We start from the raw sequence: 119,118 nt of genomic DNA on the forward strand, positions 1-119,118 counted from the left end.
CTGTACTGGTGGTGCCCCGATCCCGCAGCTGAATCAACTTTAGGAGACGGTTCTGGCGCTTGCTGGACTTTCTTGGGCACCCTGAAGCCTTCTTCACAACAATTGAACCGCTCTCCTTGAAGTTCTTGATGATCCGATAAATTATTGATTTAGGTGCAATCTTACTGGCAGCAATATCCTTGCCTGTGAAGCCCTGTTTGTGCAAAGCAATGATGACAGCACGTGTTTCCTTGCAGGTAACCATGGTTGACAGAGGAAGAACAATGATTCCAAGCACCACCCTCCTTTTTGAAGCTTCCAGTCTGTTATTCGAACTCAATCAGCATGACAGAGTGATCTCCAGCCTTGTCCTCATCAACACTCACACCTGTGTTAACGAGATAATCACTGACATGATGTCAGCTGGTCCTTTTGTGGCAGGGCTGAAATGCAGTGGAAATGTTTTTGGGGATTCAGTTCCTTTGCATGGCAAAGAGGGACTTTGCAATTAATTGCAAGTCATCTGATCACTCTTCATAACATTCAGTATATGCAAATTGCCATCATACAAACTGAGGCAGCAGACTTTGTGAAAATTAATATTTGTCATTCTCAAAACTTTTGGCCACGACTCTACAACCTGATTTCAAACGATCACTTAAATAGCAGCCAACCGTTGACGCTGTTGATATCCTATGGTGTGTCATGATACGTTTGATATTTTCTTTATTCCATTTCCATGATGGCAGCCTCCTGAAATCAACATCCGCCATTCCAAAATATAGATAGAAGCCTTCTACTTATTCTCATCTAACCAACTATGTATAGCAGGGTTCCCCAACTGGTGACCCCGCGGGCCAAATTCTGCAAAAGAAATTTGGCCCCCCCAACAGTGTTGCTTTTTTCTTTTGACGACCCCCGTATCAAAATCCAACACTGAAATGTAGTTGACTGTCTTCTGCAAGTTGTCCTCTAACCAGGTGAGGTAAAAAATATCTCCCTTTTCACATATGTTTTTTTAGTTATGTTAAATTCGAAAGCATGTACAACCAGATTCAATTTTACGTTTTGGGAATATAAATAACTTTCAACATTTATTTCCAATGTTATTGTACTTAATCAGGTAAAAAAAAATGCTGAATGAGTCCAGAAACGTGCTGCGATTGATTGATTTTGATGATATACCAGAAATCCCAAAATCGGGTTTGCGCTGCCTGTACAAACATCCTGCAAAACAGGACAAGCAGACCTCTTGGTAGAGAGCATATTCACTTACTGATTGGCAGCATGCACAATGATACTCACCTTCAACTACACAAAAAATACCTCTAGTCATCCTTGAATTTGCTGCTGACATATGGTACATAAATCCAAGATCAGTGCACCAATGCCACCCCTCCAACTGAACCCCACACCTCCAACGTTGGAACCCTGCATTTGGGCGGAAGATTGAATAAGTCAATTTACAATCTTAACCAGAATCTGGGTTTACAGGAGACCTGCAAAAATGATTTCCAGACAAGGCTTTTTTTCCATACAAGGCAGTGATGCAACCAGTCAGGATGCTCTCGATGGTGCAGCTGTAGAACCTTTTGAGGATCTAAGGACCCATGCCAAATCTTTTCAGTCTCCTGAGGGGGAATAGGTTTTGTCGTGCCCTCTTCACGACCGTCTTGGTGTGCTTGGACCATGTTAGTTTGTTGGTGATGTGGACACCAAGGAACTTGAATCTCTCAACCTGCTCCACTACAGCCCCGTCAATGAGAATGAGTGCGTGCTCGGCCCTCCTTTTCCTGTAGTCCACAATCATCTCCTTTGTCTTGATCACGTTGAGGGAGAGGTTGTTGTCCTGGCACCACACAGCCAGGTCTCTGACATCCTCCTTATAGGCGGTCTCGTCGTTGTTCAGACCTACCACTGTTGTGTCATCAGCAAATTTAATGGTGTTGGAGTCGTGCCTGGCCGTGCAGTCATGAGTGAACAGGGAGTACAGGAGGGGACTGAGCACGCACCCCTGAGGGGCCCCAGTGTTGAGGATCAGCGTGGCGGATGTGTCGCTGCCTACCCTTACCACCTGGGGGCGGCCCGTCAGGAAGGCCAGGATCCAGTTGCAGAGGGAAGTGTTTAGTCCCAGGGTCCTTAGCTTAGTGATGAGCTTTGAGGGCAGTATGGTGTTGAACGCTGAGCTGTAGTCAATGAATAGCATTCTCACATAGGTGTTCCTTTTGTCCAGGTGGGAAAGGGAAGTGTGGAGTGCAATAGAGATTGCCTCATCTGTGGATCTGTTGGGACGGTATTTAAAATTGGAGTAGGTCTAGGGTTTCTGGGATAATGGTGTCGATGTGAGCCATGACCAGCCTTTCAAAGCATTTCATGGCTACAGACTTGAGTGCTACGGGTCGGTAATCATTTAGGCAGGTTACCTTAGTGTTCTTGGGCACAGGGACTATGGTGGTCTGCTTGAAACATGTTGGTATTACATACTCAGTCAGGGAGAGGTTGAAAATGTCAGTGACGACACTTGCCAGTTGGTCAGCACATGCTCGGAGTACACGTCCTGGTAATCCGTCTGGCCCAGCGGCCTTGGAAATGTTGACCTGTTTAAATTTCTTACTCACATTGGCTGCGGAGAGCGTGATCACACAGTCGTCTGGAACAGCTGATGCTCTCATGCATGTTTCAGTGTTACTTGCTTCGAAGCGAGCATAGAAGTGATTTAGCTCGTCTGTTAGGCTCGTGTCACTGGGAAGCTCTCTGCTGTGCTTCCCATTGTGGTCTGTAATAGTTTGCAAGCCCTGCCACATCCAACGAGTTTTGGAGCCGGTGTAGTACGATTCGATCTTAGTCCTGTATTGATGCTTTGCCTGTTTGATGGTTCGTCGGAGGGCATAGCGGGATTTCTTATAAGCTTCTGGGTTAGAGTCCCGCTCCTTTAGCTCAATGTGAATGTTGCCTGTAATCCATGGCTTCTGGTTGGGGTATGTACAGTTGAAGTCGGAAGTTTACATAAACTTAGGTTGGAGTCATTAAAACTCGTTTTTCAACCACTCCACACATTTCTTGTTGACAAACTATAGTTTTGGCAAGTCAGTTAGGTCATCTACTTTGTGCATGACACAATTTTTCCAACAATTGTTGACAGACAGATTATTTCACTGTATCACAATTCCAGTGGGTCAGAAGTTTACATACACTAAGTTGACTGGGCCTTTAAACAGCTTAGAAAATAATGTCATGGCTTTAGAAGCTTCTGATAGGGTAACTGACATCATTTGAGTCAATTGGAGGTTTACCTGTGGATGCATTTCAAGTCCTACCTTCAAAGTCAGTGCCTCTTTGCTTGACATCATGGGAAAATCAAAAGAAATCAGCCAAGACCTCAGAAAAAAATTGTAGACCTCCACAAGTTTGGTTCATCCTTGGGAGCAATTTTCAAACGCCAGAAGGTACCATGTTCATCTGTACAAACAATAGCACGCAAGTATAAACACCATGGGACCACGCAGCTGTCATACTGCTCAGGAAGGAGATGCGTTCTGTCTCCTAGAGATGAACGTACTTTGGTGCGAAAAGTGCAAATCAATCACAGAACAACAGCAAAGGACCTTGTGAAGATGCTGGAGGAAACAGGTACAAAAGTATCTATATCCACAGTAAAATGAGTCCTATATCGACATAACCTGAAAGGCCACTCAGCAAGGAAGAAGCCACTGCTCCAAAACGGCCATAAAAAGCCAGACTATGGTTTGCAACTGCACATGGGGACGAATATTGTGCTTTTTGGAGAAATGTCCTCTGGTCTGATGAAACAAAAATATAACTGTTTGGCATAATGACCATTGTTATGTTTGGAGGAAAAAGGTTGGAGGCTTGCAAGCCGAAGAACACCATCCCAACCATGAAGCACGGGGGTGACAGCATCATGTTGTTGGGTTGCTTTGCTGCAGGAGGGACTGGTACACCTCACAAAATAGATGGCTTCATGAGGTTGGAAATATATCCACATAATTTGAAGCAACATCTCAAGACATCAGTCAGGAAATTAAGGCTTGGTCGCAAATGGGTCATCCAAATGGACAATGACCCCAAGCATACTTCCAAAGTTGTGGCAAAATGGCTTAAGAACAACAAAGTCAAGGTATTGGAGTGGCCATCACAAAGCCCTGACCTCAAACCCATAGAAAATTTGTGGGAGGATCTGAAAAAGCATGTGCGAGCAAGGAGGCCTACAAACCTGACTCAGTTACATCAGCTCTGTCAGGAGGAATGGGCCAAAATTCACCCAACTTATTGTGGGAAGCTTGTGGAAGGCTACCCGAAACGTTTGACCTAAGTTAAACAATTTAAAGGCAACGCTACAAAATACTAATTGAGTGTATGTAAACTTTTGACCCACTGGGAATGTGATGAAAGAAATAAAAGCTGAAATAAGTCACTCTACTTTTATTCTGACATTTCACATTCTTAAAATAAAGTGGTGATCCTAACTGACCTAAGACGGAATTTTTACTAGGATTAAATGTCAGGAATTGGGAAAAACTGAGTTTAAATGTATTTGGCTAAGGTGTATGTAAACTTCCGACTTCAAATGTATGTACAGTCACTGTGGGGACAACGTACTCGATGCACTTATTGATAAAGCCATTTCTGATGTGGTGTACTCCTCAATGCCATCGGAAGAATCCCGGAACATGTTCCAGTCTGTGATAGCAAAACAGTCCTGTAGTTTAGCATCTGCTTCATCTGATCACTTTTTTTATAGACTGAGTCACGGTGCTTCCTGCTTTAATTTTTGCTTGTAAGCAGGAATCAGGAGGATAGAGTTATGGTCAGATTTGCCAAATGGAGGACGAGGGAGAGCTTTGCACACGTCTCTGGGTGTGGAGCAAAGGTGGTCTAGAATTATTTTCCCTCTGGTTGCACATTTAACATGCTGATAGAAATGAGGTAAAGCTGATTTAAGTTTCCCTGTAGAGCTCTGAGACAGGATTTTGTTGAAGCATAGATCTTGGGAAGGGTACCAAAAAATGTCTGCAGCATTGAAGGTCCCCAAGAACACAGTGGCCTCCATCCTAAAATGGAAGAGGTTTGGAACCACCGAGGCTCTTCCTAGAGCTGGCCGCCCGGCCAAACTGCGCAATCGGGGGAGAAGGGCCTTGGTAAGGGAGGTGACCATAAACCCGATGGTCCCTCTGACAGAGCTCTAGAGTTGCTCTGTGGAGATGAGAGAAACTTCCAGAAGGACAACCATCTCTGCACCACTCCAGCAATCAGGCCTTTATGGCAGAGTGGCCAGACGGAAGCCACTCCTCAATAAAAGTCACGACAGCCCGCTTGGAGTTTGCCAAAAGGCACCTAAAGACTCTCAGGTCTGATGAAACCAAGATTGAACTCTTTGGCCTGAATGCCAAGCGTCACGTCTGGAGGAAACCAGGCACCATGCCTACGGTGAAGCATGGTGGTGGCAGCATCGTGCTGTCAGGATGTTTTTCAGCGGCAGGGACTGGGAGACTAGTCAGGATGGAGGCGAACGGAGCAAAGATGAACGGAGCAAAGTACAGAGAGATCCTTGATGAAAACCTGCTCCAGAGAGCTCAGGACCTCAGACCTGGGTAAAGGTTCAACTTCCAATAGGACAACGACCCTCAGTAAAGGGGTCTGAATACTTTCCGAAGTGGCCAATATAAAATCAAATCAAACTTTATTTGTCACCTGCGCCGAATACAAGTGTTGACCTTACCATGAAATACTTACTTACAAGCCCTTAACTCTTCTTGAACTGCACTGTTGGTTAAGAAAATATTTACCAAATAAACTAAAGTAAAAAATAATAAAAAGTAACAATAAAATAACAATGAGGCTATATACAGGGGGTTCCGGTACCGAGTCGATGTGCGGGTGTACAGGTTAGTCGAGGTAATTTGTACATGTAGGTAGCGGTGAAGTGACTATGCATAGACCACAAAGGGCGTTTCTTATGCTCGATGCAACGCTGTGGTATATTGGCCATATACCAAACCTCCGAGGTGCTTTATTGCTACTATAAACTGGTTACCAATGTAATTAGAGCAGTAAAAATAAATGTTTTGTCATACTCGTGGTAAAAGGTCTGATATATCACAGCTGTCAGCCAATCAGCATTCAGAGCTTCAACCACTCTGTTTATAATACAATATCGGTACTTGATGCATTTACAACTTGTCTAAGTGCTATCGTCAACTGATTTTAAGGGCGTTTTTCACATATAGTCCTCTTTAAAGTGAACTCTGGGGTAAAAAACCCCGAAAAAGAACCCAGTAATCTTTATATTCACACTGCCCTTGCCTTTGAATGAGGACTCAACTCTTTTGCCAGTTCACTTCACCTATTTTGTGGTCCGAGTCTTCTTTGCATTCACATTTCTATGTTTAGAAAGAAACTAAATCATTTTCCAACATTCACTCAATGCACTCTGGGTTTGTACCATGTGGAGGACAAGGCATTCTATCAGAATGTGTTATCAGACAGCTAGATATACACTAGATGAACAAAATTGTGGACACCCCTTTAAATGAGTGGATTCGGCTATTTCAGCCACACCCGTTGCTGACAGGTGTATAAAATTGAGCACACGGCCATGAAATCTCCATAGACAAACACTGGCAGTAGAATGGCCTGTACTGAAGAGCTCAGTGACGTTCAAAGTGGCACTGTCATAGGATACCACATTTCCAACAAGTCAGTTCATCAAATTTAATTTCTGCCCTTCTAGAGCTGCCCCGGGTCAACTGTAAGTACTGTTATTGTGGAAGTGGAAACGCCTAGGACCAACAATGGCTCAGCCACGAAGTGGTAGGCCACACAAGCTTACAGAACGGTACCGCAGAGTGCTGAAGCCTCTGGAAGCAATGTCAGCACAAGAACTGTTCATTTTGAGCTTCATGAAATGGGTTTCCATGGCCGAGCAGCTGCACGCAAGATCACTATTGCACATTGCCAAGTGTCGGCTGGAGTGGTGTAAAGCTTGCCGCCTATTGGACTCTGGAGATATGGAAATGCGTTCTCTGGAGTGATGAATCACGCTTCAACATCTGGCAGTCTGACAGACATATCTGGGTTTGGTGAATGCCAGGAGAATGCTACCAGCCCAAATGCATAGTGCCAACTGTAAAGTTTGGTGGAGGAGGAATAATGGTCTGGGGCTGTTTTTCATGGTTCAGGCCTATGCCCCTTAATTCCATTGAAAGGAAATCTTAATGCATGACAATGCCCCTGTGCACAAAGCGAGGTCCATTCAGAAATGGTTTGTCGAGATCGGTGTGGAAGAACTTGACTGGCCTGCACCGAGCCCAGACCTCAACCCCACCGAACATCTTTGGGATGAATTGGAACACCAACCTCACTAATGCTCCTGTGGCTGAATGGAAGCATGTCCCCACAGCCATGTTCCAACATCTAGTTGGGTGGAGGTTGTCGTAGCAGCAAAGGGGGTAACATATTAATACACATGATTTTGGAATGAGATGTTCGACGAGCAGGAGTCCACATACTTAGATTTTGGAAGCTAATAGATTACATTTAGTTAAATGATGAGACAATAATTGTAATAAGAAGATACCATTTACATGTAAATATTGGTAACGAAAAAAAAATCTAAATAATTGCAGATTCAATAATGTTATTGAAACACTATGAAGCTATTTTAGCCTACAGATCACATATTGCAAACAAATAATCTGGCCCACACACATTTTGGATTTCTGTGCATCCTTCACAATAGCAAATCAATATCCCATAACAGTACTCGTTTTTCCCCCCGAACCTGCACATTGTCTCTCTTTTGTGGCACCAATGTGAGTACTTATGTTACTGGCAGGGGAAACAGTGTTGCGGTACTCGTGTGTAGTGGGTGAATAATAACAAGCAAACCCAACTCCGACCACCTCTCCAGATGGTTTCAGTTCGCTTCAGGGCCTCTTTCGAAAGGTCTGAGTTCCTTTGGAGCGAACAACACGGAGTTAAAAAATTGTCTGAAAGGGAAAACACCCGAAACCAGTGTATTGGCTGTGGATTGACTGCATTGTTTGAATGGAATGATGGCATATTGGCAGTTAATTTGAACTATTTATGGAATCATTCCCCTGAAACTGTCTGGCAAGCTAACAAACATACAGTGCAGATAAATTCAAATTCATTGTTTTACAGAACATCTTATCACAGCACTTGCAAACCATGGTTGACCAACTCCCTGACCTTTATCCCATCACAAGAAGGTTCACGTCCATTCTATTATTCTAATTCCTAACAGTATGGTCGTCACTAGCTGGCCAAGTTAGGAAGTCATAAACCCAACCTATTTCTATAATTTATGTTCTTTATATGTCTGATGACTTAATAATTAAGCAATAAGGCCCGAGGGGGTGTGGTATATGGCCAATATACCACCGCTAAGAGCTGTTCTTTATGCACAATGCAATCCGGAGTGCTAGGACACAGCCCGTAGCATATTGGTCATATACACTGCTCAAAAAAATAAAGGGAACACTTAAACAACACAATGTAACTCCAAGTCAATCACACTTCTGTGAAATCAAACTGTCCAATTAGGAAGCAACACTGATTGACAATAAATTTCACATGCTGTTGTGCAAATGGAATAGACAAAAGGTGGAAATTATAGGCAATTAGCAAGACACCCCCAAAAAAGGAGTGATTCTGCAGGTGGTGACCACAGACCACTTCTCAGTTCCTATGCTTCCTGGCTGATGTTTTGGTCACTTTTGAATGCTGGCGGTGCTCTCACTCTAGTGGTAGCATGAGACCGAGTCTACAACCCACACAAGTGGCTCAGGTAGTGCAGTTCATCCAGGATGGCACATCAATGCGAGCTGTGGCAAAAAGGTTTGCTGTGTCTGTCAGCGTAGTGTCCAGAGCATGCAGGCGCTACCAGGAGACAGGCCAGTACATCAGGAGACGTGGAGGAGGCCGTAGGAGGGCAACAACCCAGCAGCAGGACCGTTACCTCCGCCTTTGTGCCAGGAGGTGCACTGCCAGAGCCCTGCAAAATGACCTCCAGCAGGCCACAAATGTGCATGTGTCTGCTCAAACGGTCAGAAACAGACTCCATGAGGGTGGTATGAGGGCCCGACGTCCACAGGTGGGGGTTGTGCTTACAGCCCAGCACCGTGCAGGACGTTTGGCATTTGCCAGAGAACACCAAGATTGGCAAATTCGCCACTGGCGCCCTGTGCTCTTCACAGATGAAAGCAGGTTCACACTGAGCACATGAGCACATGTGACAGACGTGACAGAGTCTGGAGACGCCGTGGAGAACGTTCTGCTGCCTGCAACATCCTCCAGCATGACCGGTTTGGCGGTGGGTCAGTCATGGTGTGGGGTGGCATTTCTTTGTGGGGCCGCACAGCCCTCCATGTGCTCGCCAGAGGTAGCCTGACTGCCATTAGGTACCGAGATGAGATCCTCAGACCCCTTGTGAGACCATATGCTGACACATGCACATTTGTAGCCTGCTGGAGGTCATTTTGCAGGGCTCTGGCAGTGCACCTCCTTGCACAAAGGCGGAGGTAGCGGTCCTGCTGCTGGGTTGTTGCCCTCCTACGGCCTCCTCCACGTCTCCTGATGTACTGGCCTGTCTCCTGGTAGCGCCTCCATGCTCTGGACACTACGCTGACAGACACAGCAAACCTTTTTGCCACAGCTCGCATTGATGTGCCATCCTGGATGAACTGCACTACCTGAGCCACTTGTGTGGGTTGTAGACTCCGTCTCATGCTACCACTAGAGTGAGAGCACCGCCAGCATTCAAAAGTGACCAAAACATTAGCCAGGAAGCATAGGAACTGAGAAGTGGTCTGTGGTCACCACCTGCAGAATCACTCCTTTTTTGGGGGTGTCTTGCTAATTGCCTATAATTTCCACCTTTTGTCTATTCCATTTGCACAACAGCATGTGAAAATTATTGTCAATCAGTGTTGCTTCCTAAGTGGACAGTTTGATTTCATAGAAGTGTGATTGACTTGGAGTTACATTGTGTTGTTTAAGTGTTCCCTTTATTTTTTTGAGCAGTGTATTACAAAACCCAGAGGTGCCTTATTGCTATTATAAACTGGTTACCAACGTAATCAGAACAGTAAAAAGAAATGTTGTCATACCCATGGCATACGGTCTGATATACCACGGCTGTCAGCCAATCAGCATTCAGGGCTCGAACCACCAAGTGTATAATTATTAATAACACCTAATAGGTGTGTTTAACAAGGGAAATTGTTTGCGAATGTTGGCTAACATTCCATTTGCTTTGTGTTAGCCGCAACTGTTTGCTAAATGTTAGCAAACAGTCTGAAGGTAGTGTGCAGCGAGCACAAGTGTCTGTTTCATGTCTAAACCGCCGCTGTTGACTAAGTAAGTATTTAGCCAAATTTTTCATTCTCACTGAGTCTCTCCTCTCATAGCTCTATAATCATTGGAAATTGAATAATCAAACTGACATTGTATAGGGTCATTACTCAAAAAAATGCAAAGGACTGGAGAATATCAGAATTAGCCTGTAAATGGGAGGATACTTCCAGATCTGTCTTTAGTTGCAATGGAGTACAGACAGGTATACATTTATAGCCATATAGAATAGCCATAGACCCTCTTCCCATCCAGCACTTTGTAATTATTCAAAACATAAAATGCTTGGAGATGTTTTAAAACACTTGGGGCATTCTCAGCCGCTTCTTTAGGCTACCTGCAGCACACACCTTCACAGATCTCAAATATTACGAGGCCTGAGGACTGAAAAGGAACAAAATGGTTGTATTGATGCTAGCCCAGGCGGCGATTCAACTATATTTCTTATATCTACCTATTCCTTCTAAATCCATGAAGAGGGCGTGAGCGTGCACATCAGGGAGAAGGGTGGAATGACACTGTAGTAGACCTTCGCAGAGAGATAATCATGTTATTTTCAATACACAGTAGCCTACACACATAATAAAAGCAAATAATCTAAGTATGTTTTCAACCCTTTATTACAATGTTTTTTTTTCTCATTTAGGTATACAAGCTCAAAAAGACAGACATTGAAAAAATGTATATTTCTGTTATTAAAAATGGCACATTTATTGCTACATTACTGTTATATACACGACAGTTCTCAATATCTACTTTATATATAAAAAATAGGAAACTGGAGGCACTTTGAGGACAAATGGATTCTGTCCCCAATGTAAGAGAGACAGTGAGTTTTGTAGCAGTGTGTCCATCTGTTGAACAGGGCAGAGATTGGCAGACCATGAGAGGCCCCCTGGCAAAATACTAGTTGTGCATTTTGACAAGGGAAGTTCTAAGGATACTGTACTCAAAATTCAGTTAATATTAACAAAAAGGAACACATGTCAGCGATGTTGAGTTTTCAAATCTCATTCGAGTAATAAATCAAAGACAATACGTGTCCTCTGTGAAACAGACAATGGCAGTTGAGGTGGAAATAATACATTATTGATACTAATGCTTAGGGTTTCACCTGGGGGATGGTTATTATGAAAGACAAACTGACAAAGTCAAGAAAATACTGTTACAATTCAGTATCACTCTGCACGGGCAAATACTGTTTAGTTGATAATTAAAACAAAACTGACCAAGTCCTGTATAGGTTCACATACAGGACATGTCAATTTCAGATGTTTGATATGATAACAAAAATGAATCTCTGCCCTATTCAGTAGAAAATAAAGTTCAGACTGTTGCAAATAAAAAAATATGGACATCATACTCTACTCCACATGAGTATTGTTTCCAAATCGCCAATGGTTTGTACAGAAGATAAAAGGTCTGGGGACACTCCTATTATATAAACTTATAATAGGGCTCAGTAAATCAAAGCGGACTCAGTTGTTTGCCAAAATCTGAGATGCCATCACGAACTGACAGAAAAGGTGTAAAAAAAATTACTTTATAATTTATTTTCCTTTGGGAGCTAATAAGAATAATATTCATAGAGATTTACTGAAGCATTGCCCCACTCTTCCCTCCCATGTCAACCTTGTTTATCTGTAAAAGGTTCTCTTGGAAAGCCATACATGCAGAGACAATCACAATTCATCAGTGTTCAGGCACTGGTGAGTAACCACTAACAATGATCCCAAAGTCAAGAGAATGACTGAGGATGCCCTGTTCATTAATTCCTCATACATCTTTTTCTGTTTGTTTTGAAATGTTTAACTAGGACCAACAGACATTAACAATACAGCAACTGTAGACCTAGCAAGCCGAAAGGTATTGATATAAAATCTAACTTGTATGAAACACTACAATTTTGTTCCTTTTGCAATAGTTTTTACTAAATGTTTGCGTGACAAAGCTTGTCAATAGAGCCCCACGGTAGGAGTCATAATACGCATAAAACCTAGCAATCAAACAGGGAAATGGTTCCAATTGTTTTTCCACCATTCATTTTTCACACAGGGAATTTTGGAAACACTTAACAAAGGGCTGCTGTGTTTCATGTAGGCTTACCCTGGCCTGACGTTTCGACAACCATGTAAATCTCTCAGACAAGGGGACTTTTATCAATATATTCGGCTCCATTTACTCGGATTCAAAAATGCAAATGACCATCAAATTAGACCATGCAAAACTACAAATCCCTGCAAGCTCCTGCACACCATCTCAAGCTAACACCTTTGCTAACAGGTATTGTGTCAATTTACAACTTGCACAAGACAGTTCCCAGAATTGTAAATTTAAAGAAATTTAGCCAATTTATAAATTACAACAATTAGCTAACAGATTGTTAATCCAGAGATTACTGCCTTGATTCGGCAGTCTGGTCCAGATCATCATGGCATTTGTAGTTGTTTATGACCCCCCCCCATTTTTTATTTTTAAAATACAAGCGAATATATTGTTAAATCACCTTGTCCTAAAAAGATTTACTCGGTTATCAAAACGTCACGCCAGGGTAAACCTACATGAAAACACAGCCCTTATTTTAAGTGCGTCTAAGATCCCTGACGGGAAAAATGAATGGTGGAAAAACAATTGGAACCATATCTCTCCTTGGTTTTATGGGTATTATGACTCATACTATGGTACTCTATACTTGGACATTTCCATTTTCCTTTGATAGTGAGTAAGTAGTAATAACTGGTATCAATTACATATACAGACTTTTTGCAGTTTTTTTCTGAAACAGACATGCTCCAAATTACAGGTACTTCCAAAACAGGTTGGGGATGTTCTAGCCAGATTAGGAGTTGGCATGAACTACTTTTACACCAAAGCAACTGGCACGTCATGCTTTTCCCAATGGTAAAAAAAGAAGAAGAAAAGAGAGATCACTACGTTTGGGAGGGAAGAGAGACACTTAAAGTTTGTTCCTGGTATCTTTAAAATGAGTCGCCCTTACATTTAAACAATGTAAATGAAAAGAAAGTAAGCAATCCAAAAGAAAACTCATACAGCTATCTTACAAAGTAAAAAACAAACAAAAAACAAATCACTTCTACAAAAAGGAGGATCCTTACAAACAGGCTTTGTAAATTGTTCAAAACACCCAATGCTTCCTGTAATTTAAGGAACACAAAATTGTCCATCGATGGCAGTTGAATGCATTCAAGGGAAGATATCCATGACATTTCAGAATGCACACCACAAAATAAACCCTCTTGAAGTCCAACAGCCATTCCTTCTGTACGGGAGAGGCTATACGGATACGCATGGTGCCAAAATGAATGATGCAGCTGAGGTCCGAGTGGAGACGAATGGCTTCGGTTCAGTCTGTCATCCAGATGAGCCCTCCACAGCTAGCTAGTTTATGCTGGCTAAAACAGCAGCATGGTGCTAGTTTAAAAAAATGACAACTTGTAAAAGAAAGTCATGTTTATTTCTATGGGCGAGTAACGACAAACCGGTGCGAATGACGTGGTGCTTGTCGGCGTGAGTTGCTTCCCACTGCGCAGCAGTATAACATATCCCCGGAGGTAGTTAAAAGGGGCCAATTTGTTCCATCCCACTTGATTTTATTTTGAGTAGGATAGCAGCCTACATGAGAAATAACTTGTACTACTGGTAGTAACCATCTGGATGAGCAATTACTTAGCAATTACAAGTTTTAAATTCTTGCCGAATTTTCTAGCCACGAGCATAAACTAGCTAGCTGGGAAGGTCTCTTCAGACTGACTGAGCTGAATCCGTTCAGCTCCACTTGACTCAGCTGCGCGACATACGCCATCAATTTGGGCACCAAGTGTGTCCATATAGCCTCTCCTCTTCAAACTAACTGTAGTCTACTGAAAACTGACATAGTCCGTCTTACATAGTCTTTTAAGGACGCATGACCTGGACATCTAGGTTTGCCTTGCCAACTGACGACACTTGCTCCACAAACGTGAAGAGGAGAAGGCAATGAAGGCAGGTGGTTGACTGAGTTTGGGGCAGAGTATACTGACCACGCATCCACATGGCCTGGCTGAAATGGAAACAGAACCAGAGGGGCAAAGACGGGTACGGTAGAGGGAGTGGAGGGGGAGAGGCTTGCTCTGGTTCAGAGCACACACACTTCCTGCATGTTTCAGTCCAATCTCCCCAAGACAGAGTGAGGAAGTCTTGAGATGACCATGCCAGAGTGATCCTGTGGAATAGTAGGTGAACGGGGAGTGGTTTTCAGCTAGTAGCGAGTCATCATGACCTGTCCTGGGTCTCGGTATGTATTGATGAGCTCACCTTCCTCACTGGCAGTCCTTCAACTCCACTCATGGCAGTGACGACAAACAGATGAAGACAAAATGGAAGGCTTGTAGGATCCCTGGATCAAAATAATACACACCATAATAAATCTTCAGACGGGCCTGTGTCTGGGCAGCCCTTACGAGAAGGCATAAACAAAGAAATATGGCCAAAGTTGGCTAGGGTTTCTTTTTTATCATTGTGCTATATAACAGCACTCTGCCTGCCAATTCAATAAGTGTCCATTCGTCACTATGACAGTCCAGTCTTTTCAAATCTGGTGGCTGGATACCTCAAACTCTACTTCTGTGTTTGACATTGAGGGGAAAAAAAGTAAAAATGATGGTGGGGATGACGACGACGATTGTAACTTGCCCAAGCCTTGGCGTTATGCATGTACATCAGGCACATAGTTACTCATACAGGTTAGATTCTGATGTCACCGTTTCTTGTGATGAAAGTAAGACCTACTTTTCAGGTGGGAATGGCAAATGACTATCAAAAGGACACAAAATCCTAGGTTGCTCACATGAGCAATTGATCCAAAAATACTATTTGATCCAAACAAATGTTGCTCCCAACATGTAAAGCAACTTCTTCAAAATGTCTTACAAAAACAAACAATACGCAAAAAAAATCATTGCGTTTCAATTTCCTCTGCCTGTGATCCAGTCTCTCCTTGGAGTTCAGGGTGTTTACTGTAAGTATTCTTCAAAACTCTGTGTGTATTGGTGTGTATGTATTGTGTGTTCATGGTCAGGAATGTGGCCACTGGCGTTTGTCAGTTTTGTGTGTGTGTGTCTGTGTGAGAATGCGCTTCTCCACTATATGTGCTAGCATATATAGAGAGCACCTTTGTGGATTGACACACACTGAGATGCATGATAAGAGAATAAGGCCACGTCTTCTAAGAGCTGTACAAATCAAGAGGATCAGGAGCTGGAAGAGAGAAACAGGGATTGTTATATTATGGTAACACACATCATGCCACAATACATGCGATATGGACAGTTACAGTATGACAGCAGAGAATGACAACTTACCCAGGTGTTACATATGGCTGACAGAGTTGTGTCCATCGCCCCCTAACCCGGGGTGCCCCCCTCCCATCTGCATCTGGGGGTCCACCCCCGAAACCTTCTCTTCCTCCCTCCGCTTCAGACACGCTGCCTTGGGGTTCAGGTTACGCTCTTTAGGAAGAGGCCACACAGGTTAGAATCAGAGGGGTGGAGTGGATCTACAGGTTTTGGCTGAAACTTCAGGTTAACTGATGGTGAGCACAATCAAGAAGATTGTCAAAGAGATGGAGGCAAGAGGCAAAACCATCAGGTTTCACAGTATATTCTAGTAAACGGAGAAGGTTAGGCGTATAGAAGAACGAGAGATGTTAAAAACAAAAAGGGTTAGGGTTAGACGGGCAAGGAAGGTATGATTAAGGTGTAAATGCTGCGAGATTCTAGTCATTAAAGAAATATTTTAAAAGTATATCATCGGAAAGCATGGAGGACAGTAGACCAAAATGGTGAACGGAAGACACAGCTGGACAGGAAAGAGGAACGACCAGACGGCAGCAGTGGTGAGATCATTAAGTATTTGACAGAGGTGCAGCCCCCATTTTCCCCGCCTCCATCGGCATCTCTTTTTGCTCGCCCCTTTTCCATTATCCAAGAGGATAGAAGGACAGTCAGAGGCAGGTGAGTGCATATAGAGGTGAGACTGCTGGTTGGGTGGTTGAGTGGAGGTAGAGGGCCTATAGGTGAATCATTCTGGATTTGGAATTTTTGGTAAGGAAGCCTTCCACAGCTAAAAGGAAGCCCTATGTCGCACCTGCATCTCCAGGCACAGTATGATCTCTTTAGCCGTCATACTAGTCAAGTCCCAGTTGACTGGTTGGAGGCGGACATTACTGGGTTGGTTGGTACAGGAATCCCTACTTTGTACCTGCTTCTCCATGCCCAGTATTAAGAGCTAATTGGCTGAGTGAAGGTGGTTGGCGGTACTGGATCTATTCGTAAAGAGAGGCCTACCTCGGACCTGCTTCTCCAGACCCATTATGACCTGCGCGGCCTGCTGCAGGATGATGAGTTTGGTTTGGGCCTTGTCGCTGCACACGTGCACCTGCACCATCTTGCCCAGCTCCCTGAACGCCTCGTTAATGTCACGCACGCGCACCCTCTCCCGGACGTTGTTGGCCGAGCGGCGCTCCCGCTCGCGCTTCTCCTTCTCCTCGGCCGTCAGGTTCTCATCGTTCAGCGAGGCCGTGCTGCAGCTGCTGCTGCTGAGGAGGGAGGAGGGTCGTTATGGTACACCCCAACACCTGCCGCTTTTACCCTCCAAGTTGCCCCTAACTACAGCCCTAAGGACAATTTCTGCGGAAAGTTTCCTTGGATAGCAAATTGCTGTTCCAGGGTCAGTTAGCTCATCGTTAGATCTGATCCTAGACGAGCATTTAGGGGCAGCCTCTCCCTGGAGTGTGACCTCAGAGGGGCTACAGCATTCCCTGCACACTACTCAATTCACATCCTAGAGCAGACGGCCTGGTTGGCTGAAGGTGACAGCAGTCATTATTTAAGTGCCATATTTGGCCAGGAGGCCAGCAGCAGAAAGCTGTGGAGGTCCGGATGGACAATGTATTCCAGTGAGGAGGATGGGGTCACGGATGGATGATCCCAGTGGAGTGGCGCCAAGGTGCAGGAGAGCGAGAGATCGAGCGGAGGGATGGACCGCCAAGGACATGGTACTAGAATCCTTTTCTTTAATGTTTTTTTTTTTTACATGGAGGAATCCTAAGGCCAGAGCACTACTGTTACTGTCAACGAAGGCACCGCGTAGGACCTTGCAAATGACATTCACTTCCGACGAAAGAAAATTGGCATGTAACAACAAAACCGTATTCGCAAAGCAACTTTATTACTTCTCGGCAGACTTTCACTTGGCCAAAATAGATCATTTTAGGGTTCTTTTGTCAAATTGAGCGTTTTGAATGTTGAGCCGTTATGGCTTGACAACTATCAGACCAAATGTTCCAAATGGAATCTGACAAAGCCAAGACTGTGTCTTCTGCTGATCAGGGTCCAGGGTGGGAGTCAGAGGATAATATGAGGCCTTTTGGGGGGGCGGGGGGGGGCTGTCAGTTAGGAGGTAAGAAGACCAAGGAAGAGAGGGAGAAAGAAGGAGAAAGAGAGCGACACACCCTCTGGCAGGTCTAGATCATACACAAGGCCAGAGAGGAAGCCAGGGGGGAGAGCTTGGGAAACAGGACAACAGAGAGCTGAATGCCACTGGTGCCTCATGTTAAATACATCAGCGGCCATAGATGTATTTATCTGAATGAAAGGAAGCTGAAGTCACTGCTGCCATCTGCAAAAGTAAACGATGAAAAGAGGAAGAGGGAGGGGGTTGAAGAGAGGGAGAGGCGTGGAGATGACCAACGAAATCAGTACATTAAAAAGGTTAACATTTGACAAATAAGGGCATGCAACAAAGACATTGCAATAAGGAAGTGAAGGGTTAAGTTAATACATTGAGGAGGAATGGGATAGGAGCAGAACAGTGAGCCCCTCCATCCAATCACAACCTGTGTCTGCATTTGTATAGCCAATCAGCAAGCAGAATACATAGAGGGGGGGGGGGGGGGTCAATGCATAGAGCCAGACACAGATAACAGTAACACACTTGTAGAAACAGAAGTGGTGAGGTCTTGTTTTTAAAACAACTTGAGGGGTAAATGTCAAATGACAGCTGCCTGATTTTTTTTTTTTTTTTGTGGATAACAGAGGAGACAAGCCCATATAAGTTAAACCAAGAGAAATAAAACAAGACTAAAATGTAACTTGGGACTGGTGATATATTGCTTATGAGTGTTTTACATTTGGGAAAAATGTAAACCCCCCCCCCAGACAAAAAAAACACATCTTCACACTTCAAAATTGGGCCATTAGCCAAAGCTGATGAAACGAATACAGAAGCCATCATCTGGTCCTGAAATCATTTCAACGTGAAGTGTAAGATAACAATGTTGTTAAGAAGAAAATGTGTGTTGCTAAGGCCTCAGACAAGAAGCACAGTGATTGGACACAGACAGCGATAGAAGCAAATAAAGGAAATCAGAGATGTAATGTTAATATAGTGGAAGGTGAGGCAGAGTCACATGAAGCATATTTTACAGTGGAGACAGCCCAGACAGACAGCCCCATGCCATTTAGAGCAGGCAACACATACTTCACCAGACCAGACATGAGTTCAGTGCTGGCCTGTATGTGTCCACAGCAGCAAGGCCTTATAGGACTGGAGAAGGGCTAGTCCCAAAACAGTCTAAATAGCCTGCTTCCTCATCCCCTTTCCTCCCATCATCACTGATCAACAAACACAACTTGATGGTTGGAAACTAGTCTAAAGGCAGAATCTCAATACTTGAAAGTGGCCTCCCCTCCTAGTCCCCTCTCCTTCATCTGCAATGATCTAAAAACACAGAACAGGTGAAAGCAATATGGACTGACACCTTTCCAATTACATCACATCAATGAAGGAAGAGAGCCACAGAGACCAAACCATTCAAGACTATCGAGACACATCCCAGGGCCTTCAACCTGAAGAATAGGAGACTAGAAACTCCGAAATTGGGACGCGGCCCTACCCTGGTCCTTTCTCCCGTCTAAACCTGGATCCCCCAGTGACAGCACACTGACCTCGGACTTGCTGCTCCAGGTTGAGTATAACATTAACGGCCTGGTGCAGAATGAGCAGTTTGGTCTGGGGTTTCTCATTAGTCAGGTGGAGCTGACACATGCGGCCCAGCTCCTTAAAGCCCTCGTTGATGTCCCGCACGCGCAGACGCTCGCGGGCATTATTCGCCACCCGCCGCTCTTTCTCCCGCTCCACCTTCACCTCCGGCGGCAGATCCTCGTCGTCCTCGTCCTCATCATCACGACTGATGAAAAGTCATTGTGGGCCACGGGGGGAAGGTTTGGTTGGAAGGGGGGGATAGAAGACATTACATGGGTATGACTGACATATTTACTAACATGGACAAGACTGTCCAAACAAGTATTGTTTCGTTCACGGTAGATAATTACTAAATTTTATCATTCGGGGAGAGTGCTGTACTACTTTGTGGACTTTGATTACAAAAAGTACTTTCTTTAATTAAGTACTTTGGGGCAAACTTGTTGCTAAAAACTTTACAACAAAACAGGACTTTATATAAATCATCAGTTACATATTTCTGATAGAACATAAACAGCTTTCCTTTATAAATGTAGAACATTTTCTTATGGTAAAAGCCAGGTTTACATTCATGAAATAGCTCTGACATGATACCGTCTTATTTAACTGAAATGCAAGGCAACAAATTGAACATTCACATTCATAATACTTACGCCATCAGATATTAAACTCAGGTTATCTGCTTCAGAGATTGTATGCTATACGAATGTGTTATAATTTCAAGATTTTGTACAAACCATTCTCAAGGTACGAACAGCACGGCTCAAAAAAAATAAAATAAAATAATAATAAAATAAAAAAAGTTTGCTATGCCTGAGAATAAAACATTTTTACGCTGAAATTCTGCCCACAGTCTAAAATAGTTCTGATATAATCCGTTTTTTAAAATTATTCTCAAAATAATTAAATAGCCATCTATATTTATGGCCACACCCCTTTAAGTGTGAGGCTCACGTGATTGGATGCAGACTTACTCTGCTCCCGTGTCTGATAGGGAGGAGGAGAAGGTCTGGAAGGAGAACATCTCTCTGAAAACAACGGTAGACACGAGGGCAAAAATGACAACAGTGCTACGGAGAATCACCTCTTTTTGGGTGCTGGGGCCGTGTTAAGTTGAAATAACGATGGCAAACCTGCACTCGCTGAATACATTTAATCACTTTCAAGCAGCAGATGATTTAAATCATTAAATAAATCATGATAATGTTTAGTGAGTGAGAGTTTACCCCCTTTATGACAGTGGCACAGACCCCACATACGCGCGTCTCAAGTTAGGATTTGGCCGAGAGAGACGGACTTCAAATCATATGGATGTGTGTGTTTCTGATATGTTTTATCGCTATCAGAAGGGTTAGTCACCTTGTTCGAGTGCGGGCCTTCGAGTCTTTCTTCTCATCCTCTGACTTGTCAGCCACAGAGGAATTCTCGTCATCCTCCTTGTCCTCCCTTTTGATGTCAGAGCCACTGGATGAGTGTGTGGAGCGAGGGAGGCCTGAGGGAAGATGGGGGGGGGATAAGTCAATGAAAAGCACAGCAGATAGTTTGAGAAAGAGAGATAGTCACAAACATTGTGTGTCTAATGAAATTATGAGGAAAAGAGGGGGGGGGGGAAACTCACTGGTGAAGCCTTCGGGCTGGCTGCCAGAGGGAGGGCCGTGATGAATGCACACCCCCACCAGTCGAGTCCTCGTGGTGGTTGGACATCTATAGAGCAGATGAGAAACATGGTATTAGGCAAGTAGACTGTACTACGGACAAGTAGGTGTTACATTGGTATCACATGAAGGAGGATGTACATAATAGTGTGACACTAATCAATGGACATAACACCCTAAACCATTACACCACCCATGTGGCTAGATAGGGCCACTAAGTATTTATCCTTCCTGTTCTTACCAGGTTGGGCAGTCTGTTGGCCAATCCCAGGCCAGCGTTGTTGAAGGCCTGGGCGAGCCCTCCTATCCCAGCGCTGAGGAGGCTGTGCATGTCAGCCAGCCCCCCTGGACCCCCTTGTCCCCCGGCGTGACGCTGGAGCACATGGATGGCCTCCTCCAAACGATCCTCCATCTTGTTTTGCTGTAGGGGGGAGGGGGAAAGGGCGGGGTTAAGTAAAACTAATGAGTCAACACTGTTCATTTATCGATTTTAATTCATCCAACTTGCTTAGGATCAAGGTGGTCTTTTTGATTCTCTAGTGCTGTTACTAATACCAGCGCCACTGCACACATGCATGGAGTTGAACATGATAAGTTACTCACCAGAGCCTGCAGTCCACCCTCGAAGTTTGGAGAGGGTGTGGCCTGTCCCGAGCCCCGAGGCCACTGAGAGGCAGAACCTACAGAGGTAGAGACATTGAGCATCTGGACAACAACCTTACGGGTCTGTGAAAATATAGTCGGCGCTAACGGCAAGAGTGGGTCTGTCCAGCTACCAGGCAAACGGTCCATACGGCTAAAAAGCAGTCAACCCTAAACCCCATTTCAGACATCACACTCAAAGCACTGTTGTCAAGCAAGAACCTAATCCTATTACTCAGTTCCACTCTAAACCAATAGATGGAGCCATATTATCATTGTAATCAGTGTCATTTAAGCTTCCTCTGCCTCTGAAAAATATATTTTCTTGTTGTTTTCCATGTGGCTGTAACCTTACACCCCAGGATAGTGCCCCCTAAGGCCTAAAACAGGTGTGATCTCATAGGTCAGTGATTCACTAATGTTTTTGCCCTTTCGCCCACCCAAAGACTTAGCAAAATAACGCCTTATTCCATCGTGAATTAAGACTGGGCTAGGAACTAGCAGTAGGCTCCAACCCACCATTTGGGAAACACAAGGCTAAGTTAGACTAAGGACTAACTAACCCAGGTGCAATCCTCCTAGCTACAGGTGTATTCTCCCTGCCCACTCACCTGCTATGGCCTGGGGAGAGCCCACTGGAGTAGACGGAGATGATGGGAAGGTGTTGCTGTTGTGATCTGAGGGATAAATCTACACAGAAACAAAAAACATGAAATGGTGGGTGTTTCTCAATATGCATACTACCGTGCTCCACACGCATGTTCCAGGTGCCTTCTTAAGGGACGTTCTTGTAGAGGATGAGAGTGTGGAGAACGCATAAAACAGTACATTTGAGAAGCGCTCGCACTCCCCCTACTGTATTACCTCACGCTGCACCTCCCCAATGAACCTTTTTCCAGCCAGGACAATGGCAACAATAGAGACGAAACAAGATGTACACAAAGCAAACATTTTATTTGATAGTTATCAGCTAGATGTGTAAATTGTTGTTATCTGGCCAGCTAGCTAAACATGCAAAAATGACCTAAAATGAATGTTATGCAAGGTAGATGTAAATTCTTCGTGGATATCTGGCTAACTAACAGTAGTAGCTAGCCAGTTATCACTACAGACGTACTATGGGCTTGCAACCTACAGTGGGTATTGTAGGCAGGTAACCATGCCAAAATTTATACAGCATGTATTTATTAACGTATCAAGTTAAAATATTGTAGTCAGGCAACATATGAGATGTGAATAGGCAACACTTCATTCCAAAGTCGGAGTGTATTTTCTCTCACGTCAGCTCAAATAATTGATTTCAAGAAAATGTACATAATTTTTTATGTGGTTGCTTCATATTTCTTTGCATACTAACCATTGAAGCAGTCACGAAGTACGCATTCAAGAAGTGCCCTCCGTGCTCCGTTTCGAATACTTTGATTTGGACTCATGCTCCAATTTGCATGCTAAGAGCATGGTAGTATGCAATTTGAGAAACACCATTCAATAGTAAGATCTGTGACACAGAGAACTACATAAGACTCTGCATTATCTTTTATTTGCAGATCGTTTTTTCTAGGGCTGTCCCAAACGAGAAAATATAATCATCGTCGACCGAAAGTCGGCTGCTCTTTTGACCAAATCGATTGGTCGACATTTTTAAAACGTGTATTTTTCCCATATATAGACACACCCAATGTGTTTTAATAAAATCAACTATATACATTGATCTTGTCTGATGCTTTAAGCTTACGGTTTGATGAAGACAAGTGCCTCAAGAGGGCGCCAGAGATCTAGATAACCAGAAAAAAAAAAAACTTAATCTGACCCAACTATTGTCCTCCCGCTCCAGCTGGTTTTCGCAGATTCTGCCATTACTCTCCTGAAGGTGCCAGTAAAAGGCTACACGAGGAGTCGGCAACCTTTTTTCATGTGGATTGACAATTTATCAAACTATTTCTACCGATCTGCGTGCCCGTTATGATTTTCATTAGCACATTTTCTTGAAACAGTTGAATTTAAATGTATAATAACATCTTCATATCTCAAAATCATTGTCATGGGGTGAATCAAAATTCTATCCAACTCCAAATGAAAAGGATACAAACCTAAAAAGTAACTTCTATTGCCATCTATGTAAAAATAGTCTATATAAAGCCAAATAAAAACAGTAGTAAATATCCTGATAAAAATAAATATCCGATGAATCACAATGTTGCAGACAGACCATGTGTAGCCAAACTTGAAACATTGTATCAACTACTAACTTGAGTTCTGCCCGAAGCATGTGCTAGGGAACGTGCAACGTTGTATAAAATATTCTGGGCCCTCGAGAGTTTCCTGCGCCAGTGAGCTCAGGACAGACAGTTGTAGGCCATTTATGGGGAATTTATGTACACTACCAATCAAAATGCAAACAATTCACACAATGAAGTTATGAAACAATGAATGTGCACAAATTGGCGGGGGAGACATATTCTGGAGAGAGAAGTGCATTGTGCATATGGTCAATCTGACATCTGCATTGGCCATGCAGCATTTAAGGTGATACGGCCTCAGAAGAAGGTAGGACATTCATACTTCTAGCGCTTCGTGGAGCAGAGCAGAGCTGTTTTCAAGGAAGTAAGTTTGTGTTTATACAGGATGTACTGCCCCCACCTACAGTCAACCAGTCATGTCAATGAGGAGCTATACAGAGCCCTCTGCATTGTTACAAAATTTGGGAGGCGATGCGGTACAGAGCTGGATTTGGCCTCTGCATGCATCTGGAGGCTCTGCAATTGTGTCACACTGTCCATATGGAGCCCCCGACCACATTTTCGTATCAATCATATATTGGCTTTTAGTCTAGGCCTCAGCAATGGATTAGTTCACTGAGACGGGCACATATATATCACACACACACACGTTACTGCTCGACTAAAACAAATTTAGGTCGACCAACAGCCTAACAAAAAAAGAAAATACAAAATAAATAAATCGACCAGTCGACTAATTGGGTTCAGCCCTAGTTTTTTTTCTTGGTCTCGGTGGATCAATCAACATGGCATAATGACTGAAGACTATGGTTGATGTGGCCTGTGCGATTCTACTCACCGATGCCAGGGCTTTGCCGATCTCATCTCCTGAGCTTCCTGTCCCCCGGTTGGCTGTGATGAAACAATAAAGTAGACAGCAAACTATTATAATTGACATTTCCATTTTGAAGAACATATAGAAGTAAAGGGAGAAACAAACAAAGGAAGGGCCAGAAAGTGAGAGAAAGAGAAAAATAGACCGAAACAGGAAGCTATATAGAAAAAGACAGTCTACATAGTGTCAGTGGTAGACAGTCATACCCATGATGGTGTCTGTTCCGTTGATGGGGGAGGTGTGGTTGGAGACTCCATAGCCAGTGGATCCTGAGTGTAAGCTCCCGTTCACCTCGCTGCCGTGCAGGGGGTAGTTCTGGGGCGAGAGAGGCAGCGGCTGGCGTTTCTGCACAAAAACAGGCTTAGAGTCATTCTCTGTGTTTTGGGAGAGAGCGAGATGACAGTGGTGTATACTACCATCTTATGTAACCTTTATTTAAAAACAGAGAACCTGTTGGTGTATGTGTTTGTGACAGAAGTCTCACCAGTCTGTCCTGGGGGTTGATGGCTGTGAAGGGTGTAGGCTGGCCCAGGTGGGGGGAGTTACCCAGCATGGCTGTAGAGTAGCCCGGCTGCCCCATCGACCCGCCAGAACTCCATGGGTCAGGGGAGGGGTGCAGGCCTTCTGTCAGGGGGAAACCAGGGGAGGGTAGGGATGGGTGTTTGTGTGTGGACAAAAGAGAGGGTGAGCCCCAGAGGGACGAGCAGCATCCAGAGATAAGACAATAAGGGGCCACAACATATGAAGCATGTCACATCCGCCTGATGACTTCATCCTAGTGTACAGATAGACACACAGGGCAGGCGGAGGATCACGTTAGCTCGGGGCTTTGGCTCACTATCACACTGCCAGCAGGTGTTTCCACAGGCAGAAATAGAGAAAATAAAAGACAGGAATGGGTCATCGCCATATACATCACTGGTCAGCTAATGCATTATTCAATTGATTAACCTCACCTAAAACGGTGTTTTGTTCCACTTTCTCCATATAGCAGAGTTATCACTAGGGGCTAACCCACTCTGATAAGTATACTGTGTAGTTTTGGCCCCCAGACACGATCTGGTATAAAGTACTGACCTTGCATGTAGAAGGAGCCGGGGTAGGCTACATTTCCAGGCTTGGAGGCAGGATACCCTGCACCGTCTCTGTTATATTCCTCTCCTGAGGCCGATGCATACACCTACAGAACACACACACAGTAGGGAGATGAGTACGTCAAACGGACTATTTTCTAATAATATTTCCCAATTGATTGGAAATAGTAGAGAAGGTGTGGTCAAAAAAAACGTGTATCGATATCTTGATTAGGATACCCATCCCTCCCTTCATACCCTTGTACAATATAGCATTTATCAATTGTTGTTTTTTTCAATTGAGGAGTATGTATTTTTATTTATCAATTCAAAATCAACAGCCTCTGACATTTGAGGACACTGGGTCATTGACATATCTCTAGAACTAAGCAGTGTGGCAGGTTTTTTAACAGACTGAAAATAACAAGTCCACAGACACACACACTCCCAGTCTTAATACGGCAACCTTTTGGCCACATTAAAAGACTACTACAAGAAAACTCTGGCTGCATCTGAAATACATTTTCTCCTTTCGTTTTACGTAATTATTTGGCCTATACACAGTACAGCCCAAACTCTGTACACCTGTATAATCTGCTGGAAATTATTCACACCCCTTGACTTTACCCACATTTTGTTAGGTTAAAGCCTTTTACAAAAAATGTATTCAATGTATTCCACAATCCACACATAATACCCCATAATGACAGCGAAAAAACAGGTTTGAAATGTTAGTAAATTTATAAAACATTTAAAAAAACACTGAAATATCACATTCACATAAGTATTCAGACACTTTACTCTGTTGAAGCACATTTGGAAGCGATTACAGCCAAGTTCTTGGGTTTGACACTACAAGCTTGGCACACCTGTATTTGGGGAGTGTCTCCCATTCTTCTCTGCAGATCCTCTCAAGCTCTGTCAGGTTAGATGGGGAGCGTCGCTGCACAGCTATTTTCAGGTCTCTCCAGAGATGTTCGATCGGGTTCAAGTCCGGGCTCTGTCTGGGCCACTCAAGGACATTCAGAGACGTGTCCCGAAGCCACTCCTGCGTTGTCTTGGCTGTGTGCCTAGGGTCGTTGTCCTATTGGAAGGTGAACCGTCGCCCCAGTCGGAGGTCCTGAGCAAGGATCTCTCTATACTTTGCTCCGTTCATCTTTCCCTCGATCCCGACTGACTAGTCGCCCAGTCCCTGCCGCTGAAAAACATACCCCCAGCATGATGCTGCCACCACCACCATGTTTCACGGTAGGGATAGTGCCAGGTTTCCTCCAGACGTGACACTTGGCATTCAGGCCAACAAGTTCAATCTTGAATCTACTTTCTCATGGTCTGAGAATCTTTAGGTGCCTTTTGGCAACTCCAAGTGGCCTGTCACGTACCTTTTACTGAGGAGTGGCTTCCGTCTGGCCACTCTACCATAAAGGCCTAATTGGTGGAGTGCTGCAGAGATGGTTGTCCTTCTGAAAGGTTCTCCCAACTCCACAGAGGAACTCTGGAGCTCTGTCAGTGACCATCGGGTTCTTGGTCTCCTCCCTGACCAAGGCCCTTCTCCCCCGATTGCTCAGTTTGGACGGGCGGCCAACTCCAGGAAGAGTTTTGGCGGTTCCAAACTTCTTCCATTTAAGAATGATGGAGGCCAGTGTGTTCTTTGGGAACTTCAATGCTGCAAAAGTTTTTGGTACCCTTCACCAGATCTGTGCCTCGACACAATCCTGTCTCGGAGCTCTACGGACAATTCCTTCGACCTCATGGCTTGGTGTTTGCTCTGACATGCACTGTGGGACCTTATATGGCCTTTCCAAATCATGTCCAATCAATTGAATTTAACACAGGTTGACCAATTAAGTTGTAGAAACATCTCAAGGATGATCAATGGAAACAGGATGCGTTGAGCTCAATTCAGAGTCTCATAGCAAAGGGCCTGAATATTTATTGAAATAAGGTATCCGTTTTTATTTGTAGTAAATGTGCAAAAACTTCAAAAAACCTGTTTCACTTTGTCATTATGGGGTATTGTGTGTAGATTGTTGAGGATTTTTATTTTTATTTCATCCATTTTAGTTTAAGGCTGTAACGTAACAAAATATGGAAAAGGTCAAGGGGTCTGAATACTCTCCGAAGGCACCGTAGGTTCAATACACTGCCTTGAACTAATGACATGGAGGTTTCCATTAACCCAGCACAAACTCCTTATGATCCAAATACCTGACATCCTCTTAATGCTCTGTTACCAAGACAACAAATGGTTTCTTTAATGGTTGAAAAAAGCCCTCAACTTACTGCTTCTTCTCGGTGATCTCAGGGCCTTACGGCTAGGTTTGCGATATGTGGTGTGTGTGTTACACACATGATCAAGTTAGGTCTGGTTAACACACATGATCCAGTCTCCTCTGTGGCTTGCAGAGCATCAACCATAGGATTGCTAGTAGTCTCTGGCATGTCACTAAAGAGGTGAAGGTCCTGAGGTTGTGAACTAGCAGAGCCCTCAGAATCAGCTCTATTCTGGCAGGGGTTAGAGAATCAAACTATGCGCCCGACAACTCAGATCTTACACAGTGAAGTTTTTTCTGTTATTTGATTGAACAGAGAGAGGAAGAGAGGAGGAGAGGAAGAGAGGAGGAGAGGTACAAAAGGGAATGGAGAGATGCACTACTAATTACTGTGCCATCTGCCCATTCCTGGACTGCAGCCAACTCTACGGGCAGCTGGGATAGAGGGATGGGGGAGGGAGAGAACGAGGGGGATGGAGGGGGGGGGGCGGCGAGAGAGAAACAGAAAGGAGGGTAGGAGAGGAAGTAGAGCACACAAGAGAGAGGGAGAGAAAAAAAGATAGGGAGTTGAAGGGAGAGCGACAGAGGGAGAATAGGAAGGAGAACATGGGAAGAGCAGAAACGGTATAGTGAAGTCAGGTAATGGCCAGGTCTGCATGTCATCCCTTAAGTAATCTGTGGACGAGGGTGCTGGGCTGGAAGGAATGCAAGCACATCTCTAAAATAAATGGCCCTATAAATATGACCCTCTATAAAAACATGTCTAAATAAATGAATGGGTGAATGAGTAGGGCTCGGTTTATTTTTTCACCTCGTCGGCAGTGTAAAGGCACACAGCTGTGCGTCTGGAGGCTCTCTCTCTGCCAGTTAGGCTGCTGCTCTAAACACCAGGGAGAAGCCTGCCATGCCACTGGGACTCTGTGTGTGTGGGGGGGGGGGGGGCTTAGTCTGGGTATTGGGGTGCACACTCAGTGACGATGAGGGCTGGGAGGCATTTTAAGTATGGGGGATGCAAAAACAATGGGAGCATTCCTGATAATGGGTGGGGAAAAGGTGTGGATATGGTTGGGTAGGTGGGCACATTTTGGGTTTGGCGAGGGCAAAAGGTCTGAGATGGGTGTGTGTTCTTAAGGGGCAAATAGGCAGACTAGGGTATGGCAGTCTGGTAAGAGGGGGGTAATGGTGGGGCTGGAGAGGGGGACAGTTTTACAGGCTTTGGTGTTCCATTTATATTTCAAGGTTGGACATTAGCACAATGGGGGCACCAATTGTTGTCACCTGGTTAGTCAGTATGTTACACCTGTGCTGGCTTGTCATCTTGTTAGTCAGAAGATGTTTCAACTGTGCACAGATGATATTTAAGAGTGGCTGGCCCAGTGCTCCAGTTGTCTTGATAGACGCGAAAGGTTAACACCTTTAGTTGGCTCTCTATTTGATTTCCAGAAAAACATTCCTTTGTCTGATTTCCCTGATTTGTTTTCCCCCCACCTTTTTTGGTTTGCTTCCTGTCTTTAAGTTTGATGTGTTTGTCTTCTTCTTTTGTTTGCCTCTTAGTGGTTAAATTTAGTGGGCGCTCATGGTGAGTGTCTTTTAGGTCCCAGTTGTTGTTGCTATGCAACTTTCAGTGGACACCCCTGTGACTGTCATTTAGAGCCCCTCCTAAAACCCCACCTGTTTTGTTTTAATGGTTGTTGTCAGTAACTCTGTTAGTTCCCTCTTCTGTTTGAGCGACTTTTGGTTTTCATGCTGGGGAACGTAACAGTACTTACCGAAGAGGGCAGGCCAGGGGGAACTTTCCTGATCTTTTTTGGCTGGGCATCTGAGAGACACACACACACACACACACCCACACACACACACACACACACACACACACACACACACACACACACACACAATGAAACAGAGTTATGAAAGCAGTTAAGGGCATTCCAAATAATTTTCCATTTGGTAAGCGCTGTGCTGGTAGCTATATCTGTCTTTATGGCACATAACTTCATCAAATGTAATGTAATCTTATACAACCAATATGTTTATGCAGCGGCCTCACACCACCTCTCCTTCCATTGAATCCCCTACAGGTTTAGCAGAAGTGAGATTTCTCAGGTTCTTATTTTAAAGCTAAGTAGGAGAAGTGAAGGTAATCACAGTCGGAAATATGAACCAGAATAAAGAGCAACTCCTCTCCTTTGACAGTAAAAGTGGAGCGGATACGGTCATGAATTCCATGTGATTTTGTACAAAGAGGTAGCAATTAGTCGACAGTATACATGTAGAACTAGGGCTGGGCGATTTGGCCTAAAACGCATCTCTAACTTTTCCACGATATACATCTAGATTTAAAAAAAATGTTCTCTAAATAAGCTTATTTAGGTAAAATGCTCTGCATTTAAAACAGCAATAATCGAATGAATTCAGAACTTAGTCAATTATACCAAGGCTAAATAAATGCCTTCCACAACCATAAGACCAACTCATAATTTAATTATTTTATCAAAATAGTACCTGCTTTTTCTGTTGTTGCAATAATCACTGATCTGGCTTTCAGGTCGGTCTATAAAAATGACCTTTTTGTAACACATTTAACCAGAACCATGCATAATGCACCCCCACTAATAATGTAGAAAATACCACCGGTCTCAATCTCTCAAGCCAAGCCCACGTGCTAGCGATAAGCCAGCTAATATTCATAATTTAAACGTTTAGTCAACTTGGATCTAGGTATAATTTCACAAGCTCTGAATTCAGTTACAGTGGTTATGAACAAAGCCTGATGCCCGTATCCAACTGTTTAAAACGCCATTCTAGCCTTTCCACTTTGTTCAGATGTTGAAATCAAATGACCTACCTTATTTCTCAGAATGAGAACGAGTTGCCAATTCCTTATACAATTGTCTTATGATTATTGCACATTTATAATACACAGACTAAACGGCTAGTATAACAATCTTTATTTGACTAAAATGCTGCTAGCGATACGTGGTACCGTAATGCGCACAAAAACTAAGCATTCTTTTTCCAGAATGTGTTCATTGGTACATCCGTTTTAGTAGTGTCTGCTCTGCTCGAAATTTGAGGAGTTGAAACAAACAGGGAATGGTTGGAAAGGTTAATGTCTCCTCTATTACAGTAAAATATTGTCTCCGTGTGTTGTGGGGTCCATATGACCGATTCTGTTGGACCAAACCTTAAATGAAACCGTTTGTCAGAGAGGAAGAAGTGATCTCTCACCATTGTTGTTGTGAGTGGTAGGGGGAAGGGCTTGGCAGAACGAGACGAAGCGAGAGGTTTCACTCTGGCCAAAATCTGCCCAGAATAAGCCTAATGGGTTTCTATGCGCTTATTTTGAACTTAAGCTTGTCGCCTGCGTTCACCGCCTTTGGGACAACAACGACTCCCATTGTTAAGGCGGAGACATGAACATCTCGTAATTATATACAGATCTCTGGTGTAAATAGGAAGGTGCACAGCACAGATGGAGCGAACAAGACCAAAAAGACAACATGAGAACAAGAGGGCATAAACGCTCACAAAAACGAAAAATAATATATTTTTTAAACCTTGATTCTGCAATACTGGCATTTGGAATATCACGCGAAAACATAAAATCAGAATTAAATTTGATATCACCTAGCCCTATGTAGAACGTCCGAGATTTACAACAAATGCATTGCAGTAAGCATTTAAATAGAAGCTTCAATTCAACAACGTTTTTTTTTAAAGACCCTCCAATGTGGCCACCAGGAAAATTGGCACTGCGGCACTGGTTTACATTAGTATGTCTATTCTACCCGTTCTAATTCTGTGCACCATCTTCCTTGCATGTATCCATGCTAGGAAATAGGGATAGCATGAGTGTTTTATGGGGTAATATTCAGTGGTTTCTGTCCTTACCCATGCTCTCCTGGGTGGGTCTCCTGCGAGGGTTGAATTGGGAGGGGTAGAACTGGGAGCCAGACTTCAGGCCCGAGGGTGACAGGGCATCAGGACTGGGCATGGGCATCTCACTGGGCATAAAGCCCGGCTACGCAGGAGAGGAATGAGAGAGAAGGAGAGAAGACAAGGTCAGACACACAAATACTGCATGGGAGATTATCCCAATGTGGAGAGGGGAAAGAGGATGAGAAGGTCGACGGGAGGAGGGGGGAATGGGAGAGAGGAGAAAACAACTCAGGGATGAAGGAGAAGATGGGACAAGGTGGGCAGATTCACAAGAACATCAGTCAGAGGAAGAGACGGTAGCTTCAGAGGGGACACAGAGAAAAAACATTTGACACATTGGAAGAGAAGCGAGGTCAAGAGAGGAGTGTGATTTTACCTGCGCTCCAAAAGAAGAGTAGGGTCCTCGCTCAGCTTTCCCTATAAAAACAAGAGGGACAATCAGGGCAGGCCATCGTAAAAACCTTTAAAGCCACCTTTTACGCATCTCCAGCACATTAACACCCAATCCGGGGTGTTCCCCTTTCTCCAGTTGGGTGACCCCCTACCCCCCATCTGCTGCCTGCCTGCTGTGTGGTGCTGTATATGAAGTGTTGTATTTATGGCTTTGGACAGGCGCAAAACAACAAATTGGACCATACCATCCTACCCAACCCAACCCCCTCATCTCTCCTCTGACAGCTCAGCTGAGACACACGCTATAGGCCACACTAATCCTCTGGCAGAGGTTTGTTTGTGCTTGGGTGCACCCAAACCCCTAACCCCCCTTCCAACACACAGCCTAAACACCCTGTCCCCGTGTATGCTCCTAGTCACCTCCACACACGTGGAATGCCCCTGAAGGAGGTCTCTCATATACAGCGACAGTAGGTGAGGTTCTCGCACACACAGTCTCTGTATCCTCTGAGACACACATACAACTGCATCTCCATTCACTCGTGTGCGTTTCAATTTACTCCCCTAAAGACGTATCATTATGCAGTCACTTCTCCTGGTCATTTATTGTAAATACAGGGTGGCTTACTGCAGCTCCGAAAGCCACACAAGACCACAGGGACCTGTTAGTGGGTTTACTTTGTCTTGGTGGGGCCGTCAAATCAGCTGAGCTTAATTAAAGGGATGGGGAGAGAACCTGCTCATGTTCCAAGGTCTAAACCACAGACCAGGTTGGAGGAAATGTATTCAGATTTCCTTACCAACGATCCCCGAGCCGAACAAGGGGGTGGAAGCGATGCCTTCGTGCTCGTTGTAATGAGCTCCTTCGCCATAACCCTGGAGGGAGAGAGATGAGAGAGATAATATGAAGACTTAAAATCAATTGCTGCTTCTTAAAAAAACAGATTCAGTATGCCAATCTTCAACCAAACACACTGCGCATGTGGGCTCCTTGGGCTAATCTATGCTTAGGGTTGGGCGATGTCATCCTTTGTACGATCGTGATTATGTACCCGTAAAACATTGTGACATACGATGCTAATCACCCCTATTGGCCAGCCCCATATATATTTTTCTTAATGACAACAATTCAACATCAGTTGGGCTATAGTGCAAAATGCAATGCAACTGAACGAATCATAATGAAAGATAATATTTTTGAAAGCCTGGACAGAAGCTAAGTGGAGGCAATGGCAAATCTTTTCTGATATTCCTTTCTGGTGGAGGAGCAGAACAGGTTTGTGTGTGTCGGTCTGGCGTGTACATGATGGAACAGTCTGATGAGGAACGGGCTGTCTTACCGTAGTGAGCTAGGTTATAGGCCTGCATCATGGGACGGATAAAAGCACTGCCGTCCTTATAATAATGGCTTTATTTGCCGCAAAATAAATAATGTTGTCCGTTCTATACCTCATAAAGCTGTGACTGAGAAGAGCCTATGCTATAGAGTTTCATTTGTTGTTATTTTTGAAATCCACAACAACTTTGGGACAACGCCTTCGTATGATAGAATATTTGGGAAATAAGCTACTGTTCATAACTAACTTGTCGTAAAGCTTTTAGGATAGGCCTAGTAGGAAGATAGGTTATTTGGTTTTCAACCTCGCATTAAGGGATTTTCATGGTCCGCATGGATAATTTATTTCTTAAGAGGACTAATAAATGAGAGAACAAAACCTCAATAGCCTATAGAAAAATTGAACGACAAGTTTAAGCTTGTGTTTTTAGGCTATTCAAATAACTTGAAGATGGAACTCGGTTACATTCATTGTTTGATCAGGAGAAAGTCGCGCATAAAACAAAAAGAGTAGCCTTCAGTCATATTTATAGCCCATGAAAATGGAGAGAGCGAAGGGAATATAGAAAACAATAATTAAGTGTCGGTAAAAAAAATCAATAAATGTAAATACAAAAATGGTTTAGGCTATAGCCTAACGCCCATGCATCCGACAGAGAAACAAGATTGTCTGACTGGAGACTGTGCTGCTTTGGTGACATTCTCCACTCTGGCCTACATTCCTCTCGTGTTCGTTCTGTAGGCGAGAACATTCATTGAAATAGGCTATAGCAAATAGGAATAGACAAATTACTCAGAATGTCACTTGTGTGCTGCGCTGCGAGACTGTTTTTTTCCCTGAGCGGCGACAGTCAAGTTCAAATAGGTTAAACCACTGTCTGTCACGTCACGATGTAGTCATCATTGATGATTGCTGTTAATGTGTTGGTGTTGGAGCTGGGAGATATCGTGATAAATTTGACTGACTTTAGTCTATTTTTCTGGATTAGAAATAGGTAAAATAAAAAAAATGCTATTTGTTTACATTAGCGGCAGGGACCTAGGCAATTTTTACCCACTGCCATGTAAGACAACTGAAACGGCAGCCTATGATTCAAAAAGTAAGCTATTTCAGATGACATATCCAGATAACGCATGATTCATATTTGGATGTGTCAAAATAGGATCCAGAATGATCAGATTTATTTCTGGCTCTTCAGAGAATTTGCCGACATCTTTGTGCATATTGGCCTATAAAGCCACCTGATGGTACTCAAAACATGATTGTTGCTATATAGCCACGTGGGCTAATTTAGTCATCTTAAAACGTCCAACAAAAAATTTTCAGCTCTAGGCATTGGCTACTTGATGCAGGCCTATTCACTGCAAATGGGGCGCTCTGCTACGCGGCGCATCAAAACCATAGAAATAGATACTTCACAGAAAGTTGTGATTTTCCCCTCTATAAGAGGAACTGTAGTCTCGCTGAAAACTGTATTTTTCCCGCAATTACATTTTGTGCAATGGTCATATGCTTGTGCTTCTCAGAACGCATCTCCCTCTTCTATGCACACATTGGGGAGAGGGAGTGAGAGTGGCTCGCTCACACAGCAGCCGACAGTGAAACAGGCAGATACTTTCATAGGAGGAATCAACATACTGCATTGGCTATTACTCTTGACTAAATAATGGTTTTAGAACAATCTACAGGTACGTAGAGTGTTCAAAGCTGTCATCAAGGAAAAGGGTGGCTACTTTGAGGAATCTCAAATATATTTTGATTTGTTTAACACTTTTTTGGTTACTACATGATTCCATTTGTTTTATTTCATAGTTTTGATGTCTTAACTATTATTCCACAATGTAGGAAATAGTCAAAATAAAGAAAAACCCTTGAATAAGTAGGTACATCCAAACGTTTGACTGGTACTGTATGTACAGTGCCTTGCGAAAGTATTCACCCCCCTTGACATTTTTCCTATTTTGTTGCCTTACAACCTGGAATTTAATTAAATTTTTGTGGGGTTTGTATCATTTTATTTACACAACATGCCTTCCACTTTGAAGATGCAAAATATTTTTGTGAAACAAACAAGAAATAAGACACACAAAAAAATGAAAATTTGTGCATAACTATTCCCCCCCCCCAGGTTTCACTCAAGAATTTCCCTGTATTTAGCGCCATCCATCATTCCTTCAATTCTGACCAGTTTCCCAGTCCCTGCCGATGAAAAACATCCCCACAGCATGATGCTGCCACCACCATGCTTCACTGTGGGGATTGTGTTCTTGGGGTGATGAGAGGTGTTGGGGTTTGCGCTAGACATAGCATTTTCCTTGATGGCCAAAAAAGCTACACTTTAGTCTCATCTGACCAGAGTACAATCTTCCATATGTTTGGGAAGTCTCCCACGTGTATTAAAAAATATCTTTGAGCAATGGCTTTTTTGTGGCCACTCTTTTGTAAAGCCCAGCTCTGTGGAGTGTACGGCTTAATGTGGTCCTATGGACAGATACTCCAATCTCCGCTGTGGAGCTTTGCAGCTCCTTCAGGATTATCTTTTGGCTCTTTGTTGCCTCTGATTAATGCCGTCCTTGCCTGGTCGGTGAGTTTTGGTGTACTTCTCCACAACCTTGTCCCTGACCTGTTTGGAGAGCTCCTTGGTCTTCATGGTGCCACTTGCCTAGTGGTGTTGCAAACTCTGGGGCCTTTCAGAACAGGTGTATATATACTGAGATCATGTGACAGCTCATTTGACACTTACAGTGGATCTGTGTGGAATCTATTTAATTATGTGACTTCTGAAGGTAATTGGTTGCACCAGATCTTATTTAGGGGTTTCATAGCAAAGGGGGTGAATTCATATGCACGCACCACTTCTGTTTTTTATTTTGTAGATTTTTTAAAAATAAGTTATTTTTTCCCATTTCACGAATTTTGACTATTTTGTTTATGTCCATGACAACAAAATAGGAAAAATGTCAAGGAGGTAAATACTTTTGCAAGGCACTGTATGCAAGCATAAAGAAGCACAGAAAAAAATATATATATATTCCAATGTGATTATGGGTCCCTTGGGAAACACTGACCAACACTTTGGTTAATACCCTGTCATAACTCATACCAGTCTTATTCATTTGTTTTCATGACCACCACCCGTTGAATAATCATTATATCTTTGATTCCAATGGTTCACCCAAGTGTTTTGATCTATAGCGCAAGTAAAATCACAATACTTCTTGCCCCTATCATGCAGTCATCCTAACAACGTGGTAACTTTACTAATATACACAAACATTTGGTGCCACAGAAAGAAAGGAAAAGTGATATATTCTTAGGAGATATGCTTCAAAAGTAAGTAGGATTCATATAGATCCAATGTAAGCTACATACTATTGAAGTCAGAAGTTTACATACACTTAGGTTGGGGTCATTAAAACCCGTTTTTCAACCACTCCACATATTTCTTGTTGACAAACTATAGTTTTGGCAAGTCGGTTAGGACATCTACTTTGTGCATGACAAGTAATTTTCCAACAATTGTTGACAAACAAATTCTTTCACTGTATCACAATTGCAGTGTGTCAGAAGTTTACATACACTAAGTTGCCTGGGCCTTCAAAACAGCTTGGAAAAATCCAGAAAATGATGTCATGGCTTTAGAAGCTTCTAATAGGCCAATTGACATAAGAGTGAATTGGAGGTGTACCTGTGGATGTATTTCAAGGCCTACCTTCAAACTCAGTGACTCTTTGCTTGACATCATGGCAAAATATAAAGAAATCAGCCAAGACCCCAGAAAATAATTGTAGACCTCCACAAGTCTGGTTCATCCTTGGGAGCAATTTCCAAACGCCTGAAGGTACCACGTTCATCTGTACAAACAATAGTACCCAAGTATAAACACCATGGGACCACGCAGCCGTCATACCGCTCAGGAAGGAGACGCGTTCTGTCTCCTAGAGATGAACGTACTTTGGTGCGAAAAGTGCAAATCAATCCCAAAACAGCAGCAAAGGACCTTGTGAAGATGGAGGAAACAGGTACAAAAGTATCTATATCCACAGTAAAACGAGTCCTATATCGACATAACCTGAAAGGCCACTCAGCAAGGAAGAAGCCACTGCTCCAAAACCACCATAAAAAAGCCAAACTACGATTTGCAACTGCACATGGGGACAAAGATTGTAATTTTCTGAGAAATGTCCTCTTGTCTGATGAAACAAAAGTAGAACTGTTTGGCCATAATGGCCATCGTTACGTTTGGAGGAAAAGGGGGGAGTCTTGCAAGCCGAAGAACACCATCCCAATCGTGAACCACGGGGGTGGCAGCATCATGTTGTGGGGGTGCTTTGCTGCAGGAGGGACTGGTGCACTATACAAAATAGATGGCATCATGAGGAAAATTATGTGGATATACTGAAGCAACATCTCAAGACATCAGTCAGGAAGTTACGGCTTCGTCTCAAATGGGTCTTCCAAATGGACAATGACTCCAAGCATACTTCCAAAGTTGTGGCAAAATGGCTTAAGGACAACAAAGTCAAGGTATTGGAGTGGCCATCAAAGCCCTGACCTCAAACCTATAGAAAATTTGTGGGCAGAACTGAAAAAGCGTGTGCGAGCAAGGAGGCCTACAAACCTGACTCAGTTACACCAGCTCTGTCAGGAGGAACGGGCCAAAATTCACCCAACTTATTGTGGAAGCTTGTGGAAGGCTGCCCAAAACGTTTGACCCAAGTTAAACAATTTAAAGGCAATGCTACCAAATACGAATTGAGTGTATGTAAACTTCTGACCCACTGGGAATGTGATGAAAGAAATAAAAGCTGAAATAAATAATTATCTACTATTATTCTGCCATTTCACATTCTTAAAATAAAGTGGTGATCCTAACTGACCCAAGAATGGGAATTTTTACAAGGATTAAATGTCAGGATTTGTGAAAAACTGAGTTTAAATGTATTTGGCTAAGGTGCATGTAAACTTCCGACTTCAACTGTATAACGACAAAAGTATTTGGACACCCCTTCAAATTAGTGGATTCGGCTATTTAAGCTACACCCGTTAAATGACAGGTGTAGAAAATCGAGCACACAGCAATGCAATGTCCATAGACAAACATTGGCAGTAGAATGGCCTTACTGAAGAGCTTAGTGAATTTAAAATGTTGGCAAAGTCATAGAATGCCACCTTTCCAACAAGTCAGTTCGTCAAATTTCTTCCCTGCTAGAGCTGCCCCGGTCAACTTAAAGTGCTGTTATTGTGAAGTTGAAACATCTAGGAGCAACAACGGCTCAGTCGGGAAGTGGAAGGGCACAGAAGCTCATGGAACAGGACCGCAGATTGCTAAAATGAATAAAAACCGTCTGTCCTCGATTGCAACACTCAATACGGAGTTCCAAACTGCCTCTGGAAGAAACATCAGCACAAGAACTGCATGATGGAAGCTTCATGAAATAGATTTTCATGGCCGAGCAGCCGCACACAAACCTAAGATCACCATGCGCAATGACAAGCCTCGGCTGGAGTCGTGTAAAGCTCGCCGTCATTGGACTCTGGAGCAGTGGAAACGTGTTCTCTGGAGTGATGAATCACGCTTCACCATCTGGCAGTCCGAAGAACGAATCAGGGTTTGGAGGATGCCAGGGGAATGCAACCTGCACCAATGGATAGTGCCAAATGTAAAGTTTGGTGGAGGAGGAACAATGTTTTGGGCTAGGCCCCTTAGTTCCAGTGAAGGGACATCTTAACACAGCATACAATGATATTCTAGACGATTCTGTGCTTCCGACTTTGAGGCAACAGTTTGGGGAAGGCCCTTTCCTGCTTCAGCATGACAATGCCCCCATCCACAAAGCGAGGTCCATACAGAAATGATTTGTCGAGATTGGTTTGGATGGGCTTGACTGTTCTGCACAGAGCCCAGACCTCAACACCACCGAACACCTTTGGGATGAATTGGAACGCTGACTGCGAGCCAGGCCTAATCACCCAACATCAGTGCCCGACCTCACTAATGCTCCTGTGGCTGAATGGAAGCAAGTTCCCGCCGCAATGTTCCAACAATCTAGTGAAAGCCTTCCCAGAAGAGCGGAGGCTGTTATAGCAGCAAAGGGGGGACCAACTCCATATTAATGCTCATGATTTTGATATGAGATGTTCGACAAGCTGGTGTCCACATACTTTTTGTCATGTACATTATTTTCTGTGCTCTTCAAATTTTCTGTGGTGCTCCTAACTTTTTTATGTTAAAAGAGCCAGTGCTACTAATTATTTATTTTTAAATTTAGAGCCCTGCTAGTCATATACTATTAGTAATATCCACCGTGTATGAAAACCTTGTCCATGCTGATCAGTGTGTAGCCACTGTAGTGTGTAGTGTACAGTATGAAGTGTGCAGTGTTCCTTTACCCGTCCCTGGTTGAAGGAAGGGCTGTTCTGTTCTCCTGATACCCAGGGGCCAGGACCGCTCCGCTCATCTATACCTAGAAGATGGAACGCACAGGGTTAGACCTGCTCACTCAGAACCATGTAGGACTGGAAAGGGAAAGGAGATAAGGAGAGAGGGAAAGGGACCAAAACTAGTAGTAGACTGGTAGTCTTTCACCCAACTCCAAATAAACCCGTAGTTCCTAGTACCCACCCAGAGCATTTGTAGGTTTGAGAAGTTGGAGATGTGACCAAAATGGGAAAAATTCCACCTAGCCAATCAGAGGGCAAGGGGGAACCGTTAAGATAATGCCAATACCCATCTAATCCTTTACGATCTACACCAGTACCTAGGGAGATAGGCGATATAGGCTAGAAGCCAATATGCAATGGAGGGTGACCCAGTTAGGAAGCACTGCTGCTTCCTCACTGGCTAGAAGTGTTCTAAATAACCTTTGGCTGAGCGCGCTGCTACTTCAGCTCCCCGTGACAGCTCTGCCACCACACTGTCACTTAGTGTAGCTATGAGCTGTAGGAAGTTTGAATAATTAACACCCAGTATGAGCCTCCTACAATCATCCTCAACATTTGTCATTCTCCCACTCTCTCCACTTCTGTCCATGGCAACGCAGTAGTTGTTCGTATCCCCATCCCTTCACACCTCTCTTTGCATGACAACGGATGAAGGAGTACACAAATAACAGAAGGGACACACGTCATGCATGTTGTCCCCGGTCAAGGGATTTGCATTGAAGAAGTGGAAGTAGGGAGAGTGATTTTAAAGATTGCCGAAGCAGAAATTCCTGCCCCCCTCCCCTTCTCTCCTCCCCCTCCGTTTCCTCTCTTACCGCTACCCAGCATCTCTGGGGGGAAGCTGAGGCTTAATTGTGTGCTGATTTGCATAACTGTGCATATTAATGAGACTGCGCTCTATGAATATTCATATTTTTGTTTTGTTGTCTAATAACAAAAATGGAAAGGGGCGGAGGGGAGCAGGCTGGAAGCACGACTGGATCAGCCATCAAGGAGAATGATGGGTCCAGAGAGGAAAGAGCTGCTATATCACCGTGACAACTGATCTATAGGAGAGATGGCAGCAGAATCGCAGATGAAGGAGACGAGGGGTTTGTTGCCTCAACCTGACTGTCACGCTCCATGTCCAGCAGTAGAACAGACTCAGAGAGGACATACACACAGAGACATATGGACCAGTCCTTTCCCCTGCTGAAATGACACCAGTGTTTCCCCTAGATATTTCTTAGGTGGATCGCAAAGGCAACAATTAATGAGACAGCGCCCACAAATTATGAAATGTGCCGGATATTGTGGACCGATAAATGAGGTTGGAATGATACTGTGAAAATGAGAATGCCCTTTTAGTGTAAGAGCTGCTTTTGGTGGGATGGAGTTTTGGCCTTACCATGCAGTGAATTGGTTAATAGACCAATAAAATAAAAAATAAAAAAAGAGTTCCAAACCTCTCTGCCAATAACAGCTAATTCTCAGTTTTCCCCTCCCCACTCAGGACTGTCTGGGAGTGGTCTATCAACATTCTTGCTTGAGAAATTGCCCTTTGCTAAGAAGCCCAGTTTGTTTTCAATGAAAATGGTCAAAAAGTAACAATCACAGTGAGGTACTTAATTATTAACCAGAAATGATTTGATAGCGATAAAAACGGCTGCAATGGACCATTAAATATCTCCATAACTCTGTCGAGGGCTGCCAACAAACATTATCAGGACATCTTAATCTGGTATCCTGCTACTGAATCAGGCCGGACCTTTATAAGCCACTCGCTCCCCCTCACGTCAACACCGTGAATAGGCGGCTAAAATATGGTCATCTGAAGAATGTGGAAGACTTAGCATAGCCACTGGGGTAGGAAATGAACACGGCGGGTATCCCTTACTGCTCTTTGGGAAGACTGACAGATGGAAGACAGGGGGATATAGACCTGACACCATGGAGATCCACAAAGGCACGGGGATAATAGGGAGCTCTGCAGGTAGCTAGGACCTCACACCTCGGGCTATTCATGTGTTCTCCTGAGGAGAGGAAGGGTCTACAGGAAGTATGGAGCGAATGGAGAAGAGGGTGTCTGGAATGCATGGAAGGAAGCGCGCTCCTAGACCTTCTGGGGTAAGTAGTAAGTAGCGTCACAACTCTTATTGCAAGGTATTTTAAAATGGCTGGTGCAGGGATTTGGACTGCATTGAAATGTATGGACGGGGAGCTGTGTTTCAACCGGGGAGAAAAAAGAGAAAAAGACGAAGAAAGTTTCACACCACACAAATGACTCACATTGAGTGAGGGAGAGGGCAAGTGAGCAACTCTGAAGTAAAACATCATTAAAATTGCTTTCATGCATATTCATTAGGACCACATTTTCCTACTAATTAACAGATCTGCTGATTAGTATAAAGGAGAGAATAAGTGAGACTCGTCTAAGTAGACTCATTTGTTTTCCTCAAAACTTCAAATGGCTTCCTCCTGCAAGTCGTTACCATGACAGCCTGATATAAGACAAATAGAACATCAGAGAAAACCAGAGCTCTTGTCCACAGAACCCTGGTAGAAGAGAGGACACAGTACTAAACTCCACATTCTAATTATACCGATTCATTTAACCAAGAATCTTGAAAATAGTTGGTCTACTATGTTACCAAGCCATTGCTGATGACAACAACTCAAAAAAACATGAGGCAGGAACTCCACACCTTAACCTCTGTTATAGGGTTTGCCCCCCAGGGATACTTCTGTGACTGAGTGAGTTAAGAGTGAGTGAGAGAACGTCTCAGCACGATAGCTCAGAGAGCGAGAGGGTTGAGTCAGGCCAGACACATTCACTAGCGAGTCCCCTTTAAACCCGGGTCTCACCACCCCTTCAAGCGAGGCTGGCCTATAATTACCACAGGAAGAGATACTGGAAACGACCAGTCAGCCTGAGTCACACAAGCTACGAGGCTACAGGACCAACACACAGGGAACATGCAGGCACAAACACACTTCACTTTTATAGGATAATGCCCCGGGCACTGATTGGTGTACTGTCTGGTGTCTACCCTTTCTTCCTTCCTTCCTTTCATCCCAGCCCTGTATGACAGAAATGTGAGTCAACCAGACATAATGCATGATGCCTAATAAGTATTAAGGAGTGTGATTATGATTTAGGGAATGTCTACAATGGATACGCAACAGTATAGGATGTGTCTGAAATGATTACTAAGAGCCAGTGTCACGATGCTGGGAGGACAATATTCAACACAAACTTGAAATTACAAATTTGAACATGATTAGGCATGCTACTTCCCATATTATTTTTGAATCATTCAAGTTAGAAGCTAAACATATTCTGGACAATGTATCTTATGTGTTAAAGCTCTGTGGTTTGATCAAGTCTGACAGAGTCTGCTTCTATACTGCACAAGGAATCCAATTCATGAGCAAATCTGATCAAGTTACTGAATTACCAAATCCAAATTTCCATTCACACGAAGGAAAGTTCCTAAAGAACGGAAAGTTCATGCAAAATGCATACGTTCCTCTTTTGCATTTCAACCCAAGCCAGAGTTTAAAAATACCAGTTCAGAATCTCAGTTTCTGCTTGCCAGTAAATGAAACTTCGTTGGAAGTTAGTTTACACCTCAAGGGTTTTGCACATAGACACCCAAAGTCAGAGAGAACTAGGGATGCATGACAACGACCGTTCCTACGGGTAAAGATCTCCCAAAGACACAGATCTGTGATCAGCTTACCCTTCCCCCAAAAATTGACCATAGATCAATATCTTGGGTCAGGCTAAACTCACCCTAATCCATGACAGCACACGTCAAACCTTTCCCACTCTACAGGGACGAGCACCAAAAAAAATACTAATAAACCACAGCTCAACTAAATCAAATCTAGAAAATAAGGCAAGGCAGAGCAGATACTCACCAATGCTACCAAGGAGATGGTAGTGCAGAGAGACTAGGAACCTTCCCTTATAGAGCCTCTTCCTCCCCATTGTGAGAGGATGGGTGGGGGCTTCCTGGGTGAAATCATACACTGGGCCACATATGCTGCCTGCCTATCCACTTCTCTCTCTGCGGCCTAGGCCCTTTGTTTTGGCCTCTGATGAGCATTGTGGAGACCTGTGCTGAGGGCTGCCACACAATACCAGGAGCAGCCGTTGGATTGAGAAAAGTAACGGCCTTTTTCTGTAAGTGTGCACCTTTCGTCGCTACAAAAGAAAATGTAAGTGGCCCTCAAGCGTAGAGAAACACCGTAGTTCGGTTTCCACGCTTCACCTACTCCGTCCCTTTCATCTGATTTATGCTACTTCAATATCCTGTTTCTTTTCAGTTACAACCTGAAAATACCTACATCAACGGTCCAGGGATTCGTGGAGGGTGAAAGAAGGTGATTGGAGGAGAAGGGGGGGGTGAAGGGAAATGATTGGCGGAGAGGAGAGGGTTGAAGAAAAGTGGCTCGAGGCCGAGAGAGAGAGGATGCAAGTTGGATGTGGAGCATGGGTCTTGTGTTGATCTCGGATGGTTATCAACAAGAGGAGATGGGATCTATTGAGGGTAGTTGGTTGGTTGTTTGGGGGTGAGGAGGAGCGAAGAACACCGTAAATAGTTCCCCCCTCCCCACAGGGTGAGAGATGGGGAATTTGGGGGTGAATAGGGTCATTTCCCATCCCCCCTCCTGTTTTAACACCCTCCGTAGAGTGTGATGGAGAGGCAGCAGCTGAGAAGGTGAGGGCGGGGACACCTGGAGGGGGAGGGGGAAGACTGAGGCTGCTTCCTTTTCTTGATGAACTTTATTAACAAACAGCTGGAAGGAGAAGACCAGTGGAATCATATCCAATCCTTTGACCCATCAGTGGTAATGAAGGACAGTAGGCCATTTTAGCCTATTTGGAGTATTGATAGAGCTACTGTGATTTGACCTCACTGACAACACTCCCTACGGGGCAGTGAGAGGATGGACAGTGGGGAGGGGTGGGGGGTCAGAGGTGGGACAGTGGGGAGGGTTCTCAGAAGACAAATAAGAAAGTGTTGTTGAAAGGGTTGTAACAGCCCATCGATGTCATGCTGTTCCTTAAAGACATATATAGGGGACCATTACAAAGCAATAACACCCTTAATGAAACAGCTTCAGATGAGATGTAGGGAAAAGGTGGATGTTGACCATTGTAAATCATATGGTCACATATGAAGACCATGTTGGTCAAAATGTTGTTGTACCATCACCAAGGTGACCTGAAGAAGACCATGTTAACTGAAATACTTAAATGATTGTACCATAATTAGGCTTTATTCAAAATATAATTGGGAGCTGTAAGCATTCAGTGGGCATTTATTTTTGTATAAAAACCAAGGGCAGGTCTTACCGGAGCCTCCAAACTGGCTGCTGGCTAGAGTGGTGGGCCTGTTCTTCCCATTTGACACCGGTGGTGCAAACATCTGAAACAGAGACAAACACTGCGTCAAAAACATTAAACCAGAAATGGGACGTACATTTTTTTTTTTAAGTCCAGGGGCCATATCCACAAAGCATCTCAGAGTAGGAGCGCTAATCTCGGATCAGTTCATAAAATCTTATTCATTATGAAGTAAAAGTCCAACCTGAAGCAAGAGCAGCACTGTGGATATGGGCCCTAAAGTTCTAAAAAGTTCTAAAAGTCTCCTTTAGACATCTATGTTTTGAGAAAAATGGCGAGCCTGTGGCAACCACTTCACTAAACTAGTCAGTAGTCATCTTCATTAGACTACAGGAACCCAAAGCTGCCCTTAATAGAAACCAAAGTACAATAACAACGGTTACATTACACCTAGTTTGGTGCTAGGCGCTAATTTAATCTATCCGATAGAAGGATTTAGTCGTTCTCAGTTACAACAGACTCCCGCAGCTGTCAACAGTGTGAAGCAATCTAAAAAAACATGCCAATGAGTTAGTCATTGACGCGAGTGACTCACAAAAACTGCCCAATGACAACACTGGCTGATTGATACCGTGCTATTCACTTTATGTAACAACCTTTTATACCAAACAATACAACAACAAAAACACTTACTTTTATTATAGCTAAGAGACATTTTAGCAAATGGTCTTTGGCATGTCTATCTTGATGGGTGTGGATTTATACACCCTTGTCTTGACAACAAAAGGTGTGTGTTGAAGTGTTTCTGTGTACATAAACTATTTATCTAAAATAATACATTTTATCAGTCTACGGTTTCCCCCTGCCCATCCCATTATAAGAGACTATGTGTATTTGACTACAAACAACTTATTATATACCCGAAGGAGCTGTTCTGGACAAATATATTCTAGTATTGGGAACAAAAATATTGCAGGGCTGTTGACAGCAAAGATGTCTTACCGCGCTGAAATCCAGCAGGTCGCTGAGCTCCTTGTCTGTTCCCACTGTAGCCATTCTCTGCTGCTGTTCCTTTGGCCCTCGCAGTCTCAGCAACTGAGGGGGCGAGAGAGAGAACTGATCTTTAGTGGGATAACAGACCAACTGGCAAAGTCTAGAGCTGGGTTGTCAAACTCATTCCATGGACGGCCGAGTGTCTGCTGGTTTTTCCCCTTCAATTTGTATCCAATTAAGATCTACACATATGGGTGAGGGGAGTTCCTAACTAATCAATGACCTTAATTCATCAAGCAATCGCAAGGGGGGAGCGAAAACCAAGCATTTCCCTACACTCGCATTAACATCTGCTAACCATGTGTATGTGACAAATAAAATTTGATTTGAAAACCCACAGACACTCCGCCTTAGTGGAATGAGTGACACGTGGTCTAGAGCAGGGGTCTCCAGCAGGTCGATCGCCAGCCACCAGCAGCCCACCTATGAGTAGCTCGCCAAACAATTCTGAAAGTACATGCGATTTTCACGTGTTGCAGCGTAAAAAAAACGTCATAAACAAAATCTACCAAGTATCAGACACTGCAAGCTTCCAGCTAATATCTAATCAACACGACATCGTCATTATTCCACCCCTGGGGGGGAAAAAGACAATCCTAACAGAATATCTGCCCGTCTGTGTGGTGTGTGCGTTTGTCTGTGTGTAGACCATTGATGCGATAACCGTCTTGTGGGTTGACAGAAATACCTTCCCCAAAACCTTCTCAATTAAACGTTAACTGCAAAGTAGGCTTACCTGGCAGAAGTATATCATGAGTAAGTACATAAATCGGAATATATTATTTGTTAATTTGCATACTTTGCCATGAAATGAGTAGCAGCAGTAAAGAACCACTGCTAGACCGGCACACTAGACGGCACATTCCTCACTCACTAGATGCAATTAAAGGGGAAGTACACTCAAATCTTCCCAAACTAAAAATAAATGGGCTTCTGATGTGATTTAAGCATTGGCATGGACACAGGACATCCATTTTCATTGTTTCTCTATGAACAATAGACATTTTGAGTGAAAAACAAAAAAAATCTAATATCAGGAAAAATTAAATGGAGAATTTTGAGGGGGGAGGAGATATAAAACTGAATTTGTGTGGGCCGGGGCTCTCAAAGTAGCTCTCATGCTAGAAAAGGTTGGAGACTCCTGGTCTAGAGGTACAAATAGTTGAAAGACAGAAGAATCAGTGACAAAAGTGTGAAGTCAAATCTTACTCAATTGATTCCTGTGTCAAGGGTACATTTTCAGCATCATGATTCAAATCCACCAACAAATTGCTTATTCAGACACCAAGATTTCTCTACACAAACCATTAACTTGGTTGCAACCACTTTTTACTGTGTGGTTAGACATCTCTTTGTAATGGATAGGCCACATTACAATTCCCCTTGTAGAACATAAGTTTACATTTGTCAGAGCGTGTAGGTGGTCTACGTGATAAGCGACCTTGTCTGAGACCTGAAGACTGAAGTTTGCTCCCTGAGCAAACAAGGGGCTCCCACGCATAGGCATCTTCAGTGGGCCAACAGTCTTGGGGATACAAAAGTAAATCAGATTTGATACCCGGTCGGCCATCATGGTGAAAATGTCACGAGCATCGAGTCAGCATGATATCACTTTCCTTCTGTATAGAATGACCAACATTAGGGTTGGCAAAACACACAAAGCACCCTTTACACACACACACACACTTCAAAAGGCCAATAAGGGGGAGGGATGGCACAAATATAGCCTCCTAGTTATTTCCCTGCTACAAGTATCCTGCTCTGTTATTGAGTTAGATGACGCAACTCTTTCCCATTCATTTGGAATTGTGGCCTGCAGATTTGTGCTACATAGCTCAATCTACAAAACAGGTGGTGTGGAATCCCTTAAGGTATGGAAACTACTGGCAAACTTACACTCTGGGATGAACTACTGGCAAACTTACACTCTGGGATGAACTACTGGCAAACTTACACTCTGGGATGAACTACTGGCAAACTTACACTCTGGGATGAACTACTGGCAAACTTACACTCTGGGATGAACTACTGGCAAACTTACACTCTGGGATGAACTACTGGCAAACTTACACTCTGGGATGAACTACTGGCAAACTTACACTCTGGGATGAACTACTGGCAAACTTACACTCTGGGATGAACTACTGGCAAACCTACACTCTGGGATGAACTACTGGTAATGCTTTAATCCTTGGGTATTAAGAGGTTTTGAGTGCCTTTATCAGAGATCTAGTGTCACATAAACTCTGGGCTTTCCCCATTCTAGCCCACATCAGTCAGCTATCTGGAGTATGGCCTCTGGTCTACCACAAAGCCAATACTCACCTCTCTCCTCAGCCCTGGCTGCCTCTGCAACCTAAGAAACCAACCTGCTTCAAGAGTCGTTCTCACCAACAACAATACCAGCCTACACATCAAAGGCCATTACATATGGTATGAAATATCTGAGCTTTACCAGCACAGTAACTCCACGGGTTTATCAAATAAAGGACCTAGTTGTTCTGTTTCACAACATTTCCCCGTTTGTACCAGATGAACATAACTCAGGTCTCAAGTGTTTTCCTCAAACTTCAGCCAGAGTAAGGTTTAGGCTACGCTATCTGTGTTCCAAAATCAAACAACACGATCATCTAAGTAGGCTAATGAACAGCTCAGGGCATCGACAAGCACTGGGTTCTGGTTGTGTGAAAGGATTTCAGACACGTCAAGAACAAGAGTAGCCTATGTGTGTTGAGCATCAGTGTTGTTGGTGACGGTGAGTGTGTCTTCCCTCGAGGGCAGCATCTGAAACACTACCAGGCAGGCAGCACCCCATGGCCAAGAGCCAACACACAAGAAAGTGCAAAGATAAGAGGGGGCCTCATGCAAAACTCAGTTCGGTAAACTTGTCACTGTGGGGAATGTAATCATGAATAGGCTATATGATAGTTATATAAGCCTTGTAAAAAAAAAAGTATACTATAACCTACTTAGAATCACATAATCAGGATGTTTTTGAGGGACATGACTAGTTTAAGGAGTACACTAACACATGCATTACTAGTGAAGAGTAGTATGATCTTGTTGGTACAGAAAATCATGCTGCAGCAGACGTTCAACAGTTGCCTGACAGTTCTCTGCATGTCCCATTCGCTGCGGAAATCTGCTTCCTCCCTAAAATCGAAGTTCCATAATGGGCCCCACTGACGACCCCCCCCCCCCCCCCCAATACGTAGGCCTTCCCGGACGGCTAATCTAAATTATTTTTGCGGATTTCGACGGAATCCCCCGAGTGCAGGTTTTACCATAACAACAAAAGCTTTATGTCAACCCATAAATTATTGTTCAGTTCGTGCGTTTGGGATGGGTGAGAAACCGGTTGTGAATTAGCTGTCGAATACACACGACTTCTCCACTTGTCTGTTAGTATAGAACACAAAGAGAGTCAGGCCCTGATAAAGTTAGCGATAACGGCTAGAACAATGGTGTAAGAGTTGCTCTCCTTGCGTATTAAATTAAATGTGCATGATGGAAAAACGATAATAAAATGTGTTGATCCGTGCGTAAAGAATGTACATTGCTTATGTTCATGTTCAGGGGTTCCACGCGAGAGAAGAGGGTGGGGGGAAAGGAATTTACTGCCAAATGCGAAATAAACAGAGTGGAAAATGTTGAGGAGCACATAACTGGGAATTGAGATACATTAGATCGTACGTCTATTATAAAATACATGTAAAATATAAAAACAGCCTATTTGACCCAGAAAATAGAGGCATGCATGCGTGCCTTTCTGGGCGCAACTTTCATCTACACCACAAAGTTTTCCTCTAAATATTTAACCACATTTCGAACCGTCTAAAACATTTAGTTTGTTATTCCAGAAAATATTGACACAGAAATGCCAGTAGTATCACTACAATGATTTAGCCGTTCGAACTGGCATGTTAGGTTACTTTTAAACTTGACAATGTTGTCCAAAGTGAACAAAGAAGTATTTTCCTACAAGGCTGCAAGTAGCTAGCGTTACTGCCCAACTGCTGCATGCTCGCTCCCATGGCCCAGGCCGGACAAAAATTCAAGACCCCGTTTTCTCCGGCAGTGCTACTCACACAACTCATAATTATTATTATTCGCTAAAGTTGCACAATGCCCCCGCAAAACATATGCCGGTCAATATCATAATATCGTTCACAAATATACAGTGTGTGATGTGGTGTATTTACCTTTCAGTAACCTCTTTAATTATGTAGCATCCAACAGGGGGGGAAAAGAACGCTTGTAGAGAGAAAAACAAAGTTGGGGATAGATTCCCTCTCTGTGCTCCGGACTGTAAATGAAGAGCGAACGACGATATCGTGTTCTCCCAAACCCTTATTGGTTCGTTATACAGTCCACGTCACGAAAATGAAACAATGTTTCCAAATAGCTTCATAACTCTTGTGATATCTCAATCGATTATTTTAGTTGCTACAATTGTAACCATTTTATCTTCCGAGTAGACATGTTAACAGCCTCCACATTGTCGGTTCCAAAAGAGTATCCCTCCGCGGCTTACGAGGATCGTAAAACACCAGTGGTGTCCGATTTCAAACGCCCTACAACTAAAAACTGCCGTTTTCAATAAACATCCAGTAACACATCGATATGGAGATAAACTAAAATACTGTACAGCATCAGTGTTATTGTCGTTGCATTAAAATGACATCTTTTTTTAAATCGCAAACCATGAGAACTACGTCAATTTGCGGAGGGAGACTGCGGAAAACCGAATAGTGGCAGACCAGAAACAGTGTGAGATGGAACGATAATACAGCAGACGCACAACCAATGGTATGCCACGAGAATCTGATTGACAGTAAGAAAGTCCAAATATATATCGACATTGTTCGTTGGGCCTGCCTCCAATGTTACCCCATCATGGACCCGCTATGGTCCGTGTTATGGACAGCATTTCATTTTAATAATGTGTTTAACTGCAATAACAGTGCATGATGCAGTTATTGGTAAAGGCTGAACTTGAAAACCATTGCAAAATATGTATCCTCATATTAGGTACATCAACAAGCCATACATATATCCTATTTGCACAGGGCCTATACAATTCAGTCACACATTCTGTAAAAACAACAACAAAACATGAATATAGGCTACTAAGATAATGCGTGAAGGTTAGTAGTATCCTAATCCATTTAGCCTATTACAGACCTAATGTGATCTACCAGCCCACCCTATCTTTCAATAAAAGAGTATTGCAGATTTAAGCACATAGCCAGTATCTGTTAATAATAATCTAGCCTACCAGTATTAACATTTATTTTACACAAAATAATTAGAGGAGGCAGATCAGGGGTCAGGATTTCTGCTTGTGTGTGTGTGTGTGTGTGTGTGTGTGTGTGTGTGTGTGTGTGTGTGTGTGTGTGTGTGTGTGTGTGTGTGTGTGTGTGTGTGTGTGTGTGTGTGTGTGTGTGTGTGTGTGTGTGTGTGTGTGTCTCTCCAAAGGCAGCATTGGACAAATGGCTCCACCTCAGTGGTGTGAAAGTGTGGTTAAAGAGGGGGTTTAAAAGTACAGGATGCAGCAGCATTTGCCTTTTATATTGATCCTTTGTGAGAACAGCTTGTGAGCTAAGAAGTTTTCATCTAAGTATGTAACATATTTTTCTGTCTTATATAAGGTTCACCAGGAGAGAATAGTGCACAGTGTTTTTTTCTGTAACCGAATCTGGACCTGAAACAGAGGACTAACCATCCCTGGTGGCCCTAGCGTATGACTCAATATACATTGGGAGGTGAAGAATTAGTGGACAAGACCACAACAAGAATGCATAGCGTGGGGGTAGGGAAACTGTATGGGCAGCAACATATGCCATGTGTTATAGAGAGAGCGCAAGGAGTGCATATAACAGGAAAATGTGTTATTACTGTTCTATTACACTGTGATTAGTTAGTATAGACAGACACCTTTTCTCCATTTGGGATGAGGATGATACATTTGTTTGACTGACAACATTCAGATTATTTTATTTGAAGTGCGTCTCATTTCCTATTTCTTAGGTTTTTGGACCCCGTTTGTATCGTAGAGACTTGTGGCACTATAAGCCCACTATGGTAAGCCCACTAATGGTGTTAGCCGTTGGCTTAAATCCAAAATCCCTGTCAACATTATTTGTGTCCATCAGTAGTATAATGAAATGGAAGTTTGGATGATTGTAGCGTTCCCTCCACAGGGGCAAATAGTCTGTTATGAATTGTCTGAATGAACCAAGGCTTCATCAGTTGAGGGGGGTCGGGCACTGAGTAACAGCTGGGTCTGACATGAAGTGTGTATTGTATAAAGGAGTGTGTGTGTGTGTGTGTGTGTGTGTGTGTGTGTGTGTGTGTGTGTGTGTGTGTGTGTGTGTGTGTGTGTGTGTGTGTGTGTGTGTGTGTGTGTGTGTGTGTGTGTGTGTGTGTGTGTGTGTGTGTGTGTGTGTGTGTGTGTGTGTGTGTAAAGGGCAAAAGAGCGCCTGGTTTTCCCCAATGGTTTTGTAGAGGGAATGGCAAGTAATACAGACTCTGGCCCTGGTTCTCATGAGACAGGTATTTCAGTGGTAAAATAAACAAGCACAACATGTGTCTGTGGCTCATGTTAGTTTTTGTGTGTTTGTGTATGTGTGTGTGTGTGTTTATGTGTTTTAAAAGAAAAAAAAAATATTCAGTGGTATTGAGTTGAGCTACATCTGCCCCAGCCTTCACAAGAATACAGAGCCCACCACATGTGTGGCTTCACAAACCAAGGGTGAGATGTTCACTTCGTTTCCTGACCTGCTCTTTCCTCCCTCACCTCGTTTCTACTGTTCTGCTGTTGTAAGGATTTTTTATGCCGATTCGAAGTTGATCTTATTGCTGTCATACATTTGTATCTACGTTGTTTTTTTCCCTCCCCTCTCAGCTATGAGCAGTTTATGACAAAAGGTTACCATGTCCTAGATTTACTAGGCTTTTGCACCTGTGGAAAGGTCTTACCACCACTTCTTCTGTAAAAGCGTGAAATTCTGTTTTATGTAAGTATTGCCATCTTTGCACTGTAGCATTGTACGGTGGTGTGGTTTACCTATAGGCCTACGCAAAGTATGAAAAGCTATTTTAAGCGTGGAACCCCATCCTCCTAACCCTAAAGCACCCTCTCCTCCACCCACGCTTTCCTGGGCTCCCTCTCTCTACAGTTGTACAGCTCCCCTTTCTCAGCAGGTAGGCCCCGTGCAGCCACCCACGCATCAGGTACAGTGTGCACAACCTGGGGCTTCCTGTTATGACTATGGTTTCCTGTTTCCTGTAACAAATGCAACAAACTCCCAATAGTGCAGATCTGGGACCAGCTTGCCATAATTACTGCCAAAATAAATTATTACAAGAAAAAACACAAAACTGATCTTAGATCGGTGCAGAAGGGCAACTTAATTCTAAAGCAACAAAATTACTTCTGTGGCGATGTTTGGAAAGAGGTGTTGTTGCCATAACATGCAAGCGAACGATAGAGAGATAGAAAGAGATGAAGATGGGTGGGGGTTGAAGGCTATGTAAGGAGAGAGAGTGAGGGGGGGGATGAGGGGTGCCAAGGGAGCACTGAAGCAACAATAACAGCAATGTGTCTGCCCGTGGGTGAAGTTACTGCTTGCCAAAAATATAAAATAACATCCTTCGTGCTCAATGACACATATGCTGCCATTGCAACCCCCCCGTCAGGCTACCTCTTGCTCTTTTTCTCTCCCTCTCTAGCTCAACGGGGGTCAAAAGAATCACCGTTAACCAGCATGCATCTCTCTTGCTCCCCGTAGCGGGTCTGGCTTGCACCATGCTGTGTGTTTGGTGATGATGTACGTTAATCACTGTTTAACAACAACCACACCCTTCACCCTCTGACAGAGACAACATTCTGTCATGACAATGGACAAAAGCATTCCTCTATTTTTCATGTATCCATCTAAGCATTCATGCATAGGCCTATTCACCCTCTAATGATGGACCCCCATTACCCTTTCCTGTTTTCACAGAACGTGATTAGAGGTGCAATATACCTCTCTCTACTCTTCTCTGTCTCTCTTTTCCGCTTGCTTTTTCCTCATCTTCCCCTCCCCCTTTCTTGCAGATTGGAATTCATTAGCAATCAAAGAGCTACTGACGAACGCAGGAACTTAATTACCCTCTAATTTGCATATTTGCATATTAATGACTGCAGACTTTGCTGTTTTACTGCCGCAGTGGCTTAGAGCAACCCACCACCCCATCTCCCTCATAGCCCCCCTCCTCTCTACGTTCTAGAATTACCCCACCACACAAACGTGTGCACACACACACAGACTTACATACAAAAACCTGCACACACTCTGCTAGAATCTGAGCTCTTTAAGCTTTAGACTTATCCCCAACACACGCATACACACACGCTCAAGCGTGAGTGTACACACAAAACCTACACAATCAACATCCTTAGCACATAGCTAAGGTGGGCTGTGGGGAATTTGTTGACTCTACTGAAGTGGCCTTTGAAGGGATATGACACAATTGTTTTTAGACACTAATCTAAGGTCAGGTTTGCTGTTTTCCCTCTTGGTAAACTGGTCCTAGATCTGTGCTTGAGGACAACTTCTACCCTGAGCGCCTCTGAATTGCTATACTTCCCCCTAGTGGTATCATGAGTGTTTTACCACAATGTAGCAAACAGTTGCAAAAATATTGCTACCGAAACAAGAGTTTATTTTACAAATTCAGGTAGGTCCCTCCCCGTTTCATTCCTAGTGAATACACCCCAGGGTACCGGTAGTTCATATCATGCCATGAAAGAAAATCCCTTTAGAATTTGCTTTCAATAGTTTTATAGAAAATAAGGAGACTGTGTTCTGTTGTGACAATACATAACATTTATTGACAATTATGACATGAAAACAAAGTTTTTGATGTTTTTGACATGGTACAAAACATCCATAGTTTTAAACCATTGTTGAGAAGAAATACACAAAGAGAAGCAAAGAAAGCAGCGAAAGGCCCTCGACCCCCCCCAGGACACAGAAACGCACTTATTTTATGGCAGATCCATGCCCTGCTGTATACATGCTTTTATATACACTAAGTGTACAAAACATGAAGAACTCATACTCTTTCCATGACAGACTGACCAGGTGAATCCAGGTGAAAGCTATGATCCCTTACTGATGTCACTTGTTAAATCCACTTTAATCAGTGTAGATGACGTTTCAAGTACCTTGGTGTTCACATCACCAATAAACTATCATGGTCCAAACTCACCAAGAAAGTAATGAAGAGAGCACGACAACGCCTTTTCCCCTTCAGGAGACTGAAAAGATTTGGCATATGTCCCCCGATCCTAAAAAAGTTCTACAGCTGCACCATCGAGAGCCTCCTGACCACTTGCAACACCGCCTGGTATGGCGACTTCTCGGCAACCGACTGTAAGGCACTATAGAGGGTAGTGCATACAGCCCAGTACATCACTGGGGCCAAGCTTCCTGCCTCCAGGACCTATATACTAATCGATGTCAGAGGAAGGCCCAAAAAATTGTCAAAGACTCCAGTCATCCAAGTCATAGACTGTGCTCTCTGCTACCACACGGCAAGCGGTACCGGAGCACCAAGTCTAGGTCCAAAAGTCTCCTTAACAGCTTCAACTCCCAAGCCATAAGACTGCTGAACAATTAATCAAATGGTCACCCGGACTATTTGCATTGACACCCCCCACCTTTGTTTTACACTGCTGCTACTCACTGTTTATTATCTATGCATAGTCACTTTACCCAACCTACATATACAAATGACCTCGACTAAGCTGTACCCCCACACATTGACTCGGTACCGGTACCCCCTGTATATAGCCTCATGATTGTTATTTTGTGTTACTTTTACATTTTTTAAAACTTTATTTAGTAAATATTTTCTTAAATCTATTTTCTTAAAACTGAATTGTTGGTTAAGGGCTTGTAAGTAAGCATTTCACGGTAAGGTTGTATTGTTGTATTCAGCGCATGTGACAAATACAATTTGATTGATTTGAAGGGGAGGTGACAGGTTAAAGAAGGATTTTTAAACCTTGAGACATGGATAGTGTATGTGTGGCATTCAGAGTGTGAATGGCAATGACAAAAGATTTGAGAGCCTTTGAACAGGGTATGGTAATAAGTGTCAGATGCACCGGTTTGTGTTAAGAACTGCAACGCTGCTGGGTTTTCACACTCAACAGTTTTCTATGTGTATCAAGAATGGTCCACCACCCAAAGGACATCTAGCCAACTTGACACAACAGTGGGAAGCACTGGAGTCAACATGGGCCAGCATCCTTGTAGAGACCATGCCGCAACGAATTGATGCTGTTCTGAGTGCAAAAGGTGGGGCAGCTCAATATTAGGAAGGTGTTCTTAATGTTTCGTACACTCAAGTGTATATTACGACAGTGTTTCCCAACTCCAGTCATCGAGTACCCACAACCCTCAATGAGTTGAATCAGGTGAGTTTGTCCGGCGTTACAACAAACATGTGTGCTGTTGGGGGTACTTGAGGACAGGTGTTGGGAAACACTGTATTAGCAGATATAGATATAAATTACTCTGGTTAAGGTGTGTTCATCTCCCAACACAGGTCAGGCATGCATCTCTCCTACAGCCAAAGGGATGGAGGGAGACTGGCCAGGACACAGACACTAGGGCTGCATCTCAATAGTCTAAATGGCATCCTCTTCTAGTATAATTTCCTTTAACGTCACTGATGTGAAAGAACTGGACAGGATGCGACACACCCACAGTTGCATCATCAGTGCAGTATTTCAGTGTCATCCCACATCTCATTGACACAAACACTACGCTCTCATATAATCATCTGCCGAAAGAGAAAAATAAAAACTGATGTACAGTATGCAAATAAGCTTAACATAGCTGAATATCAGAGGAGGCTGGTTGGAGGAGCTATAGGAGGACGGGCTCATTCTATTGGGTGGAATGAAATAAATGGAACAGAGTCAAACAGAACGAAGTCAAACATGTGGTTTCCATATGTTTATTACCGTTCCAATTATTCTATTCCAGACATTACAATGAGCCTGTCCTCCTATAGCTCCCCCCACCAGCCTCCTCTGCTGAAAATGCATACACAGAGAGATATGTATTGACGTACATTGTATGTCTACACGAGTAACTCCTAATCATGATTGTAACAATACCTATGGCCTGGCAAAAAGACCAATGTCATACACTGCAGCTGTGGCCCATGATGTTTGGGTTATTGCTTGGAGAGTGATTGATACATGTAATTGAAAAGCAAAAGATGATCTTGGGAAAATAGAAGTGCAGATGTTTACATGCTCAGGAAGCTGAAATAGGTCTCGCTTAGTTTGTGACGTCAAGTATCCCGAAGGCGTATATTTCTGCATAACCTCTGTTCAAAAGGGTTCTGGTGTTACAGCAACGCAAAACATAGTGCCTTCAGAAAGTACCCACCCCTTGCCTTTTTCCACATTCTGTGTTACAAAGTGGGATTAAAATGGATCTATCATTCTTTGTCAATGATCTACACAGAACACTGATGTCAAAGTGGAAGAAATTCTATTTTTTTTATTTTTTTGAGTAGTCAACCCCGAGTCAATACAATTTAGTCACCTTTGGCAGCATTTACAGCTGTGAGTCTTTCTGGGCAAGTCTTAAGAGCTTTGCACAATATTTTCCCATTATAAAAAAAGAAATCGGTTGATCATGAGACCGCTATAAATCTTGCCATAGATTTAAGCTGATTCAAGTCACAACTAGGACACCCAGGAACATGCAATGTCATCTTGGTAAGCAACTCGTGTAGATTTGGCCGTGTGTTTTAGGTTACTGTCCTGCTGAAAGGTGAATGTCTCCCAGTGTCTGTTTGAAAGCAGACTGAACCAGGTTTTCCTTTAGGATTTGTACGTGCTTAGCTATATTCCGTTTCTTTTTAGCCTTAATAATAATCTAGTCCTTGCTGACAAGCATACCCATATACAGCCACCACCATGCTTGAAAATATGGAGAAGTACTCAGTGATGTGGTTTCCCTCAAATAACACTTTGTACTCAACACAAAAAGTACATTTCTTCACCACTTCTGCAATATTACTTCAGTGCCTCACTGCAAATAGGATGCATGTTAGGAATTATTTTAAATTCTGTAAAGGCTTTTCTTTTCACTCATTTATATTAAGCCATCCTCAGTTATCTTCAATCACCGTTTTAAAAAGCACCATTGGCCTCATGGTGAAATTCCTCTCCAGCAACTGATTTAGGAAGGGCGCCTGTATCTTTGAAGTGACTGGATGTATTGATATACCATCCAAAGTGTAAAAATTCATAACTGCACCATGCTCACCGAGTTATTTAATGTCAGCTTTAATTTTTACCCATCTACCAATAGGTGCCCTTCTTTGCAAACCGTAGGAAAACCTCACTGGTCTCTGGTTGAAATTCACTGCTCAACTGAGGGACCTTACAGATAATTGTAAAAATCATGGTCCACAGTATAGCACTGAGTCCATGCACCTTATTAAGCACATTCACACCTGAACTTTAGGCATGCCATAAAAATAAGAAAATGGATTGAAAACTTCAGCTTTTAATTTAATACATTTTTTTAATACAGAAACAATTCCACTGACATTGGGCTATTTTGTGTAGATCAGTGACAAATCTAAACTTAATCCATTTTAAATTGAGGCTGTAACAAAATGTGGACAAAGTCCAGGGATGTGAATGTTTTCTGAAGGCACTGTAGATACATGTCAAAACCAAAACTCTGTGCCAACTGTGAAGATTGTGAGTTAAGAGTTCACCGCATGAGTCTGTATACATCTAAAGCCTCTACCTCGGACCAGGTCTATTTTACACCTTAGGTCTGCTCGTCCAGGGTAATGAAGCGCCCTGATGCCACACTGTTGATACTGCAGACTACAACAGCCAGACCGCTTTTACGGTCTGATAGGGGAATCTGACAGAGTGAGGGGTTGCCCTAACCACACCATTGAAGCAATGTTAAGGTTGTAACTTTGGGCTTGTTTCTGACAGAGGAGAGCGACTGACAAGGGCCAGTTCATACCGGGATCACCTGAGAGGAAAGGTGGCTGACAAGGAAAGTGTTTGTATACATGTGGTTGTAGAGGCTGTTTGTGTATCCACAGGCCACTGCATGTGTGTGTCTAGTCTGCAGTGCTTGGTTGGTTCAGCCCAATGGTTTTACAGAGCCAGCCAGCAAAGTCCACCTCCTCTACCTCAGCGCGCTTGATAAACGTGTGGCTCTGAAACAAAGGGATACATGGCTCAGTACAAAACTACATCTGTGGCATCAGCATGCATAGTAAAATATCTAACCAGTCCAATTCTGGTTATTTTAAGTCAGGCAGTTGATAAGAAAGCACAAAACTCACCATCAGCATATCCAGGTCAGCCCGGTCTGTTGGGTTCTTGATGAGACTGAAGAAGCACAAGAAAGTCACAGTAGTCATAGATCGAACAAAGCAGTGAGATCTAATGACTTTAATGCTGAGGACCACTTTGGAAACAAGTGTTTGACTTTACACTCGTACCCATATACACCGGTTGAAAATTGCAGACTTGGGCCCTGATGTGCGCCTAAAGTTGGTACAGTGCCTGTACAGGAACATGCTATAAATGACAGAACTCAGGCTCTGCACTTCAGTGCTGTAGAAGTTTGGCTGACAGCCTTTAACAAGGAGTCACCCCCATCCCCCCAACTAATTGGGCAACTTTTGAACAATGTTCTGTTGTCCGAGTGAGGGAAATGCTGTAAATTTAGACTATTTTGAAAGACGAGACGTTGAGGATTACTATCTTTGATGTCACGCAAGCAGGCCAAACACCCAAGTCCAAATGTGTATTTCCCATTTATTCCTGTATCAAACTCATGTCATACAGTATCAACGTTTACAGTCACCATCTTTGATATACAGTGGTAAGATGACATGTCATACCCTGGGTGGTTCTGAACAGAATGAGCCTGTTCGTCTATTGTAAAGAATACTCGCTGTGGAACACGCACGCATGACTCTTAGGCGCACCAAAATTACCATTGGTTTCTCTGAATTGCCTTGCGGAACCACAAAACTGTATTTTATAACTTAGCTGTGAACACTTGAGGTTTGTGGCCACTTGGAGACACAAGTTAGTCCTTTCAAACCCTTGCAATTTAAAAAAAAATAAAAAATATTCATACATGTTGCATCTACCCCACATATTCTTGTCATATTACTGAATTTATCCAGAGTATTTGACTTTGTTATCAGCAAATCTGCCAAAAAGTACAATAAAATGTAAGCTGCACAAAATCAAGTGTAGTGTTTGGATTCAGTCTTGTCAGGTGAACCGTTCTCCTCAACTTACCTAACGGGCCGATACTCTCCACTGTTCCCTTTCAATTGCTACCATGCTTATGTATTTCAATTACACCCCATCCCGATAGGCCAATTCCCTCGAGTGTAAAGGGTTAAGCGCCATCCTCTGGGAATTTATTGTATATCTTGTTGTATACGTTTTTACCCAAATAAATGCAATTCAATAAATCAAGACATTGTATTCTTTAAATCATGCAGACCGAGGGAGACTTACCATCTAGTCACAAAGTCACGGAAATCAGAAGTGAATACTCCATGGGGCAGTTCAGGGGGAGGCTGGAACAAGAAATCAGAATATAAACAGCCCATCTATACACTATGCCTTGGATATAGAGTTGGTCATATCTTAGTACCAAACAGCCCATTACAATAATTTGTATTATTCTATGGCAATGAGGGGGTGGTATCCTCAGCAGTGCTCACCTCGTTGACAATGTAGTCCAGCAGCTCAAAGATGGCCATCACAGGACCATGGCCTGCAAGACAGTGAAACATTACTGAGATCAATTGTACAAATAAGTTCATTCTAACCATCTGGAGGAGATACTCTGTTCTCACTGCTGGCAGGTCTGCCCCCGGGGGGTTTGGGTGAGGTGCTGCTGTGCATGACACCCTCGGCCCCATCCATGATGGGCCGGCCGAAGATGGTCTCCAGCTCCTTGGCGTCAGGAGGGGGGATGGGGTACCGGCCGATAGACAGCTCCACCAGAGACAGGCCCATACTCCACAGGTCAGCCTGAACAGAGTAGTGGGTGCCCTGCAATCGCTCCGGCTGTTGGTTAGAGACAAATAAATGGATTACACAGAGACAGACAGACAGAGACACGGAGACAGACAGGTGTACACACCGACATGTAGGAGCGTGTTCCCACAAAGGAGTTGGCCATGGAGTCTATGAGCTGTCCACTCACACCAAAGTCACACAACTTGATCTCCCCACGAGAGTTCACCAGGATGTTAGAGGGCTTCACATCTGGGGGAGGGATGGGATGTCAGTGAGTGTGGGCAACTACATACAAGACAGACAAAGGCAGATCTGTAAATCAAACTGCATAACATAAATCAACATGTACCTCTGTGCATGATCTGGTGTTTTTCTCGTATATAGGCTAACCCTCTGAGAACCTGTGAAGAGGATAAAACGTTTTGGGGTAAGTCTCTTAAAATAAAATAAAAATGGCACTGGAAAGCTAGCCATCTGACTGGCACCATCTTTAGGCTATGTAGCTGGTTCTGGTACTCACCGCAATGCTGACTTTCCCTAGGATCTCCTCAGGGATCCTCTTGGCCTCCTTCAGCACCTGGTCCAGGGAGCCCCCATCCTGTAGGGAGAGAGGAGAGCCACTCACAACTACCGCACTGTCATACGTCAACAGTAGGGCAAGGTCTGAGTCTACCTGCATTACATTTGCAACTTACCCATCTCCCCCAAAATATTTCCCTTGCTCTTGAAAGGCACTCAACCCCGACTCCACCCCCCCCCCCCCATTCTCACCATGTGTTCCATGCAGATGCTGATTTCTCCGTCGCTGTAGAAGGCCCCGTAGAAACTAACGATGTAGGGCGAGTTTAACTCATGTAGCAACTGAGGGAGACAGAGCCGGGGGGGGGGGGGGTTACCAACAGGGGAATAGCCTTAGCTCAAATTTGACATAATTATTGACATCCCTAACAGTGAATAAAACATTTCACATTGTGGAGTACTACATTTTTGTATATTTGAATTTAAATCACAACAGAAGCAGCACCTGTAGCTCTCTGACGATCTTGTTTCTGATGGCTGGCTTGATCTCCAGATGGATCAGCTAAGGACAGGGAGGAGGGATGAATACAACACACAAAATCTAAACAGCTTTGTCGCATCACTAGTAGGCTACGCTGGTTTTGAATCAAAATGGCTGTCTAATTGTTTTATTGTAACAGTGTTGCTTCAGTCCCTCTCCTTGGCCCAACCTGGGCTTGAACCAGTCACCCAAGAAGCATCATTACCCATCCCTCCACATAAGCCACAGCCCTTGCAGAGGAAGGGAAACTACTACTTAAGTCCCAGAGCGAGCATGAAACACTAACTAGCCAGCCATTTCACACTGATTACACTAGCATGACAGATGTCAAGTCTGAGAAATAATTAAAATATCCAACCCCTATACTCTAAATACACAAGGATCAGACAGGTGTAAGCAATATGATAAGCTACAGGCAATTCCATGGAGACTCATTCACTTTAAAACATATTTCAAACAAAAGCAATTGATTTCAGTTGAACAAAACCATGGAACATTATGCACAAGGACTACTATAACATACACATGTACTGGAAAAGCTGTACACATGCAAAGTTTGGTAACAGAATTACTGTAAAAGACACTGTCAAAGGTTTAACTGAGTTAGCTTTTACAGTAATTCCGTTAACTGTACAGATACAAAGTTTGTTTTCAGAATTTTTGTTACAGTAGTCCTTGTACATAGAGTAAATGTTTGTATGTACTGCATACATTTTTCAAAGTAGTCATTGTGCATGGAGTTGTATGGTTTGTTAACTTTGAAATAAGTTGTTTGGCATACATTTTAAAGTGAAAAATCAGTCTCAGGTGCAACTCCACGGTAACGGCGTTATGCCATCTAAACCACTGGTTGTCCAAGTGGACTTCCCCTCAATCTGATAACATTCTTAGATCTGGAAGGATTGGGAGGGCGTCACACTTGGTCCCATTCAGACAATTGTGAACTCAGTGGGTTGCTTATTTTTTGTGTGCATTGAGTACACGCCAAAGGAACTCAGACCACTCAAGAGCCCCCGAAGCGAACCAAAACTGACATCGAGAGGTGGTATGAGTTCATTTCCCTTTTTTAGGGCAATGTGTTCAAAGCTCCCCAGGTTCACTTGTCATTATTCCCACAGCAACACCGTTTCCCCTGCCATAACTACTCACATTGGAACCAAAACAGATGTGAAAGTTCGCCAAAAAAGTTATAAAAAGTGCTGTTTTTGGATATTGATTAGCGAGTCAACACAAAGAAATTCCAAAATGTCTGGAGGGTTTTGATTATTTGTTTGCAATATGTGACCTATAGGCTAAGAGAGCTTCAAACTGTTTACTTGAATAGTGTGATTAGACATTTGGTGAGAATCAGTGATTTAGCCATTTTTTTTAACCCACGGTTCAATTTAAAGAGAACAGATCAGTTAGTATTCTTAAAAATATGTGAAACCACCCTAAGGGGGGGGGGGGGTCGACTTCATACTGGCAGCGGCATTCACACCACTCACTTTTCTGGCCATGACCAGGCCTGAGGGTTTGTGGCACACCTTGTTGACCACGCCTCCGTTGCCAGTGCCCAGCTCACAGATGCGGTGGAAGTCATCGTCTTTCAGCTCGCCCACTTCGCCTTTCTGGGTAAGGAAAGCCTCCAAGTGCTTCTTCTGCTGCTCATCTAGATCCAACTCTTCCAGCTTCTTCTGTAGAGCCTCCAGATTAGCCCTGAGAGGGAAGGATGAGGATGAATTAGCTCACGGTTAAGACTTTGAAAGTAGAGGGGGACTTGAAGTGCATCTGTTGAACAGGAGCCAGCTGGCTAAGCAATTACACTTACTGAGGCAGCAGTGATGGTTGTAGTGGAGGACAATCCCTCACCACCAGTGGGAGTGATGTTTAGGGGCACTGGTCTTCTTTTGGGGGGCATGTTTTGGAGAATAATTTGATCGCTAAATAAAGCTTCTCCTAAACAGCGTAAAGCTTATTGATCCCAAATTGCCGTCTGCAGATCAAACAATCCAGAAAGCCAACTGACTGCCTAGCTATCAAACTAGCCTGTGCATCTATCAAATCAAAACAGGTGACAAGGTGGTTAGCTAGCTAAGCTGTCTGTTATCTGGTCTAATTCACCAAGCTAATTTGTTAACATAAGAAGGCTGGATAAATTAGCTAATTGGCATACAGGCACTAGCTAGCAATCAACTGGCTAGCAAGCTAACATTATGGGAACAAAACAATAACTAGTAAGAAAAGTTGTAAATAATTTTCCAAATCGGGGGTAAAAAAAAAAAGACCAACGTCAGCTAGCAACATCAAATGTATTTGGACCACAGGCACATTTTTATACCAAATGCCTTTAGCTAACGTTAGCTAACTAGCCAACAACCCCACTGTGGTCCTCGCCAAAACAGTCTAGGCCTAGCAGAACATCCAGAAGGTGAGGACTGTAGGAACCAATAAATTACTGTTCCTGCCAGGTGTTCTGTACACCGAATGGCAAAATTTGGCCAGGGTTGCCAGGTCCAAATAAACTACAACACAATTGTCACTTAACCTGCTCAAAAAGGTCTAAAAAGTAGCAGTTGCTACATTTATACAATAAACACTTTCTACTTAACGTTATCGCGCTAATTAAGGATTATGTAATGACGTTAGAAGCAAAATTCGGCTCAATACTCCTTGCAAACGATTGAATATGTTGCAAGAGAAAATAATTTGCCCTTAATTAAAACCTCTTGGCACACGGATCCCTTTAACGGGATCATTTTCGTAAACCGCTGAATTGCAGAGCGCCAAATCCCCAAAAAATTACAAAAAAATTATTTTCATGAAATCACAAGTGAAAAATACCAAAACACAGCTTAGCTTGTTGTTAATCCACCCATCGTGTCAGATTTGGAAAATATGCTTTACAGCGAAAGCAATCCAAGCGTTTGTGTGAGTTTATCGATCACTAGACAAAACATTACGAACAGCTAGCAGCAATGTAGATTGGTCACGAAAGTCAGAAAAGTCAGAAAGCAATAAAATGAATCGCTTACCTTTGATGATCTTCGGATGTTTGCACTCACGAGACTCCCAGTTAAACAATAAATGTTCCTTTTGTTCAATAAATATAATTTTTATATCCAAAAACCGCCATTTGGTTGGTGCGTTATGTTCAGAAAACAGGCTCGAGCGGTCATGAAGGGCAGACAAATTCCAAATAGTATCTGTAAAGTTAGTAGAAACATGTCAAATGTTTTTTTATAATCAATCCTCAGGTTGTTTTTAAACATAAATATTCGATAATATTTCAACCGGACGGTCAACTATTCAATAAAAGAGATAAAGAAAATGTCGAGCTACAACTTTCGCACGCATGAACTAATCGAAGGACATCTGGCTCTCCACTGACGCGTTTTGATAAATCTCGCTCATTTTTCAGAATAAAAGCTTGAAACTATGTCTAAAGACTGTTCACACCCTGAGGAAGCCATAGGAAAAGGAACCAGGTTGATATCCCTTTAAATGAAGGAAAGGCAGGCAATGGAAAAGGGATTTTTCAAAATAAGAGGCACTTCCGGGTTGGATTTCTTCAGGTTTGCCTGCAAAATCAGTTCCGTTACACACAGACAATATTTTGACAGTTTTGGAAACTTTAGTGTTTTCTATCCTAATCTGTCAATTATATGCATATTCTAGCATCTGGGCCTGAGAAATAGGCAGCTTACAATAGGAACGTTATTTTTTCCAAACATAAAAATTCTGCCCCCTAGCTTCAAGAGGCACAATGGGTTATGGTACATGGCCAATATACTGTACCAGGGCTAAGGGCTGCTCTTAAGTACGATGTAACAGTGCCTGGATACAGCCGTTAGCCATGGTTTATCAGCCATATACCACAAACAATGGGGTGGGTGCCTTATTGCTGTTCAGTGGTGACCCGTCATTCAGGGCACATGAGGCAGTGTCACATCAAACAAGGTAAAAAAAAGAGATATCAATGACTTAATAAAGCCTCCATACAAACATGGGTCTCTTTGCTTTCTTGAGGAAGGCAATGCCAAAATGTAGGTGTTCCAGCCTAGCTCAATTCTTTGTTGTGGGGCAGCCAGAGGAAAACAGTAGGGGTTGGTAATGTTCTGTAGTTGTGCCGTGATTGGCTCAGTTCTCACTCATGGGGACACTACATCACTGCCAAATCTAAGAGTAGACCTCAAATTCAAGCCCCTTGGGTGCTGCCATAGAGTTACATTAAAAAGGTGCCCATCCAAGGCTCAAGGTCATTGGCCACAGATAACATTACATCAAATATCTACAGTAGCTTTGATTGATCATGTCAGTCTTAACTAGCAGTCATGAATCAAGTTGACAATCTACTAGCAAATCTTTTAAGAAATTATAGATAACATGTCGGTGCTCAGCCATAAAAATTACACCATTTGGAAATCGCATGTTCAACAATGAGTGGTTTAAAAAGGAATCAGTGGTTAACTCAAATCAAATTTTATTAGTCACATACACATGGTTAGCAGATGTTAATGCGAGTGTAGCGAAATGCTTGTGCTTCTAGTTCCGACAATGCAGTAATAACCAACAAGTAATCTAACCTAACAATTCCACAACTACTACCTTACACACACACACAAGTGTAAAGGGATAAAGAATATGTACATAAAGATATATGAATGAGTGGTGGTACAGAACGGCATGGCAGATGCAGTAGATGGTATAGAGTACGGTATATACATATGAGATGAGTACTGTAGGGTATGTAAACATAAAGTGGCATAGTTTAAAGTGGCTAGTGGTACATGTATTACATAAAGATGGCAAGATGCAGTAGATGATATAGAGTACAGTATATACATATGAGATGGGTAATGTAGGGTATGTAAACATTATATTAAGTGGCATTGTTTAAAGTGGCTAGTGGTACATTTTTACATAATTTCCATCAATTCCCATTTTTAAAGTGGCTGGAGTTGAGTCAGTATGTTGGCAGCGGCCGCTAAATGTTAGTGGTGGCTGTTTAACAGTCTGATGGCCTTGAGATAGAAGCTGTTTTTCAGTCTCTCGGTCCCTGCTTTGATGCACCTGTACTGACCTCGCCTTCTGGATGATAGCGGGGTGAACAGGCAGTGGCTTGGGTGGTTGTTGTCCTTGATGATCTTTATGGCCTTCCTGTGACATCGGGTGGTGTAGGTGTCCTGGAGGGCAGGTAGTTTGCCCCCGGTGATGCGTTCTGCAGACCTCACTACCCTCTGGAGAGCCTTACGGTTGTGGGCGGAGCAGTTGCCGTACCAGGCGGTGATACAGCCCGACAGGATGCTCTCGATTGTGCATCTGTAGAAGTTTGTGAGTGCTTTTGGTGACAAGCCGAATTTCTTCAGCCTCCTGAGGTTGAAGAGGCGCTGCTGCGCCTTCTTCACAACGCTGTCTGTGTGGGTGGACCAATTCAGTTTGTCCGTGATGTGTACACCGAGGAACTTAAAACTTTCCACCTTCTCCACTACTGACCCGTCGATGTGGATAGGGGGGTGCTCCCTCTGCTGTTTCCTGAAGTCCACAATCATCTCCTTTGTTTTGTTGACGTTGAGTGTGAGGTTATTTTCCTGACACCACACTCCGAGGGCCCTCACCTCCTCCCTGTAGGCCGTCTCGTCGTTGTTGGTAATCAAGCCTACCACTGTAGTGTCATCCGCAAACTTGATGATTGAGTTGGAGGCGTGCATGGCCACGCAGTCGTGGGTGAACAGGGAGTACAGGAGAGGGCTCAGAACGCACCCTTGTGGGGCCCCAGTGTTGAGGATCAGCGGGGTGGAGATGTTACCTACCCTCACCACCTGGGGGCGGCCCGTCAGGAAGTCCAGGACCCAGTTGCACAGGGCGGGGTCGAGACCCAGGGTCTCGAGCTTGATGACGAGTTTGGAGGGTACTATGGTGTTGAATGCTGAGCTGTAATCGATGAACAGCATTCTCACATGGGTATTCCTCTTGTCCAGATGGGTTAGGGCAGTGTGCAGTGTGGTTGCTTGCAAAGCAATCACTAGCTTGCTATTCAGTGGAGTGTGTGGTCCCAATTCTCAGTTTAAAGGTTATTTTCCTAGATTAAAATTATAAACATTGGCCATGCTGTCAATCCAGCATGATTTCTACCGTGGTCAAAACTGTTAACTCAGAGCTGGGAAATCTGACTTCAGTGAGTTCAAGACAACTGGGAAACACAAAAAAATAAAAACAAGCTCCGACTGGGTAAATATGTTTTGAACGGTCATTGAACTCAGAATTGTAAGTATTGAGCACGGGCCTCGTTCTAGAGCTACAACCTGAAGAGCCATCTCAGACTGGCCAATAATATATTTTAAAAAACGATTAAGATGGGCAAGACAGACACTGGACAGAGGAAGGTTTAAAAAAATAAAAAAAAAGTGTTAGACAAACAATCTAAGTTGAGGTGTTCGGAGCAAAGAACATTCGTGAGACGCAGAAATAAACAAGTGCTTGACGCCATCTGTCATGCAGGGCGGAGGCAATGTGATGATCTGGGGGTGCTTTGGTGGTAGTGGGAGATTTGTACAGGGTAAAAGGGATCTTGGAGGAAGGCTAACTCCATACCCTATAGACGTCACTTAATTGGAGCCAATTTCCCCCTACAACAGGACAATGATCCAAAGCACAGCGCCAAACTATGCAAGAACTATTTAGGGAAGAAGCAGTCAGCTGGTATTCGGTCTATAATGGAGTGGCCAGCAGTCACCGGATCTCAACCCTATTGAGCTGCTGTGGGACCAGCTTGACTGTATGGTACGCATGAAGTGCCCATCAAGCCAAGCCAACTTGTGGGAGGTGCTTCAGGAAGCATGGGGTGATCTCTTCCTATTACCTCAACAAATTGACAACTAGAATGCCAAAGGTCTGCAAGGCTGTAATTGCTACAAATGGAGGATTTTTTTGACGAAAGCAAAGTTAAGGAGACTATTATTCAATTAAAAATATTTATAACCATGCCAATGTCTTGACTATTTCCTATTCATTTTGCAACTCATTTCATGCATGTTTATGGAAAACAAGGACATTAAGTGACCAAACTTTTGAACGGTAGTGTGAGAATGCCGTTTAGACAAACTCCCTCTTCAACTGGATCCTGGACTTCCTGACAGGCTGCCCCGCAGGTGGTTAGAGTTGGCAAAAGCACATCTACCATGCAGAACCCCTCAGGGGTGCGTGCTTAGTCCCCTCCTGTACTACCACTATTGCGTGGCCAAGCACAACACCCCCATTAAGTTTGCTGATGACAGTGGTAGGCCCGATAACCAACAACAATGAGACAGCCTATAGGGAGGTCAGACCTGGCAGTGTGGTGCCAGGACAACAACCTCTCCCTCAACACGAGCAAGACAAAGGATGATTGTGGACTACAGGAAAAGGAGGGCCAAACAGGCCCCCATTAACAGGGCAGTAGTGGAGCGGGTTGAGAAAGTCAAGTTCCTTGGTGTCCACATCACTAACAAACTGTCAGTCCAAACACACCAAAAGTTGTGAAGCGGGCACGACAACACACCCCCCCCCCCAGGAGACTGAAAAGATTTGCCATGGGTCCTCAAAGTTCTACAGCTGCACCATCGCAGCATCCTGACCGGTTGCGTCACCACCTGGTATAGCAACTGCTCGGCATCCGACCATAAAGCACTACAGAGGGTAGTGCGTACGGCCCAGAACATCACTGTGGCCAAGCTTCCTGCCATCCAGGACACACACGTCAGTATCAAAGGCCACCCAAAAAATTGTCATAGACTCCAGTCACCCAACTCAGACTTCTGCTACCACACGGCAAGCGGTACTGGAGTGCCAAGTCTAGGTCCAGAAGGCGCCTTCACAGCTTCAACTCCCAAGCCATAAGCCTGCTGAACAATGAAGCAAATGGCCACCTGGATGACTTACAAATACAATTTGATTTGACATCCGCACTGAGCTAAAGGCTAAAGCTGCCACTTTCAAGGAGCGGGACACTAATCCGGACGCTTAAAATAAATCCCGCTACGACCACTGAAGAACCATCAAACAGGCAAAGCGTCAATACAGGACTAACATAGAATCCTACTGCGCCAGCTCTGACACTCAATGGGTCTGTAGTGAATATCAATAAGGAATTAATATGGTCCACACACACACTGTTGTGCCCTCTAAACAATTGCCCCCCCCTCCCCTCAGGATGCTGACATTTGGCCTGGGCTTTTAGAGCGTCAACATTTCTACAGATGCACCATTGATACCATCTTGACTGGCTGCGTCGCTGCCTGGTACAGCAACTGCAAGGCACCCGGCAGCAAGACGCTACAGAGGGTGGTGAGTACGGCCCTGTACATCACTGGAACTGAGCTCACTGCCATCCAGGACCTCTATACCAGGCGGTGTCAGAGGAAAGCCCCAAAAATTGTTAAGAACTCCAACTACCCAAGCCATAGACTGTTCTGCTACCGCATGGCAAGCGGTATCAGTGCAGCAAGTCTGGAACCAACAGGACCCTGAACTGCTTCTACCGCAAGGCATAAGACTGCTAAATAGCTACTTGCATTGACCCATTTTAGCACTCACTCTCCACACACACACTACTACCTATCATGTATCCTGTTGCCTAGTCACTTTACCCATACCTATATGTACATAGCTACCTCTGACTTAATCCATCCACTCAGTACTCACGGTATATTGCCATGTTATTTTTAGTCGTAATTCATTCCTCGTGTCGCCATTTGATTTTTTTATCTTTATATTTAACTTTGTTAGAAGAGGACCTGTAAGTAAGCATTTCACTGTTAGTCTACACCTGTTTATAGTCTACACCTGTTTACAGTGCACCAAATGGTGGGTTGGACCTCACTTTATATGCACAGAAAGCTACATTTTGTGTTTATCTACAAAGCCCTTTGTTAAACTCCCTCTTTACCTCTGGGTATGGTAACTGCTGGTGGTGGAGACCAGACCAGACTGTCTATTTAGTCACACGCACAGGCTTACAAATGTAGTTGCAGTGTACAGTGCCCTCCATAATTATTGGAACATTGGAACATTATTTGCTATATAATCCAAACTATGACTGAGGTTTAAGTGCAGACTCAGCTTTAATTCACCATGTCAGGTAAACCGTTTAGAAATTACAACACTTCGTACATTTTAGGGGAGCAAAAGTCTTGGTACAAATTCACATGTATTAAAGTATAAAAAAGTAAAATATTTGGTCCCAAATGCATAGCAGGCAATGACTACTACAAGCTTGCGACTCATGTTGGATGCATTTGCTGTTTGTATTGGTTGTATTTCAGATTTGATGCCCAATATTAATGAAATGGTAAGTGTCATGAGTCAATGTAAATAAGAATGTTTCTAAAGACGCCTACAGTAATGTGCATGCTACCATGATTACGGATAATCTTGAATGATTTTATTTATTTTTTTACCGTTATTTTACCAGGTAAGTTGACTGAGAACACGTTCTCATTTGCAGCAACGACCTGGGGAATAGTTACAGGGGAGAGGAGGGGGATGAATGAGCCAATTATAAACTGGGGATTATTAGGTGACCGTGATGGTTGAGGGCCAGATTGAGGAATTTAGCCAGGACACCGGGGTTAACACCCCTACTCTTACGATAAGTGCCATGGGATCTTTAATGACCTCAGAGAGTCAGGACACCCGTTTAACGTCCCATCCGAAAGACGGCACCCTACACAGAGCAGTGTCCCCAATCACTGCCCTGGGGCATTGGGATCTTTGTTTAGACCAGAGGAAAGAGTGCCTCCTACTGGCCCTCCAACACCACTTCCAGCAGCACCTGGTCTCCCATCCAGGGACTGACCAGGACCAACCCTGCTTAGCTTCAGAAGCAAGCCAGCAGTGGTATGCAGGGTGGTATGCTGCTGAATCGTGAATGGAGAAAGTCAGATATATAACCAGTGGCAATTCCAGCATGTAAATCTTGGTGGGGCAAACTACATTTTTAGACGCATGCCAGCAACACGTTAAATTGCAATATAACAGCGACAAGCGGTGCCGACAAGCTGTTAGGGCCTCTTTCCAGTACAATGGAGTGAATCCCTACAAGCGGCTACCAGCGGAGCCTTGTCTGGTAGCGGAACAGTTCAGTCGTTTACTGCCTTTAAAAAAAAAAAATAGCTGATATGGCTGACTTTTTGACAAATGAGATGAACAAACTACGGCATAAGGGAGCGGTGAGCAGATGAGGCATTAATGAGCGAGCGACGTCAGACGTAGTCAATATAACTGTTCAGCACTTTTGAAATGTACAGCGACAGAATGCAGAACATGGCCTGCTCTTAAAGTACTTTCCCTGTACACCAGGTCAGAACCGTAGGATAAATAAGTGAAAGCTTTTACAATATTAGATGACATTTCTCAAAAACAGGTTATAGGCAGCGCCACCAAGTCAGAACAGTGACGTTAAGCAAAATAAACCAAATTATTAGGGTGAGGCACATGTAAGCTAACAGCTTACACTTATGTATACTTTAGCTAAGTATTACTATTTTTGTAGTAGCATTCAATACATTTTTTTGGTCTCACCTTGGCTTGTGATGTGCTCACTTAACATTGAAGGTGGCGCGGCAGTCCTTTGTCAGCAAATTTTGTCAAAGTCTAAAACCAGAGAATCCCATGGTGGGAACTCAAAATATAAACACAGCCACGCCATTGAATAGCAGGCTACTGGTTGCTTTGCAATGCTTTCAGTTAGCCACTGATTCCTTACAAACTACTCATTTTGTCAAAGTCTAAAACCAGAGAATCCCATGGTGGGAACTCAAAATATAAACACAGCCACGCCATTGAATAGCAGGCTACTGGTTGCTTTGCAATGCTTTCAGTTAGCCACTGATTCCTTACAAACTACTCATTGTTGAATTTGCGATTTCTAATTTGCTGTAATCTCTGTCCAATGAGCACCGATACATTTTATCTGTAATTTCTCTTCATATGACAATTAAAAGGATTTGCCAGTAGATTGTCAATATGATTCATGACTGCTAGCTAAGACTTTGAAAGTAAGATTGACATGATCAGTTCAAGCAAAGCTACTGTAGATAAAATCATGTTGCGGCCAATGACCGAACCTTTTTGGAAGCACTTGTAATATAACTATATAGCAGGACCTAAAGGGCTGACATTTTGGTTGTCTATCCTTACTAAGGCTTAAATTTAGCGATGACGTAGTGTCCATGAGTGACAAAATACTGAGCCAATCACGGCGCAATGCTCCTATTTCGCTGGCTCGCTCCACCGAAAGCACTAAGCTAGGCTGCATTTGGGAGCTGCCTTAATTAAGAAATATATTTATTGCAAAAAATGTGGCACCTGCATTGAATGAGGGCTCTACTGATCATAAACCCAAGACATGCTAACCTCTCACCATTACAGTAACAGGGGAAGTTATATTTGTGCATCTAACTCACTTTTCTGGGAAATTATACCACTGAAGAGGGCACTTGAGACTAGTAGGGCAAAGGGGCATGTGCTCTGCATAGGTAGAGCCCTATCTGTGAAAGCCTAGTGAAATTAATTTCCATGTGTCCATCGGTGCTTGGGGATATAAAATAAAATAGAAAGGTTAACCCAAGATAAGCTAGCAGTGTTATTAAAAGTCTTATTGAAACATTTGGTAAAAGTCTTACAAAAACCTCAGTAGCCTATCATTTGTTCTCAGAGTGTTAATAAAACCTCACAGGAAAACTTAAGGAACCAGAGCAAAATGTTATCAGAACCTCCTTGCAACCTATAAATGAATGTTCCCAGAACATGCAACATTTTCACTTCTGTTCTCAGAATGTTAAAAAACATTTCATTTTAACAGTTAGGAAAGGTATGGCTTCATTGCCACAACCAATGTTCCCACAACTTCCAAGGAAACAAGATGTGCTAGCTGGGTTCTGCCTTCTCAAAATCATATGGCACACGACATCAGCGATATGGCACTAACTTTGACCATAAAAATGTCTATAGAAGTTATCATGAACTAGTAAGTAGAGGTCAACCACTAACACATATTACAATGACTGTAGATAAATTAGTACCATGGTTCAATGTTTCATTTATGACCTACTGTGTGATAATCTGGACTTGACCATCCATGGTGTCCAGAAGCAGAAGACAGGCCAGCAGAGAAGAGGCTGATTATCCCAAAAAAGTATGTATGGCAGGATTGTGTTGTAAACTCCTGAAAACAGAAAGATCAAGTTGATTACAGATGTAGGATCTTAATTTGAGCCAGTTTGCTACAGCAGGAAAATAATCCTGCAGCAACAGGAAATGTGACTTATTAGTGCCTTCAAAAAGTATTCATAACCCTTGACTTATCAAACATTGTGTGCCTTAATTCAAAATGGATTAAATAAAACATTTCTACACACAATACCATAAGTGAAAACATGATTTGAAATTTATTGACAATGGAATACAAAAACCTAATTTACAAAGTATTCACACCAATGAGTCAATACTTTGTATAAGCACCTTTGGCAGTGATTACAGCTTTGAGTTGTCTTAGGTATGTCTATCAGCTTTGCACATCTGGATTTGGGAGATTTCTCCCATTCTTTGTTGCAGATTCTCAATCTGTTAAACTAGATGCGCTACAGTGAACAGCAATCTTCAAGTCTTTCCACAGATTTACAATGGGATTCAAGTCTGGGCTTTGACTGGGCCACTCAATAACTTTCACATTCTTGTTCTGAAGCCATGCCAGCATTGCTTTGGCAGCATGCTTGGAGTCTTTGTTGGAACATAAATCTTCACCCCAGTCTAAGGTAGTTTGCAGTCTGAAACAGGTGGCTTGTATTTGGCTTCGTTCTTTGTTCCCTCTATCCTTACCAGTCTCCCAGTTCCTGCCTCTGAAGAGCATCCCACATACCATGATGCCACCACCACCATGCTTCAAAGTAGGGATGATGTTAGCTGGGTGATGAGCTGTGCCTGGTTCTCAAGACATAGTACTTTGTATTCAGGCCAGTTTCATTTCTCTCTTCAGACCACAGAATATGTTTTTACTTACACTGTCTTTAACATGCCTTTTTGCAAACTCCAGGCATGCAGCCACGTGCCTTTTACTCATGAATAGTTACCATCTGGCCACTCTCCCATAAAGCCCAGACTGGTGATGTGCTGAGACATCCTTTTCGCAGGTTTACCCATCTCAGCCAAGAAACATCAGTTCTGTCTGAGTGGTCATTGGGTTCTTGGTCACCTCCCTGACCAAGGTCCTTCTTGCCCGGTTGCTCAGTTTGGGTTGGACGGCAAGCTATAGGCAGTCTGGGTAGTTCCACATTTGATCAATTTTCCAATGATGGGGACCACTGTGCTGTTGGGAACATTCAACACTCTAGAAATAGTTTCACATCCTTACCCAGATACATCCCTCATCACAATTCTATCTCAGAAATCTACTTACAGTTCCTCAGACTTCATGGTCTAGTTTCCTCTCTGACATGCACTGTCAACTGTGGGACCTTATAAAGACAGGTGTGTTTCTTTCTAAATCATGTCCAAACAATTTAATTGGCCACAGGTGGACTCCAATCAAGTTGTAACGGCATCTCAATGATAATTAAAAGGAAATGGATGCACCCAAGCTCAATTTGGAGTGTCATAGCAAAGGTTTTTGATTTGAGTCTTACTGGGGTCTGACTCATAACGAAAAAGACCTTACAGACCAAAAAACTTTAATTTACATACATTTACATAATTAAAAGGAAATGGATGCACCCAAGCTCAATTTGGAGTGTCATAGCAAAGGTTTTTGATTTGAGTCTTACTGGGGTCTGACTCATAACGAAAAAGACCTTACAGACCAAAAAACTTTAATTCTCTAAAACATTGGAGGCAGCTTATGGTAGAGAAATTAACATTCAATTCTCTGGCAAAAGCTCTGGTGGACATTCCTGCAGTCAGCATGCCAATTGCACGCTCCCTCAAAACATGAGACATCTGTGGCATTGTGTTGTGTGACAAAACTGCACATTTTAAAGTGGCCTTTAATTCTCTAAAACAACATTGGAGGCAGCTTATGGTAGAGAAATTAACATTCAATTCTCTGGCAAAAGCTCTGGTGGACATTCCTGCAGTCAGCATGCCAATTGCACGCTCCCTCAAAACATGAGACATCTGTGGCATTGTGTTGTGTGACAAAACTGCACATTTTAAAGTGGCCTTTCATGGTCTCCAGCACAAGGTGCACCTGTGTAACGATCATGCTGTTTAATCAGCTTCTTGATATGCCACACCTGTCAGGTGGATGGATTATCTTGGCAAAGGAGAAATGCTCAATAACAGGTGTAGAAACACATTTCTGCACAAAATTTGAGAGAAATAAGCTTTTTGTGCATATGGAACATTTCTGTGATTTTTTTTATTTCAGCTCATGAAACATGGGACCAACACTTTACATGACGCGTTTATATTTGTGTTCAGTGTACATTCATGCTTGCTAATGCATGAAATCATCCATACCTGACACAAACGAACCGGCACACACAACCCCCCCCCCCCCCACACACTGATGTATATGACGTAGGGGGAGAGGATGCTTTCTATGCGTGTTTCCATGGAGGCCATGCCCAGGCCCATGTTCCTGACCACAGTGGGCAAGAGCTCAGTGGATAAGAGGTAGAGGAAACAGTACGCCCCCGACACACCCAGCAACGTCAGTACCTGGGACAGGATGTGCTGATCTGAGGGGACACAGGAGCAGAGCTGGAAACCACACAAAGAAACACAATACAGACCAGTCATTTTTACTACAACAACACAATACACCTATCAGCACACAATATATACTACAACCTGTTATTACAGCTACTTGTAGCAGTTTCCGTCAATAATAGTTGAATTAAGTTTAACAGAGCCCCTAACCCTAGTCCTGGAGATTTACAGGGTGGGCTGGGCTTTTGATAGACATTTTCCTCAAAGAGTAAAATTAAGCAATAAGGCCCGAGGGGGTGTGGTATATGGCCAATATACCATTTAAGTCATTTAGCAGACGCTCTTATCCAGAGCGACTTACAAATTGGTGCATTCACCTTATGATATCCAGTGGAACAACCACTTTGCAATGGTGCCTCTAACTGCTATTAAGGGGGGGGGTTAGAAGGATTGCTTTATCCTAACCTAGGTATTCCTTACGTACCCTGAGCTAAGGTAAGGAACCATTGTAGAACAGAATTGTTTTGATACATACACTGTGGTATACGAGTCTGATATTTGACCCACGGCTGTGCAGCCAAACAGCATTCAGGGGCATTCGAACTCTTATCCTAGTGTATAATGGCTGCCTACACTCAGATCACCTGTACTACACAAGGGCTGCACACTTGCAGGTTATTCCCCTAGGCCTACGAAGCTGATTCGGATGATCAACTATTTCGCTTTGGTTACAGATCACTGGGCTTCAACAGACTCAGATCCTCAGGGACCAGCTTGATGACCAGCAGCATGAATGCCACAGAAAAGCAGCAAGTAGAAGATGATAGTGGGTCGCCGGGAACGGCCATTCCAAACCCAGGTACTCATGTAAGTCAGGATCTTGTTAGTGCCGAGTTAAAGTAGTTGAGGTAGGAGTCGCTGTTCATGTTGGTGTTGAGGGAGAGACTGTAGAAAATCATGGAGGTCACTGCCCTGGGGGAGGGAGGGACAGAGAGAGAAAGGGAAAGAGGGTGAACTGATGAGCATGTAGATGTGTTTTCAGTTTCAGGTGATGGTTAAGGATAGAGTTTGTGGTTGAAAATGTGGGGTTAAAAAGCAACATTTCTGTCTTTTCTAGCATTACCAGACAGTGACGACCATGAACCCAGTCGAAGTGGCCCTTACCAGAGCATGATGTTGAGGATGGAGATGTTTCTCATGTCAGTGGTGCGGCTGAGGTCTAGGAAACCCCTGCTTCTGCTCTTTACCACTGCTCCTTTGCTAAACACAAAGAGGCGGACACAGGATTCAACACTACACAACGCTAAATAATAGGTTACTGCGATCATAGACATAAATCAAGTGTGTTGCTGTTGGGCTGGAACAAAATACTTTACACTCTGCTAAATGATCCTATTATTACCATCATTATATATAATAGTACTTTTATGTGTGCGCATGTGTGTGGGGGTTCTGTCCGTCTCTAGGGGAATCTCCTCGCTGGCTGCTGCTGCAGGGCCGGGTAAAGGAGGTGGAGCTTGTCATCCAAAATGCTGCTAAGAAGAACCGACACACACACACACACCTTTTTTTAACGTGATTTTACAGGACTTTTGCGGGAGTAATCCTATTTCACCTAACTCCTAATCCTAACCTTAACACCAAACCCTAAACCTAACCCTTAAGCCTAAAACAACATTTTAACAAATGTAGGACTTGGAAAAAGTCCAGACTTTTCAAAAATTGTTTTCCTATCAGGACATTCTGTTGACTTGTCAGGACATTCTGGTCCTGATAACGTAGGAAAACATGTACACACACACACACACATATGCTGAATTTCCAGAATTGCACAGAAGTTCTGCTGTTGTGGTAATTGTGAGACATTCCATACTTGGCAGTCCTTCATTCTGAGCACTTTTTACCCCCATCCTACATACTTCCCAGACATACAAGAACAAGCTAGAGGCCTTAATCTAGTGGCCTTAATCTAGAAGACTTAATCTAGAAGACTTAATCTAGAGGCCTTAATCTAAGGTTTGAATCTTGCATTGTGAAGAAATGGGAAAATAATTCAGGGGCAGCTGTAACGATCTAGAATTTGAATCTTGGAATTTGTGTGTGTAGCCGGACAGGTAGGATGACTGACAACAGTGTGACAAGGTGAACAGGTGGTCACGGATCAGGTGACAGAGGAATGGAGGAGACTGAGGCAGGAATTCCTTTAACCACAAAGTGGTATATTATCTGGATAGTTTTTTTGTGAGCTGCTTAACAAAGGAAACAGAATAACATGTATCAAATCAAATTCATCATCTCAGAAGTCACATCGTAATAACAATCATTCTCATTACTAACATAATGTGTCAAGGCTCAGTAGAAGACCCAGATGCAGACAGTTTCGAAGTAACAAACGTTTATTACAAAAACAGGGGGGCAGGTAACGAACAGGTCAAGGGCAGGCAGAGGTCAGTAATCCAGGGTGGTGTGAAAAGGTACAGAACGGCAGGCAGGCTCAGGGAAGGCAGAATGGTCAAAACCGGGAAAGCTAGAAAACAGGAACTAGAGAAAGACAGGACCATGGGGAAAAACGCTGGTAGGCTTGACGAAACAAAATGAACAGAGAACACAGGTATAAATACACTGGGGATAATAGGGAAGATGGGCGACACCTGGAGGGGGGTGGAGACAAGCACAAAGACAGGTGAAACAGATCAGGGTGTGACAGTACCCTCCCCTCTAGGGGCGCCACCTGGCGTCTTACATGGGCGTTCATACCTGGTTGACTGGGGTGCCAGCGTTGGAACTCAGCGATGAGGCCTGGGTCCAGGATGTCCCTAGCGGGGACTGAGCACCTCTCCTCCGGGCCATAACCCTCCCAGTCAATGAGGTACTGGAATCCCCTGCCCCGTGGTCGAATCTTCAGGAGGCGCCACACCGTGTACGCCGGTTGGCCGTCAATGAGACAGGGAAGAGGGGTGGGCCTGGAAACAGGAGACAAAGGGCTGTGAGACATAGGTTTGACCCTAGACACATGAAAAGTGGGATGTAAACTCAGCAAAAAAAGAAACGTCCTCTCACTGTCAACTGCGTTTATTTTCAGCAAACTTAACATGTGTAAATATTTGTATGAACATAACAAGATTCAACAACTGAGACATAAACTGAACAAGTTCCACAGACATGTGACTAACAGAAATTGAATAATGTGTCCCTGAACAAAGGGGGGAGGGGGGTCAAAATCAAAAGTAACAGTCAGTATCTGGTGTGGCCACCAGCTGCATTAAGTACTGCAGTGCATCTCCTCCTCATGGACTGCACCAGATTTGCCCGTTCTTGCTGTGAGATGTTACCCCACTCTTCCACCAAAGGCACCTGCAAGTTCCCGGACATTTCTGGGGGGAATGGCCCTAGTCCTCACCCTCCAATCCAACAGGTCCCAGATGTGCTCAATGGGATTGAGATCCGGGCTCTTCGCTGGCCATGGCAGAACACTGACATTCCTGTCTTGCAGGAAATCACGCACAGAACGAGCAGTATGGCTGGTGGCATTATCATGCTGGAGGGTCATGTCAGGATGAGCCTGCAGGAAGGGTACCACATGAGGGAGGAGGATGTCTTCCCTGTAACGCACAGCGTTGAGATGGCTGCAATGACAAGCTCAGTCCGATGATGCTGTGACACACCGCCCCAGACCATGACGGACCCTCCACCTCCAAATTGATCCCGCTCCAGAGTACGGGCCTCGGTGTAACGCTCATTCCTTTCGACAATAAACGCGAATCCAACCATCACCCCTGGTGAGACAATACCGCGATTCGTCAGTGAAGAACACTTTTTGCCAGTCCTGTCTGGTCCAGTGACGGTGGGATTGTGCCCATAGGCGACGTTGTTGCCGGTGATGTCTGGTGAGGACCTGCCTTACAACAGGCCTACAAGCCCTCAGTCCAGCCTCTCTCAGCCTATTGCGGACAGTCTGAGCACTGATGGAGGAATTGTGATTTCCTGGTGTAACTCGGGCAGTTGTTGTTGCCATCCTGTACCTGTCCCGCAGGTGTGATGTTCCGATGTACCGATCCTGTGCAGGTGTTGTTACACGTGGTCTGCCACTGTGAGGACGATCAGCTGTCCGTCCTGTCTCCCTGTAGCACTGTCTTAGGCGTTTCACAGTACGGACATTGCAATTTATTGCCCTGGTCACATCTGCCGTCCTCATGCCTCCTTGCAGCATGCCTAAGGCACGTTCACGCAGATGAGCAGGGACCCTTGACATTTTTTGGTGTGTTTTTCAGAGTCAGTAGGAAGGCCTCTTTAGTGTCCTAAGTTTTCATAACTGTTTCCTTAATTGCCTACTGTCTGTTAGCTGTTAGTGTCTTAACAACCATTCCACAGGTGCATGTTCCTTAATTGTTTATGGATCATTGAGCAAGCATGGGAAACAGTGTTTAAACCCTTTACAATGAAGATCTGTGAAGTATTTTGATTTTTACGAATTAACTTTGAAAGACAGGGTCCTGAAAAATATACTTTTTTTGTTGTTGCTGAGTTTATATGGAGGGTACGGGGCAACAGAAGACGAACAGCAGATGGGCTAATGATCTTGGAGATGGGGAAAGGGCTGATAAAATGGGGGGAAAGTTTGCAGGGAGCCGGGGAAAGGTGGCGGTCCGCTTGCCGTCGATACCTGGAGGTAGTCTTGAGAAGAGCTGACCGGGCTCTCTTCCAGGTACGGCGACAGCGGCAGACAAACATCTGGGCCGAGGGTATGACGACCTCTTCCTCTTGCACCGGGAAGAGCGGGGGCTGATAACCCAGGGAACACTCGAAAGGCGAGAACCTGGTGGCAGAGCAACAGAGGGTGTTGCAGGCATATTCAACCCACACGAGTTGCTGGCTCCAGGTGGTGGGGTTAGCGGAGACAAGGCAGCGAAGTGTCGTCTCCAGGTCTTGATTGGCGCCGTTGGACTGAGGGTGGAACCCAGAGGGCAGGCTGGCCGACAACCCAATGAGTGTGCAGATCGCCTTCCAGAACTGGGATGAGAACTGAGGACTCCGGTCGAAGACCATGTTCCCTGGGAGTCCATGGATCGGAAGACGTACTGCACCATGAGCTGGGCCGTCTCTTTGGCAGAGGGTAGCTTGGGGAGAGAAAGGAAATGGCGGCTTTGGAAAATCAGTCCACTAGTCAGGATGGCGGTGTTGCCATCAGACGGGGGGGGAGACCCGTGACGGAGTCCTGAGGGACAGGCAGTGGTTGAAGAAGACCAGCCGGAGCTTGCAGAGGAGTCTTGTTCTGCACACAGATCGTGCAGGCGGCGGCGAACGCGGAAACGTCCGGAACCATGATAGGCCACCAAAAGTGTTGCCGCCCAAAGGCCAGGGTCCGACGGGAGCCCGATTGGCAGGTAAGCCTGGAGTAGTGGGCCCACTCCAGGACCGAGGGGCGGACAGCGTCAGGAACAAACATCTGCCCCCCCCCCCGGGGTTCGGCTGGGATGTTGTGCCTCACAGACCTGCTTCCTTATTCCCTAGCTGAGTGCCGTCGCCAGGCACGAGATGGGATGGATGGCTCTAGCCCGTTCTGAGGAGACTTGATTAGCATAAATTGGATAGCTTCGCTGTGCTTCTCTGACACTCGTAGGTTGATGGGAGTCGTATTGTGGGTGACCCGTCATATAGAGTGCCCGTCCAGTGCTTTATCGTCCATAGGAATGGAGAGGGGCTGAGTGGGGATGCCTAGCTCGGACGCCAGGGTAGCGTCCAAAAAACTCTCATCGGTCCCAGAGTTGATGAGTACCTGGAGAGATTGACAGGTTCCCCCACAGCAGGATGGCATGGAAAGGGGTGCGAGTAGGAAAAGTTCTCCTTATGGTCCACCAGTGTACTCGCCCCTACCGGTGAGCCTGGTCTTTTAGTGGACAGGAGGACACAAAATGACCAAGAGTCCCGCAATACAGGCAACTCTGTGTGAAGCCAGTGTAGACGTTCGGCTGGGTACAGCCTAGCTCTACCTAGTTGCATTGGTTCGGGAAAAGGTGAATCGGCAGACTTCTGAGACTCTCGGGTCCTCTCGGCCACGGAGACGTCGGGGACTTCCGGTATGAGGTGGAATCCTTGGGCGGGCGAGTGGAATCGGATTTCCTCTCCTTCCTACGTTCCCGTAGCCGCCCATCGATCCGCATGATCAAGGCAATGAGCGAGTCAAGAGCCGTCTGTAGTTCCCGGGCTGCTAGCTTGTCCTTCACTTCCTCCGATAATCCGTGCCGAACAGCGATTCCGGTTCCAAGCACTCTAATCTGCCAATGTGCGGAAATCCACCACATAGTCTGCCACACAGCGGGAGTCTTGCCAAAAGCTGAAAAGCTGGAGTAACTTCTTCAGACAGCTCGGGGTCAAAGTCAACAGGTATTGACGGTGGGAGCTTTTTGAAGAAGGATGAGTTTCTGGTAACCAGACGTCCAGAGCGTGTCAACATTATCATCGATCCTTTGATTCTCACAACTTTGTAAGGTTTAGGATCGTAGGGAGTCATGAGTTTTCCTTTGACATGCTGACGGCAGAGAACCGTGTCTCCTGGTTTGAGTGTGGAGGGTCGTGCTCGGTTCTTGTGGTCAAGCAGTCTCTTTCATGCTTTGCTTTGCACGTTGGTCAGTGTCACGTAGCTTTGTGTTTGGTGCAATGTGAGGCATTGTGGGAAGTGTAGTGCAGAGTTTTCTGCCAAACATCAGCTCTGCTGGGGTTTGTTGAGTAGTTACGTCAGGGGTCACACGGTAGTTTCTGGGAAAACTGTAGAGATTTTGTTACCAAGGTTTTCCTTCAGTTTGTGGCCGTGACAGTTTACTTGAGTGTTCTCAAAAAGCATTCTGCTTCGGCATTAGCTTTCGGCCAGTAAGATCTTATCTTTCTATGTTTAAATCAAAGGTAGAGGCTGAAATCTGTGAAGAACTGTCCATTGAAGGGTGGTCCATTGTCCGTTTTTACAATCTCAGGTACTCCAAAGGAGGAGAAAACTTTGTCAAGCTTGGCAGAAGTGGCAGATGTGGACTTTACAATTTCAACTTCCGGATACCTTGAGTATTCGTCAACAACTACAAGTAGGTAGTCACCTGATGGGAAAGGACCGCAAAAATCGACTGATACTTCTAGCTATGGACCTTTGGGTAGTTTCGACATAGACGGCGGTTCCATAGGGTTTTCTGCAGTGGCAGCTTGACATGGAATGCAGTGCTGAATTGCTTTTTCCACCATGTCATCTATAGCTGGAAACCAAACCTTCTCTCTCAGTAGCTGTTTTGTTTTTACAATACCTAGATGTCCTGTGTGAGCTAGCTTGATTGCTTGTTTGTGGAGAGAGACTGCAAGAACGAGCCGTGCTCCTCTCAGGATGACGTTTGCTTGTGCATTGATTGTTAGTTCATGTCTCACGAAAGAGTGCTTTTAGTGTTGGGAAATCAGCATCTTGTGTGTCACGTGGTGAATCTTGCCACGTTCCTGTGGACAATAGGCGAATCACCTTCTATAGAGCGGAGTCTTTCTTTGTTTCTTCTTGCACTTCTGAGTTATCGCTTTGGGAATTGTGTTGTCGATGATAAAATTCACATATTCCTCTGCCATGCAAGAGGTTCTCTGTGGCGTTTCCCCTGCGATGGGATGTCTTGACATGTAGTCGGCAGGGTTATCTTTACCAGCTTTGTACTTTACAGTGTAGATGTAGGGTTGTAGTCTCAGTCTCCAAGTCGTGCTGGGCTTTTGGGTGGCTTTTGGGTTGTTGAAGATACGCTCTAGTGGTTTATGATCTGTGATGTCTGTGAAGTGAGCTCCGTAGAGATACAAGTGAAAATGTTCACATGCCCAGATGATCGCCAGAGCTTCTCTCTCGGTTTGTGAATAGCACTGTTCAACCTCAGAGCGCTCGGCTAGCATATGCAATGATATGGGCGTCTTTGTCACTTGTAGGGTTGTGCTGACTTAGTATGGCACCTAAACCAACTGGGCTGGTGTCAACTAAGTGTCGTCCTCTTGGCTGGGTCAAAGTAGGCTGTCGTCATGTGCTGCATCAGACGTGTTCTTAATTTTTCCATCGCAGACTGGTGCGCTGTGGTCCCCATGACCAGGTGTGATCTTGTTGTTGCGAAGTCTGGTATGAACCGCGAGCAGTATTGTATCATGCCCAGTAGGTGCTGGCAGATTCTGTATGGCTTTGATGTTCTTTGGATCTGCCGAAATACCTTTCTCTGAGAAAACATAGCCGTAAAACTCAAGTGTTGTTTTGCTGTATTCACATTTTTTCTTTGTTCAGCGTGAGATTTCTCTCTGTTCATCTTGAGATCTACCGTAGACGAGGATGTCATCGCTCATGTTTCTCACGTTGGGAAGGTCTTGCAGCACTTGCTGTATTGCATTTTGAAATACCTCTGCAGCTGAATTTATGCCAAAGTTCAGCCTGGTGTATCTCCAGAGGCCAGAATGTATAGTGAAGGTTGTGGTGGTGGTATCCAGCATTAAGATCTAGCTTGGAGAACACCACTGCTCCATTCAGATCATGGATGAGGTCATCAACCGTTGGTGTAATGTGTCCTTCACGTTGTATTGCTGTGTTCGGAAGGCACATGTCGACACAGACACAAACTTTATCTGTCGTCTTGGGTTTTGGTTTCGATGATGTCTCCCCGATACCTATACCGATTATTGGAGAACCAAAAAAGGCCGATACCGATTAATCGGCCTATATATATATATAAAAAATAGTGACAATTACAACAATACTGAATGAACAATGAACACTTATTTTTATTTATTTATATATATTTTTTTTACCCCCTTTTTCTCCCCAATTTCATGGTATCCAATTGTTAGTAGTTACTGTCTTGTCTCATCGCTACAACTTCCGTACGGACTCGGGAGAGACGAAGGTCGAGAGCCATGCGTCCTCCGAAACACAACCCAACCAAATAGACGCTTCTTAACACTGCGCGCATCCAACCCTGGCCCGCCACAGGAGTCGCTAGTGCGCCAAACCCTCCCTAACCCGGACGACGCTGGGCCAATTGTGCGACGCCCCATGGACCTCCCGGTCGCGGCCGGCTGCGACAGAGCCTGGGCTCGAACCCAGAGTCTCTGGTGGCACAGCTAGCACTGCGATGCATTGCCTTAGACCACTGCGCCACCCGGGAGGCCCCAAACACTTATATTTTAACTTAATATAATACCTCAATAAAATCTATTTAGTCTCAAATAAATAATGAAACATGTTCAATTTGGTTTAAATAATGCAAAAACGTGCAATACGTGCCATGTAAAAAAGCTAACGTTTAAGTTCCTTGCTCAGAACATGAGAACATATGAAAGCTGGTGGTTCCTTTAAACATGAGTCTTCAATATTCCCAGGTAAGAAGTTTTAGGTTGTAGTTATTATAGGACTATTTCTTTCTATACCATTTGTATTTCATATACCTTTGACTATTGGATGTTCTAATAGGTACTTTAGTATTGCCAGACTAATCTCCAGAGTTGATAGGTTTGAAGTCATAAACAGCGCAATACTTCAAGCATTGTGAAGAGCTGCTGTCAAACGCAGTAAAGTGCTGTTTGAATGAATACTTACGAGCCTGCTGCTGCCTACCACCGATCAGTCAGATTGCTCTATCAAAAAATAGACTTAATTATAATAACACACAGAAATACGAGCCTTAGGTCATTAATATTGTCAAATTCGTAAAACTATCATTTCGAAAACAAAACGTTTAATTCTTTCAGTGAAATATGGAACCGTTCCGTATTTTATCTAACGGGTGGCATCCATAAGTCTAAATATTGCTGTTACATTGCACAACCTTCAATGTTATGTCATAATTACGTAAAATTCTGGCAAATTAGTTCGCAACGAGCCAGGCGGCCCAAACTGTTGCATATACCCTGACTCTGCGTGCATTGAACGCAAGAGAAGTGACACAATTTCCCTAGTTTAATATTGCCTGCTAACATGAATTTCGTTTAACTAAATATGCAGGTTTAAAAATATATACTTCTGTGTATTGATTTTAAGAAAGGCATTGATGTTTATGGTTAGGTACATTCGTGCAACGATTGTGCTTTTTTCGCAAATGCCCCCGTTTGGCAAAGTTGTCTGTCTTTGTTCGGAAGAAATAGTCTTCACACAGTTCACAACAAGCCAGGCGGCCCAAACTGCTGCATATACCCTGACTCTGTTGCACAGAACGCAAGATAAGTGACACAATTTCCCTAGTTAAAATAAATTAATGTTAGCAGGCAATATTAACTAAATATGCAGGTTTAAAAATATATACTTGTGTATTTTATTTTAAGTAAGGTATTGATGTTTATGGTTAGGTACACATTGGTGTACCGACAGTGCTTTTTTCACGAATGCTCTTGTTAAATCACCCGTTTGGCGAAGTAGGCTGTGATTCAATGATAAATTAACAGGCACCGCATCGATTATATGCAACGCAGGACAAGCTAGATAAACTATTAATATCATCAAGCATGTGTAGTTACCTAGTGATTATGTTAAGATTGATTGTTTTTTATAAGATACGTTTAATGCTAGCTAGCACCTTACCTTGGCTCCTTGCTGCACTCGCATAACAGGTAGTCAGCCTGCCACGCAGTCTCCTTGTAGAAGTGCAATGTAAACGGCCATGATCGGTGTCCAAAAATGCAGATTACCGATTGTTATGAAAACTTGAAATCGGCCCTTCCGATTAATCGGTCGACCTCTAGTGTGGTTGTACTGCTGGTTGCACTGTGTCATCAATGTCCAGCTTCACTTGAAAGTCTGAGTTTTCCTATGCCTTGGAAGAGGTCCTGGTATTCGTTGGTAAGCTGGCTTATGAATTAACCATCAGCTGGTTCACTTGGAGTGGACAGAGAGTTGATGATTTTCAGAAGTCCAAAGTTGGTTGCTGTCTGACAGCTAAGTAGTGAGCCATAGTCAACTTTGATTTCATAGAAAGTGGAATCCACCATCTTAGTCTTGGAGCCGACTGGTGCTGTGAATTTCTCTCTCAGTAGAAGTGGTTCAGATGAGCCATATGCAAAGATATTTGCTTTAGCCTTTTTTAATTCACAACTGGGCTTCAACTTGTCATATGTGACATCATCAACAATGTTAACGCTTGCTCCCGAATCAACAATAACATCCACAGTAGTGTTCGTAATGGTAACTTAGATGTTCTGGTTGCGATGATTTCTGTAGTGTACACACACAACATACACATAATCATCATCATCAGAGCTTGGTGAGGTGTCATGTTTTTGTGTCTTTTTGTCATCATGTGACTGCACTTTATGCACTTTGTGTTTCAGACGCCATTGGGTTCGTTTTCAGCAAATGGAGAAGTGAACTCTGTGGTTTGTGATCTACAACATTTTTGAAAGTGATTCAACTTTCCACATCCTTTACATTTTTCCCCCCTTGCAGGGCAGTTTGTTTGTCCTCCGTTGTGTGGGAATTTTCCTCCAGTTATTGCATGTTCTGTTTTGACGTTTGTCACTTTCATTTTAGTAACCCTGGCTTTTGTCATATTTTTTTATTTTGTACAGCGCACACTGAAAGTTATTTTTGTGATTTTGATTGAGCATTCTCCATGCCTGCAGTTTGTTTATCTGACATTTCTTGTGCGTTGCCTGTATCAAGTAGTTGTTGGAGAGCCATTGAACCATCTTTTAGCGCCATCAGGCGGAGGCGTGCGGAACTGCAGCTTAGTATTATCTGTGACTTGATTTCTTTATCAACATTTGCAAACTCGCATGTGGATGCTAATTGCCTCAATCTTGTGTGGTAAGCATCCAATGTTTCGTTTTCATTTTGTCTTGCTTGTCTGAAAACGTAGGTTTCATATTCTGTGGTGACTTTTGGACAGATATGCATTGAGCTTGGCTACAGCTGTATGATAGTCATCAGCTGCTCCGGTATCTTGCAGTGTGTCAAATATATCGAACACATCCGACCTGCATAGCGTAACAGTAATGGCCCTTTCTGTGTGTTATCCGCGATGTCTAATGCCACTAGAAAATTGTTGAATCTGTTGATCCATTTTTCCCACCTCGAGCCGATTAAGCTGGGTTCTGTGTGCACATCAAATATTGGAAAGTTTGGCAAACTAGCCATCGTGGTATTGTACTGTAATGTACGATGTTAGCTAGCTGATTCCAACGTTAGCTTGGCTGTTGTTGCGATCTGCGTTTACTCACGTACGCACGTAGTTCGTCTTGTAAATTGCATTCTTCTCTTGTGCGTTTCACTCGTCGCCAATTGTAACATCCGACTGTTGATATTGCTTATTGTTATAAGAACTGAGGTCGGGGCGTTTGTATACTTTAGTTTAACTTTACTCAGAAGTATGCTGCCCTTACATTGTTCACATGTCCCTCGCACTGTCTAGCTACTGTAAAACATGGAACTGGAAACCCACAGTACAAATACACGGACTGGATTGTGGCATAATGTTTACTACATTTACAGTCGGGGCGGCGGCGCTGCTAACAGCCGGGTTACTGAGGGGCTGGGAGGTCACGGTCGTGGTAGGCTGCCTGACAAACAACCCGTGGAACTGCTCAAGCAACGTGTTCAACGCAGGGTCATGGCGTTTGGCCAAGGTCTAGAACCCTTCCATAAGACCGCGAAGCAACTCCTCGTGCCTTCCAATGGTGGCTCTTTACTTACTTACTTTATTGTCCCCATGGGGACATTTTGTTGCAGTGTTTAAAGTGGCGTTTAAATACAAAAAAAATTGACAATACAACTTTCATAACAGTTACATACCAATAAAAAGAGACTAGCCTGCTGGCCTTACTGAGTCGATAGGAACATCAGCCCGAGCTATTTAGGAGGGACATCACAACTGACACAAATGATTGTCTAGTTCTGTTTTTCCTGCTGAGGGGTGCCCTATACCTGCGCCCAGAGGGGAGTAGTTCAAAGTCCGGGTACAGTGGGTGGCTTGGGTCTAAAAGGATTTTGTGAGCCTTGCGGAGGGCCCTGACCTTAAATATCTCATCCAGGCCTGTCTGTTTGACTCCAAGTACCTTGCTTGAAGTGGTGATAATCCTTCTCAGCATATTTCTCTGGCTGACAGTGGCATTGACAAACCAACAAACAATACAAAAAGTTCAAATACTCACAATGAAAGATTTGTAAAACCTGTCAGTGTAGTACAGTCTACATTAAAAGATCCCAGCTTTTTGAGAAAGTACAGTCTCTGTTGGCTTTTTTTTGTATATCAGGTCTGTACATTTACTCCACTGAAGCTTATTGTCCAAGAGGACACCCAGATATTTGTATTCCTCTACAATCTCTATATTCTGACCTCTGATAGATGTTGCAGAGGTAGGTGTTGTATGCTTCCTGAAGTCTATGCACATCTCTTTGGTCTTGTTGGTATTGAGGACCAAGTGTGATTCCTCACACCACTCTACAAAGTCATCTAGGACCGGGCCATGATGTTCCTCATCATCGCTGATCAAGGCAGTGTCATCAGCGAACCTAACGAGGTGTCTGTCAGGATGGGAACTAGTACAACTATTAGTGTACAAGATGTACAGGAGTGGGGACAAAACACATCCCTGAGGAGAGCCTGTGTTGGTATTGCGTATGTCCGACACGTGGGAACCTATTTTGACTCGCTGTGAGCGTTGGCTCAGGAAGTCCAACAGCCACAAAACCAGCCCCCCATCTAAGGAGAAGTCCCGAATGAGTCTCTGTGCCAGAATGTAAGGCTGGATTGTGTTGAAGGCAGAAGAAAAGTCAACAAACAGAACCCTGACATGGGATTTGGCACCCTCTAGATGTCTATAGACCATGTTAAGGAGGGTAAGAATGGCATCATCAACTCCTCTGCTAGGCTGATAGGCAAACTGAAATGGGTCGAGGAGCTTCTGGGTGATGCAGAGAATATGACTTTTCACAATTTTCTCAAGGCTTTTCATTACTAAGGATGTCAAGGCGACAGGGCGATTGTCATACAGCACAGAGGGATTAGATGCTTTAGGAATTGGTATAATTGAGTTTTTCCACAATACTGGCACGTGTTGCTGGTCGAGTGAGGATTGGAAAATGTCTGTAAAAACACAAGCCAATTGTTCAGCACAGTGCTTTAACACATGTCCACTTATTTTGTCTGGGCCTCGGCTTTTGTGTGCGTTACATCCCCTGAACAACTTCAAAACATCAGACTGTTTAACAACAACTCTGTCATTGGGAGGAGACGGCGTTGCGGAGCTGGTCCGAGTCTGCTGGGTCCGTCATGGCGAGTTCGTACTGTCAAGGCTCAGGAGAAGACCCAGATGCAGACAGTTTCGAAGTAACAAAAGTTTATTACAAAAACAAGAGGGCAGGCAAACGACAGGTAAAGGGCAGGCAGAGGTCAGTAATCCAGGGTGGTGTGACAAGGTACAGAGCGGCAGGCAGAATGGTCAAAACCGGGAAACCGGGAACTAGAGGAAGACAGTCGCATGGGGAAACCGCTGGTTGGCTTGACGAAACAAAACGAACTGGCAACAGACAAACAAAGAACACAGGTATAAATACACTGGGGATAATGGGGAAGATGGGCGACACCTGGAGGGGGGTGGAGACAAGCACAAAGACAGGTGAAACAGATCAGGGTGTGACATAATGAAGTAATTCAGCAACTCAGTTCAATATGAATTCAATTTAGGATCATAACCGTTCATCATAATTATGACAATGCAAATAAATTCAGTTATCAATTATCCAATCTATAAACTCAGTCAATTTGATCTCAGGATTATCATTTTAGCAAATAATAATTCTGTTTCATACGTCATACTTCCAGGTTTGTCTTCACATGCACATATCATTTAGTTACACGTTAACCATATATCAATGGCATAATTGTCCCGTGATGATCTGCAGGGCTGTGATCATTGTCCATTGATCTAACACAACAGGTTTGGAGCGTGCGCACTAAGCCACGCTCCGCGGTAATCACTCACCATCACAGAGGGATGTAGAAAAAGCCAGGTATAGCGGAGGCGACCAGCAGCATCTTCCAACCGCGTAGGAAGTAGGCGAAGAGAGCGAGGCAGGCGTAGCCCAAGCCGAAGGCCACACTGTGGCCCAGGATGGTGTAGCTCTCGCGCGTCGACTTCCCCAGGATTTCCGACACTCCAGGACCACCAGACAACACATTACTAGGCCCAGGAGTTAGTTTCTCCTGACAAGCAAAGACTCTGTGCCCTGGTTATAGCCTATGGCTAAAGCCTATAACTATTATTACTGCTGTACTACAACTACTTGCCACAAAATAATGGATCACCACCACCATCACAAACCATTCAGGATGGTTGTGGTATGCATTATAGGTGAAGACTGTTTGTAGTATGCAGTATAATAACTTCCTGTGTTTGGTATTCTGACTTCTATGTACCTCTGCTGTGTAGCCTATTGGAGAACACAATTGGCAATCCTGTACTGTTGTAAGCCCCCGGTTTGTAACTGGAACATTCAAAGAGGTTGGGCAGGAAAATGAATGCCACGGCCCTAGCCTTTTGCCACACGAAACACTTATGTCACCTAATACTAGTGATGAAATGTAACTAGATATCTGGCCCACGCCCCTCAAACAGTTGAGCACACAGTACATGGGCCAGCGGACCGAGGTAGACTGGATTAGTGTGACAATTGTCCAAACAGCCATTGTACTGAAAATCACTGGCCTCCTCCCGAACCTGCAGGACACAGGCATAATATCAACACATGCATAGAAATATAATCATAAGACGTTCATTGACTTGAATAGGGATTCCCATTCTAGTAATTCCATTTCTGAACTCAAAACCTTGTGTGTGTTTAGGCTTTGGGAGCCTACTGTATCTTTTAGTGGTTGGCAGCACCAATATCGATAATATGATGTCATTATGAGCAAGTCATATCATGATATCGGTTTATCCTTCCTGTTGAACTACACATAAAAAACCATACATGACTGTCAGGAACAGTGCAAAAAATGCAAAAAAAAACCTCTTGGCTTCTCATTCAGAGTGGTTGGGTAGGTTTAGGCTCCCTTTGTGTGGATGTGTGTGCATACTGTTGCATGTTGATGTTTGTGTTAGTCTTAGGTCAATTTACATCCCCATGCTAGCCTCGGAATGGAACATTGGTTACATTGTGGGAGGCAACCAGTCTGTGTAGCAAGACTATCCCCATGCTATAAATCCTAGATCTGATCCTAGATCTGTGTCTAAGGCCAAACGTGAATGAACCTACCTGTCAGAGAGCTGGCCACTAAAGAAAGATCCGATCAGAAGAACTCCTAGGAAGAAGATGGAGGTGGAGAGGAGGACCTTCCATGCATTATCACACATCAACTCCCACTGCCTTTTATGCTCGCTTCGAGGCAAGCAACACTGAAGCATTCATGAGAGCACCAGCTGTTCCGGACGGCTGTGTGATCACCCTCTCCATAGCCGTGAGCAAGACCTTTTTCAAACTCTACCTGACCGAGTCTGTAATACCTAAATGTTTCAAGCAGACCATCATAGTACCTGTGCCCAACATAGCGAAGGTAACCTGCCTAAATGACTACCGGGCGTAGCACTCACGTCGGTAGCCATGAAGTGCTTTGAAAGGCTGGTCTTGGCTCACATCAAGACCATCATCCCATAAAACCCTAGACCCACTCCAATTCGCATACCGCCCCAACAAATCCACAGATGACGCAATCTCAATCGCACTTCACATTGCCCTTTCCCACCTGGACAAAAGGAACACCTATGTGAGAATGCTGTTCATTGACTACAGCTCAGCGTTCAACACCATAGTGCCACAAAGCTCATCACTAAGCTAAGGACCCTGGGACTAAACACCTCCCTCTGCAACTGGATCCTGGACTTGTTGCCTACCCTTCAATCAATCAAGTTTATTTTATATAGCACTTCGTACATCAGCTAATATGTTGAAGTGCTGTACAGAAACCCAGCCTAAAACCCCAAACAGCAAGCAATGCAGGTGTAGAAGCACGGTGGCTAGGAAAAACTCCCTAGAAAGGCCAAAACCTAGGAAGAAACCTAGAGAGGAACCAGGCTATGAGGGGTGGCCAGTCCTCTTCTGGCTGTGCCGGGTGGAGATTATAACAGAACATGGCCAAGATGTTCAAAATGTTCATAAATGACAAGCATGGTCAAATAATAATCAGGAATAAATGTCAGTTGGCTTTTCATAGCCGATAATTAAGAGTTGAAAACAGCAGGTCTGGGACAGGTAGGGGTTCCATAACCGCAGGCAGAACAGTTGAAACTGGGACAGCAGCAAGGCCAGGTGGACTGGGGACAGCAAGGAGTCATCATGCCGGTAGTCCTGACGTATGGTCCTAGGGCTCAGTTCCTCCGAGAGAGAGAAAGAAAGAGAGAAGGAGAGAATTAGAGAGAGCCAAGATGTTCAAAATGTTCATAAATGACAAGCATGGTCAAATAATAATCAGGAATAAATGTCAGTTGGCTTTTCATAGCCGATGAACACATAGCCTGTGTTGAGAATCACCTTACCAGGTGATCCTCAACACAGGGGCCCCTAAGGGGTGAGTGCTTAGTCCCCTCCTGTACTCCCTGTTCACCCCACGACTGCGTGACCAAGCACGACTCCAACACCATCATTAAGTTTGCTGACGACACAGCAGTGGTAGGCCTGTTCACCGACAACGATAAGTCAGCCTATAGGGAGGTCAGAGACCTGGCAGTGTGGTGATTTTCACTTTATGACATACAATTGGGCATTTGTGGATGAGTTATTTGCAATTGCGGGCGGGTGCGGGTGAACAAACAGCTGACCCGCGCACCACTAGCCTATCATGAATTTTATGATGCTTTTAAGACAACTTGGAACTTGGGAAAAATACACGGCCAAATCATGACCTCAGTGATCTTTAGGTCAGAAAGTCAGAGATCTAGAAAGAGGCCCGAGTTCCCGAGTTGGAATTCCTAGTTGGATGACCATTCAAAAAAAATTCCCCAGTTGTCTTGAACGCCCTAAGTCAGAATGCAGAAGTCTGACATTTCCGAGTTTCCAGTTTTGAGTTCCCAGTAGTTTTGAACGCGGCATTAATGCTCAGAGGGCGTCGGCAGGGTATTCCATTTGAGTCAGGAACCAAAACTCAGTGGTGGGAAAAGTACCCAATAGTCATACTTGAGTAAAAGTAAAGACACCTTAATAGAAAATGACTCAAGTAAAAGTGAAAGTCACCCAGTAAAATACTACTCGAGTAAAAGTCTAAAACTATTTGGTTTTATATACTTAAGTATCAAAAGTAAAAGTTTAAATAATTTCAAATTCCTTTATAAAGCAAACCAGATGGCACCATCATTTTAATTATTTTAATATAGCCAGAGGCACACGCCAACACTCAGACATAATTTACAAACAAAGCATTTGTGTTGAGTGAGTCCATCAGATCAGAAGCAGTAGGGATGACCAGGGATGTTCTCTTGAGAAGTGTGTGAATTGGACCCTTTTCCTGTCCTGCTAAGCATTCGAAATGTAACGAGTACTTTTGGGTGTCAGTGAAAATGTATGGAGTAAAAAGTACATAATTTTCTTTAGGAATGTAGTTTAGTAAAAGTAGATCAAATATAAATACTAAAGTAAAGTACAGATACCTCCAAAAATGACTTAAGGAGTACTTTAAAATATTTTTACTTAAGTACTTTACACCACTGCCAAAACTGCAGCATTCGGTCAAATAACAGCTCAATCAGCTGTTCGATTTCACTCACCAGCATATCAGCTGAGCCAGGAACACAGTCAAACAGAATAGAAAGAAGGTCCATCCCAAAGTGCTCTTCCAAGCGTTGGAGGTGAGCAGTTATCACTCGTGTGGGACACTTACTGACGCTGTTTTCTGTTATTTTATTTTCATTACACAGAAAGTCAACCAAGTCAGTTTTAAAAAAACAACATTGTGAATGACAACAGTTCCTCTCTCAATGTGCAAAATCTTTCCAACACTCCCTCCATAACCACCCGCGATCCATCAAACATTTGGTGTGTCATCATAGTGGTCTCTTACTTGTGGTCAGACTCGCGCAGGTGGAATAAACTTAAACTTGAGCATTTTTTCAATGCTGATTTGAATGTCATTGAGAAAACCGTTTTTTTTTTGCAAACATCCTTTCTGAATTTATAAGTAATCCTCGAGGTAATCTAGTTTTTCAAAAGTATCTCTCATCAGATTACAATATTTTAGCTGGTAACGTAACAGTTATAGTTTTTGTAATCACATACATGTAATCCGTTACTCCCCAACCCTGTTTATGACCTAAATTCCCTGCTGCAGTATACAGTATATTAATATAAATTCTCCCGCAGCCTCATTCAGGCGACCCCAAGTCAAGTTTCAAAGCCATGCAACTATCCTGCACCATTCCCAGTGTCACGATCGTGTGGAGAGACGCACCAAGGCGCAGCGTGATTGGAGTTCCACATCTTCATTCCAAAGTGAAACTTAAGCAAAACAAAATATATCAACAAACGAACAACAAAACGTGACTACGTGGTGCACAAACACAAAACAATATCACACAAACACAGGTGGGAAAAATATCTACTTAAATATGCTTAAAGATCTACTTAAAGATCCCCAATTAGAGACTACGATTACCAGTTGCCTCTAATTGGGAATCATACAAAACACTAGCATAGAAAATATAAACTAGAACACAACATAGAAATTATAAGCTAGAATGCCCCCTAGTCACGCCCTGACCTACTACGTCATAGAGAAACAAGGGCTCTCTATGGTCAGGGTGTGACACCCAGAAAGTTGTGGGAAGGTTGTATGCAAAATAACCATAGGACAACCACGCTCTCACCAAGCTCTAAAAAACATATGGTTCTCAGAACATTATGTGCTAGCTGGGTAGCCACCTAGCAATTGTATTATTAAGTTGGCTTTAGCTAGCCAGATATTTCCCAATCACCGAAACGTAACTAGCTACCAAGCCATTTCAGGCTATCAATCAAGTTAGAGCAGCTTGTCTATTTATTATAGCGGGCAAGCCTGCTTGCAAGGTTGATAGACTTTAGAAAATACAAAAATTGCTGTAATTCTTGGGTTATGATATTATATACCAGTGTGTCAGTTGTACTACACTCCTAAGGCATAAAAGTTATTAACCCTTTAAGTGGCACACCAATAAATAAATATCAGAAAAAAAACTTTTTCAGAAAAATATGTGCATTTAGCTTCAATATAGGACATACAGTGCATTCGGAAAGTATTCAGACCCCTTCCCTTTTTCTACATTTTGTTATGTTACAGACTTATTCTAAAATGGATTAAATTTAAAAGTTCCTCATCAATCTACACGCAATACCCCATAACGACAATGCAAAAACAGGATTTTAGACATTTCTGCAAATTTATATATTTTTTTAAACAAACTTATTTACATAAGTACTCAGAGCCTTTGCGATGAGACTCAAAATTGAGCTCAGGTGCATCCTGTTCCCATTGACCATCCTTGAAATATTTCACAAAGCCCTGACCTCAATCCCATAGAAAATTTGTGGGCAGAACTGAAAAAGCATGTGTGAGCAAATTGAGTGTATGTAAACTTCTGACCCACTGTGAATGTGATGGTCGAAATAAAAGCTGAAATAAATCATTCTCTCTACTATTATTCTGACAATTCACATTGTTAAAATAAAGTGGTGATCCTAACTGACCTAAAACGGGGAATTTTTATTAGGATTAAATTGTGAAAAACTGAGTTTAAATGTATTTGGCTAAGGTGTATGTAAACTTCTGACTTCAACTGTATATTAACAACATTACTTTTTCATCATAAATATTAGAATTATCCAAACCACAAGCTAGAACTAGCACATTTTAATTTCACTGGAAGAATCGAGAAGTTTCGACTTCCTGTGTATTTGTTTGCTCATAGTGAACCACAAAGTCCAGAATTCATAGCGAATGCAGATACCGCCCGCTAAGGTAGATGGGGCGTGTCTACAAACTTGGATAATGGCATTGTGCACTTCGAACGAACAACACACATCAATCTGAGAACTTCTGTTGGCAAGATTTTTTTTGACAGTGTCAAAATGTTAATATCAGCTTTAATATTGCAGATAGATTGTAGCTTCCATCAATGTAATTGTCTGCATTATTTCCAATCCCCCATATATTTTTGGGGAAATGTATATATTTTTTATATACAGTACCAGTCAAAAGTTTGGACACACCTACTCATTCAAGGGTTTTTCTTTAGTTGTACTATTTTGTACATTGTAGAATAATAGTGAAGACATCAATAGTATGAAATAACACATGGAATCATGTAGTAACCATAAAAAGTTTTAAACAAATGAAAATATATTTTACATTTGAGATTCTTCAAAGATTCTTCATTCTTCACCCTTTGCCTTGATGACAGCTTTGCACCCTCTTGGCATTCTCTCAACCAGCTTCACCTGGAATGCTTTTCTAACAGTCTTGAAGGAGTTCTCACATATGCTGAGTACTTGTTGGCTGTTTTTCCTTCACTCTGCGGCCCAACTCATCCCAAACCATTTCAATTGGGTTGAGGTCGGGTGATTGTGGAGGCCAGGTGATTTGATGCAGCACTTCATCACTCCCCTTCTTGGTCAAATAGCCCTTACACAGCCTGGAGGTGTGTTGGGTCATTGTCCTGTTGAAAAACAAATGATAGTCCCACTACGTGCAAACCAGATGGGATGGTATATCGCTACAGAATGCTGTGGTAGCAATGCTGGTTAAGTGTGCCATGAATTTTACATGAATCACAGACAGTGTCACCAGCAAAGCACCCCCACACCATCACACCTCCTCCTCCATGCTTCACGGTGGGAACTGCACATGCGGAGATCAACAATTCACCTACTCTGCGTCTCACAAAGACACAGCGGTTGGAACCAAAAATCTCAAATTTTGACTCATCAGACCAAAGGACAGATTTCCACCGGTCTAATGTCCATTGCTCGTGTTTCTTGGCCCAAGCAAGTCTCTTCTTCTTATTGGTGTACTTTAGTAGTGGTTTCTTTGCAGCAAATCGACCATGAATGCCTGATTCACGCAGTCTCCTCTGAACAGTTGACGTTGAGATGTGTCTGTTACTTGAACTCTGAATAATTTATTTGGGCTGCAATTTCTGAGGCTGGTAACTCTAATGAACTTATCCTCTGCAGCAGAGGTAACTCTGGGTCTTCCTTTCCTGTGGTGGTCCTCATGAGAGCCAGTTTCATCATAGTGCTTGGTGGTTTTTGTGACTCAAATTTTCCAGATTGACTGACCTTCATGTCTTAAAGTAATGTCTTAAAGTTCTCTTTGCTTATTTGATCTGTTCTTGCCATAATATGGACTTGGTATTTTACCACATGGCTATCTTCTGTATACCAACCCTAACTTTTCACAACACAACTGATTGGCTCAAACGCATTAAGAAGGAAAGAAATTCCACAAATTAACTTTTAACAAGGCACACCTGTTAGTTAAAATGCATTCCATGTGACTACCTCATGAAGCTGGTTGAGAGAATGCCAAGAGTGTGCAACGCTGTCATCTACTTTGGCTACTTTGAAGAATCTCAAATATAAAATATATTTTTAATTGTTTAACACTTTTTTGGTTACTACATGATTCCACATGTGTTATTTCATTGTTTTGACGTATTCACTATTATTCTACAATGTACACACTGTGATTATATTACTGAGTGTTTAGAATCACAAGTTCATGTTAAAATATTTGTAAAAATGAAGGACAATTGTTGCCTATGTTCAGCAGCATTGTTCAATGTGTCGTTAGAAACCACTAGATGGTGCAAGTACATTATAAACAAAGTGTCTGCGCCATAATGATTTCCGTCGTAAACATCCAGAAACATAACCAATTTCATCAAGCTCAGTAGCCTATAGAAGCCAAAGAACTTCTTCTCATATTGTTAAATATCATGGTCAAAACCTCCATGTTGGAAACCAGCTGTTTGTTTTTCATCAAGCAAACTCTGAAGGCCCAGGAGCTATAATGTATTCACAATATAATATGTCCTTTAATGCCTGCCTTCTTTATTATACAGTTTCATAATGCTTGATCTACAACTACATATAATGCAATGTGATATGCTTAAACAGTTGAAGTCGGAAGTTTACATACACCTTAGCCAAATACATTTAAACTCAGTTTTTAACAAATCCTGACATTTAATCCTAGTAAAAAATCCCTGTCTTAGGTCAGTTAGGATCACCACTTTATTTAAAAATGTGAAATGTCAGAATAATAGTAGAGAGAGTGATTTATTTCAGTTTTGATTTCTTTCATCACATTCCCAGTGGGTCAGAAGTTTACATACACTCAATAGTATTTGGTAGCATTGCCTTTAAATAGTTTAACTTGGGTCAAACATTTCGGGTAGCCTTCCACAAGCTTCCCACAATAAGTTGGGTGAATTTTGGCCCATTCCTCCTGACAGAGCTGGTGTAACTGAGTAAGGTTTGTAGGCCTCCTTGCTCGCACACACTTTTTCAGTTCTGCCCAAAAATGTTCTATAAGATTGAGGTCAGGGCTTTGTGATGGCCTCTCCAATACCTTGACTTTGTTGTCCTTAAGCCATTTTGCCACAACTTTGGAAGTATGCTTGGGGTCATTGTCCATTTGGAAGACCCATTTGCGACCAAGCCTTAACTTCCTGACTGATGTCTTGAGATGTTGCTTCAATATATCCACATAATTTTCCTACCTCATGATGCCATCTATTTTGCACCAGTGCACCAGTGCAGTCCCTCCTGCAGCAAAGCACCCCCACAACATGATGCTGCCACCCCCGTGCTTCACGGTTGGGATAGTGTTCTTCGGCTTGCAAGCCTCCCCCTTTTTCCTCCAAACATAACGAGGGTCATTATGGCCAAACAGTTCTATTTTTGTTTCATCAGACCAGAGGACATTTCTCCAAAAAGTACGAACTTTGTCCCAATGTGCAGTTACAAATCGTAGTTTGGCTTTTTTATGGCGGTTTTGGAGCAGTGGCTTCTTCCTTGCTGAGTGGCCTTTCAGGTTATGCCGATATAGGACTCGTTCTACTGTGAATATAGATACTTTTGTACATGCTTCCTCCAGCATCTTCACAAGGTCCTTTGCTGTTGTTCTGGGATTGATTTGCACTTTCGCACCAAAATACATTGATCTCTAGGAGACAGAACGCGTCTCCTTCCTGAGCGGTATGACGGCTGCGTGGTCCCATGGTGTTTATACTTGCGTACTATTGTTTGTACAGATGAACATGGTACCTTCAGGCGTTTAAAAATTGCTCCCAAGGATGAACCAGACTTGTGGAGGTCTACAATTCTTTTTCTGAGGTCTTGGCTGATTTCTTTTGATTTCCCCATGATGTCAAGCAAGAGGCACTGAGTTTGAAGGTAGGCCTTGAAGTACATCCACAGGTACACCTCCAATTGACTCAAATTATGTCAATTAGCCTATCAGAAGCTTCTAAAGCCATGACATAATTTTCTGGAATTTTCCAAGCTGTTATGGCACAGTCAACTTAGTGTATGTAAACTTCTGACCCACTGGAATTGTGATACAGTGAATTATAAGTGAAATAATCTGTCTGTAAACAATTGTTGGAAAAATGACTTGTGTCATGTACAATGTTGATGTCCTAACCGACTTGCCAAAACTATAGTTTGTTATCAAGAAATTTGTGGAGTGGTTGAAAAACGAGTTTTAATGACTCCAATCTAAGCGTATGTAAACTTCGGACTTCAACTGTATATGTTTATAACCTTTGGGGGGAGCTATAGTCCAGTCTAGTCCAGTTAGTCATCACTTGTTTCACATGGCAACCCACTGTAGGTCATTTCTTTCCATACCCATATACCCCCCTTCAATCCCTCAATGGACAGGTGGGTAACCATGGCTACGGCACTCTGTTCAGCACCATAGCGATGCCCTTTGAGCCCTGGAGAGGTGACCTTTGGCCTGAGGGTCATCAGCAAGGGTCAGGGGGTCAGCACTGGCCAGAGGGGCGGTTAAAGCACTTCACTGATTGGCTATCATTTGCCCTGGCGATAGCCTCATCGATATAATTGCAGTATTGACCAATTGGCCACTCGTACACTGTCCATAACACCTTATCCACTTTACAGGGCTAAGGTGTAGTGGGTAAGTCGGTATGTATAATGTTTATGGGATTGGTAAATTCAACAACTGCAGCACTTCTGTTGAACGTGTCTGTTTTGGGTCTGTGTGTCTTGTGAAAATATTTCGCTATTGTGATCATACAAGGTTTTTATTCAATGATTACCTGGTGAATGAATAACCCACTATGGTTACAGGTGCAGGGTGGGCAACTCAGGTCCTAGAGGAATGCAGTGTGCGCACAGTTTTGTGATTCATTGATAATATTCCTCAATTCAGAAAACGTCTCTCGTTTGAATCATGTGTGTTACAGCTGAGCCAGAACAATAAACCTGTACGTCTAGCAACCCAAGACATTCAGGTACGTGTGGTACCGTAGTAGCCTACAGCCTAAAGGAAATCCTGTCTGACCATATAAAGCAGTGTGATCTCATCCCAGCCCCTCTTCCTTCCTTCTTCCTGATGATTTATGCCCCCCTGAGCAGATGGCTTGTCAATATCAACATTTTAATCTTACAGGCAGCATGGTGATGCAGACAGCCCCATGGACGAGCTCCGAGCAGAGGCGTTACGAGCCTGAGGGGTGGATGTATGCAGGGAGAAGGGGGAGGAGATAGAGTTGTCGTTAGACAAGGACAGAGAAAGGGAAGAAGGCTGAAAGAGAAATGAAAGAAGGATGAGAGAGATTAAATGAAACATAGGGAATATAATAAGAGGCTTGAGAGAGAGAGAGATGGAGGAAACACTGCAGGCTGTATTCACTTTTTTAACAGTGAAGATGAAAAGTACATTAATCTATTCTCTCTTCAATCCCATTCGTCAAGTATCAAATGGATGGTCTGAGAAACATACTCCCATTGTTTGAGAAATGCCTGAACTCAGCAGAATCCCTAACGATAATGGCCAAGTGAACACTGGGCTAAAATGCATGTCAAATCCATCATTCTCAGCCATCAAATCTCCGGGCTTCTTCAGGGCGAGGATGTCGGAGAACAGTGATTTATTGGGGAGAAGTGCTTTCTTATTTTACTGCAGTAATACAACCATGTCCTCCACTGACCTTTTTGGGTACCAGGCTAGTAAAAACACTTCCGGTCCAGGGGGCCTGACATTTAACATGATGGGCTACTCGATAACCATCCCCTCCCCATCCCCTCCACATCCATCTCCAGGGCTCAGAGGTATTTTTTACAATACCCCCTGACCCTTAACCCCTCAACTCTGACCTCAACCACATGGTCTAGATTACACTGGGGAGCGACAAACCTTGCACCCCACCTCCTCTCTCTCCCTGTTGTCATCTTTGCTTCCCTGGGTTGATTGATTTATGATATAACTCCCCTCCTATCTGTTTGTTATTAATAGTTTTACCTGATCTTCCTATCTATCTGTTTAGAATACCAAGAAACCACAGGAGGATGGTGGCACCTTAATTGGGGAGAACCGGCTCGTGGTAATGGCTGGAGTGGACTTAGTGGAATGGTATCAAATACACCAGCAGCCTCCACTGTAAGAAACCTACTCTGGGCTGTCAAGGGTCTGGGCTGGTCAGGCTGGGCTGTGGGAGGGGGGTGGGACTATTGGCTTTTCATTGGAAAAGAGGAGAAATACTTGCACACAATGTAAATGGTCCCATAGTTTTATTATCAACATTAGCTGTTTTTTCTTCATTCAATGTATCAACATAAACATTGCACCTGTAATCATATATAATTTCCCTTCTCACACACACCACCCTCATCTCCAGCCTGGTCTCATAGACTAGAAGTAACATAGTAAACGTAATTCCGTGACACTCAAATTAGTATGATCTGTTGAGTTTGCTATGGCTACATAAGACAGAAGGTTACTTAAGGCAAAAATTAACATAGGGTGGTTAGTCGGGGTGGATGGGTAGGCGTATAATGTGAGTGTCTAGCAAACCAAAGGTTTACGTGTTTGAATCTCATCATGGACAACGTTAGCATTTTATATAATTATAAACTTTTCTACTACTTACTACTTTTTCGCTACTTTGCAACTACTTCCCCCAAACCTACCCATAATCCTTTAACTTAACTCCTAATCCTAACCTTAACCTTAACCCCTAAACTTAACCTCTAACCCCTAGCCTAGCTAACGTTAGCCACCTAGCTAACATTAGCCACAACAAATTGGAATTCGTAACATGTCATACATTTGGCAAATTCATAACGTATTGTAAGAATTTCAATTCGTAACGTATCATATGAAATAGATGATGGACATCCAAAAATGAATACATTACGTACGAAACGTAACATATCATACTAATTGGAGAGTCACGGATTTACATTTACTATGTTACGTCTACCCCTGAGTCCAGGTTGTCTTCTCATATACACTCTCTCCAATCCCCAATACAAGCTAAATGCATACCCAAATACAACCTTTCCTTTGGTCTCCTATGTCTTTCAATCTGATACACAATCTATCTTTCAATACCTCAGAGATGGACTCTGACAGACTTTGGAGTATTTGACCAGGTATTTGACACGGTTTGGTCCAGTGAACATTCGGGTCTACAGGAATCCTGTGATGCTGTGCTTTGTTAAGCACCTGCTCTGCATAGAATTCAATAGCTTTCCTCTCTCTTCACGACAGAAATGATTTCAGCTACTGGATCTGCAAAGAGGCCAAAACACCTGTGCCACCAATTAACCATATTTTCCTCTCCAACAAACAAAGGCATATATCTTTCACTCTCTCTCTCTCTCTCTCTCTCTCTCTCTCTCTCTCTCTCGCTCTCTCGCTCTCTCGCTCTCTCGCTCTCTCGCTCTCTCGCTCTCTCGCTCTCTCGCTCTCTCTCTCTCTCTCTCGCTCTCTCGCTCTCTCTCTCTCCTTTTTCTAGTTTAAAACGATTTCATTCAGACCCATACATACATGAATAGCCTGGAAAGCACCTGATGTGTGTGTGTTTGCGCCTGCTGCATCCATGCATGCATTTGTGTGTGCCTTTATATGGGATTTCAGACAGAGCAGAAATATGAGCATTTCCCAGCTCCCTTCCAATTCAGAGGGTTATTTGTCATCGGCAGAGTAAAGGATTTTTAAAAGTCAACCCAGGGCCCACCCCCTCCCTATCCCCCTCTCTATCCCCCTCTCTTTCCCACTATCCCCCTGACACTCGCCAGCTGAGATCAATAGGTTATTGATCAACTCTCTCTATCGCCAGCCCACCAGACTAATCACCTTAACACCAGCCCAACTCTCTCTTTCTCCAACTCTCTGTATCTCTCTCCCCATCTCTGTCTATGTTCATCGCTCTCTCTCTGTCCACCTCTCTCTCCTTCTCCATTTCTCCCTCTCCATAACACACAGTCGGAAATACCTACACAACCATATTCATTGTTATGAGCTCTCGGAGCAAATGCTGAGGGATTTTTGTGCATTGATATATGCCGAGTGTCAAAACCAACCTCATACTGAAGAGGAAGGTAGTATCTACAGTATGTATCCCTTCATAAGACTTACAGTACAGATATTGTATATGCCCAACAAACATCTGGGGCCAACTGGCCATGCATTATCTAATCAAATAAAAAATGCAAGCATTCTCTATCCCCCTCCTCTCTCACTTCATACATCCCTCCCTCCATTTCTCGCATTCTGTCTTTGTTCGTGGGCAAAATCGATAGGCGTATGAAACAGACATATTTTTCTGCCTCTCGTAGTAGCCGACCAGGGGAAAAGGTTGGTGGAGGAGCAGACATGTTAGATTAGGGTGAGGAATTGGGTGAAAAAAAACATACATTTTGTTTGTTTACATAATGTTATGTATTTACCTTCTTTATAAATGTTGTAGAGCTTGTTTGGGGGTCTTGGAAATATTCAGCACTTTATAGAAATTCTACCGTATTCGTATGACTTACATGTATTTGCAGTAATTTCCTAAATATGCAGCACCGCACATACTGTAGTGATCCTATTTTATCTTACTAGCCTAACCATTCTCTAGGGTAGGCTATCTCAGTAGCCTACCCTAGGCTTCCTCTCTTTTAATTGACCTGCACTGATGTGACGGAATGGTGAAAGTAAATCCCTGCCACAGAAAGCATCCACATTGGTTTCACCTTCCCTGTGACTATTGGGACGCACTGTATTTGACTCAACAACATGGTCCAGTTGTGTCAACATTCCTCTCTCCTATTGGCCAGGCACTGTTCAATTATCTAACGACAGGACTTTTTATTGGTCCGTGAGACTCAAGGGTATGAACGGGGTTATATTTTCAGGTGATGTTGAAGGATCAATGTGTCCCTGTTGGGCTTCGCAGTGCTGGGAGTGTAACGCTACTGTAAATCTGATTGGTTAGGCCTCTGTATGGAGAAGATAAGATATTCCCGTGTTCCCTAAACTAGACACAGCTAATCAGATAAGCCTCTGGAGAGATGGAGGATGACCTGTGACCTATAGGAATAAAACGGTTTAGTCGATATCCCCATCAGGATTAAAGAATTGGTATGGTTGGGCATTTGAATGGGCATGTTGTGATCTGCCCAGTATATGCCTATCTGTCTGGGAACAATATGGTTGGAGGAATGGAAGATCCTCCTTTCCTCACCCCATACCCCCATCCCAGTCCTTACTGTATATTCATATACACGTGCACATGTGTATGAGTGCGCGCTCACAAGCCCGCATACACAAGCATGCGCACACAATCATAAGCGCGCGCACACACCTTCCTTGAGGAATCGATCGACTATTCCGTCTCAATCCATCTCTCCCTCTGTTACTTAGCAACCAGTGCCTCAGTGGAGCTAAAGGTTGTGGGAGTTTTATGCCAGTGTATTTTCAGTAAATAAAGTAGATATTATTCATATCAACGCCAGATACTTCATGTATGCTCCAGTATGCTTTATTCTAAAGTGGGTGTACTGTATATATTTATTGATTGTTCGTGTGGACTGTTATTTATTCCATAGGATATATTTCCCAAAATATTTTACAGAGAACCCTGTTCTCAACAGGATCTTAACTTTGAACAAAATTACAGAGCAACCTATTGAACCGGCAACTAATGACATACAGGCCAAATGGAAAGCGTTCCTCTACTCTAGCAGCTGATCAATCGTCAGTATTGTGGAATAATTGAATGGAGAAAGCTGATCCGAGAGCAGCGCTGCCTTTCTTTCGATCCTATCAGTAGCAACACATGCAGCAACGACGCACTTTCTCTCTGCGTGATGTTTTGGGAAACACATGTAACATCTTCGGCGGTTAGGAAAGATGCGTCGTTACTCTCGTAATCCTAAATCCCGTTGCTATTGGGAAACCGGGCCTAGATCAATAAATCATTCAATACAAAGATGGATGAAGGAAGAACAAAATGGGGGAAAAAATATTTGATTAAATTTAATGGAGACAACAGGAAATTATGATCATGACATACAAGCAATACTGAAGTGCTGGTTGAAAGATACGAAGCCTCTCTTCTCATACCCCCTCCCTCCCCCAAAATCCTCATTCATTCAATATAATTGAAATCCTTCTGCCAAAATAGTTCACATGCACATACATTTCTGAATTGTCCAATTGTTCTAATAATTTTTTCTAATATTTGGTCATTTGCTGATAATGAGATAAAAGAATGATGAGAAAAATAATGTCATACCAAGGATAATTTTGCTATTTGATTTTGAATTTTAAGACCCCTTAAAGTATAAAAAAAAGATTTAAAAAAGATTTTGATGAAAAATTGTATTTGGCCTTACTGCTATTAGCCCATACAAACGCATTGAATAACAGATTCACTACATGGAACAACAGATAGTCCCCCCCCAAAAAAATCTAAAGGGAGTTTGTTCTGAGAGATATAAGAAAGATCTGGAAACATTGTGTTTAACCCCTTGTTTTTGTGACTAAACAGTCTCCTTATATACACTATATATACAAAAGTATGTTATTTCAGGCTATTTCAGCCACACCCATTGCTGAAAGGTATGTAAAATCAAGCACACAGCCATGCAATCTCCATAGCCAAAAATTGGCAGTAGAATAACCTTACTGAAGAGCTCAGTGACTTTCAACGTGGCACCATCATAGGATGCCACCTTTCCAACAAGTCAATTCGTAAGATTTCTGCTCTGCTAGAGCTGCCCCGGTCAACTGTAAGTGCTGTTATTGTGAAGTCGTGAATTGGTAGGCCACACAAACTGACAGAATGAGACCGCCGAGTGCTGAAGCGCGTAGTGCGTAAAAATCGTCTGTCCTCGGTTGCAACACTCACTACCGAGTTCCAAACTGGCTCTGGAAGCAAGGTCAGCACACAAACTGTTCGTCGGGAGCTTCATGAAATGGGTTTCCATGGCCAAGCAACAGCACACAAGCTTAAGATCATCATGTGCAATGCCAAGAGTTGGCTGGAGTGGTGTAAAGCTCGCCGCCATTGGACTGGAGCAGTGGAAATCTGTTCTCTGGAGTGGTGAATCACACTTCACCATCTGGCAGTCCGACGGACGAATCTGGGTTTGGCGGATGCCAGGAGAATACTACCTGCCCCAATGCATAGTGCCAACTGTAAAGTTTGGTGTAGGAGGAATAATTGTCAGGGTCTGTTTTTCATGGTTCGGGCTAGGCCCCTTAGTTCCATTGAAGGGAAATCTTAACGCTACAGCAGACAATGACATTCTAGATGATTCTGTGCTTCCAACTTTGTGACAACAGTTTGGGGAAGGCTCTTTCCTGTTTCAGCATGACAAAGAGAGGTCCATACAGAAACGGATTGTCGAGATTGGTGTGGAAGAACTTGACTGTTCTGCACAGATCCCTGACCTCAACCTCCTCGAACACCTTTGGAATGAATTGGATTGCCGACTACGAGCCAGGCCTAATCGCCCAACATCAGTGCCCGACCTCACTAATGCACTTGTGGCTGAATGGAAGCAAGTCCCCGCAGCAATGTTCCAACATCTAGTGGACGCCTTCCCAGAAGAGTGGAGGCTGTTATAGCAGCAAAGGGGGGACCAACTCCATATGAATGCCCATGATTTTGGAATGCGATGTTCGACGAGCAGGTGTTCTCATACTTTTGGTCATGTAGTGTACTTCCATTCGTTTTTTCGACTGGTACCGGGGGACCTTCAGATGAGTCTTTTGAGGCCTGTGGGTGTCCTAGAGGAAAACAACCGACATGTACATGTTCTTGAGAGTATCACCTTAGCACAGTTAGTGTGTAGCCCAACGGACATTACAGACAGAAGTTGGTAGATCGGCTGTACCGACTTCAGACAAGACCCAAAACGGAGAACACCATCTTGTTCATGAGAGTCTCATCTTTCCATAGAGGGTTCATAATAGTTTGCAGGCCGCTACAGACGATTGTTTGATCTGACACCGCTCTAGCTCTGTCACCTAGTGTTACATAGGAGGATGTGGTGGATTGAGACGCATCCAATGCAAAAAAACAACAACATATCTCTAGTTTAAACTGATGGATTTTAATGGGGATTGCTTTCTTATACTAGTTTTATTTCCGCGGGGGCGCGGACATCACCTTATAACAACCTGTGATTTAAACTTAAAACATGTACACTTCCGTTCAAATGTTAGGGGTCACTTAGAAATGTCCTTATTTTTTAAAAGAAAAACACATTTTTGGTCCATTAAAATAACATCAAATTGATCCCAAATACAGTGTAGACATTGTCAATGTTGTAAATTACTATTGTAGCTGGAAACAGCTGATTTTTTAATGAAATATCTACATAGGGGTACAGAGGCCCATTATCAGCTATCATCACTCCTGTGTTCCAATGGCACGTTGGTGTTAGCTAATCCAAGTTTATCATTTTAAAAGGCTAATTGATCATTAGAAAACCCTTTTGCAATTATGTTAGCACAGCTTAAAACTGTTGTTCTCATTAAAGAAGCAATAAAACTGGCCTTCTTTAGAATAGTTGAGTATCTGGAGCATCAGCATTTGTGGGTTCAATTACAGGGTCAAAATGGCCAGAAACAAAGAACTTTCCTCTGAAACCCATCAGTCTATTCTTGTTTTGAGAAATGAAGGCTATTCCATGCGAGAGATTTCCAAGAAACTGAAGATCTCATACAACGCTATGTACTACTCCCTTCACAGAACAGCGCAAACTGGCTCTAACCAGAATAGAAAGAGGAGTGGGAGGCCCCGGTGCACAACTGAGCAAGAGAACAAGTACATTGGAGTGTCTAGTTTGAGAAACAGAAACAGTCTCAACGTCAACAGTGAAGAGGCGACTCCGGGATGCTGGCCTTCTAGGCAGAGTTGCGAAGAAAAAGCCATATCTCAGACTGGCCAATAAAAAGAAAAGATTAAGATGGGCATAGAACACAGCCACTGTACAGGAACTCTGCCGAGAAGGCCAGCATCCCGGAGTCGCCTCTTAACTGTTGACGTTGAGACTGGTGTTTTGCGGGTCCTTTATATTTTGCGAGTCCTTTATATTTAAAAACTTGAGTCTCAAGCTAGGCTATATGATAACACTAGTAATAGGCCAGTTGTAGCCCATTACTAGTGAGGCACATCGGAGCATAAATTGAGATAACTTTCACTGGACTGATGGTCGTGTCTCAGCGGAGGGAGGGAGAGAGTGCGAGTTGAAGTGAAAAAGGGTGTTTCATGATTTCTAAAAGTGTTGAATAAAACCAGTGTCTCTTGAATGTACTTAAATTGTTTTTAAGGCCCTCAATTAGATCAATGCAATCAGTGGTTGATATATAGGGGGACTGGAGGTCCTTATTGGGAAATCACTGATATCAAATAATTTGGCAAATGCTCCAATGTCGGTTTCTTGGAAAAATTTAACAGTGAGCTTTGTTTGGCCATTTTACTTGTTTTTGCTAGCGAAGTTGGTTAGTGAGTCTTAGCTAGCTAGCTAACGCTGAGTATCCTACACAGTGTAGCCTAGCCTACACAGAGATAGCTACTGTTTACTGCAATGGTATTAGTGCGAAGTGACATGTGCCAGAACCCGCCCATTATTTTGAAATTGATCAGCTGATTGTTTTTTTTTGTTTTTTTTTACACATTTTTTTTTCTCCAGTACATAATCAAGCATAATTCAAATAACAGTCATATCCCAGTCTGCTGTGCCCACATGCTTCAAGAAGGCAACCATTGTTCCTGTTCCCAAGAAAGCTAATGTAACTGAACTAAATGACTATCGCCCCGTAGCACTCACTTCTGTCATCATGAAGTGCTTTGAGAGACTAGTCAAGGACCATATCACCTCCACCCTACCTTATACCCTAGACCAGGGGTGTCAAACTCATTCCACGGAGGGCCTAGTGTCTGCAGGTTTTTGGTTTTTCCTTTCAATAAAGCCCTAGACAACCAGGTGTGGGGAGTTCCTAACTAATTAGTGATGTTAATTCATCAATCAAGTACAAGGGAGGAGCGAAAACCCGCAGACACTTGGCCCCCCGTGGAATGAGTTTGACACCTGTGCCCTAGACCCACTTCAATTTGCTAAGCGCCCCAATAGGTCCACAGACGATGCAATCGCCATCACACTGCACACTGCCCTATTCCATCTCAACAAGAGGAATACCTATGTAAGAATGCTGTTCATTGACTACAGCTCAGCATTTAACACCATAGTACCCTCCAAACTCACCATTAAGCTCGAGACCCTGGGTCTCGACCCCGCCCTGTGCAACTGGGTCCTGGACTTTCTGACGGGCCGCCCCCAGGTGGTGAGGGTAGGAAACAACATCTCATGCTGATCCTCAACACTGGGGCCCAACAAGGGTGCATTCTCAGCCCTCTCCTGTACTTCCTGTTCACCCATGACTGCGTGGCCATGCACGCCTCCAACTCAATCATCAAGTTTGCAGACGACATTACAGTGGTAGGCTTGATTACCAACAACGACGAGACAGCCTAAAGGGAGGAGGTGAGGGCCCTCGGAGTGTGGTGTCAGGAAAATAACCTCGCACTCAACGTCAACAAAACAAAGGTGATGATCGTGGACTTCAGGAAACAGCAAAGGGAGCATCCTTCCATCCACATTGATGGGACAGTAGTGGAGAAGGAGGAAAGTTATAAGTTCCTGGGTGTACAGATCCTGGACAAACTGAAATGGTCCACCCACACAGACAGCGTGGTGAAGAAGGCGCAACAGCACCTCATTTTATATTAAAAAAAAATGTAACTAGGCAAGCCAGTTAAGAACAAATTCTTATTTACAATGACAGCCTAGGAACAGTGGGTTAACTGCCTTGTTCAGGGGCAGAACGATAAATTTTTACCTTGTCAGCTCGGGGATTTGATCGAGCAACCTTTCCGTTACTGGCCCAACGCTCTAACCACTAGGCTACCTGCCGCCGCAACCTCATGAGGCTGAAGAAATTTGGCTTGTCACATAAAACACTCACAAACTTTTACAGATGCACAATCGAGAGCATCCTGTATCACTGCCTCGTACGGCAACTGCTCCGCCCACAACCGCAGGGCTCTCCAGGGGGTAGTGCGGTCTGCACAACGCATCACTGTGGGCAAACTACCTGCCCTCCAGGACACCTACAGCACCCGATGTCACAGGAAGGCCAAAAGGATCATCAAGGACAACAACCACCCAAGCCACTGCCTGTTCACCCCGCTATCATCCAGAAAGCGAGGTCAGTACAGGTGCATCAAAGCTGGAACCGAGAGACTGCAAAAACAGCTTCTATCTCAAGGCCATCAGACTGGTAAACAGCCATCACTAACATAGAGTGGCTGCTGCCAACATACAGACTCAAATCTCTGGCCACTTTAATACATGTAATAAATTGATTTAAAAAAGGTATCACTAGTCACATTAAATAATGTCACATTAAATAATGTCTACATATTCTACATTACTCATCTCATATGTATATACTGTTCGATACCATCTACATCTTGCCTATGCTGCACGGCCATTGCTCATCCATATATTTATATGTACATATTCTTATTCATTCCTTTACATTTGTATGTATAAGGTAGTCGTTGTGAATTTGTTAGATTACTTGTTAGATATTACTGCACTGTCGGATCTAGAAGCACAAACATTTTGGCTACACTCGCATTAACAGCTGCTAACCATGTGTATGTGACCAATAACATTTGATTTGATTTGAAATGTATTACATAGGCGTAAATTAAATTGATTTTATGTACAGCACTAGATTTTATGTGAGATGTCCTTCAGTGTCCTGAAAGGCATCTGCCAAATAAAATGTGTTATTATTGTTATTATCATTCTTGTTGTCAATATCTACTTATTGGCCAGTTTATTAAAAAACGAAAATGGTTTGCTCCTACAGACAGTGAGTCACATGGCCGTGGCTTGCTATATAAAGCAGGCAGACAGGCATCGTGACATTCAGTTACTGTTCGATTGAACATTAGAACGGGCAAAAACGAGTGACCTAAGCAACTTTGAGTGTGGTATGATCGTCGGTGCCAATCTCGCCGGTTCCAGTATCTCAGAAACGGCCGGCCTCCTGGGCTTTTCACGCACACGGCAGTGTCTAGGATTGACCAAGAATGGAGTGACAAACAAAACATGCAGTCAGCAGCAGTCCTGTGAGCGTAAACAGCTTGTTGATGAGAGGTCGAAGGAGAATGGCAAGAATCGTGCTAACTAACAGGCGTGCCACAAACAGGCAAATAACAGTGCAGTACAACAGTGGTGTGCAGAACGGCCTCTCGGAACGCACAACTCGTCGGTCCTTGTCACGGATGGGCTACTGCAGCAGATGACCACTTTGGGTTGCACTCCTATCAGCTAAAAACAAGAAGCGGCTCCAGTGGGCACGCCATCACCAACACCGGACAACTGAGGAGTGGGAAAAACATCACCTGGTCTGATGAATTCCGGTTCCTGTTGCGTCATGCTGACGGCAGGGTCAGGATTTGTCGTAAGCAGCATGAGTCCATGGGCCCATCCTGCCTGGTGTCAACGGTACAGGCTGGTGGTGGTGGTGTAATGGTGTGGTGAATGTACTCATGGCACATGTTAGTTCCCTTGATACCAAATGAGCAATGTTTCCGTACCCTGAAGAATTCAGGCTGTTCAAGAGGCAAAGGGGGGTCCGACCCGGTACCGAATAAACTGGCCAACTGAGTGTATATCCCGTTCATTTTTCCACCGCCTCCCTACTGCTTGCTTTGAATTCTATCTGATGGTGTGTGTTTAGCCCAGTGCTTGACTTGGACTGAAATAGGTGCCGGTACTCATGTTTGGTACCGGTACCTTTTATATTTAGGTGCAGGAACTCCTCAATAGTTTTCAGATAATATTCTATAGGAGGTGCAGGATCTCAAGCAGAAGAAAGTGTGAGGTGCCGGTACTCAATTCCGGTGAGCTCCTGCCCAAGTCAAGTTCTGTGCTTAGGTAAAAAGACAAATAATGTCCCGTTTGGAGCACTGAAAAGTAGTGCATAATTATTCAAATGTTTTGCTCAATCTGATTGGTGGGCCTGGCTCCCTAGTGGGTGGACCTGAGCCCACCCATGCCAATCCATGCCTATGCCCCTGGTAGGAATGTTAGCTAAGTGCATGTTAGACCATGTGTCAATACTGGTGGGATCACTAGAAAAGCAGCGTTCTCTCGGATCAGCTTTCTCCATTCAAATTTGACCTTAACATTATAATTGTTCCACATACTGATGACGGATCAGATCCTAGAGAGATGTTAGTACCTATGGCTACAAATAGGCTATTGACGGAGCTTAATATGCTTACCCAATAATAATGCACTAAATCACAGATTCATTTGTCACACATCATGAAACACATTGAGGCAAAAATGACAGACAGTAGCCTAGTTGTAAAATAGAACTCAGTTGATTGAACATAAAATAGATTGAAATATGATTGAAATAGCCTATATAGGCCCATGTATATTGGAATTCAGTCATCTGGGTTTTCATTTGAAACATAATTTTATCCTTCACTTGTTTGTAACAATTGCAAATATTTTTGCAACTTCGTTCTGAAGGTATCGGCAATCACAATCAGACATCTCGACGCTATGTTTAGCGGATATCTTCTGTAAATAAAGTGACGCGGAATGGAAAAAAAGGTCTAACTATGCACTTTGGCTCCTCTACAAGTGCTCTGGGTCACTCGTAGATGTACGAAGGCTATTAAGAGCCATATTACTAACAAAGGCTCGGGGAAACACCTTAACTACTGTACTAAAGATACTGTACATCGTAAGAAGCTTCTAACGAGGATCTTATTATCGAAGGCCATTGGAAACGAGGCCCTGAACTATCTCATTCAAAGCCGTTTGAACAAATAATTCGATTAAAAAAACTTTAACTTTGTCGAGTTGGTTTATTGGAGAAACCCCCCCCCCCCCCAAATAAATCGTTTTTTCGTTAACTATGTGAACGGTACAGGCCCCTTCTCACATCCACATACATATCTCAACGAATAATGAACACTGCACCTATCCAATATATGTCACAATGATTAAAAGGGTAGGCTAGGCCTAAATATTTATATTAATTTTGACCAACAATTAGCCTGTGGGTTACATAAAAAGCAACAATAAACCTAATAATTCATGAAATCAGCATTTTGTAATAACCAAAAATAATTTGACACTGATATTGTCACACAGCCAAACCTACAGCAAATAACACTGCATTCTTTTAGGTAGACAACCTAAACATATTCTTCAACGAATCTAGCAACTTCAAATGAATCAACTTCAAATGAGTTGTTTATCTAAACAGATCCATTTAACAACCTTTGGATTTCTATTCACTGGATATTGATTACCAATCGCATCGATAGGACATAGGCCACGCTGATCAGTATTCTGCCCACAGTCCGTCGGTCGTTGCACTCCAAAAGCAATCCCCTGTTATGACGAAAAGCAGAGACGGTAGCGTAAACATGTGGAAGTCCGTTTTTTATACTTCAGACACCACCAAGACCTAGAGCGCAGTTATTGCTAATTTATTGTGTTATAACTATATGCCTAAAAATAATGTGTGAGAGGCAATATCTCGATATCATACGGATGTAGGCCTATCAAAATAAATAGAGCAACCAACCTAGCCCCACACACCTACAGACAAATATACTTTCCCGTTTCCGGAAAATAGACTATGAACAATAACAAATAAACTATGAACACAAAATTGATTTCATAGACGAGGGATTAGGCTTCCTTAATGTTTTTTTTAGGAAATAACCATGCCGAACATTGAGAAGTTTTGAATTTGGTCAATAAATCGAATGAGTAAATTAATTGATTTAAAAAATATATATAATTAAGTACCAGTACTACCCATAAGGAGGAAGATTTGTGTGGTTAAAAAATTACCGTTTATTCAGTTTTATTTATTAGTAACTAGAGTCTCCTATTCCAAAACTAATAATGATTCCAAATTATGTTTAATACGATTTAATATGGATAATATTATAAATAGAATACACATTTATTTTTTTTACCTTTCAAACAACAGGTTGACTCTCGTGGTTTCTAAAAGCACTGTATTATTCGCTAGAAGACTTATAGAAATATACATTAGCCTAAATAAAATCTAAACTAAATATTTTCTACTAAAGCTGAAAAAACTTTTAGCAGAATATCTTTATAAATAAGGAGGCCTGCCAGTATATTAATCAAAAGGAATTCAAATATTTTTTTAAGGCCCAAACATTTATCCATTGCATAGATAACACAGATGCTCAAACTTCTAGTTGACTTTTTCTATCTATTTTCCACACACAAGGGTTTTCCTGACGTAACTTTTCAATTGGTTAGTTCCATCTTACCAGCCAGACAACACTGACAACAGGTGCCCGTAAAACTCACAGCTGGAACATCTGATGTCTTCATCTCCGGAAATCTTCGTTCAACGGCTACCATTTGTTGATATCAAAATGGGTGTGCTGTTCAATTGTATATATGAAGTGTTTCTAACAAATTCCTTTGAGATGTACTGTTCAATTTTAACTTCATTTTATCCCATCTAAATGTAAGATTCAATATATTTTCAGAAGGGCCATGGTCACATGAGAGACAAGTGTGCAGCCATCGTGCAATCAAAAGTGATCTAATTCATGAACAGGATTATTAAACTAAATTACTTTATTGTCAAAGAGACAATCTTACATAGTTGCATCCTTATATGCGTATCATTTCTATAAATTCTGCACAAAAGAAGTTATTCACAACATTTGTGCGGTAGTCATATGTATTTTGTCTACTAGGGCGTACGTAGTTCTTGTCACAACCAACAAATAAAATACGTACAAAATAAGTCCATTGGAACTGATAGGCCTATCTGTATTTGGTTCAGTGTCCATCTGCCACACTTTAAATCACACATCACATTTTACCGTAGTTATTCAAAATGTATTTTATTTTGCAATACTGTGAGCATCAAAATAAATAGTGGATTGGACATGTTTCCGTATCACAGTGCTGTGTTGTGGACAGGAAAGAAACATCAAGATTCGATAGATTCTCAGTACATCAAAGAACTAGCACATACAACAGGGCCAGAAAACAACTATTTCAAACGTGTAGAAAGTGCAAACGAGCTGGGTCATGTAGCTACAGGTCCATGGTCTAAAGCTGAATTTCAACTTCCACAAAGGGCGCACACACACACGCGCACGCACGCACACACAGACACACACGCAGTACCCTATAGCGCCACACACACACAAACACACACACACCTACACATACAGTACCCTATAGCGCCTCAGAGCCAATACCCAGGGTGAAGAAGCGTTGTGCATGCCGAGGTAACCGATTCTCTGGCTATCCAGCGGGCATTTATTTCCTGGTTGCAGTGGGTCATCGATAGAGGAAGAGTAAGGGAACCCGGGGAGACACGTTCACACACTGCATGCTTTTTAGAAGCTGCAACAGTGTGACCAGTGAAACCTCTACCTATACCCACTTTATTCAGGATAAGGCCTATACGCTTCAATGTATGGTCTATTGCCTGGTATTTCCTTATATTGTATGATCAAATGGGAATTACATAATATTTACCAAATAAAAACTATTTTGTTTATTTCAGATTTAATGGAGAAACGACTGTGCTGAATTCTCTGAAATAAGTAACCAGAAAGTAGGCCTTTGTAAATCATGAAAATACAATCTGAAACCGGACTGTTAAAATGAAGTTCCCAAATACAAGCAATTATAATACAATTGTAATGTTGCATACGCAAATGCTATAAACAAGTATTACGATTATGATTATTATTTGTATTATTATATATATTTGATTATTTTCCAGTCTGTCCTGATAAATTAATGAAGGTTAGTAGGATGGAATCTTACGGTCACAAGTTAAATAAATATCTGAAAACAATATAAACGTGTTTTTGCGCGAGATCAGAACTATAAAAGAGCCTTTTATATAGAAGAACCAACTTGTTTATTAAGTCTACGTTCACGTGTCCATCCTGTCTTTTGTGACGAACAAATATCTCGACGTACCATCCGAGTGAACCTCAGAATGCTTGCTGGAGATGAGAG

At 43.3% G+C, this 119,118-nt stretch overlaps 1 protein-coding gene and 1 pseudogene across 1 annotated transcript; both read right to left on the reverse strand.

The window, feature by feature from the left end:
* Nucleotides 1–10,976: 10,976 nt before the first annotated feature.
* Nucleotides 10,977–51,434, reverse strand: LOC139560205 (transcription factor E2-alpha-like; annotated as a pseudogene).
* A 7,831-nt stretch (nt 51,435–59,265) lies between these two features.
* On the reverse strand, nt 59,266–76,359 carry LOC139559870 (dual specificity mitogen-activated protein kinase kinase 2-like). Its single transcript, XM_071376296.1, has 13 exons — nt 76,258–76,359; nt 74,914–75,027; nt 64,331–64,541; nt 62,808–62,864; nt 62,555–62,644; nt 62,304–62,381; nt 62,133–62,184; nt 61,908–62,032; nt 61,618–61,831; nt 61,483–61,535; nt 61,274–61,335; nt 60,076–60,121; nt 59,266–59,946 (listed from the first exon to the last, which is right to left on the reverse strand). The coding sequence occupies exons 2-13, from the start codon at nt 74,940–74,942 to the stop codon at nt 59,848–59,850; spliced, it is 1,116 nt and encodes a 371-aa protein (XP_071232397.1). The 5' UTR covers nt 74,943–75,027; nt 76,258–76,359; the 3' UTR covers nt 59,266–59,847.
* Between the last annotated feature and the right edge of the window lie 42,759 nt (nt 76,360–119,118).

This window comes from Salvelinus alpinus, chromosome 30 (genome assembly GCF_045679555.1).
Source record: "Salvelinus alpinus chromosome 30, SLU_Salpinus.1, whole genome shotgun sequence".
In the NCBI taxonomy this organism is placed as follows: Eukaryota; Metazoa; Chordata; class Actinopteri; order Salmoniformes; family Salmonidae; genus Salvelinus; species Salvelinus alpinus.

Bases quoted from the DNA above. Each gene is read 5' to 3' on its own strand.
- LOC139559870 (XM_071376296.1), bottom strand. From the start codon at position 74,942: ATGGATGGTCAAGTCCAGATTATCACACA. The intron at 62,865-64,330 runs GTGAGTGGTGTG...CCCTGTCCTTAG, and splicing joins GCCTGGTCATGGCCAGAAAA to CTGATCCATCTGGAGATCAA. The intron at 62,033-62,132 runs GTACATGTTGAT...TCCCTCCCCCAG, and splicing joins ACACCAGATCATGCACAGAG to ATGTGAAGCCCTCTAACATC.